Below are 144,179 nucleotides of genomic sequence, written 5' to 3' on the forward strand. Positions count from 1 at the left end.
GGAGGCGCACAGCTGTAATGTAATGCTCAGGCAGTTTCAAAGCAATAGCCTTACAACATAAGAAATTGTCGCCAATTTGTGAAAAGCTCTTGTCTTTTCTATTGTATAAAATGGACGACAGTAATCTGTTTAAAATATTAAAACCATTGGCAGATAATTGTCATTTACTTTTATTGTTATAATGTATCAATCGACGAGTCCACAATTTCAAAAACAAATAGGGATACAAGCTCAGAGTTTTCTCAATCATCTTACTCAAAAAGACCTTGTTTTGTCATTCAAGAAGCGTTGAGTGACCGCGTTTAAAATTTATCTAATAGACAAACAATTTGGATCTTGGCTACAAGAGTAGATCTGTTGTCCGTTATTTATTTATTTATGTCTTTTAAACATATCTCGGATTATATTCATCTGATTTTGATTAAATTTCATAACGCATTTGATTAGAATACCAAGTAAAAATGATTAAATAAAAATAATTACATTTTTTATTTTAAGAAAAATTTAAACGAATTTTAAATATAATGCAGTGCCTGTATTATTATTTTTTTATGGATGAAAATATTTAACTGAACTGAGGGAATCACTTAGTAGTGAGCATTAACCACATGAATAACGCTTGTTTAAAACCTTCGTTGCGTATTGGAAATACGCAACCCTAGTCCAACGAGCCTGGAGTATAGAATACAAGAAATCTGTGAAGCATCTTAATCGATTCTATTTCTAGGCTGAAAGCTCAGGTCATACAAAAGACACTTCCCAAATGGTGTTTTCAGTATTTAGAAAAACTTTGCAAATTGATCTTTAACTATATACAGGTGACTCGAACTACAAACTGGCGACACTTGAGAAACTGATTACTGTATATCATTGGGACACGCCTGGCGTAGTCGATTGGCCAACTTAGGAGTGCAGTAGTACATTTAAGTTGACTATGGTTAGAGTACACATGATTGCTAAATTCGACTGATTGCCGAATTTAGCAATCATTCACTTAATCATTCAGCAATATTCATTGCCAAAATGATTAAGTGCAAACTCTTCTGACAAATGTGGGCATGCTAGAGTATAAACAGAACTTTTTTTTTTTTTTTTTTTTGTCATCCCCATTCTGAACATTTCGCCTTAACACTGCTATGTCGTAGCGGTATTAAGGCGAAAGATTCTTAGTCCAAAACAACAGATTCAGCATTGCTGTCTGACAGCTTATTTTTGTTACCACTGGTATGTGGATTAAAGCGAGAGTCTACTAATCCAAACGCTGTTGGTTCGACTTTCACCGAAGATCCAGTATGTTGCAGCCTGGCTTCCTTGGCCGTGACGGTTATATCTTGTTTGTGTATTGTATATGGATTATGCATGCATTGTACATTCCATAAGAACAATACAATGGAATAAAGGTTGTTATTATTATTTATTATTAATTTTTTTTGTCAGTCCTGTAATTCTGTATAAACTCCCGGGAAAATAAAGACGATCATTTGGGACAAGCAAGCTTCAATATGTCTTATTCTCACTCATCAAACATCCCCTCTTCCAAGTTGTAAAAATGTGTAAGGTTTTTGCTGGGCATATGAAAATTACAATAAATGTGGTTCCGAACCTGAGACGAAAAGTCAACTATATAGTGTATGGCCTATCAGATTAACTGATAGGCCATACATATGGGACATTTTCTTCACAGTAAATAGCCGAACGTATTTAAGTTGAATAACCTTTCTCTTTTAATTCAATTAAATATAATTTAAATGAATTAATAAATTTAATTTAAACGAATTAATAAATTTAATTTAAATGAATTAATAATTTTAATTAAAATAAATTATAAAAAATAATAAAATTGAATTAAAATAATTTAATTGAATTAAAAGAGAAAGATTGCTCAACTTTTATTTATTTATTTACTATTATTGTGTTGTTATCAGGTGGCCAAAAATGTTCGTACGGTTTTTCAAGTTTTTTTTTATGTAAACCCCAAACACGAGAGGTATTAGAACCGTGCTTGGGTTGGAGGTTGAGAAGACGAAAGCAGATATTTGTTGACATTGGACTTGAACTTCTGTAGACTGTAATTTTCAGGAAATACGTATGAAGGAAGGTTGTTCCAGAAAATGGCAGTTGAATGAATAAACGAGAAAAATGAAAAGTTTGTTCTCTGAGTTTGAAGTTGGACAGTAAATGGATGTTGGTTGGTGGCGGCACGTGTTCGCACTGTTTTGAAAGAGAGAGCGGGAATTATAGAAGCTAATTCAGAAGAACAGTGCCTATGGAAATATCTGTAAAAGAGGCATGCAGCACAAACAGTACGTCTATGAGACACCGAGTGGAGAGAGACTCTGTTAGAGATGAATCATTAATTAACCTAACTGCCCTCTTCTGAATGGAATCAAGAAGCCTGAGAGAGGTTTTGGGGGCACCACCCCCAGATGCGGGAACAATATTCCATGTTAGGGTGGATTTGCGATTTGTACAGAGTGAACAGCTGTTTGGAAGAAATGTAAGCCGAGAGCGAAAGAGAAAACCAAGTTTTTTAGATGCAGAGAAAGCAATATTTGTAATGTGCTTGTGCCAGGAGAGAAATTAGAAGTAAGGGATATATCATTTTGAGATATATCAAAAGAGATATATCATTTTGCCTAGAAATCAGAGTGTCACCAAAGATAAGCATAGGAGCAGAAGAATCCTTTTTGCGAGATATAAGACAAGACTGAGTTTTAGAAGGATTGAAATCAACTAAGTTGTCTTTGCCCCACTGGAGATCGGCATTTAAGGAATTGGTAGCAGATTTTCGAGAAGTTGAAGCTGATTGAGCAGGGCAAGGTTTCTCAAAATGGAAAGTGGAATGCAATGTGCTATCATCGGCAAAACTATGGATAGGATTTCCAGTCAATGGAAGAAGGTCATTAATATACAAGAGGAAAAGAGTGGTGGAAAGAACTGAACCTTGGGGGACACCGGCATTAGTCGATAAGTTAGAAGACAGAGAGCCATCTTTCTCTGTCATCTCAGTGAGCGATCAGAGATAAAACTGGATAACCAATTTCAAAAAACAGTAGGCAAACCATAAGATGGAAGCTTGTTTAGCACCTTTATGCCAGACACGATCGAAAGCCTTTGGACAGTAAATGGATGTCAAGAGCAACTACTTGTGTTTCCCAGAACCTTTCCATTGAATTAGTCCATAAGTGGGCAACATAAGCCAGAATATCACCAGTGGATCGATACTGACGGAATCCATACTGGCGATCGTTGATCAGACGGAAGGTTTCTAGGTTGTTTAAGAGTTGGCGGTTAATTGATTTCTCCATTACTTTAGAAAGAGTAGAAGTAATTGCAATGGGACGATAATTCGATGGGAGGGATTTGTCACCCTTTTTGGGAACTGGCTGGATATGAGCTAATTTTCCAATCAGAAGAAAAAACACCTTTCGAATAAGAAAATGAAAAAAGGCAACATAGAACAGGAGTAAGTTCAGGAGCACAGGTTTTGAGAACAAGTGGAGACATACCATCGGGACCTGGAGCTTTCTTAGCATTAAGATTCGTCAAAATCCTTCTGACATCCTTTTGACGGAAGACCACAGGAGGCATTGAATGGAGCGGGTTGGGAATGGTGGGAGTTGTTTTACCAAGATCATTAATACATGAGTTGGAAGAAAAATGGGATGCTAGCAGGTCAGCTTTATTCTTGGCTGAAGTGACAACAGAACCATCTGGTTTCGGCAGAGGTGGGAGCAGAGATGGGCACAAGTTGCGGCCAATAGCTTTGGCAAGAGACCAGAATGCTCGGCTACCATTAGGGTAAGAAGCAAGTTTTCTACTCTTAGCCTGTTCAAACTCTAGTTTGGACTGATTAATAATTGCTTTACAATTGTTGCGAGCCTTGGTGTAGGCAGAAAATGAAACTGAAGAATTAGAAACAAGCCAATTACGATATGCAACGTGAACAGCCTTAGCACATTTATTGGAAAATCAAGGTTTAGATAAAGGACGAGATTTTAAAGTGGAGTGTGGGATAAAGATTCCATTCCTGCAAGAATAATTTCTCTGACACGATCTGAGCAAACATCTGAAGTTGTCATCTGAAGTTCTGAAACAGTAATCCGACCAAGGAAAAGAAGAAAAGGCATCTCGCAGGTCATCCCATTTTGCATTCTTGTAATGTTGAGATAAAGGCTCCATTGGAGAAGAGACTATCACCAAGTTGTGATCTGAAGTACCTAAAGGACCTATCACTTCGACCGTGTACTTAGAAGGGTTGTTTGTGAGAAAAAGATCAAGCGTGTTGACTGTATGATTACGATTGTCCAGTATTCTTGTAGGTAAATGAACCCAGTTGGGTCGGTGTGACCAGAAAACTGAAACCAGCTGGAGTTGTGAACATTAAAACCACCAAGGAAAATTACCTCACTGTTAGGAAAGTTCGACTGGAGAAAGTCAAGTTGCAAAAACCGGAAGTCAAAGAGCTCCAAGTGATTAGTGGAGTTGGGAGAACGGTAGAGACAACAGATGAATTTGACACAATGAGGTAGAGAGATTTTAAGCCAGAGAAGATCAAAGAGAGGATATTCCAAATTGCCAAGTCTCTGACAGGGAATATCAGAACGGACATATGCACAAGTACCACCTTTGAGGCGAAAGGAATCATACAGCAAATAATTTGGGCATCTGAGATGAACTATAGTTGAATCAACCGATAACTGCGATTCTGTCAGAAAAAGTACATGGGGTTTGGCAGAGTGCAAGTGGAAATGGACATCGTTGAGATTAGAATTGAGACCACGTATATTTGTGAAATGGATTAGGAAGTACTTGGGAGGTTTAGATCTTTTCGCAGATAAGTTTGCTCTATTAGTTTGACAATTCATGGTGTATTCAATAGTAAGAAAAAGTGGGTGGGACATGCTGTATGAAGTAATGAAATTTTGGGTATGGAGTACACATGGTAAGAATATACCCAGATCCTTGGCATAATGTGGCTTCGACAATGCTCCCCGCATACACACTACTCGGACTCCTTCCAGTCACTATCTAGCAGAGTAGAGGTAGCAAGATTATACACTAGCTGATCCGGAAGCCTCCTAGAGAGTTACCAATAGGTTCGGTCCGATGTACTAACTAGCGGCCGGCCTGCGAACACTGTTTTAGAGCTGTACCCTCGAAATGTCAGGAATATTGTATCTCGCCACGATGTTCATCATAACCCCAAAAGTCATCAATCATACTGCATGATGGAAGAGATGGGGAAGGGTTGACCGGAACTTAGCTCTAGATACTAAACATGGGTTCCACCACTTCAAGCCGTTTCATGAGAGTCATCTACCACCTAGTACTGCCTGGTAACATAAAGGGGCATCATTCCTCCACCCCTGCTTACGTTGGTTCACACCTGGGTGGTCACCCACCATGTGCTTGTACATGGAAGTTATACCCAGGATTACTAACAGTCCCACCATCCTGAAGGTGCAAGCAGAGGATTTGGGTGTCACAGACCGTGCGGACTTTGCCGAAATTGGGTCCAGTTCACTTGAGTGTCACCCGAATATCAGTTCCATCAGCGCTTTAGACTCACAGGTAGCAAGTACAGCTTGTCTGGCATATCTGAGGGAATGTCTGTGGCAACCTCAAGGTTAATATTTTGATAAAAATTATGTGCAAGCCATTGTAGATGGCAATTATCCGTCGATGCACTTTGAAAGTGCAAGTGACGCTGAGTCAGTTTATTCATATAGACGACTGACCGCTGTTGATGACAACGAACTGAAGGCTGCCATTGAGTCGAATTCAAGCCAGACATGCCAGCTACTTGCAGAAAGATTCAACGTGAGCGATGAAACGTTTCGTTTATATTTTCCACAAACTGCAAATGACTTCACATGAACTTGCAGCCAATAACGAACTCCAAAGACTGTCATAAAAAAATCGACAGTCTTTGGAGTTCGTTATAAGCGACCCAGCCAACCATACTCTCCATTAACTTTGGCCCCTGCGATGTTTTGTTAATTTTTATTGTTAATTGATAGTATTGTTCTGTTAGGTTTATCAGATTAATCTGTTAAGATTGTAATTATTCTGTAGTTCACATCACTATGTAAATTTATGCTCAAAATATTAATACTGTTAATCGAATTATACATTTAAGAAAGGAAGATATGTTACTCAACAGAATAGAATTTTATTCGCAAACATATGCATACATGGAGAGGAGAGAAAAAATCGAAAACGCAATCAGACTGTGATATCAAATAGTGAAGCACATTTACTTCCTTCTCGGTGATGTCAGTTCCGTCTTAAAAGTGGATACCACACAGACAGTGAATAAAGGAAACACATGTACAAGACACTAATGGGAATCGTGGAGGGCTTTCAACTAGTGTGTCGGTCTACCAAAAGGTGAGATAAAACTGGGAGAGATGAGCACAGACGAAGTACTTCAGATGTCGAAATCTGGAAAGAGTTTAAAAAAAATTCAGGTCAGAAATGCATTTTTATCATATTTTTGTTAATAAATCAAATTTAGGATGGGAAACATTAAAATCTCTCTTTCTCTCTCGCGCGCCTTTTTGTCTATTTTATTCAAATGAAACTTGCTGCAGTGTGTTTTTATATGTGTAATTGACTGTTCAGTGTAGTAGGCAATCAGTAATTGTATTTAAATGTTGAAGTTCTATATTTATATGTTAATTTGGGTACTTACTCCTTTAGGCAATATTTAACATTCACTGAAATAATCCTTTGGATAATTGGCAGTTTTAATTGCGTTGTCAGATACATCAGTGCACCTGTTTCAGTTTTAATCAACTGTCATTTGACAAGACAGACTAATCAACTCATAACCAGCCATGTCTTTTTAATTTGGAGTTTTAGGTAATTATTCAATAAGTTCCCCAGAGAGTTCAAGCAATAGAGAAGTTAGCAAATGGATATTTCTCTGAACGAAGATATCGTCCTTTCTGTCTATATAAATGGACAGAAAGGACGACATCGAACAGCCTCAGTATGCATCTGCTAACACCTCTTAATCATACCTCTTTGATCCCTCTGTAAATGTTTTTCCTAACATTTACTGCGTGTAGTTGCATTTAGTTTACACCAGCGGCTTATGTCGGAATACTAATTTATTAACGTTTCTTAACTCTATTTTGCTATTGTGCATTGGCAAAATCAGAAATATAGATTTTTGTTATTATATGGATAAAATGTTTCCGCCAACCAAAATTCTTTTTTTCCTCTCTGCTGATTTTTTAATTTAACTGGAAGAAGTGAGAGTTATTGAAAAGATCATACACTGGATCTTTCCAGTTTTCAGGCTGGCTAAAAGATAGGAGCTAGAGGGCTGTCATAAATAGTCAGTCTTCAGGGTGGACCAGTGTAATGATAAGGGCCCTTTCATTTCTAATGTTCATAAATGACTGATTTAAACTTACGTTCCAGGTGCCACCTTACCTTAGATACATGCATAATATCCATAAATGATATTGACGAAGGTATCCAAGGGAAGCTATCACTGTTTGCTGATGTTTTGAAGGTGGGAAGGTTGGTTAATAATTCGAGTCAGGCCATATTGCTTCAAAAATATACTTAGATCGGTTTCATTTATGTTCCCAAAAATGGAAAGTAAAGTTTAATACTTCTAAATATAAGGTTTTTCGTTTTGGGAAAAGAAATCCTGGAGTAACGTATAAGTTAGGAGGAAAGGAGCTAAAAGTGTTCATGGAAGTTCGTGATTTGTAAGAAATTCGCTAGTAGAGAGAAGGATGTTATTATCCCTCTGTTCAACATTGTGGACTGCATTTTGAATACTGCATTCGAGTCTGGAGACCACTCCAAGGGACACAAATATAAAATACCAGGGAATAACAAGGCTGGATCTCATGAAATTCACCTGTGAGCACCGGGCTGTTGAATACTTACTAAGTTTCCTACAAATTGCTGGCCAAATTTAAAGCAGAATTTGTACCCATGTTGGAATGGGAATAGTTTGAATATTGTTTTATTATATAAAATTAGTATTTTTTTTGGTTGATTAAAATATCTTCTTCCTCGCCTCACTATACCTTACTAATACTAACTAAGACAAGTGTGGAGCTGCTGCCTGTCTCCTTATAACATGGCTAATGTTTTCATTAAATAGTAGCTTTAAACTCCATAATACTCTCAGTGCAGTCAACGCGCGCTGATCACCTTTAACGTACAGCTTTGTTCAAGTCTAAGAAAACTCTATACCAAAATGAAAAGTATCAGGCAATATCCAAGGACAAAATTCTTTAAGAGTAGAGAATTCTTCGATAGGCAAAAATTTTTAAAAATGAAATATCTTCATGCCACCACAAAGATAACGCTCTTTTTACAGAAATCTGAGTTACCTGACTTGGTTTGAACGCATTTCAAGGTTTTGCACAGGCTCAAATTCCGTGTTTCAGCTACCTCTAAACAATGGCTACCAGGGCATCCTGAAGTCTGTGCAACTGACTCATCAACAACTTGTAGCTATCGATTCCCTCTGGCTGCCAGCAGCTGGTTTTATAAGAGGAAAGCTGGGTGTAGGAAATAATTTTAACATTTTTTATCTAGATTTCAGCTAAGTATTTGAGGCGGTCCCGCATGAGAGGTTACCATATAAGCTGGGACGCGTTGGAACAATAGGGAAAATCCTTAGATGGATTGCAGGATCCTTCAGGATAGAAGGCAAAGGGCTGTGATTAACGGTTATTCTTCAGATTTAGCTAGCGTAAGAAGAGGGGTTCTGCAAGAATCGCAATTGGGAACACTGCTGTTTTTGATTTTCTTTAATGACATCTACGAAGGAATACAGGGCGTGATGTCAAAATTTTAAGTCTTTCATCATATGGACGATGTCAAGGTCGGTAGAGTAGTTAATGATCAGCGCCAAGCACAGCTTCTTCAGAACTTAAATAGACTTTATAGATGGAATAGCAACCCAAAAGTAATTTAACAATTGATAAGATCGAACTAAAAACAGTAGAGGAAGAAAGATTTGGGAGTTGCGATACGGTCGGAAATGAAGTTTCTGTCGTGTAGACAGGCGTCAAGGATGGGCCATGGTGTTCTATCGATGATTTATGGAACATTTGCGTGTAGAGATAGGGGAGGTCATAATACCACCGTATAAGGCAGTTGTGAGACCACCCTTAGAATATTGGAAAATTGTGTCCAGGTATGGAGACCGCACCTAAGAAAAAGACATCCTGGTGAGGAAGGACTTCGAACATGTGGGCTGCAGAGATTAGAAACTGGACACCTTGGAGGAAATTTGTGAGGTGTATAAAGCTCTAAAAGGTGAAAGTAAAATGAATAAGGGCGAAGTTTTCATAGTTTCTAATGATCGAAATTCAAAATTCAGCTTGACAGGTGAATTTTGCTTTATTTATTTATTTATTTTATTATTATTTATTTATTTATTATTATTTTTTTTTGGCTAGTGCAGCAAAAGCCGATTACACTATGATACCTCTTCCCAAAGTTTCTGCGCTAACTCTTGTATCCCACTTCAGACCTGTAGCGAGAAGCGTTGAAACGAGTATGCTCTCTTCTAAAATTTTCGCGGGATCATCCTCTTTTATAAAATTTTGCTTTAGAAAGTTTTGCTCCCGATCTTCAAATCTGTTTTTTCTTCAAGTTATTCTCCACAAATACATCATTCCATAAACAATTTATTGTCTGTCACCACCCTGACATCTGACATCTCTGCAGCGAATACGATTGATCAAGACCATGGTCCTGCAGCTGGAAAACAATGTCTTTACATTCACCAAACAGTTGGTACTTGAGTGCCGCAGAATGGAGTTATCTCAGTTCTGTTGTCTTCGTCACTTTGCCCAGAGCAGCATCCAACTATGCCGACGATTTTAAAATAATGATCCAGATCAAACTTATGCATTGTCAGCAAGCCATTATAGCTCTTCTCAGTGATACCTTGAACCAATTCGAAAAAAAAAAAAAAAAAAAAATCAGCAAAAGTAATCTTTTCTTTGAATCAGTCGGTCCAACGATAGGAGAAAAACAGATTCCTGCAGTTGATATGTACACTGACATGGGAATTGCCCTTGACAGTAAGCTCAGGTTTCACCTTCATATTGAAGCAATGTGGCTCAAAATGTCTAGCTGCCATTGTGGATGAAGCAACATCTTGTACATGTGCAGGACCAGGAAACCAGGAAAAAGTGGCATTTTCATTGCCTGACTGATTCCACTGTTCTATACGGTGAAGAAATTTTGGCATCATCATCAGCCTCGAGCAACTGTGAAATCCTTTTTCTCAGCGGAGTATCGGGCTGTTTTCCAACTGCTTGTTTCGGTCAGCACTTACGCAGCGTTTGCTCTTGCATTTGAAATCAAGCAGTTACTTGAAAAAATTCACAACGTCACAATTAGAGCCGCCATCAAATGTTCTTGGGTTTCATTTACAAAATAAAAATTGTACAAATAAAGACTATTGCTTCTGTTATGAAAATTCTATCAAAATAGCATGCTGTACTGCTCCAGTAATTTTAGGATATTTAAAAGTCGCATTTACATTGGTATAAAAGGAAAGAATAAGGCTGTGTTTGGCTGCCTTAAGCCCATAATTTCGTATATAATACATATAGTAGTATATGGTAATGTGATATAAACAATTACTTCATTTTATTAGCTTAGACTTGATAACTGAAGATTAGCTTATGTTATAAGAAATTGCTAGCCCGTAAGATAAATAAATAGGGAAAATGCACTGAGGTTAATTTGTTAATTTTACATTACGTTGAATTTTTTTTTTTTCAATAGTTTTGTTTTTATCTGCAAGTTGTAAAACTTGAATACACTCCTGAACACAGCGTAAACATTGCTGGGTAGTCTACATATAATAACTTGATAAGTTGTAATTCTTTACCTTTTTATACGCGGATTCACATTGAGATTTTGTGTTGAGATAGAGAGTCACTGCCTTTCAGGAGACCTCCTGCGGATCGCTTGCTTCTGAAATAATCATCGTGCAGTTCGTAAGGATAAGCAGATCGACCATACACTCTATCTTCAGGCTCCAGTTCAAGTAGCTGTGGGAGTAATCAGTGAATCAATCGATTACAAATATAGTAGCGGAAACTGAATTAACAATGTGAGAAGTGATAGGCAACAAGGCATACTGTCTAAAAACTACTTTAAAAATTTTCCTTAATTAAATGTAAAGCTTAAAACTAACTTTAATATATCAACCTGTCCATTTCTTATTTAATTTCGTAATTTCTCTCTCTCTCTCTCTCTCTCTCTCTCTCTCTCTCTCTCTCTCTCTCTCTCTCTCCTGTCATTTTTTACATATTTTTTCTTATTATGTTTGTTATCATTCTTTAGATATTTTTCTTGGTCGTTTATTCTCTTCCATTTCTTCTGTATTTTTTTTTACTGGCAAAAATTTCAGTGCTTGGTGTCGTTGACCTGGTTATGTTTTATTTTCTATTCCATTCGAATGGGAGTGAATAAAAATTTCTTTCTCTCTCTCTACACACGACATCGTTTTCTGTTAATCCGTCTTTGACCTAATGAAAAATGACTTTGCTATCTGGCGCCTTTATTCTTGTAGTTGGGAGAAGGGAAAATGCCATTTCTGTTAGAGAAAAGAATATCTTTTATTTTGTTCCTTGCTTGTTGACACCGATTTCTTGCGATACAGCTGCCGCCGCATTTTAGCCGTCGGGTAATGATGCAAGAATCGTAATTAGATTCTGTTTATACAGTGGGAAAGATTTTAATGACAAATTGAGAATACACCGCAGATACTTGAATGTTAATAGAAAGAGTACTGCCTATAGATAATTTCCTTGCAAGTATGTCACTGCTAAGGTTTTGGCATAAAAAAAAATATAGTTTTAAAAAACGCTTGCAACAATACTTCTAACACTTCTGTCATTCACTCAGTATAGTAGTATTTATAACACGTTTTCAGGCGATCTTTGAATTATGTATATATTTGAAGCCTGTTATTCTCAACTTATAAAGTGTAAATAGCTCTAAATTGCAAATATATCAGAATTGTTCGAATGATTTAGAGGTCAAATTATGTTTATTTTTAAAAGAGAAAATTACGAATACATAGTTCATCTTTAATTACTTAATATTGATTTCTTTAGTCTCTTCATTACTAATTTCATTTTTGATTTCACTCAGATTATAGAATCCTTTTCTGAATATTGTTTCGGTCCTTAGCAGTGCAAGCAATTCATGGTTCCCCTCTACAATTATGACTAAAATTCATTGTATATTTCAGTTCTTTCTTTTTTTGATTATTTGTACTCCGCGTTAAGACGTGCTTATTCTTTCATGTACATCAGTGTCGAGAACAGTGGCACATTCAGGAATTACAAGATTGCAGTGAACCCAGATGCAAATGATGGACATTGGCCACCAAGGGGCCCCTTTCTTCTTCATGTGTTCTGTTGAACTACTGGTCAGGTATTTTCGCATCTACTGTACACTCAGATTACACGCCGCTGGTTGAGTTAGTACTTTTCTGAAGGACAGCCCTGTCATTAAGTGGATTTTTTTAGAAATTTTATGTTTGAATCCTGTTCATCTGGACAGGATGAACTTATTGAGCCAGTTCAAGCAGGGCTGATGAGTTAACCGGTTTCAGGTGGAGCGTAGTGCTTTGTGATATTATTCCTTTACGTTCCTCATAAAACTGATAATGAACTAAGTAAATTACGCGTGCACATACGCGCGATACACTTACGCCTTCGTGGTTTGAATTGCCTTATTGTTAATATAAACATTCAACTATGCTTCCTGGAGTTATGAGCCAGCCAATATAAAGTTTTACTATAATTTTGTAAGGGGAGGGAGAAGAATTTGATTAAATTCGTCTGCTATACGGTGGTTATTAAACTTTGTCACTGGAGTAACCCTTTAGTCCGAAGAATATATTCGCGGTATCATTAAGAAGTGCCATTTGTTTCCTAGCTTCCCTTATTGACGCCTGTTTAAAGAATTTTTTTTTCGGCACTATAATGCAATCCTGTTCCACTCTGCTCAAAAAGTACACAAAGCACGCCAAGACTTTTAACGGAGAAGGTCCTGGCTTGAACCAGAAGTCACCAGACTAAAAAATATCTAAAGGCTAGCGGAAAGAATATGTAAATACAATTGCAAAACAAAATCTTGCCTCCTGGCAATACTTAGTTCACTTCATAGGAAATTCTGATCCCTGGGGTCTATTATATAAAATTAGCAAAAATAAGTTTCACTCTCATGAAGTGTACAACACTGTAGTGAACAACGATACAAAAACTACTAATTGGAATGATTCAGCTAACGCCATCTTGGATCGCTTGCTTCCCCTGGACGATCTCACCACAGAAACTCCAGAACAAATATCTATTAGGAATATCAACTCAACCTACCACTGCTCATATGAAACTGATCTTTTCACTCTTCTGGAGCTATAGCTGGCCCTAAGCTAAATAAATATCCATAAATGTCCAGGTTTAGATCTTGTGGAAAAAGCTGTAATTATCAAATTTGCCCGAAATCTTTTCAGAAATACTTCGATGTGCAACAATTGTCTTACTGAGGGGATTTTTCCTAATCTCTGGAAGGTAGCTTTGATCAAAATTATTCACAAGCCTGACAAAAATAAATCTGATCCCAAAGCATACACACCCATCTCTCTTTTGGCAAACCATTTGAAAGCTTGCTAGCACCCAGAGTAACAGATTTAATTGAAGGTCAAAACTTGATGTCTCCATCCCAATTTGGCTTCAAGAAGGGAAAATCCTGTGAAGACGCCTTGGTCTCTTTAGTTAACTACATATCAGCTTCGAGGGCTAAATATGAATTGGCCGTATTCATTGACTTCGAGGGAGCTTTGAGGTTCCCTCTGGTGGGAGAGCGCTCTCAATTGTCTTAGCAAAGCCAAGTGCTCTCGGCAACTATTCCAAGTTATTAGGAGCTACTTCCAAAATAGACTCATCCAAGTAATCTTGAAACAGCAGTCTTTCTCAAGGACCATCTCAAGCGGATGTCCCCAGGGATCAGTTCTGGAACATAGTTTTGGACAGCTGGCTCATGCAAAAACCTGACAATATCTCTGCCTTCGCCTACGCCGATGATTTGATTGTTCTAATTCCAGGTCGATTGCGTCTTCAACTAGAACACATAACTCTTTCTAATATAACTCTTTCTGAGCTAATTAAGTGGTCAAATATAAATAAACTGCGAATATCTGCCACAAACACAAAACTGTTGGTTTTTAAGGGAAAGTTAGATTACAGAAGACCTCCTAATATAAAGATAGACGGTAAGCAGATCCCTTTTGTACCTAAATTAAAACATCTTAGCGTAATTTTAAAGGACAGGTTAACCGTCTCCTCTCACTTCGCCTCGAAGATTAAGAAGTTCATTGCCGCAATTATCTGCATTTCCAAATAGGACTGGGGACTAAATGAGAAGACTCTCTTACTATATTATACAGCAGTATTCGTACCAATAACATTCGTACCGATAACAACATATGTTTCGGGAGTCTGGTTTCATAGAGCCGTTAATGTTAAACTCCGTTCCAAGCTCATCTCCATTCAACGGATTTTGCTGCTTGCCATGTTCCGGGCTTGCAGGACAGTGTCCTCTGCTGCTCTGCAGGTCCTTGCTGGAGTCTTACCACTAGACCTGTATGCCATCTTCAAAGAACTATGCTATCGTCTAAAGCACAAGAGTTCCCGGCGAGATTCTCGGCATCTCATGCGACCTAACTGCTAACATCAAAGACGAGAAATGCAGAATCTGGAATGAACTTATCAGTGTGTGACAATCACGATGGGATTCCAGTACTACTGCTCAAGTCACCCGCTCTTTTGTTCCTGCAGTTACCTCCCCTCTCAACAAGAACGTCCGCCGATGGTTTTCTCCCAGCTTAACATCATATATACTGACTGGGCACGGCTCCATCAACTATTTCAGTTTGGCTTGTCTGACACAAATCTCTGCTTGTGTGGTGCTGTGGATTGACTGAAAATTTTCAATCGTTCTCAGCTCTACAACAATTCTGCTATGCTTTTTTCCACCAAAAGAAAGCAACTCTTCTCAAGTCTATCAACATATCATAAAAAAGTAATCAACCCAACACCTGCAATGTCTATCGATATCTCTTAAAACTGATATCACCTGCCATATACTTTTCTTTTCTTTTTTTTTTTTAGCTCGTACCCCAGTTTGGGCAGCTGTGGATACAGGATTAGCTAGCACCCACTGGTGGAGCACATAGTACTACCTCCAGTGGGTACGGTTTTCGTTCTTCCTAGGACAGATAAAGACTGCTGTTTTGTGGATTTCATTTATGATATTGTAATTAACATGATTCTATGTATATCATTGTATATAATATGTATGTACATAGCGGATTTGCCAGTTTCTAGCTAGGGGCCGCTTGTTTTTTTTTTTTTTTTTTTTTTTTGTTAATAAAGGAACCCTGCCTCCACTTTAGGGACTACTCGTTTACTCAGTAAACGAGCAGATTTCTCTTTCATCAAAACCCTCCTTTCCCCAAGACTCAACCTATACAGTGAAAAATGTAAACTAAATTATCTGTAGACATGGAAGAAAAGGAAATACATATTATGGTTTCTGATCTTTATCATAAGGAATGTCAAATGGCTAATGTCTCAATAACATCAGTCAGGATTTTATGCTTCAAGCCAAATGCAAGTTTAAATAAGGCAAACGTTTTCAAGGATGTTTTTATGATATTGCATTATTTTAATAGTGAAGCTGCTTCAAAATTGTAAGCGAATTTTAAAAGTTACTGACCTACAACAATAAAAGGTTAATTGCATCGTTAAAGGGGAATACAGTATACTTTGATAAAATAGTTACAGATCCATTACAGAAATGAAAAATATGGCATGGTGAAAAAAAGGTTGGTTGGTTGGTTGGTTGTGGTAGGGTTTAGGTGTACAGCAACTTAGTCCATATTGGGTCGTGCATATTTGTTTGTAAATTTCTTGTGTTCTGGCCAGTTTGCTAGATTTCCCCAAGGTTTTTTTCTTCCCGGAAACTTTGGGTTTCTGGGAGAAAAAAACCCTTGAAACCTTCGCCTGAGACTGACTTACTCAGCCACATTGTGAAAAAGGCCCATAAAAATTGATGGGATTCAAGCACTGGTCTATTTCACCCGGTATGGGTAGGACGGTGATTATACTAAGTGTGCTACCGTGAGAGCGTGCAAAAAGGAAGGTGATAAATTGCCACCGTTTTGGAATGTCTGGGTTCTATTTCCATTGAAGCCCGAAGAAACATTCATAATGGTTTTTTCAATCGGGCGTGAGTTAACTGCTCTCAGGCGGAGGAACAAGTTTCTGCTTGAACTTGACCCTTGTTTCTTTTTTTTCTACTTCATCCCACGAGTAGTTAAAGTAAGCCGTCGGTTAAATCATACATAAAACCATATAGGTTACTATCGGCATTGCGCAATTTAACCAAGTTACTTAACAGGATTTCCCATGAAGGCTGTTCATTCAAAAACATGAGTAAAGACAAGCTATATTATTTTACAAAATAAAATTCCCCAGAGTGCAACAGGCGTGAATTAACCATGCATAATTCTAGCCTACCATTGATAGGATGGCAGTAGTTGATGAAGATAATAATATTGCTTACATGCAAGGGCAGATCTAGGTTCTTGGGGCTCAGGGCTAGCGTTCTTAGTTGGTCCCCTTTTAGGTATTTAGTATAATGTGCATGGATCAGTTAAATCAATGTGGTTACTTCCTGAATAACATAATCGGTCATTTAAGAGGAGTTATTAGCAAATTTGTTATTTTTTAACTGGAAAGTTGCTGGAGAGGCCTTCATCCTGCAGTGGATTGAAAATGGCTGATGATGATGATGATGATATTATTTTATTTGTTATTGTTAGTAAAGTAAAAATAAGTGTCGATACATAATATTTTATATTGTTGTTCAAACGTTTTTAGACTATGAGAAGTGAGAGCTTTGTTCTCACACTCTCGTGTCAGATCCACTACTGTTAGCATTGTAATCGTAAAAACCTCGCGATTTGTAGAGGAATTTTGTTGAAAAACTGCTTCAGGGTCGTAATAACTTTTTTTTTTTTTTTTTTGGTAAAATAAATAAATAAATTTTCTGTTTATACTCCGGGACGACCAAATGGTCAGAGGAGTTCACAAGATAGGCAGATTACAAGAAACAGCACCGCATTCAGCAGTCACGGGCTTGAACCCCGGTCACCCAAGGCACGTGTACTTATGCACCCGCGCGCCTGACCACTAGTTGTTGGCGCATCGGCTTCTGTGGCCATAATGCATCTCCCAAGGTTTTTGCAGTACTTTGATCCAAGCCCGAGGCGGGATTCGAACCCGCGACCTTTGGGTTGCCAGGCAGGCACTTTACCCACCCGGCTAGCCCGGTTGGCGTCGTAATAACTGTTAATAATTTAAAAATTCGAATGTCAAGAGTGTCTTATGTACTGTAAATAATAAATTAAAAAAAAAACCAAACGTTTTACAAATTAATAATAATACCCTAACACACAAAAAAAAAACAAGTTAGGCATTTTGGGCCTCTGGGGGACAAGGGCTCAAACCCTATTAGCCGTGCCTAGATCCTCTCCATCTCGCATTAGTACAAAATACTCGTGCATTTTGCAAGCTGAGAATAATTTTAAGTTAACATCATAATGATCATTTATGCTATTAAAAGTTATTGGAAGAGGGTAAAATGCAATATTTAAAAAAAATAAAATGCTTTAACTTTGTAAGCTTGATGCAAGAATGCGTTTCCATACAAAACCGTATCACTTACCGCTCTAAGTAGCTCCTTTATTTGTTCCCTGCGACTGTCATCTGCTCTTGTTGGTAAATAGCGTCCCTGAGCCAATGAACAACACACCACCATGACCAGGGCAACCAGAAACACTGGAAAACTTCTCATATCTGAAAGACAGTGTTTTAAATATTCATTAATCTTTACTTTAGTTTTCATTGCTCGGAACTGAGTTCAAACTTCTTGGCTTTACAATAATTTTTGTGACCGATAGGACACAACGGCAACTTACATTTAAACTTTTCAAACTACACTTTTTAGTATTAAAATGTTCAATAAAAAATTCCGAAATATTCGTGAATGATTTAATTGGCATACCAATCGACTCCGGTGAGAGAAATTTAAAAAAGGATTTTCCAATTTAAAATACCTGATTATTTTAGGAATATTCCACTTGAGAGGATTGAACTGGAAGAGGGTTAAGATCAAACAGCTCAAGAATTGTATAAAACTGTTCCGTGCGCTGTAATGAAACAAAGTACTAGACCGGTGAAGATATCAGAGCATTTTCTGTCATCGGTCTGATTTATTTCATCCAGTCTTTGATATTTTACCTTTGTCTGAAAATAGGTCATTCATTGCAGAGCGATTTGTGTCTTCGTCCGCTAGGGTCGAAAATGTCATGTTCATAAAGGAAGGAATGTATGTATATTAATGGTTGTGCCTCTTTCCGAATCCAGCGGAATTTAAGGTGCTATGCGTTCGCTATAGATTTTCAGCCATTAATTTTACGGCTAAGCTGCCATCATTGTTATTTAAACAAATATTGATTTCTTTGTTGAGTTAGCTCTTTTTAACAACAACAGAAATCCGCGGAGATAAGACTATTCAAATGACAACTGTCAGCGGAATTGGGACTTTGAAAATGCGATTAAATTCTATAACGTTTATTTTTATTTTTTTTATTTGCTTTTAACAAAGTAAAGTATTGCATTATATTTACAGGAACTTTTAGTTTTCTCTAAGAGTGTACAACGATTTTTTCAATCGTTGTGTGGTTTTAAATACAGACTTGTTCTACTTTTTCACTCAACTCTTCAAAATGCTTTCCATAGCTTAATTTGCCTGTACGCGAACCTCTGAAGACAGGAGGTTGATAGCAAAATACTGTACCTTTTCAGCGATTGCAATTAGACGCACAATGGAAGTGAACAAGCAGCGTGGACGGGAACAGGAATTTTTTTCAGCGGATTGGAGAAAGCCAAGATATGGGGGCTGATTCTTTCTCTCTCTCTCTAAGAGGTATTTTGAATATTAATTTCGATTATACAAGCAATTCTTAAATAGTTAAATTAAGGTTGCATCCACGGCGATTAAAAAGAACAGATAGATGATTGGCGGCTACATGCCGGTTTAATATCTCGGTTAATAATTCGGATATTAATACCTGCTGTTTTCATTTGGAAAATTAAAACCTTATTACACAGCTTTAGGTCAATATTTGAGTTTCAACATCAGAATACTGCTGCTACTTCTGCCCAGTCATATCAAAGCATTTAAAATCGAGTGGTTTTTGTTTTAGAGTGCAGGAATTATTTTTATACGTTTTAATAGCATTCGGTCAATCATTCTGATGAATATTTAAAAGAGCAGAATTGCACGCTGGAGTGTCCGTAAAGTAAGAAAAACCTCCTGATGAAGACTTATTTATTGACACAGAGATCAACAGGCGTATTTTTAATCTGACAGTTGTCATTTCAGTGATTCAAAGAGGTGGTAGTTCAATGCGGTTAAAGGTCTTCGCTATGAACAGAAGAAGCTTTAGCTTTCGTTGCTCTGCTTTTTGAAGATCGATACGCCCTCATTGAGCCACTACATCACATGATGGACTTGGTCATTTGCTGCTCATGAACTGTTCACCCTACACGGAGAAAATTTCATTGCTATCATTGCTGCCATATTTGTTCTGGCGTCACATGTGGAGCACACTTCTGAAGCTGCTACTGTTCCTCTCCTAGTATTTTAGAAAAAATATGCGTGATTTTATGGTCCGTTTCCTGCTTTTCCTATTTGTATCTTACTTTCCGTGAAGGTTGTTTTTAAGCACTCCTTGTGAAAGCATTTATGAAAGGGAATGGCAGTGAATGGCATGAACGGAGTTGGAAGGTGCAAATTATTTCGGTTAAAGTTTTATTCAAATAATTGGCTTGGTACTAGGGGTGAATTAGAAAAAAAATATATATATAGTGCGAGTTTGTGCAGTTTTCTTGGAATTTTAATCTGGAATGGAGTGCTGACGTTGAGCAGTCGAGACTTGAGTTTAGAAGAGAAGTCAGAAACATCGTGGTGCGTTCAACGTACTGTATATTAAGAGATTATTGTCTTCACAAAATTCGCATGTAATAAGTCAACTCCCACTGGGCGGATTTTCATGATATTTTATATTTGGGCGTCTTAGAAAGATTTGCCGAGCCATCCAAAATTTCATTAAAAACGGACAAACAGAAATTCGGAAATTATTTCTATCTTTCTTTTTTTTTATTTTCAAACATATACCATGGATTTTAGCTGAAGCGCTGGACGGATCTTCATGAAATTTTCTATTTTTATGTTTTTAGAAAGATTTGTCGTCGAGTCATCCTAATTTCATTAAAATCGGCAAATGGAAAGATAGCAATCATCTTTTCTTTTTTCGTACATATGCATAGGCTATCGCTATACCTTGTACTGTAGTTGAGGCACTGGATATTATGTTTGTTGGCGTGCACTGGCGTGTTTGTTGGATTATGTTTGTTGGCGTGCACTGAATGGAGGAATGAGTGGGACTATAGCAGATTGGAGGAATGAGTGGGACTATAGCAGATTGGAGGAATGAGTGGGACTATAGCAGATTGGAGGAACGAATGGGCAGAATGGTGGATGCGCTGAAACGGAATGATTCCGGTTCTCGGTTCGCGCATAAAAGTCGTTCTTTGAGAAGTTCATTATTTCGTTATCAGTTTACTGGATATATATGCATCATGAATTATTATAATAGTCATAGCAAAAGAAAAAATAACAAGAAGTAAGCGTTATATTTCAATTGTTATTAAAATCCAGGAATAAATAAAGCGCATTACGAAATCTTAGTATTAGCATACTCTCTGGGATACAGTTGCTACTTGCATTCAAAGCATTAAATATACGTTGCATTTCATTCATTGATTACAAAGTATTACGAAACATTGAATGAATTTAAGGTTGTAGACATTTTTAAGAATGCTCTCGTATATTAGGCATTCTACCAAGCTTGTAATAAGTGAACATGAAACATGATTGGAGTTGATTCCAGAACTAATATTCGGTTCCATACATAATCTCACCTACTCACAGTAGTGTGAAACTTTTGTCTTAACTATAACAAAGAATTCGATTAATTTCAATCTTATATTATCATTCAAATATGTTGAGTGGGTACCAAATAACTACTATGTATTCTGACACCAGCTTTTATATTGTTTTAGCAACTAATTAATAAACTTAAGTCCAATATTTAATTTGTTATTGCACTTAAGCTCGAGATAATTGAACTTAATAATTAAAGAGATTTGTTGAAATTAAATTACACAGCCTTGTAGTTTTTTCTTAAACAAATTAAAAACTGTGTTTAATCCAGTATTAATATTATAATTTAACTAAGCACATTAAAATATCATAAAGAGTTGATTGTCTACAAAGTGCCGTATGACGCACTGATTCATCATAATTGTGTTAATACGTATATGAAAGATAATTATTATAATAATCTTTCATATGACGCAAGATTCAAAACAGCTTAATATGTACTGTTAAGAATTCTGATAGATGCCACCTATGTACTTTTATCGTGACAATGGATCTCTTAATGATATTTACTAAAGTGCTTTAATACGGGGACTACTATATGGCTCTCGAGACCATTCATACTTTACTTGAGTTGACCTGCTATAATGTGTCCGTAGAACAATATTTTGTCTTTTGTGACTTATGAAGGTTAATTTAACCAAATAGTTTTTTATTTAATTCATTTCCTTTGGGAACAACACGGTATTCCGCAATATCTTGAATATCACATGACAACCAAACTTTAAAATAAGCTTACTAGTTACGCTTTAATAATCGGACGGTTCATTAATTATATCACATTTAGAAGTTTTAATTACTCTTGAAATATTTTATTCATATTAATTTCATTAGCGTTTGACTAATGAGCGGTTCCTTCATTCGCTAAGAAATTAATATAAATGACTTTTCAGATGATGGATAGAATTCACCTCTTGGGACAAAAATAGGTTGTTCTCGTGTCTTTCCTCCACGGTTGGATGATATGGAGTTTATGACGTCATACACTGACCAGAAATTGTAGCAACTAGTTTTGGGGCGTTTTAAGTAATTAGTACGATACGGTTCACATAAGTATAAATAATGAATAAAGTATTGTTTATTAAATGAGACCTTTTCTGTTTCTAGTTAGAAATTATTATTGGGCAGTTTCTTGATTATTAAGCATATAATGCAAGGAAGCGTGAGGCTTATGCTGCACCAGTCAAAAAAAAATTAAAATTTCCGAGTTATCCTGAGAGAGAGAGAGAGAGAGAGAGAGAAGTAGAAAGGAATCACCAAGAAAGAGAAGATCCTAGGTGTGCCAAGCCCATACTCACCAGATGCGAGCCCGCGGGGTTTATCTTCTTTTTATTTCTTTTTTTTATTTTGTGACTTATCAAGGAAACCAATTTAAATATGATTTTATTAGTAACTTTTTAAAAATCCTTATTTTATTTTTTGTGTAATACACACCATGTTATTCCCACGAAATAACGCCGCACAGGGCAAATATAGTGAGCACACGAGGAACGTAACCTTCTACCTATGAGTTAAGCCAAATTGTAATCGTTTCAACAACATGACGTTGTTGAAAGATATGATCAGTATTTGATTTTTGAAAAAATAAGCTAATAAAAACTTAAATGGATGAGCTTGTTAATACGCATAGCATAGGTATGTGAAAGCAAAGAAGAAATGCATTTATTCGAAGGTGGTAGTACAAAATGCAAATGCAGTGAAACAGGTATTCGGGACATCGTCCGATTATTTCACATTTTCAATGAGAGATATAGCTAAGCAATTTTATAGCGTGGATTTTAGTTTCTAAGAATTATGATATTAGATAAATTAGCATTGCTTTTAAATATGTTTACGAAACTTGCCCCTAACACATGGCTTAATGTGTTGGAGAGCTGATGTAAAATTAATTAAAATGCATTAATGAAAACTCTGAATTCCCTGAAAAAAAGTGCAGCTTTTTCCCAACGGTTCACCTCTGAAAATTAAAACTCTTAAAGCGCAAAGAAACCAAGAATAAATTGTCAAAAAAACAAAAAAAACAAAACAAAACTCGTGTACGATTTAAGGACTCAGTTCCTTCACCTTTCCACATGTTTAAAAAAAAATAATAAAAAAAAAAATTCTGTTTATACTCCGGGACGACCAAACAGTCAGAGGAGTTAACAAGATAGACAGAATACAGGAAACAGCTGGTTTCAGCTGGTTTTAAATGGTTTCAATTGTCACAGTAACGAACCGTCCAGAGAAAGGTGCATTTTTCCCAGGGGTTTTCGGTGTTTTTAAGTTCTTTTAATGTATTTTTAAATATTACTTCTTCAACTCGACAACATATTAAACCGTACGGTTAGGAGGACAAGTTTCGCAAACATTTAAAAGAATTTATGTAATCAGAAGAAATGTTTAATATTTGATTTTTTTTTGCCGGCAAACATCACGAGGATGAGGCATCTTTATTCTAGTATTTGTTATGACAGCACTGACACTGCGTTGGTGAAGAAAACAACATACAAACATATTTCATAGGCAGAGAGAACAGGGAATTTACTTGTGAAATATTCCGGTTTTAGACTGCTCAAATGGCCAGTAAACACACACTTTAGACATAATGCACGACAAAACTATATGAACTGGAGTACTGTACATTATGGCCTGAGAAGTCTTTGCGCCAAAAATTTACAAGGAAAAGACAAAAATAAAAAATAAAATAAAATAAAAATATTGTTATTGCTTCCTTATAAATAATGAAGGCTATATTATACATCACTTCCAGAATTAAACATACAGCTAATAGATAAATCTACCATTCTATTTTATTCTTATAGTATGTGTTACTATAGAGTAGGTGAAACTTATAAAACTCAGCCATTTTAAATTTTATGTTAATATACCTTACATTATGAACTTTCAACAGTCACATGTTAATTCTTGTTTCCGCTCTTACCAACGACACAGAAATCAGTAAGTATAAGGAACAAAAAGTTGGCTTCTCTGAATAAAGAATTTATTTTAAAGAAATGAAAATCATATTTTTGCATAAATATAAACCATAATATGATTGCTGGATGGATTTTTCATGAGGTCAGTTATGATTTTAATAATGTAAATAAAACAGCCTGTATATTGATTTTATTCGATGCCAATCGATGTTATGAATCCAAACTGAAAGGAAGAAATCCATGGGAGTTATATTTTTCAAACTTAACTTTAAACAGTTGGAAAAATAGAACAAATGCAATTTCAACAAGAAAAATTCTCCGTAGCTTTTCCCTTTCTATTAATATGAGAATGTCCGCAGGTTTTCTGCCACGATACTATGATACGAAACATGTCAAATAACAGTTACGGTTGAGATTTCAAAAAAACCGTTTATGCAATATAGAACAGGAAACAGGAAAAGGCTGCGCCGCGCTATTTAAATATATTAATTCCTAAGCGGAAGAATATGTCAGAAGGTTCATAAGATTTTGTGACAGTCAATCTAAGAAGACTAATCGCGTTACTCTAGAAATTATTCTTTCGTAATCTCACACTATTTCAAAGGTTATTACCATTACGTGAAGGCAACTGACATTACAGAGTAAATCACAGACACTTACGCCCCGTGTTATCCAATAATTATTGGATATCCAATTGGATATATAGCTGATAGTAACAGCTTTATATTGTACTTTATACGTAGCCTTATAGTTCTAGTTACGCTGGTTATTTTTATTTTTAATTTAGATAAGAGTTTTTGTAGATTACTACTTAATATACATAAAACCGTTGTTTCTTTCGAATCTTGCAGCCATTGTTTTTGTATAGAGTGGTAGGGAATTAAAATTTTTAATTATGGTAACTAGGTAGCTCTAAGGTAAAAATATATAGCGTAATACGCATCACTGCATTTAGGATTCTATTAGATAGTGTAGTATTGACAATTAATTAATTAAATTTATTGATCTTATTAATTTAAAATATCATGCCCCAGACTAGAGCAGCAAAGCAACGGGCACAAAGTGGTAGGAGTGCTGTGACTCGGGGGAGAACTGAGGGGGGCGATTCTCCAACACATCACAGCCTACAAAAATGTGCAACTTGTGAAAAGTTTGTCGAACTCTCTGGAACAGAACATGATCTAGCCAAGGAGGATGTCTTTGTGTGCGCCGGGTGCAGAGAGTGTCTGGAAATTAGGCGTCAACTCAGCGTTCTAATGGGCGTCTATGAGAACTTGAGGCGTAGGGTAGATGTTCTCGAAGAAATTAATATTAGGGGCCCGTCAAGTTCTCAGCTGCCCAACTCAACGCCAGAGCTCACTCTTGGACATCAGGCAACACAGCGGCAATCTCCAAGGCAGAATGCGCTGGTCCCACAGGAGTTAGTTATTGTTGGTGACTCTATTGTCAGGAAGACGGGAAATATATTGTGTAAAAAGGATAGATGTATTGGAACAGGGTATGTCTGCCAGGGGCAAAAGTTGATGACGTTGTAAAGCATATACTGTATCATCTTTTAAGGGCACAAAAGGTGATATTGTACACGTTATATTGTTATGTTGTACACGTTAGCACCGATGACATTAAGAGTAGATCTGCAGATTTACTTAACAAGTACAGGTCAATGTTGCAAAAAAGTCGTGAGTTAGGGTTAAATTTGAAAGTGTCTGCAATTCTGCCCAGACACGATAGGAGGGAGTACATGATGAGAACCTTGTCAATCAATTCGGCCATGGAGGGAAAATGCAAGGCTCAAGGGGTAGAATTTTTTTCAGAGTGGTCTGTGCTTGTTAACAGGAGAGACTGCTTCTACAGAGATGGGATACATTTAAATAGAAAGAGTTCAAGAATATTTGCTGATGCTATCGAGGTAGTGTTAGGTGGGTCGGAAAACTGCTAGTTTGGGGGGATTCACAGACTAAAAGCTGCAGGCAGAGGTGAAGGTGATTCTTGCACTACTTCTATTAGAATAAGCAGCGGCCTGGAGCGAGGGGTGCTGGAGGTTTCAGGGACTGATGGCAGTAATTCTGAAACAGGTGTGTATATGGGATGTGTTAGGGTAACTAAGAATAAGAATAGGTGCATGTACATCAATGCTAGAAGTATAGTAAATACATTTGATGAATTTGAAGTGTTGGTCGAGACATCAAAGGCGGATATTGTTGGGATAGCAGAGATGTGGTATCACACAGATATAAGGAATGCAGAACTGGAATTTGGGGAGTACAATGTGCACAGAAAGGATAGACAGGATAGGAAGGGAGGAGGTGTTATGCTGTTAATTAAGAAAAACATAAAATCAAAAGAAGTGCATCCAGTTGATATAGATGAACAGCCCACTGTTGAGTCAGTTTCTTGTGACATAAGAACTGCGAAAGCAAAAATAAGAGTAGGAGTAGGAGTGTGTTATAGGCCTAATGACTTGAATGAGTACAATGAACAATTGTACAGAGAAATACAGTGGGCTAGTAAATCGGAATGTCTTATAATGGGGGATTTTAACTTCCCAGATATTGACTGGAACTTGTGGGTTGGTCACTCACACACTAGTCAGACTTTTGGGGATTTATTGGATGATTGTTTTCTGCAGCAGCATCATGTTCGAGAGGCAACTAGAGAGCGTAATACTGTTGATCTGGTTATTAGCAGTGATCATTCGTGTATTAAGAATTCGCAGATAAAGGAACCACTAAGAGGCAGTGATCACAGTGTACTTATGTGGGATTTACTTAAAGATATAATTACCTTTAGGGGTAAAGAAAAGGGATTTTGCGTCCGTAAAGGTGAGTACAGTGGTCTCAGACAGTTTTTAAATTCTGTACAGAGGGATCAACTGATGATGTTACCAACAGCAAATTCTAAGTGGGAAGCATTCAAGGAAATAATCGTGGAAGCTACTAAAAGTTTCATACCTATTAAGATATATTGTTCAAGGTTTAGGCCTAAATGGTTATCAAATGAACTAATGAGACTCGTGACAGAGAAGAAAAACGCATGGGATGAATATAAATTATCAGGCGACACAGAAGCCTATGGCAGATATAAGCTAGTCTGTAATCAAGTCACAAAGGAAGTTAGGCAGGCGAAGGCAGATTACGAGAAATCTTTGGAAAAGGATGCTAAGAAAAACAGCAAGGATTTCTTTACTTATATAAACACTAAAAAGAACGGGAAGAATCTGATTGGTCCACTTGATATAGATGGTTTGACTGTTGATGATCCTGCTCAGATAGCAAACAAACTGAATGAGTATTTTGCATCTATATTCAGACATGAGGAGTTATTAAATTTGAAAATGGCAGAAGGTTATCAAATTGTAGCAGGGTGCTTAATGATTTTGTAATAACTGAGAGCAAAGTGGAGGAGAAATGTTGAAGTTAAACATAAGAAAGGCACCTGGTGGATGGGATCTATCCAGTTATATTAAAGGAGGCGACAAAGGAAGTAAGAAAACCCTTAGTCATAATTATGAGAGCATCCTTGGACTCAGGTTGAGGTCCCCACGGACTGGAGATGTGCAAATGTATCCCCAATTCACAAAGTGGGTGACACGAGTAATTACAGACCAGTTAGTTTAACTTCTGTTCCGGGTAAAATAATGGAGTCACTGGTTAAAGATGCATTGCAGGATCATCCAGACAAGACTGCAGCAATAATTCAGACACAGTGTGGGTTTGTTAAGGGAAAGTCTTGTCTAACAAATTTGATAGGATATTATGATGTGGTTACAAAGGAACTGGATGCAAAAATTAATTTTGATATCATATACTTGGATTTCAGGAAAGCGTTTGACACTGTTGCGCATGAAAGACTACTGTACAGTTGGATCAGAATGATATTAAGGGTAAGTTGCTACAATGGATAAAAGGATGGTTGAGTGGGAGAAGACAGAGGATGGTAATCAATGGGTGCTGCTCTTCTTGGACTAATGTTATTAGTGGAGTCCCACAGGGTTAGGTGTTGGGTGCACTGTTGTTTTGTATATTTATCAGTGATATTGATGAAGGTAATTTGGACATTAAACCGGGTGGGTTTAATGTCCAAGTTTGCAGATGATACAAAGGTTGCAGGGTTGTTAATGACAGTAATGGCAGTGTGCTACTGCAATAGAATCTAGAAAATTTGGTTTGAGAAGTGGCAACTGAAGTTTAACCTTGACAAATGCAAAGTACTGCCTATAGGTAGAAGTAATCCCGGAGAAACGTACCAACTGCGTGGTACTACATTTAAGGTGGTAGAAAATGAAAAAAGACCTGGGAGTAATTGTGCAGTTAGATATGAAGTTTTCTGAGCAATGCAGACAGGCTGCCAGGGCAGGTCATGGGGTTTTGTCAATGATATATAGGAATTTTGCTAGCAGGGAAAAGGAGGTGATTGACCCTCTGTATAAGGCAATGGTCTGGCCACGCCTTGAGTACTGCGTGCAGGTCTGGAGGCCTCATTTTAGGAAGGATGTAGGTTTGCTTGAGTGTGTACAGAGAAGGGTAACAAGATTGGTGAGGGGAATGAAGGGATTCTCTTACCAAGAGAGGCTTAAGTTCTGAAAATTACAGCGGCTGGAGACTAGGTACCTGCGAGGTGATCTGATTGAGGTGTATAAGGCCTTGAATGGGTTGAGCACGCTGAATTCTGAAGGGATTCTTCCACTTGTTCAGATTACGAACCTAAGGGGCAATAAATTCAAATTGAGGAAAGACAGATGTAGAACAGATGTGCGGAAATTTGCCTTTAGCCAGCGGGTGGTTAATTGCTGGAACTAACTTCCATCTGTCGTTGTGGAAGTTGATAGGTTAAATAAATTTAAGGAGGAACCCGACAAACATTTAGAGGGATTTGTTTTGTAAATTTTTTTTTTTTGGCTGACGCTGAATAAGCTCATACACTTGCTTTCTTGCATCACATGCCTCTACTACTACGACGACGACTACTACTACTACTACTATCACCTACGCGTGTCAATCTTATCTGACGCAATCTGTAAGAAATATTGCCATATACTTACGTTATTCGGACGACAATTAAAATTTTATGGAGTGATTCACTTTCTTTGAACACCAGTGTATATAAGCACGCTCTGCAAGAGTTGCAGTCATTCCTTTCTTGTGTCAGGATGGCGAGTTACGTGCAGTTGACGCCACGAAGAAAGAGTGCTATTGTTGCTTTACGTGAGGAAGGATACTCTTCCCGTCATATTGCTTATAGAGTGTCTTGTAATCAGTCGACAGTGAGTAGATTTCTTTCCAAACTCAAGAATACTGGTTCTGCTTATAGGAAAAAAAGGAAGCGGACGCAAACGAGTCTCTATGCCAAGACAGGACCGCGTTTTGAAGTGCTTATGCCTTAAAATCCGTAAAGCTTCTTCGTCTGAGCAGAAAAGAGAATGGGAAGAACATACAGGAGTGGTAGCAAATGCAGTAACAATCAGAAGACATCTCTTCAAAAATGGACTTGTAACCCGTCGTCATAAGAAGTCCCTCCTCACACAAAAAATGAAAAGGGTCCGATTAATTTCGTGTGCGGACGTGTCAAATGTGGACGTGTGTATATGTAATGGGTGGCACCTAGAGCGTCTGTTCAACTCCGTCTCGTGTCTCTGTGAAGAACAGTATCACTACAAATGGGCCAGATATGTGTGTGACGTAGGTTTTTGTGTGTTCTGTTATTATGTTCTGGCCACTTGGCTACCAGAAGCATCAGTCACCTGGACAGATGATTCTGACTCGTCCACACCATGGGAAGGTGGGCCTGTTCCAGTAGAGCACGTAATGTCTCAAAAGAGATTCTGACCCACCTGATGTTGCCAAAAGGTGGGTCAGATTCCTCCGGGGGCCTATTCCAGAGGAAAAGAAAGGCGCGAGAGAGAGAAAAAAAATAAAATAAACACAACCCGTGGTGCTGGTTGAAATAAAATAAAATTAAAAAATATATATATATTTGTATATAAAAAAAACATTAGTGAAAAAAAAGACATGTTGAGATAAAAATAAATAATAATAAATAAATTTAAAAAAAGAATAAAATAATAAAATAGTAAAAAAAAAAGAAAGAAAGAAAAATAAAAGATTCTGGTGTTGGTAAAAAAAAAAAAAAAGAAAGACGAAGAGTAGTGACTGATGCTGGTTGACAAAAAAAAAAAAAAGTAGTCTACAATAAGTACTCTTGTATTCAGATGTGGAACTGGTGACCTTTAGGATCAGTGCAATGACAATTCTTGCGTACCTGAACCATAGAAGAAAATAAATCGTATTTTGATGCAATTATGCTGAATTCATGAGCAGCCCAGCACTGCGCAGAAATTTCTGAGTGTTCCCTGAAAGTACATGTTTTGTCATCCAGGATAGCAGAGAAACAAACTATTTCCTTGCTTACAGAGGTGTATTTGGTGCTCTACTCCGGCGTTAATTCTCTTTCTGCGAGCAAACAGATCGGAGGCAAAGTTCTGAAGAGCTGAGAGATGGTTCTTATTCTGCAGGAGCATTTCCTCCCGCCCTGGAGAGAAATCTGGAACGTCAGTTTTGTTTTGTTATTTGGTTTTTAGGAGCATTAGCAACTAAGGCCATATTGCTCCGGGATATGCGGTGGTCATTCCTTGACCTTTCCGCATCCTCCGTATTCGGTGGTGACGGACTCGAACCGCGGTCTTATCAAGAAGCGTGTGCTATGCACTGCTGCTCCTTCCCACCTGGCTACGGAGGCGCCTGGAACGTCAGTTTGGAGCTTCATCCTAAGATCGTCGTAGATTGCACAGTTAAAGAGCAGGTGACTCCAATCTTCTGTATTCCCGCAGCTGCAGAGATCGGTGTGATGCAAGCGAAACTGATAGAGTTTTTGATTGAGAGAGCCATGTCCGGTTACCAGAAAGGAAGTTTCCATAGTTAAGGAGCACCAGGTTTTAACCGATTTAGAGAGTAAGAAGGTCACATCAGGCAGGAATTTTCTTGTTGTTGCTCCAAGTGCGGTGGTGTCCTATCTGGTCTGCCACATGTTACTTAGCTCGTTAAAGCATCTGGATTCCTCTTTTTTAGGATCTTCATTTAAATTTAGCTGGATACCAAGTAATTCTGAAGGCATTTGTTTTTTGTGTCGAAAGCAGAGGCCACGATAGATGACAAATAGATCCAACGGAAGGGACCACGCAATAACTTGCACTGCAGCGGTGTAAACTGTTTTACAGACTCTGAAAATAGAGAGGAGCATGCTCCGCTGGATGGAATTCAGTTTTAACTTCATTTTGGAATTGGCGGCCCGATGAAACCAAGCTCCTGCTGCATAGGTGACTATGGGCAGGAAAATAGCATTATAGTAGAGAAAGAAAGAGTGACTTCCTAGAGAGACTTCACTCCCCTCTGGAAATTCTAGTAATTGACCCTGTGAATTTTTTGATTTTAGTACTTATGTCAATCAGATGAGGATAGAAGGAAAGCTTATGGTCAATAATGACCCCAAGGAGTTTTGCCTCAGTGACTATAGGGTGCCGCTTGCCAAAAAGTTTGACTTGGGGAGGCCGCCTGAGATCCAACTTCGAATTAAAAAGCATCATTTTTGTTTTCACTGGATTAATTTTAAGTTTGTTAGCCAATGACCAGGTGGAAAGGTCAGTTAAAATCCGGTTTGCATTCACCTCCAACACTGCACGAGAACTGCCTGCGACCACAATTGTCAGGTCATCGGTGAAAGCAAAAATTTTGCAATTCTGGAGAGAGAGGCTCAGCCAGTCTTGAAGCACAATGTTCCAGATAAGGAGCCCCCAGGACTGAACCTTGGGGACACCCTCGAAAAACCTTCCTAGAGACTTGGAGGAAATTTGACTTGACAATTATTGAGCGGTCAGAGAAATAGCTTTGAAATAATTTGTACATATGAAAGAAGCATCTGGCAGACCGGAGACGTTCAAGGGCGCTGTCCCACCAGACAGTGTCGAAGGCGCCCTCGAAGTCGACCATAATAGCTAGTTTAAATTTGGATTTATAATTTACAATGTGCCAGACAAAGTCAGATAAGGCCTCCTCGCAAGAATGACCTGGGGTGAAGCCATATTGACAGGCAGAAAAGAGATTTTGTTGTTGAAACAGGGCTGTTAGTCGAAGAGCCGTAAGCCGCTCCAAGATCTTCCCTAGATTAGCAAGCAGCACAATTGGTCAGTAGGCACGTGGATTTGAGGCAGGCTTATCTGGCTTTTTGATAAGATGGAGCAAAGAAATCTTCCAAACAGAGGGAAAGATGCCTTCCATGAGGCATTTATTGAAGATCAAGAGCAAGTAGAGATGTCTTAATTTTAGCAGCCGGAGAATGCACACATATTCAATCATATCCATTCCTGGACACTTCTTCACGTTGATCTTCTTGACCACTGAGGTAAGTTCCTCTAAAGTAAATGGCTCGCTACGTTCCTCAGTGGTGTACTTGTTATTTGCCTCCCTAATTGCCATATGCTCTGGAGAATCTTCAGAAGGATTGTCCATAGGAAATAAGTTGTCAAGCATTTGGTTGATAGAGTCTGTCCAGCCAGAGGTTTCATGAGTCTCAGTGGTAACAGTGCCAAGGACATCAGAGGTAAATGTTCTCTCCCGAGCTATCCTGTACATGAGGCTCCAAGGGTTTTTGCTGTTGGATTCTTTTACAAAGATGGTCCAGGTTTCTCTTTTTCTCGTTGCAATTGCTTTACTGAAGGCATTCTGGCAATGTAGTCATTATATAATGGCATAATGTCGTCAGCAGGCCAGTTGCGGTGTCGCTGATATAACCGTCAAGCGCGGTGAGCTGATTTGTGAAGAGCAGTAAGGTCCTGGGACCACTAGGAGCGGATGGTCTTCTTCTTTGCTGATTTATAGGAGCCTTTTATAAGATATTGTTGAATAAGTTCGACTAGATTTTCTGCAGAAGTTAAGCTGAAGCTGTCTGGAGGGTTTGATGGAAAGTCATTAGTGATGGAGGCACCAAAACCTTTGTGCAGAACCGGACGAAGTCTGGTGTTCTAGGTGAGTTGCAGTTGTTAGGTGCATCGACAGAGATATGGAACATAATGGCTCTGTGATCGCTGAGTGTCCAGTAGGGATTGTAACCCAGTCAATGATGCTTGAATTTAAGTCGCTGGTGGTGAGTGTAACGTCAATGTTCGACCCACCAATTGAGCTGCAGTAGGTGGAGAGCTGGCCTGGTCGAATATGGACTGCAAGGTTGTGACTTAAAATAAAGTCCTCAAGAAGAAGACCTCGGGCGATAGAAACAGCACTGAACCAGAAATGGGACTTTGCATTGACATCAGAGGTAATCAGGATATTCTTAGAGCCGAGGAAGTTAAGCGCGAACTCCAAGAAGTTTAATGAGTCGTTGAAGTCTGCAGAAGGGGGCAGTAGATTGACAGAAGATTGAAGGAGAGAGATGAGAAGGTGATTTGCATACAAGTCAGTTTGTTACAGAGACCACGAACAACAACATCTAAATCTCTGTTTAAAATGATGATGCATGTTTTAGGGCCTAGGGGCACAGGTTGTACCACCCGAGCATAAATGGAATAGCCCAAAATCTTGTAGATATGCCCAAACTGACTGAGCCTTCGAGAAGTAGGGCTCCTGGATAGAGATCACATCACGTCCACAGCGTTTTGCTCTGTAGCCAGCCGAATCTCATCTGCGACCTATGTCCATTGCTTTGAAGAACTTTAAGGTTTTGTGGAGTGCAGGAGAAAGAATGAGAGTGAACATCACCAGAAGACGTTTTATTCTGATTCATGTGAAATGCAGAGTTGTTCGGATTACTTTCCATCAGCAGTTTGTGGGGGGTGAGGAATGACTTTACTTCTTTTTTTGTGATTTTATTTAATATTAATATTAAATATTCTGTTTCTTGTTTTTTATATCTTGTTTTGTTCCCTAATAGATATATAGACCCCTTGTCTTTATACCCCCACTTACACATCTGACTTTGGATTCACAGGAGAATTTCAGGTTCAAGGAAACTTCTCAATTACGTATAATTCCTTTCGGAAAGGCTGAGTGTTCAAGAATGACAAACTCACTAATTAATAAATAACATAGTTTATTTACATATATATATATATATACAACATGATAAAGTGATCAAAACTCAAGCACATACTAATATTATTCAAATTTGCCTAAGTAGCATCAGATATATATGCAATTTAGTACATTGGGTTTACACTAGAAGGGTTATTTCTTTCTACACAACAAACTTAATATCCTTACAGAAAACTGCTATAGTTTCTTCTTTCTTCACACATGGACAGTAAATACTTAAGAGGTTTAGTTAACACCCTTTCTCCTATGTAAGTCAAATTCTTACCTTATAAATTGATTTAGGAATTTCACTCTTAACTTCTGATTTATTTAGAGCCCCTTTTTCATAAACTTTTTTTCATACTTTCTCTAATAATTTCATAAACTTTCTCTAATCAAGATAAATCGTACATTTAACATAAATTTCTGGACTAATGCTTGTCCCAAGGGCTATTTCTTTCTCTGTATTTCTCTACCCTTCCCTTCCAAAATATATCATACATATATGTGAGACAATAACTAATAACAAATCAAATTTCTCTCCTTTGCCTTTCTACATATGTCTAATTATACATTAATCAAATCCATAACTATCATCTGACTTATCTCTATGTATATATATTTATATTTTTGTACATCCTTCCCTTAACATCTTTCTAAACTTCTACTAATCTGATATTAGAGTTCCTACAGTCCTTTATAGGTAAGTGAGAATACCTTATAACTAGTCACTTAATTTTTCGAATCGGACTTCTCTGTTTTGGGGCCTTCCGCTCCTTGTTTGGGACTGTCATCATCTTTTGCCAAGGGCATTCATCTCAGGACTTCCAGAGGATTTTCGTACAGTCCACAGTTCTGCTACTCTACTGAAACTCACTGTTCCATCTGGTCTGGGCTGGCTCTTTGACGTATGGTCCTACTCCATCGTTACGAGGACTGTTATCTTTCCTTCTGCTTTGCTCCGTCCGCTCTAGGCTGGCACTTTGCCTTCACCGCCTGTTAGTTTCGATACAGAGGGCTGCTTCATACCGTCTGGGACATCGGAACTCGATAAGGGGCTTCCTCCTTTTCCAGGCACTTTTGCCTTCGCTTATTTCTACCATTCCATTCCTTTACTTTCACCGTTACTTTTTCTCTCTCCCACTTCTCCGCTCCACCTTTTCATTAAAAACTCATTCACAAGAAGAAAATTTCACAGCGCATCTCTCTCTCATTTCTCCGCTCCATCTGTTCAACACTCATTTACACTAACACTCACAAAAATCTCTACTCTGTCTGTACTAACTCATTCTAACTAATTCCGACAGAAATTTCAACTCTGTCCCTACTAACTCATTCTAACTCCGACAAATATCTCAACTTTGTCTCACACTAACTCATATTAACTAACCCCGACAAATACTTCAACTTTGTCTCGCACTAAACCATTTTTACTAACACCGACAAAAACTCAACTCTGTTTTCTTTTAACTCATTTTTTCACTAACATCGTCAAAAACTCAACTCTGTGTCTTTTTTCTCCCCCCCGGTTCTCTCTTTTTGTTCGTTTTAATTCCGTACCACCCCTATTTCAGGCCCACCCTGGTTCCGGGTCTTAACCAATCTTCTCATTTTATCAAACCTTTCTCACTGCCCCATTCGCCCATGTTATCCTTTCCCAAGCTGTCCCTTCAGTGCGCGATCCAACTTCTTATTTTAATAAATTTGTAAATTTCCCAGGCTGTCCGCCGCCATTTCCGCAACCCTCTGGTTATACTTTTAGCACCTTTACTCCACAAGATCCCAAAACTTGCCATCACCGACAGCCAGACGCCAGTTTTAATTCTAATGCGAGCATTTGTCAAGTATTTACTTCCCGTCTCGTCTCCAGGTGTCACCGATCAAAGGAATGTTCCGACAAACTCGGTCTTCCGCACTATTGTTTTCGAGAGCTAGTACTTTCACAACTATTTACCAACAGACGTTGCTACCTTTTCCCGTTGTTTTGGTTTATTCCCGTGTGCTCGGAGCTGAAGCGCACCCCATCTGCTACTAGTCTTTTCTCATGCTTACACCTCCCTTCTTGTAACCTTGTCAAATTTAATCCCTAGCGAGTGACCCATTATCTTAAATAATATTTGTGACTGGTAAGTTTTCACCGCCCCATATTATTATATCAGAAGCTTTACTTTTAATTAATCTCTCCTGTGTATAAAATATTTTCTTGTAAGATTTTATATCTTACAAGTTCTTAGCCGTATCATTTCTAGGGCACGTTGGTATTCAGGGCAAGTTGTTTCTCTCACCGAGTGCTGTGAAGCCCTCTTGCGCCTCTTACAGTCAATGCAGACAGGCTGTTCCTCTTTGTGTGGGCACTGTGCAATGAGGTGCCCACTAGGGGCACAGTGACTACAGGTTGGAGAGCTGTGAGTGCAATGTTGTGTGGTGTGCCCGTAGCCTAGGCAAAGAAAGCATTTGGTTAGGTGGGGGTTTGTTTTTCTATATATATATAGTATATTATCTGTCTCCTATTTGACTTGACAATATTTTAATTATAATTTTATCTATCCTTTTTGGTTAGTTCCCCTTTAAAATAAAATCACCCCACTTGCGCACCTGACTAGTATCTACTCAGAAAATTTCAGGTTAGGGGAACTACTCTTGGTATATATATATATATATATATATATATACTTTTTATTCCCCTTCAGATAGACTGGTATTCAGAGCAACAAAAACTACACACATATTGGATAAAAATAGAGTATTGTACATATTTTCAAGGATACATCAACACAACAGAAATTTATTAAACTCATGACCAAATAAATTTATTTTCACCTACTTAGAATTGAATGTATATGAGCAAAGGTATATTTGCCTATTGACTATACTCAAGTAGGGTTATCTCTTTTACATATATCATAATCAAATCTCCCCTCTTTTAAACTAACAAAATAATGATGTTTCTACTTCCTTACTTCTGAGTTCAATTGACTTTAAAAATAATCTGTTAACATTCTCCTTTCATTACAAAACAATTCTTACTCCAAATTGATAAAGCTCCTATATTCTTAATTTCAGTATAAATCATTACTCCGTTTTCTAACAGATTATAGCCTACAACCTTCTCTAATCTATGTAATTACACCACTATCAAATTTTTACAATTAACTACTTGCACATTTGGGGGGTACTGACATCCGTCTATTTCCTCTATCCCCTTCCAAAATTTATACTTAGTCATTCACTTATTTAACCAATTATTAACAGGTATCAATCACTTCAAAAATTTTATATATATACATCTATTCCCTTCCAAAATTATTTATATACAGGGTGATTCACTACCAGTGCAACAAACTTGCAGGAGGTGTAGGGGGCACAAAGACGAATCGGAATCACATAGCATTGCAGGGTCCGAAATGCCTTCGTCATGCGGTAGAGGACGTTGAACGGGAGGTCGCGTGAACAGCGATCCCGCTGGAAGTCAGCATTTGCGAACCGGTTCCCGAGGCAGTAGGATGGACGAGTATTCAAACGTTGAACTGGCCGACATGCACCTCACGTATGGAGCTGCGGACTGTAACGGGCGCGCCGCTCTGCGCTTGTACCAGGAACGTTTCCCGCACAGGCGTGCTCCTCAGCATACGATTTTCGCACGTGTGCACAGAAGGTTACATGAGACTAGTTGTTTCACGAGCGGTACCATGAATTGAGAGCGAACGACGAGGGCGCCAGACAATGAGAAGAATGTTCTACGTCTTGCAGAAGGCAATCCGAGTACGAGTACTTGAGCCATAGGCCAACGATTGGGTATTTCCCAATCCACTGTGTGGAGGATACTGTCAACAAACCAAATGAGTTCATACCATTTTCAACGCGTCTAATCATTGTATCCTGCGGATTATCCACTCCGGAGGACTTTTGCTATTTGGTTTTTTCAACAGAAACGGTTCGCAAATGCTGACTTCCAGCGGGATCGCTGTTCACGCGACCTCCCGTTCAACGTCCTCTACCGCATGACGAAGGCATTTCGGACACTGCAATGCTATGTGATTCCGATTCGTCTTTGTGCCCCCTACACCTCCTGCAAGTTTGTCGCACTGGTAGTGAATCACCTTGTATATATATTAACTTGCCCTGGCTAATGTCCTTCAGTTCATACCGTTCGCTAACTTATTAATTACAATATAGTACTTCTTATACATATCTCACAGTGTTTAGTCAAAAGTTCTGATAAATTGGTTATCGAGTGTCTATAGTCTTTGTGTGATGCGAGAGTACTTAGATAACTTGGCGGACTTCGGGGTACATCCTTCATCCTTCTCTAAGCAAGTAGTGGATCTTTTCCATCTGGGTCGCATCTCACAATCACTGGAGGAGTTCGGCATAAGATACTGGATTCCTTCTTGGGTCTCGGGTAACTTTATTTCTTAAGAACGCATTATTTTCATCTGATCAGAATGGCTGTACTCTTTTTTTGTCCGGCTTCGGATTTCATCAGCTCCAGCAAAATTGCTCTCTGGAATATCAGGCAATCTCGTTCCTTGATAATGGAGTTGACTCCTTCTCATCTACTTTAAGGATCTTGCAAAATTTTCCCTTTCTCTACGGCACATGTTCCATGTTCTTCATCTCTATCACTCCTTCACTTCGAAACTCAGTCTACCTGTGATTGGTGACTAACTGTCTGACCGACTTCTGCATCTCAACTTCATCTTTCCACTTACTCGACTGCCTCTCTCACTAACTTATTAAATCAACGACTTAATTGTTCACTTTCATCTTAAAGCTTATCTACCCCTCTTACTAACTGACTCCACATTAAAACTTAACCACTTTCTCCACCGGCTACTCCATCTAAAAAACTCTTTCTTTTCTTTTTCTTCTCCAACTCTGACTCACTAACACTGACTAAAATCTCCACGTTTTGTTGTCTTCTTTTCCCGACCCTTTCACTCTCTTTTTGTTCTAAACCTCCCACATGTTACTCCCAAGTTCGCCACGCCTGTTACCAGTGGCTCCCTCCAATCTTATACTCATCTTCGGATTTCTTCTCCTTTCATTCGTTAGAAGACTCTTACTCAGCCTGCCCAGAACCATGTGTTTCAATACTCCCCCTTTTACTATTCTACCGGATCTGCTCCCATACAGTGTGCCCTTTGATGTTTGCCGATTATCCCAAATAAAAACTTTCCCCTCTCATCTAACGCCTAACCCTGTAACGTTTTAAAAACACGAAACTCACATCTTGTGACCACAGAATCTATTTAAGGAAACTTAAATGCTGGTCAAGAAACCACTTCCGGTTTGCGCCTGACGGTATCCTGTTTGAAGTAACTTTCACTTCTAAGTTCGATCCCGCATAAATCTTAATTCGTCTGTTTGTGCTTGGACCCATGCTGCTGTACAGTAGTTTTTCTTCGTTTATCCCCCGAGTATAACGAAAGTTAATGGTTTGGACCCTGCCTTTATTTCTTACCCCTCACGAACCTATTTATTCGCCGAATAATTTTTATTATTTATCTTACGCGATATTACTACTTTATTCAACTTGCGACAAGAATCTATTAGTTAATAAAACTAATTTCCAAAGTTTTTATAAAGATTTTATTTTGTAAGATATTTGTATCTTACAGTTACTATCGTAAATGCTTTAAACTTGTGGGAGCCACAGCGAAGGAACACCCATTCACGGGATAGTACTTCTTTATAGATCTTTGGTGTAAAGCTGACCACCATATGATTAGTTGAGGATGAGTTTGACTTGGAGTTGAACCGGAACGTAGTGCCCTCCTTTATTTCCTTATATGAGAACCCTAAATCAATGAGGTTCTTAAAGTAAAGGTCCTCTAAGAAGTCCTCATTTGCGTAGTTTTTGGGAACGCCATAGAATATAATGCAGGATCTGATCTTTTTGGAGCATAAGTCTCGATGCCAGCAGCAGAGAGTGACGCAGAGGAGATAGTATTGAGAACTTGCTTGGACGCGGTTTTCACAATGACTCCACGATTCCTTATCGCTCTGAGGGATTTTACTTTAACCATCTTGAAATCGCTTTTGAGCGTTTTAAATTCCTTCACCTCATGGCTAGTTTTCAGTTCGCTAGTGTCATTGGCTCTCAGGAGAAGGACATTCTGTGGTGGTTGGGTTTTGGAGCCAAGTTGAAGGCTGTTTGAGTTACGTTTGTTTTTTGGAGAATTAGCAACTAAGGCCATATTGCTCCGGAAATATGCGGTGGTCATTTCCTGACCTTTCCGCATCCTCCGTATTTGGTGGTGACGGGCTCGAACCCCGGTCTAATCAAGAAGCGTGTGCTATGCACTGCTGCTCATTCCCACCTGGTTACGGAGACGCCTAAAGAAGGCTGTTTGAAGCCGAGGCTGTGGAAGGTTTGTTGGTACCAGAAGAAGGTGGGGAGATGCCCTTCCTCAGAGCTTCTGCAAATGATGGAGTGGGATCTGGGATATATGAAGATGTAGGTAGGTTTATAGTGAAAGTGTCTAAGACTTTTTCGAGGATGATCGCTCTGGATCGTAGCTCATCGTTGACGGCGCATCGTAGCTTCTCGTTGTCGATTAGCAGCTCCGTGGCAATTATCTCCAGATTTGACCACAAGTCATGGATGTAGTTCGCTGCTGTTTCTGTGAGTCCGTTTGCATTGCAGTTAATAAAAGATATTAGTCCTTTATGCAGCTTTGAGATAATCTGGTGACGCTGGGGAGCAATCTGTACACTCATATTTCTGCATTTCCAGAATCGGAAGGAATCCCCAGCCTGGAGGACGAACTGAGGCCAGAAGCAAATACGCGGTCCAAAACAGATGCCGCAACAGGAGTAGCTGTAGGGGGATCCTTGGAAGCAACAAGGTTAATACCAGGAGAGTCAGCATCAGGACATCCAGAAGGATTTTCCACTGCCCCTAAAGACTTTAGCTTAACTTGTTTATCTGCAGAAGCAGCAGTCTCACACAGGGACAAAAGGAGCTTAAGTTTCTTCTTGCTCTTATTCTTTTTTTTCTTATGTGAAGGATGGGGAGTTGTATGACGATCTCAGACTTCCTCTTCAAGCACTTACTAATTTTCAACCAGGACAGGAGTTGTCTCAGCTTCAAAGCTCGGAGTCATATCACATTCTTTAGGCTTTCGCTCAAGGCATGTTTCTTCGAAGGAGTTCAGTGTCCACAGATCTCAACAGAATGCAGCACAATGGCCCTGCTGATGCATAGCTGGTTAGATCTCCTTTAATAATATATAAACTCAAATCCTGAAGAAGTGAAATTTTTCCTCGGCCCGCAGACAAAATTAAGTGCTTTCTTTCTTTCTGTCTTTTTTTTTTTTTTTTTAGTATCATCGCTTTCTTTCTTTTATGTATTTATTTATTATTATAATTTCTTTCTTTCTTTTTTTTTTTAGGAGCACCACTACTTTCTTTTATTTGTTTATTTGTTATTTTTTAAAATTTAATATATTAAAAAAAAGCACCACTTTTTTTTAGCAGCACCACTACCTTCTTCCATTTACTTATTTTATTTATTTATTATTATTATTATTATTATTATTATTATTATTTATTTGTTTTTTTTATACATGTTTTATTTTATTTTCTTCTGCTTCATTTTTATTCATTTCGGTTCCATATCCAGCACCATGTGTGATGCTTATTTTCCCCTCTGGAATGGGCCCCCAGAGGATCCTGGCAACGTCACATGGATCAGAGTCTCTCTCTTGAGACAGTACGTGCTTTACATGGACTGGCCCACCTTCCCGTGGTGGGACGAGTACCCAGAATCATCTGTCCAGGTGACTGATGCTTCTGGATAGCCAAGCGGTCAGAACAGAACAACAAAACACACACAAACCGACGTCACACACACATATCTGGCCCATTTGTAGTGATACTATTCTTCACAGAGATACGAGACGGAGTTGAACAAACGTTCTAGGAGCCGCCCTTTACATATACACACATGTCCACATGTCGGTACATTGAGGGCAGAAGAAGCTGGTTGCGGAGGTAACAAGATAGATCGGACAGGAGTGCATCACATGGTCCCAGTCCTCTGGCTCTCCACAGATACAAAAAGCATCGTCAGCCAGAAGAAAGTCGAGAAGACGCCTTTTAAATGATCCATGGCCACTCAAAAGAAAGGACGTGTAGACATTAGGATAGAACCAGTTGCAACGTCGTTTGTTGAGGAAGTTGACATCCGGAATAAAGAGTTTAGTAATTTCACCTGTTGATGAGCTATTCCATCGTGTCTGCCATAGGAAAACTCAGTTCAGTCCACACACGGTTCATCTCATGTTTCATGTTAGTGTCTGCACGCGTTTTAATGGTGAGTATTTCAACCTCTTTATTCTTCTTGATGGCATGAGAGAGGCCGAAGTATATGACATGGAGATCTAGAGGTAGGCATCCAGTAAGAACTTGCAGTGCAGAGGTTGACGTGGTCCGACACGCAAGAGTCATTTTCAGCATCATAAGCCGCTGGACCTGAAACATCAGACGTTGCATTCTTACTATTGTCATCCTGTTACCACACTGCGGCGCCATATGTGACAATGGGAATAAATACAGCTGTGTAAGGAAGATGTAAAACCTGGCCTTTCAGGCCCCAGTCTTTGCGGGTGAAGAGTGCCAGCATGGTAATATAGGCTTTAATTTTCTCTTTGATGGAACATAGGTGGGGAATGAAAGTTCCTCGGTCATCGGTGATTGCCCTTTATAACGGATGATTGGAGGCCTCCTCAAATCCAGCTTTCCTTTCAGTAGAAGGGTTTTGTTTTTTTCAGTAGTGACTGAAAGTGTGTTGTTCATAGCCCACTCGGAAAGGGCAGACAGTACTGTACTGGCCCTAGTTTCTATTGTAGCTCGCGTAAGTCCTTCAACGACAATGACAAGGTCGTCGGCATAGGAAGTTTGTATGACGTTGGGATATATCCTCAGGAGCCAGTCATCCAGGATCATATTCCACACTGCTGGACCTATGATGGAGTCTTGGGGACAGCCTCTGGTAAGTTGCCGGATGATGGAATGGAACTGTTTTGATGGCGAGACGTCGGTTAGTGAAGTAGCTCTTGAGGCAGTTGAAGAGATTCTGAGAGCAATCAGTGGCCCTGACCCTCTGTAGGATGGCCGACCACCAAACGGTGCCAAAGGCGCCCTTAAAATTTATAAAAATTGCAAAGACATAGGTGGTCTCAGAATCCTTTGCAAATTTCAGAATCGTGGTCAGAGCATCAATTGTGGAACAACTCGGCCTGAACCCGAACTGGAGGGGAGCTGCCTTTAGCTTCGTATGCAGACTGAAGGCGAAATTGCAGGAGTCTCTCAAACACTTTACCCAGTATTGGTAAAAGTGCTATTGGACGATAGGGTGATGTCCTGCCAGTGGTAGAAGTCTCAGGTTTAGAAGCTTCCAGCGTGATGGAAATATGCCATTTTTCAGACAGGTGTTGAAAAACTGAGGATAGCAGGCGTGACAGTCCAAAGACGTTTGACAGATTCTCCCTCGATGAGGTCCAGACCAGGAGCCTTGCCATTCTCGAGCTTGATGATGGCTATGACCACTTCCTCTTCAGTAAAAGGATCTTCAATAACGGTAGGGCGGAAGTTTTGGTTGTCGATAGTGACTTTATTATGGAAGTCTGTGTTTAGGGCAGCATCATATTGGTAAATCAAATCATCCAGAATTTTGTTCATTGTGTCCAGCCAATTTGTTGTCTCAGGAGAGCCATTATTGCGTATGGAATTGATGATGTCTGTAAACCTGATTTTGTTCCTGACAAGTTTATGCACCAGGCCCCAAGGGTTCCTCTTTCCTTCTGCCTCTAGCAGTGTGCGCCATAAGTTTTGTTTGGCATGGTAAATCCTATTGCAATCTTCTCTGCGAAAGGCTCTGAATCTTTCTTTGTATTGATCAGCAATGTGGGGAGGCTCAGTTCTGCGTTTACGCTGGTACTCTACATGCATGTTTGAGATCATTCCGTAGGTTATAAGATCTTGCGACCACTAGGGGACGGACCTTGAACTTTTAGGACATTTCTTCATCGATGGTTGTGAGGCTTTCAGGAGCAATGATTGAACAAAATCTGTTTTCTGAATACTATTAAAGTTCCTCACGTCATCGACGGGACTCGAACCCGGGCCTTTTCCACCCGGTGTGGGGAGGACGGTGACGATACCACTGTGCTACCCATGCAGACAGCCTTCTACATAGCTCATGATTGTCATTGGCAGAATTTTCCTATGGTGGTATAACAGCCCTCTCGCAATCACTTCCATAATCAAGGGAAGCGCACCCGCCGGGATCTGAAGTGTAGATGTGCTGACGGTGCGCATGCCATGGTAATGGTGAGTAGGATATGCCTTTGTATTGTATCCGGTTCTATTTCTTTGGAGGACTACTCTGTGGTATCAGGCACCTGTAGCATAGCAGGGAGCAGGACAGCCTTGTAGATGATTGTTAATGTTCTTTTTTAGACCCCAGTCACATCTTGTAATTCTGGAAATCATGCCTGTGTTTTTTTATGATCTTTTCTGCAAGATGCGGGTGGAAGGTAAATTTACTGTTAACTATAACTCCTAGATATTTGAATTTGGTTATAAGTTTCACTCGTCTTCCATTGAAAAACCTTACATTTTATACCATTTTCTCTTGAAATTCACTGTGACCCACTTAGTTGAGATGGGACTATTATTAAGAGGGCATTGTTAAATTGTGATCTAATTAAGTAGTATTGTAATAAACATGTGTACCAAAATTGAAAGCCACAGGGCCAAGTATAGAAAATATATTTCAGTGGAAATTTTGGGCCAGTAGCCATCCACAGAATGTGTGATATCGTTGAGGTAACCAATATTTAAAATATAATATAAAATATCGGTGTAAATACACCATAGCGAACTCATAATGAAAAACTACATAAGTAGTGTATAGGCATCGATTTAATTATATCTCATATTGTGACTACCTTCACAACGAGTTACCATGTATTGCACTACCTGGAATAAGTAACGCTTCATTATTAGAGAAGACTGTTGTTACCTATTCTTGGAAACTCCGGGCAGCATCATGCTCCCTGGTGACCGTTTCATATATGTATGGAAAAATAACTCTATCCACTTGTCCCTATTAGACTTAGAAAAGCAAAAAAGTAGAGGGAAAGTAATAGTGAAAGAGGAAAAGAAACGGTGTAGAAGAATGAAAGGGACAGTAATTCCTTCGGCTCACACCACTCAAAAACTCCTCGAATAGGCAACGCTTCCTCAGTGAGGAAGACTGTTGTTATCTATTCTTGGAAACTCCGGACATCATTAGGCTTTCCTGGCGATCGTTTCAGGACTGTTTGGTCCTTCTTCAGTAGATACCCTGGCGTTGCAATCATGAAGACTCCGTTGTGAAGTTATTTCCACAATATGAGTGAGATATGCCAAAAGGTGTGCAAGATAATGCTTAAATAAAATATAAATGCCCAAGGCATAATATAATATGAGTTTAAAATACACTATAAAATGTCGGTGTAAATACACCACAGCGAACTCATAATGAAAACTACATAAATAGTGCATAGGCATCGATTTAATTATATTTCATATTGTGACTACCTCCACAACAAGTTACCAAGTATTATTCGAGGTAGTGCAATACATGCTAAAACCCTACAGTCATAAGTGACGAAGTTAGAATGCTCTTATCGATGCTATATGTGTACATGGGAGCCTTTTGATTATGCATCCGAGCCATTACTTGTGAGCTTTTTAGTACTGCACTCTACTCTACTGCATATTGGTTTGACCATGTACAATGCTAGAATATGGAGGCATTTGCCAAAAGAAATCGACGATCTTGTGAACCAAAACATAACTCCCGATGAAGTTGAACTGGGTGACACCACGTTCATCTTATTCAATTGATGAACTGTGTTCATCAGTTGAATAAGATAAGGAGTTCATCAGGTGAAAAACAATGTGTACTGTGTAAAAATATATACTTATTACGTTGTAAATATTTTGATATCAATTTATGGCTTTGTAACACGAAGTACACGTCTTTTAATTCAAGAATAGAATTTTATACTCTGTGTGTAAGTCGGCCTTAAAATTTTAGACTATTTTTAGTGCTTCTAAAGGTCGACTTATACGCTGGAATATACAGTAAGCTGTTATTATGAATATAAATTTGTAATTGTCTAGATATTTACTCTTCAACGCTACTGACGTGTTTTGTTTTGAGTATTCTTTACGCAGCTCGTAAGGAAGTTGATAAGATGCACGTAATCACATTCACTGAAATGTCATTGTAATCCCCCAATCCTGTCCCAGCTTTTGGCCTATTTTCCCCATCTTGAAAAATCTGTAACGCGAAGATAAATATTCATGCTAACGATGCAGAAGGAGTGCTTCTAGGGAGGTCATGGATGAATTTCTAAAGAGGGTTGTCACGAAAAGTTTTGGGGAAATTTTTAGAGCTTGAAAGAAGATAATGATTTGCACGTGCCTCAGAACCAGCCTGTCTGCCTATTTTTAAACAGTTCCCTGCATCCGCGTTGCATTCTTGTGATTTCAGAATTTCGATTGGAATTAGCTTGCTTCTAAGAAATCTTCAAGAATAGCCATGGTACCCAAGTTCCGTGAATTATTAAGGATATTGCTTGCAAGTATTTGCATCTGAAAGACTTTACGGTATATTCGGTAATTGGAGTAGATCACTATATTTGTGTTGTTGAATTGCACTGTGTCGACATGTTGAAATTGATAAAAAAAAGTCGTGAATTTTCATAGTTACCGTAATTCATCTGTAAATTACAAATACTGTACAAGTTATTCGGAATTTATGCACTGTACAAAGTTGGACTTATTTATTTATTTATTTTTTTTTTTTTTGAAGGACTACATTTGCGCTCAGCTATGAAGGAACTGTAGTGAGGGAGTAACAAAGGGGAAAGATAAATAAATATTTCTTTGTACGAACACTTCGAGATAGTTTTATTGACGCTTAAAGGGGTTTATTTACATTTTGACATTTAAAAGAGAAACTTATTTGAATCTGCATGCAGATCCGAACAAGTGAGGTGTGAATCGTGAACTAATAATTTCCGTTCTAGAGTTTTATGAAGAGATTAAAAAGGGAAAGGAAAGAAATATAAAAAAAGATAGAGGGCAAATCGGTTTAGTTAGTCAAATGAAAACGAGGTTTAGATCGGCAAAGTTTAAATTACGCACTGTAATGCGTGTGCGTTAAGAGATTGTTGCCAATTCTCTTACAAAGCAATAGGGTAGGGTACGTTGGTTGTTCTGTATGCGCAGAAGTAGGGGAAAATATGTCGTTCACAGTGATGGATGCGCCCAAGCTATCACAATGCATTGTTATTCAGTTTTTTTACATTGGACAGCGTCTTCCCAGCAGAAATTTCCCTTAGTATAGAAAAAGTCTACGTCGAAAACTGTATGTTACACTCACGAGTAAAGGAAGAAAACTATCAGATGACTGTTGTCCAGGGCAAGCTCATAGTTTCATAGAAGGAAATGTTGTTTTAGCAGATGCCGTCAACAGGATGGAAGAGTGCACTACAGTTAATGGCCAGAGAGTTGCCTACATCATCCATGATTTAATGTTTTTGGATGACTGAACAATGATTTGGCAGGATATCAATTTCACACGGACGACCAAGTGAATGAAGTCATCAAGCAGTGTTGGGAGCAGCAGCCAAATATAAGATATAAACAAACCTATTGTACAGATCAGTTAAGTGCCTAAACTGTGGAGATTTTTCCCCCGAAAAATGAAATGCCGATTATTGGAAAAAAAAATTCATTTTCATTTAACTCTCCCTCACACCTATGTAATGTATGCAGGAGTTGCACCGTGGAGTTCTGTTCGAGTTCTACTGTCCCAAATCAGGTATGATGAGAGGCTTCTTAAATAAAATAATAAAAAAGCAAACTTTAATTAGATGCAAATTCATTTGCGCTGTTTAATCAGTGATTAATTCGTTACATCACCTTCAAGAGTAGTGCAGTGGCTGAATCACTGTTCTTCCACACTTTGTGGGATAAGCTCTAGATTTGAATCTCCTTGAGGGAAGAGAATTATTATAGGCTTTTCCACTTTGTGGATGAGTTAGTCGGTCTTTGGTGAGAGTTGCACGAGTTTATCCCTGAAGCTTGAATTTTTTTTATTCAAAATAAATGCAAATTATACACAAAATTCAATAACCCTTTATGGTCTTAATTACCTTGGCGCAGATACTAAACACTAATGATTGCAACACTGAAAAAGCATTCTTTTACATATAAATGTATGTGTATGTATATGGGCACCTCGTGTGGTTCATGTTACGGAGTTGTTCTGATCCACGTGTTTTTCTTTATATAGGCATTATAAAGATAGACAGAGATATGGGCACTTAGATAGATATATAGATTAATATTCGTTGATGACTGAGAGAGGGGTGGTGAAAAAAGATAATGTCATAGATGGAATCTCATGTATGATTATCTGGAACTGTGTTCTCTCGCCTACTTTGCTTCGTTTGATGGCATCTGAGTTATTCGCTGAAACCACGACGTCGAAATATGCAGACGTCCCGTCGAAACTCTGTCTCCATATTCTATCGACCGCACTGATGTGACAGCATCAAGGACGTCATGGATCGTCCTATGCGAAGTTGAATGGTGTGGGAATGTGGGTCAACAACAAATCTTTGCTCATAGAGCTCTTCTTTTGTTCTCTGCTAAAAATATAAATCATTGTTGAAAGATCTGTTGGGTGGAGAGCCTCAGACATAATTTTGAAGGATAGAACGTATATATAAAGTCACGAAATCAGATATATTTGTCTTTTACATTTTTTGCTTCTAGTGTTGATAATAATGAACTGTGTAAACTGTCTAAGTATAAATTCTTTGCGCTTGTCTAAAATGGTTGAGATATTCATTTAACACGAACGTATACAATATTTCATACAGTTTGTGCAACATTCCTTTCGAAGTCCTTCCTTAATCCATATTTTTATAACGTATTTTTTGACAATGAATAATACACCAGAGGGCACATTCATTTACAGTGTTTCTATTGCGTCGTGTCTACCCATTCGACATCTAACATTAATCAATTGGAAGAATCCTTGAGGTCAGTAGCAAGGTTGTTACGTCACAACTATTGGTCGTCCATATATTACTCTAGAATTTATGAGCTGCTTCCTACTAAACTCTTTGTAATTCTCGTATTTTCTACACCAAATTTCTCTTCTCTCTCTCTGCTACTCTAATTTTCCATTAAAATGTGGAGAATCGGTATCAAGCAACAAATATATACAATATTGCCAGAATAACTAGATACTTGCAGTTTTAAAGAACCGTTTATTAATACAACATTTAATGTGTTTACTCATCTTTGGTTTTAATCATACATTGTAGTGTCGTCTGTAAACTCCCTGTCAACTTGGTTCATTCCGTCTTCAAGACAGGTGGTCACTTCACCTACTGATGACCGTGTGTTGGCCTGGTCTGGCCCGAGGCCGGATTAACACTTCGTCTCAAAGGCGGATATTCTGGCACCCGGACAGATATACGAACGCTCCCACGTGATATTTAACAACCATATCAAATCAGCCATCGAGCCTTCTAATTCCTTGTCCTTCCAGCAATGGTAGGCTTGGTAGTTTTGCCACTGTTGGGCAGGCCAATTGAAACTTTTGCATGCCGCTTGTCTTCAAACAAAGTTACTGCAGGCTATTCAGTAGGACATCGTACATTTTCATGTTGCAACCGAAAAGGACCTTCTCCATAATTTTGTCACAGTATAGGAAGAGCGAAATTGTCCAGAATGTCAATGTGGTGTGCATGGCATTCATTATCCCAGGAACGACGACCAATGATCCAAGCTCAAACCATGAGAACTTGTAAACCATGATAGCATCTTTGAAAAACTTCATAGTTGAGACGACACAGTGATAAATAACGATTAAAACGACTAATTACGATGGGTTGCATAGATGCACAACCCGTTGTAATTGGTCCATGATAGGTGAACGCTGTGCAATGCTTGCTGTGATATTTGGTTTGTATGCAGCAAATTTTTTTTTTTTTTTGTAAAATCCGATGCCGTGCAGCTCCATACGTACGTCTTTATGCAATAAATAATTACTTTAAGAGCTTAATTAATGGACGTCTGGAATAATGGACAGCGTACTATCTCAGTTAAAATATTTTCACATTGAAGCAAAGTGCCATAAAGCAAGAATTTTCCTCACCATCACCTGTCAGCGTGCCGAGCATATCGTATCAAACATCAGTAAGGAGTCATCTGAACCGAATGACTATATCAGAGGTGGCCAAACGAGCTCGAGTATTCTCGGAGAGAATGCTCGAGCTCGTTTGGTACGACATTTGAAAAGTCATTTAACGGTTTGTATGACTAATTTTAAAGTTGAATATCGTAGAAACTACTGTTTTTTGTCAGACATTTCAATGAAATTAAATTGTTACTGAATATTAATTTATATGAATTGAACAAAATCCGGAGTTCTATACATTGTCAGAAACAGACCAATTTTGTTACAAACTGCATCTCATTTAGCAAAGAAAGTAACCACGAGTTTTCTCGGTCTTGCACCTCACTTCAAAGAAATATCATTTCTCTCTAAGGATAGGGAGAAATTTTGATGTTTATATATGATGCATATCATCATTAGCCAGATTGGTATTTTTTTTTGCTGTTAATTTCACCGAAACAACCAAGGCAATTCACAGTTATTTGCTTTGGAATTTGAGATTGATGCCTAACTACGTACATAAGGAGTTTTTTTTTTAACCCCCGCAATTTTGTACGTTAATATTCAGCGACACTTTCCTTGTATTTAACTTCTTGATCAGATCTGAACCCAATTGGGCACCTTTGGGATGTTCTGGAATAACAATTTAGAGCGAGAATAAGAAATCCTGCTTCAAGAAATGAAATGGTCGGATCCTTAAGTAGAGAATATAAACATTTGATGTTATTAAGGTATATGTGGGGTTATACTCGATATTCAAAAAAAGGTTTACTCGATATTCAAAAAAATAAATTTTTTTTGTTGCTTTTTGCATTTATTGTCCCAGTACAAAGGGTGATTTTAAAATCGCACGGAACAAATTTAAGAGAATATTTTACAGATAAAAACGTGAGTAAAAAAGTTCCTACAAGCATGTCTCAAATCTAATTTCTGGGATATTAAGCTTTAACCATAAATTACAAATCATAAAAATAAACTGATAAATCTCTAAAAGGAAAACATCTAAAGCAACCGTTCAAATAGGGGGGCTACTCACGATTACACATGAGGTGTTCATCTCCCTCCTCACTCCATGGCATGAGTATGGAGTGAGTAGGCTGTTGAATGATTATTATAATTAAACCTCCTATTGTTTTCCCCACTTCAATTATGATACTTCAGATCTCTTTCTCTCTCTCTCTCTCTCTCTCTCTCTCTGATAATTAACATCATATGAGCTACTAATGCCTGAATATGTACGTACAAATTTGTATATATATATATATATTTCCTTCTTTTGTTGAACTTATTTAAAAAGAATTGTTTATTGTTAACTGGAAGCTGTTTCAGCTATAAATAAAAGGATATTTTCCCCTTATATTCACTGTAGTTTACGTATACCTTTATATTTTCATATAAAAGTGTTCCAGCCAAAAATATAATATTTATTTAATATACGCAACATAGTTTCGGTTGGTTAGCATATTCATGAACTCTGCAGACACTTTATATAAATAGTTCTTCCTCAGAAAGTCCTTGAAGACTATGAAAGGACTGTAGAAAATAAGTTCGTTTGCATAAGACAGAGCTCTTAACTGTAGAAAACAAATTTTATAGTTATGAAGTCTATAGCATATGGATTTGTCCTGATATTTTTATACGAGTACAGTCATTGTAGCGAACAGAAGCTGCACGGCTGCGAGTATGCACAGGTATCTCGTAATGGCATGTGTGCGTGTGAATGATACTGTTGTGCAAATTCATAGCTCTACTTCGTTACTTGTAATCTGCATACTAATAACAACCCACTGCTGTGCGAGTCATGGGATCGATATAGTTAATAAGAATCTACTGAAACTAAAAACTCATTAAAGGCGTTTCCGGTTTTCCATTTAGCTGAGACCCGGAATTACGTGATGTTTTGCTTTTAATTTATTAATATTATTTTTAAATCTGAACTGGTTTTCAGCAGGAGTTTTTCTTCTTCTGTATATCGTATGGGTGAGAAATGGTGGCGACATCTATGGTCACCACATGCAAGGAATTTCACAATCAAACTTTTAATTGCTTTATAATAGCCTTGGTTCAGCTTAATAAGCTTCCTGTGGTGAGCATTTTTGTGAGAAACTATGAAGACCTCGAGCCAGCAGTTAGAGGGGATAATTCTCACGTCTAATTACCGGTAGCCACCTGATATTAATATATTATTATATTAAAGAGAAAAGAAAAATCCAGAAAGACCATTGCACATGTTGGACTGACTTTAGTGTGATTTGGTGGTAAATGGCTTTTTCTGGGTCAGAGGGTAGTGGTTATGTCATGATGATCTGGTGGAAACCATGTTAGTTTCGGCTCGTTTGCTTTAATAGAGTTCACATCCCAGCAGATTACGGGAGTAGCGATGATGTGTGAGTGACATTTCCTGCACTGAAGTTTTCTATTCGGTTCACGTTTTAGGCTTCACTGCTTTAACGTGGAGGAAGTTTTCTTAGATATTAAGGGAGGAAAATTTGATCTACATGAGGATAATGGAAACGTGTGCACATCTGGAAGGATGTAGATAGGCGAGGAGAAATACAAAGGAAAAGAAAGAGAAGAATGAAACCGATTATTAGAATTAGATAAAAGAAATGTAGAATGTGCATACGCATAAATCATGGAACCCAGCGATGTATGGTATAGAGTTGAGTGTGTATGTGCGTGCGTGTATGTGAGAGAAAGAGGCAGTGAAAAAGGTGAGATAAAAATGAGAAAGGGAGAGAGAGATGAATGAAGAAATGCATGAACCTTTACGAGTAAGTACTGATTAAAGGCTATAATTGGGCGTGCTATCGTAGAGCTTAAATGATTGAAATAAATTAGTTTCAGAAATGCAACAGAGACAGAACTATAAATTTATGGAAAAAATACAGTGGACCGTAGTAATAGTATTAATAAATCTAAATTTAATTATCTTCAGAAATAAAGGACATCGTCCACTAAACCATGCTTATCGTCCGTACAGGACCTGGTGCAAACTACTTCAGCCCTCGTAGTATTTGCAATCAGTTAATTTTTTCACAATAGAGTGCCAAGGAGCCAGAGTTTCTTCACCACGATCGTACATCAGCCTGCCGAACGTGTCAAGCATTAGTAGGGAGTTATCTGAAACTCCAACGACAGTACTGGTACACTCATCAGACTCCGAAATAAGTTTTAGTTTGTTGTCACTACGGGGTGCATCAAAATTTCAAGCTCTTCTACTGCACGCATTAAGTGCAGTAAAATATAATATTGCAACATCTAATACTTTTTATTTCATTCTATAGAACATTATCATAACTTTCTAGCAACTGCGGCGATTGTACATATTTATTTTGATTTTAATAGACATTCGGATTTAGGCGGATTTAGGTTTTAGTCCTATGTATTCCAATAAATTGAAGTTTTACTGAAGAGTTTCAAAATTTCTTCAAAAAAACTTATCGCTTTGTTTTTGAAAATGTCCCATTTATTTTTAAAATACAAACAAATAAAATTTAAGTGTCAGTAAGACAAATCAGATATTACAAACGCCATATCTCTATCTTCATATTCTTTTCATATTTTTATCATATAAATCATATTTAAAACATTTTTGATAGTAAAAAGTATTTCTGATTTTCTTATTTTTGTTATCGTATTTATATGTTAGAATTTATATATGAGTGTTGAGTTGTTGTTACGAATCTGTTCGTTTGTATACATTACAAGTTGATTACACTTAATATCAAACTCTTCAACTAAGTTTCAGAGCAAAACCTGCTCCTTTAACCAAACCTTTCTTTAGCAAATATCGCTGCTGCAGTTATACTGTTGGCAGCAATTTGATAGGTGATTATATCATGTGAATATGATATTGTTAAGAGCACAATGATGTTCTATAGGTTATACATGCAGGCTGTAGAACGGTGGTAACGCAGTTACGAACTGTCATGGTAGTTTTCGAAGTGCATGTTGTCTGTTCCTCAAAGTACCCATGCATAAATAAAGAGACATCATACAATTGACTATAAAAGTTATGGACATCAAGATCTAAAAGACGTCCAGTAGCCTATTACATATATGTAATTGCCTCAGAGGTGTCTAATTTGCATAATTATACATTAACTATCGCTCCGAACCTCTAGCTACACGTAGTTGCCAAATTCATGACGTATAGCTCCTGATAGGCGTCCAGTGTGCATGATAATGTCCTAAACTGGTCGCTCTCGCTTACGTTACAAAGGTCATTGGGGCTATTATGAATTCATCTGTGTGAACCGCTCCTTGTCAGCTGTTGTATGTTACGAATAAATGAGACGGCAACTGCTTAGAGAGCTCTTTGTACTAAAATTGGTATGCTTGCTTGGACTTACTTGTTTGAAATTTACACTCTGAATTTGCAGACAAGTTGGCAGCAGCCCTGTCGATATGTCCGACTTCTAACTAAGATCTGATCGTAAAGATTCCTCGTGATGCGCTATGATCCCGTCTCGGTGTCTGCTTTCGGCCCCATTAAACTACTATCACTTCGGTTAGTGCGGGGGATGCGATGCATTCAGTGAATGAAGGTTTAATGAAAGTGGGTGGGTTGCAAAGTACAGCGCTTGCTCAAAGAAAATGGAGTAACATTAAGTGGTTTACTTCTGGAAGATATTTGCTTTTAAATAGATTTGTGTTCACGACTGTTTTAAGATACCAACCTAATATCGGTGACTCAGCAACAGTGCCTCGGCCTTGAATTTTGGGAAATCACACGGTTCAATCTTCGAGGCGAGGCTGGCTGGACAAAATTTGAAGGACGCAGACAGATTTATAGAATTTAAATCCAAAATGAAAGTGTAAGTAATGCAGAGAGCATATCAGGAGTGATAGTAGTGGTATTATAAAGATAAATTCGCGTATAAATGCACGACTGAGTGTCACCAATATTCGATGTTTAGTAAACATCGAATGATTTTACTACAATACATACAGAAATTTCACGTTATGGTCAATACAATTGTCGGACGTTTATTGCTGGTTACTTTATAAGCTGGCAGCAGTCATCATCTGTTGTTGCAGAGTCGTATTTTTGAAACTGATCGATACTTGATCCAAATTGACAACACGAATGTTTACAGAGATGTCTGGTAGAATGGAAGAGGATGACAGGTTTCCGAAATGATTTCTGTGTGATGAAACAATATTCTGTGTGAATGACCGTACTGGGCCCAGTTGCATTGTGTGGGACTAAGCGACTTCGCTGGTGAAGGGGCATACGCCATCACGGAAAGTTTCATCGAATTCCACGAGCGTGAGGATATTCTTTACATAGAATGGTCAGCTATACATTCTAGCCGAATCTTATTGGACTTATGTAGAATGCTTCAGGGAGACAAATTACAGCATGTCGACTTCTTCCCTGCCCCTTCCCCATGTGCAACTGATATAGCCGGATTAATTTTGTGTATTTTTAATGTTTAAATGGTTTATTGGATATGCATAAGAAAAAAATGCGAAGCAATCAAGTATCTTGTTTATAAAAAGTTAATGGTAAACGCAATAGTTTTCATAAAAGCAAGCGTATATAATTATGCTTTCCAGAGAAAGAAATATCCCGTGAAAGTTTTGATTCCTTTTCGTATTTGAATTTCAGCAAAATCTTTATGCTGTTTAAAAATAGCGTGCCTTATTGTTTGCTATTGAATTTAATCACAGAAAGCCCATAAAAGAAATCGAGTGCATCACATTATCTTTTCCATTAAGCAGTGGTTAGACGAAAATTTTGAGGCTGTTTTTGCCTTTTTAGTCTAGCAACGAGATTCGTATGAAAGTATAATGATAGGGACCTAACAGTTCAATTTATCTTCTTTATTTTTGAAAAAGAGTATTTATATCCGGGTTCATTGTTTAGCTTTCAGTAAAATTTAGAAAGTTCTGTTTGCCTTGAGGGCTACTGTATTTTAAGGTTACTATTTTTTATTTATTTATTGTAAATGAAAAGTGTCATATAAGGCAGCTAAATACGAATGGCGCTTTTAACTCACAAAACAATTTAAATAAAACTTAAGAAGTTCCTTTAAGTTATTTAATTCAATAACGAAGTATGATTGGGTTTTGATTTTATTTTTAAGAGACTGAAATGCTAACCCTTTGAAATATGAAGTTAAGTATATAACGCAATGTACATAAATTTGGTTCCTAACGATTACAGCAATTTTATCGTTGGGAACTAGAGAAACTTTTTAATTGTATTGAACGTCATTCAGAAGGTAGCGAAAGTAGTGGCGTTGTTCAAAGGGAGATTCAAAACTCTTAGGGTGTTTTAGGTGCTTGTGAAGTGGACTAAAAAATCGAAGTTGCCTTACTGAATGAAACTGTTTTTGGTCAAGGTATGAAGCCTGCAGTGAGTGTTTTCTTTGAAAGATTGTAGACTGGATAATTTTTTATCTACTTTTTGCTATTTCAGTATTTTTTTTTATCCCAAACCATCTGTTTACTTTAAAGTTGCTCAGTGCTTTCGAAGGTAAATTTTTGTCAAAATTTCGCTATTAAAAATTCTAGAAATCTGTATTGAATAGAGTGAAAATTTCCTTCCACGTTGGCAAAGCTTTGTACTTATTGATTTTGCGCGACTGCCAACGGGTTCAATCGACGATTGTGATACAGCATTCAGAATTTACTCTGAGTTCCGCTTCGTTACTGCAATTTATAACCATTTTTATATTGGCGTTTATACTATTCCTGGTTTCTATACTTAAGTTTGCACTAAAATGATTCTTTTTTTTTTTAACATGATTATATCACGAACGGGACCAACTTCGCTATTTTAACGAATTGTTAAGGTGTATTGTTTTTAAATTTCTATCTCCCCTGAGTTTTTTGTTAAAATAAAGCCCAACTCGGCCACGGTTGAAAGCTTTCGAAATTCATACCTTGACGCAATTCGAACCGAGGCCTTCTTCAGAAGGCGTGAAAGGACAACTATTATTATGCTACTTGTGAGGATACTCTACTCTAGGTAGCTTCCCTTTTTTTCATTAAATATTTTGAACTTTCCAAAATTGAATAAAAGCCATAGTACGTTCTCGGCATAAAAAGTGAGACCTGGTCGTTAATTTTTATTCTTTGTTAATAAATGTGATATAAATTTCATACTACATTCAGATTTTAGAATTTGTATTCCGTGAAACTGTTTTTTTTTTTTTTTAAATCCATCTCGAAGAATACTCAACTTTCATTTTGTTCTTTTGTGTTTTAATTTACAGCCTGTACGTGAGACCAGCTCAGTGTATGAGGGATTTTTGCCTTTATTCACAACGTGAGACCAGCTCAGGTATATAGGTACACTGCATTCACGTTGCCGGTAATTCGATGTCAGTATGGATAAATGTCGTGACTTAACCGACTTTGAAAGAGGAATGATGATGGTTGCCCGACGCATGGGTCACCCTATCGCGGAGGTGGTACAGAAATTGCACTATCCCCGTTTGACAGGTTTAAGAGTGTAACGGGAATACGTCATTTCCAGAATAATATCTCATCGTGGACAGCGCTGTGGGTGGGGAAACGTGGTAGATGAACGTGGCCGTCGACGTCTATCTCGTATTGTTTCAGTCAATCGGAGAGCGACAGTGGCACAAATTACCGCCTACTTCAACGAGGGAGGTGCCAGAAAGGCCTGCACCAAGGTCATCATGCAATCGCTAGCCGAAATAGGTTATGGGAACCGCTGACCCACCACAGTCCCATTGCTAACACCACGACATACGATTCTACGCCTCAACTGTCCGAAAGAACATCGGCACTGGACCTTGGATGACTGGAGATGGTCTCCAGGCCCCATGAGTCCTGTTTCCAGTTATTTCGAGCGGACGGGAGGGTGCGTATCTGGCGGAAACCGCACAAAGCTATGCACCCGTCATACCAATAAGGAACTGTTCAGGCAGGTGGACGGTCGGTATGGTCTGGGGCTTGTTCGGCTGGCACACGTCGGGACTTCTGATACGTCTAGACGCATTTCTGAACAGTCCAGGTTACGTGTCCATCCTTGCAGACCGTCTACATCCCTTCATGGTCATTGTGCGCTCCCCATAGGGCAATGGACTCTTCCAGCAAGACAATGGCTAGAACATGGCAGATTTTACCACCATGGAACGGTCTCCCCGTTCATCGGATATGAACCCTGCGGAGCATCTTTTCGATACTGTGGAAAGGTCCGTTCTAACTTTGGATACTCCACCCAGGAATGCGACGGAATTATGGACAGCGGTGCAGCTAGCATGGATGGAAATACCTGTAGAACGCTTTCCTGAACTGGTGGACTCAATGTGTCACCGTGTGACTGCCTTTATCCGGGCGAGAGGTGGGCCTACCCGAAATCATAGGTATCTCATGATTTCTGTCCACTCAGTGTATTTCTCTGTTATTTTCAAGGTTGAACATCCTCTTAATGATACTCCGTTTTTCCCAGATTGGTATGGAAGTCATGCGTCATGAGGGAGATCTGTTTTCTGTATTTTTATCAAAGAGAAATTGAACTTAACTGCTCTAGAAGTTCAGGTGTTATTTTCCCCTCTGTATTTGTTGTCACAGTTTTAACTCAGCCGTATTTGTGCGTGTAATCAGAGGTTGGAGATCGTAATAGTCTCGAAATGATTTAGTATTATTATTAGTATATAATGGCTGAATGATGCGAAATAAAATTAGGAAAAAATTCACAATCATTCATAGTTTCTTCTTAAAATGGCTATCTAATTAATTTCTCCTTGAACTTTCTCAAACTCTCTTCTTCGACCACTATTTTCTCTCTTCTACTAGTGAAAACATACTTCTCTCCTTCATTTTATTGATTCTCTTTAGGGCATTGTACACATGGGTCAGGTCACGTCGAAAGATGTTTAGTTGCCAAGTTTCGCAGTTTTTATTTATTTATTTTTTATTATAAAAACCCCAAACAGGAGAAGTATTAGAACCTATAGTACTTAGTACCGTGCATGGGTTGGAGGTTGAGAAGACGAAAGAAGATATTTATTGACTTGAACTTCTGTAGATTTAATTTTCAGGAAATACGTATGAAGGAAGGTTGTTCCAGAAAACGGCAGTTGAATGAAAAACGAGAAAGATGAAAAGTTGGTTCTGTGAGTTTGAAGTTGGACAGTAAATGGATGTTGGCTGGTGGCGTCACGTGTTCGGACTGTTTTGAAAGAGAGAGCGGGAATTATAAAAGCCAATTCAGAAGAACAGCGCCCATGGAAGTATCTGTAGAAGAGGCATGCAGCAGAAACAGTACGTCTATGAGACAGCGAGTGGAGAGACTCTGTTAGAGATGAATCATTAATTAACCTAACTGCCCTCTTCTGAATGGAACCAAGAAGCCTGAGAGAGGTTTTGGGGGCACCATCCCCAGACGTGGGAACAATATTCCATGGTAGGGCGGAGTTTCGATTTATACAGAGTGAACAGCTGTTTGGAAGAAAAGTAATGCCGAGAGCGAAAGAGAAAACCAAAGTTTTTTAGATGCAGAGGAAGCAATATTTGTAATGTGCTTGTGCCAAGAGAGATTAGAAGTCGGGGTAATCTCCAAAAGAAATATATCATCTTGCTTAGAAATCGGAGTGTCAAAGATAAGCGTAGAAGCCGAAGAATCCTTTTTGCGCGATATATAAGGCAGGACTGAGTTTTAGAAGGATTGAAATCAACTAAGTTTTCTTTGCTCCCCCCCCCCCGGAGAATTACCTAGAGATCGGCATTTAAGGAATTGGGAGCAGATATTCGAGAAGTTGAAGCTGATTGAGCAGGGCAAGGTTTCTCAAAATAGAAAGTGGAATGCAATGTGCTATCATCAGGAAAACTATGGATAGGATTTCCGGTAAATTGAAATCCTTTGGTCATTAATATACAAGAGGAAAAGAGTGGGGGAAAGAACTGAACCTTGGAGGACACCAGCATTAGTGGAGAAATTAAATAAATAAATAAATAAATTTTCTGTTTATACTCCGGCACGACAACCAAGTCAGTAGAGTTTACAATAAATCGTCAATATAAATATTTATCGTATTTAGTAGTCACGGGCTTGAACCCCGGCTCACTCAAGGAACGCGTGCTATGCACTCTCGCTCCTGACCACAAGGCTACTAGAAGACAGAGAGCCATCTACCATAACCCTCAGTGAGCGGTCAGCGAGAAAACTGGATAACCAATTACTAAAAACAGTTGGCAAACCATAAGATGGAAGCTTGTTTAGAAGACCTTTATGCCAAACACGATCGAAAGCCTTTGAGATGTCAAGAGCACCTGCGTGTGTTTCATGGAACGTTTCCATTGAATTTGTCCATTTATGGACAAATTCAATGGAACTTTTAAAATATATAATAAAAAATAAAAAAATACAGTCTCACATGAGCCAGAACATAACCAGTTCTTATCTTCACCAGCAGTTCTTACTTCTTTCCAGATGATTATGTATCTTTTCAAATGTTGCCTCCAAAGCTAATCACAGTATTCTGAATGCAGTCTTGCTATCGACTTATATAAGGAACAGCTACATCCTGCTCTGTACTTGAAGGTCGTATATACGATTTTTTTATTTTTGGTAGTTGTTGGCGCATAGGCTTCTGTGGCCATAATGCACCTCCCAAGGTTTTTGCAGTACATTGATCCAAGCCCGAGGCGGGAATCGAACCCGCGACCTTTGGGTTGCCAGGCAGGCACTTTACCCACCCGGCTAGCCCGGTCGGCGTATATACGATGGCCGTTTGAAAAGTTCGTGGCATAAGTATGAAGAGTTTATGTGAGAAGTTTGGTAATATGTTACTTTTCAACTATTGAACGAGTCAGTGTCTTTTCACCATGTTTTGTTTAGTGCACTGTCCAAGTCGATAATTGGCATCGTTTTAATTGTATCCCATATTGTGAATACCTTCACAACGAGTGGCCAAGGTATTGCACTGCTTTTAATAAGTAACGCTTCACCAATGGAGATGACTAATGTTACTAGTGACTAATGTGACTAATGATACAGTCCCACTGTATACGAAAAAACCGATGCCATGACTTGCCAGCAGATGGAATCGACTTGAATCTCTTTGGAGGGGGAAAAGAACTGCGTTTGCACTGTTTGGACTGCTCTTTTGTGTCTGGCTGAAAGTGATGGATCCACGTCTCATCCATGGTTTGTAACCATGGATGATAAAGAAAATTTGTTGGATCTGCTTGAAAATGATGAAAATGTTCACTTGACAACTCTTGTGTGTTTTTCATCTACTGTCAACTTTGAGAACCATCGTGTTGACAAGTTTTTCCTAGCGAGAACCTCTGTTATTATCTTGTACTCATGTTCAGATGATATGCTGAAGACACTGGCAATGTACCGAACTGTCGCTCGTGGATCGCTCACCACCAGATCGTGCTCGCTGTCAACAACTTCTGGAGTTATGGATGTTGCAGGTCTTCCACAACACTGGTCATCTTGCACGCCATTCCTCCCTCGTTTAAATTCTGCTACCCACTTCTGAACAGTGGAATAGGAAGTGGCATCCTCCCCCAGTCTGTGTGATGTTAGATTAAAATTGTAACCATATCCTCATGAATTGTTTGGAATTAATCATTCTTTTTCTTAAATATTGGATGACTGCACGGTGACTGATTTTGTCTATCTTTCCTCATTCGCGCAACTTTGACTTTAGAACTTATAATTAAAAAAAGACGTTATTGAAACTGCTTGAAGCTTGGTGAGTTACTGTTTGGAGAATTACACATTAAATACAGTAAGTTTTAATACTGTGCCACTATCTTTTCATATTCAGGCCACGAACTTTTTAAGTGCCCTTCGTTCGTATATTATACATAGGGCACCTTCCTAGCCATTTGTTTTTACAATGAATGGGTCGTCCGTGAAAATATAGTGGTTTTGCCTCGTGTAACTCGTTTGGAGAGGTTTGGGTTCGATACATAATTTCATTAATATCTGAGGAGAAATCATTCTCAGGTTTCTTAAGTGCTTGCTGTAGGTCTTCTGCTGAGATCTGAAGAGTTTTAAATATATCCTCTTTGTTAACTGCAAATTCTGAAGTTGCATTTCTTTTTATGCATTATCTTTGAAATTGAATCAATCAACAAAAAGACTGTTTTTGGTTTGTGATTTTGTTGTCTTGGTAGGATACGAAGTTAATAAGTGCCACTTTATCAAATGAAAGACTTCTAATCATATTTCAATAGGATCTGCATCGTTTTATTTAATAAATTGGCTATATTGTAGAATTGTAATATAACTTTAGCAATCCCCAAGAAGTGTTTGACGAGTGATAAGATGAACACAATCACCAAAAAACAGCAGCCTAGCAGCAGGAGCTAAGATTAGGCAAATGTTTAATTTAACTAATTCTACATTATATATATATATATATATATATATAACCTGTTGCACAGTCAGTAATAATATATACGTTACATTGGCAACTGATGCATCATTAAGGCAGTAATGCTATGGGTTTAACATATAATAAGAAAGAATAGTTATTAACAGTAAAAAGTGATTATTTTACAGTTTTTTACAAAAACACATAAATCAGTAAACCAGTTTTTTTTCTCCTCTCATGCTTAGGTAAACCTAGATTACTTAATCTAAAATTAGTTAGGATTAGCTAAACATGTTAGAAATGGGTATTTTCTGTACTTCGTTCCCAATATTTTTTTTCTCGTAAAGTGAGCTTGTCAGTATTTGTAAATTTTGTAATATCACATACTCCAAAAATAAGGTTTATCGTGAGATAATAATGCCATTACTTGTTTTCACAAATTCCCGTTTTCTTCCAAAGGATATTCTGAAATCCAAAAGCAGTCTAAGCAGGACTCGGCAGTTTTTAGTATAGTAAGACGTATTTACGTTTTTGTGTGAACTCTGAGGTCCACTTATTTATTTTCACTTAATTTAGGTGTATACTTTGATTTGAGAAGCATATTACACGATACACTACTAAGTTAGTTTTATAGAAATTACCCCTTTCCGTTTAATAAAATTTAAATTAGATTTATTGGACCAATTTTTATTTCCTCGTTTTTTCCCCCTTCGAACTACCAGACAAACAGGCATTTGGATACACAATTACTAAATACGATATAGTGACATCTTATAGTTGCCTGAGCTGCCTTGGTAGTAATTGAGAAAAACGCAATCACTAAACGTTGTTTTTAATATACTGTAATGTTTTTTCCATAATGATCATTCATTCTCTTCATCCTTTGCTTTTACTCAGGAAGAAAACGTGTTAAACGATCTTTATGGTAAGGTCTTGCTCATTAGACTGTCCTGGTGTTTGAAGTGTCGTTTTTTCCCTCCCTTTCTTCTAGAGCTTCGTTATTAAATTACATTATATTTCTGCCATGGTCTGTAGATAGGCTCTTTTCATTTAGTTTGATGGCCCCTGTAAAGCAGTTTCTGCTGTGCTGCTCTTAATGTTTGTCAAAGAAGTTGCACTTTAAGGAAATCTATTGAGACAACATTGCACACAGAAAAGTTAGCGTTTACTCAACAGCAAATTCTTCACCAATGATATTTTCTCCTGTCACCTCTTTCTTCACAGCAACACCTCTCCATATTTGATTTTCAGCTAAAATAGCTTCCGACAGAGCACGAGATTTTCTCTAAAGATTAAGTTTAGTTGACATAAGATATTCTGTTCAGCTTTTACTCCCATCGGAAGATTTACTCATCTATACCTTTTCGCAGTTTCTGTCGCTGTTTTAAAAACAAAATTGCCGCAGCTTAATAGGTGTAGATGAGAGAGAGAGAGAGAGAGAGAGAGAGAGAGAGAGAGAGAGAGAGAGAGAGAGAGAGAGAGAGAGAGAGAGAGAGAGAGAAAGAGATTACTTTTCCTAGGATTGTGACTTTACACTATTGGTTGTCACAAGTAGTGGAGCAGTGCAGGACAAGCAAAGCAAGAGGGATTTTGAGTAAGGAGAAAAAAAAAAAAAAAAAAAAAAAAGAAGAAAGTGATAAATCGACATAGAAAAAAGAGCTAGCCGTTTAAACGTCGGTAAAAATGGAATAAACAGTGAGAAGAGAAGAAAAAAATAAAACCGGTTTTCATTTTTAAGCCCGTTTGAATATATATATATATATATATATATGCATATACGCCTGTTGTCTTCATTTCCGTCCGTCCGCATGTAACAGAGGGATTCCAAGTGGACGGATTTTCATAAAGATATTTATCGAGCGATTCCAAATTTGAATAAAATCAAACAAATAGAAATACGGAATTATTTCTATTTTCCATACAAAATGTACATTAAATGTAGTTTTAATGTAGCATTTTTAGCTTTGGTCTGTGTACCTTTCATATATACATTTAATGTATATATGACTGTTATGTAAGACTGTTATGTATGTGAACGAGGGGGTTCCAACGTGAAGTATTACGTATATAAAGTTAAAATATGTTTATTGAAAAAAATAATTCTTAAAACAATTTCTTTATTATTCTAAATATTTAATAATATATATATAACAGACTTAGAAGTATATAGAAGAAGAGTAATAAATGTTATACAGTTGTAATTAAACTGAGTGTTTTAGAGAACGTAAAATTACAGAGTTTTATTAAGGATTCTATAAAGTTATAATCTTAGTATTTAATTGATAAAGCAAACTATGTTTACTCTTCGCATCTGTGAATCACAGAAAAGAAAAAAAATCAATCAATTAAAAAAAATCGAAAGCGCCTGAAATGTAACGCACTGCGTTATACTTCAGGCGCATTTAATGATATTAACTAACTTGTTTTATTTAATACGTTTAACTTCAAATTTTATTTCATGAAAATTAGTTCTGGATCGCGGTTGTAAAAATTTTTTTTGAGTGCTCAGAGTTTCTTATTAAGTATACCTCTTGAACTCTCTTCACAAGTTCATGTGGCCAGCATCAATAACCTCTGTTCAGTTTATGTTAAAATTTCTTCGAATAAGTGCAACTTTTCATTTTCTGGTATTTAACGCTGGTAATGATCAAAACATTAGTCTTCAAAGTGAAAAGCTATTTAATGGATTTGGAATGATCATTTTAAGCCGAAGACAGGGCGTCTCTTGTGGAGTCTAATGGATGGTTAATTTAAAGCTTGAACTCATATATTCGAGGCGTGTCTGTTCTTGCAATTAAACTTCAAAGCACTTTAAGGGAAACGCAAAAGTCAAACTGATTAAATCGCGCGATTTTACAGAATTAAAACTGCTTGGCTGCGACTAAATATGGAGGTAATTTTTTCAGAAATTAGCAATTTAATTTGTTCTTAAATCTTGGCGACGATGCTGATTCAGTAAACAAAATCTTTCTGGTGAATAACACGTTAATATGCGCTTCTGTTTTTTATTTCGAAAATAAAATAGCGCGAAAAGAAGGTAAGTTCCCGAAGGAAATGATGTCAAATATAAACGATCGTGATGTTGTTTATCCTAAGTTGTTTATCCTTTATGAGTAATAGATAGCACTTATTGTACGTTTAGAGGCCACTGACGTGATCCGAGAACTATTCAGTTTTTGCGACGGTGGTCGAAGGAGTATGTCCTCGTGAATGGCCCCTTGTGGGAAAGTGAGAAAATATAAGCAATAATGCAATGCAACTGTAACACAAATAGATGTGCGTTCAATCACCTGTTCTCTAGAGTTTGATATCGCATTACACAGCAGTTATAAAATAAGTGCCTACTCATTATATTCCTATCCATCCCAATCTGTTGATACGCACTAACCACTTTAGGTTGCCACTAGTGAGAGAAACGACAAGATAACTTCACAGAGTTTTATTGTGGGCGGGGGAATATTTCACGCTGAACGTAAGGAATTGCCATTTATATACTATGTTAGGGTGTACGCTTTTAAAGAAATAGCATCAGCTAGACAGAATAAAAAGATTGCGGTTCAGTACGTTGTAACAACAAAGGTCAGTATGCGTTCTCTCTCTCTCTCTCTCTCTCTCTCTCTCTCTCTCTATATATATATATATATATATATATATATATATATATATATATATTCGGAAGAATTTCGGCTTTATTAATTCATTGCCAATACATTTAACTAAAAAATATTTAGTGCGCAACTTTAATTTACAATGACATAACGGTTACAGTGAGGTTTCATTGCATATTCATGGTTAATGGTTTGGGCCCTATTGTATTGCTCCTTGAGGAGTAATTACAACAAATAGTATGATATTTCAAGTATGTTATGAAGACTAATGTCATGCTTTCTGCTGTTCTCGTTATACAAATCTCCCGCAGACAGCCAATTATTAGCTAATACACACTAACCGGCAAGTTCCTCTACAACATTGTGCTGTCAGCCATCATTGTCTGATAATTGTTTCATCTCGAGAAGTCATCATGGAATATTTGTTATATCGTGGAACTGTCGAGATTGAATGCAGTAGTAGTATTAGTAGTAGTGGCATGTGATGCAAGAAAGCATGTGTATGAGCTTATGCAGCATCAGCCAAAAAAAAAAAAAAAAAAAAATCACACCATTCCCTCCAAATGCCTGTCCAGTTCCTCCTTAAATTTATTCAACCTATCAACTTCCACAACGACAGATGGAAGTTTGTTCCAGCAATTAACCACCCGCTGGCTAAAGGCAAATTTCCGCACATCTATTCGACATCTGTCTTTTCTTAATTTGAATTTATGCCCCCTTAGGTTCGTAATCTGAACAAGTGGAAGGATCCCATCAGAATTCAGCGTGCTCAACCCATTCAAGGCCTTATACACCTCAATCAGATCACCGCGCAGGTGCCTAGTCTCCAGCCACTGCAATTTGCAGAACTTAAGCCACTCTTGGTAAGAGGATCCCTTCATTCCCCTCACCAATCTTGTTGCCCTTCTCTGTACACGCTCAAGCAAACCTACATCCTTCCTAAAATGAGGCCTCCAGACCTGTACGTAGTACTCAAGGCGTGGCCTGACCATTGCCTTATACAGAGGGATAATCACCTCCTTTTCCCTGCTAGCAAAATTCCTATATATCATTGACAAAACCCCATGACCTTCCCTGGCAGCCTGCCTGCATTGCTCAGAAAACTTCATATCTGCCTGCACAAATACTCCCAGGTCTTTTTAATTTTCTACCACCTTAAGTGTAGTACCACACAGTTGGTACGTTTCTGTGGGGTTACTTCTACCCATATGCAGTACTTTGTATTTATCACGGTTAAACTTCAGTTGCCACTTCTTAGCCCATCTGCCCAAATTATCTAGATCCTGTTGCAGTAGCACACTGCCATTACTGTCATTAACAACCCTGCCAACCTTCGTGTCATCTGCAAACTTCGACATTAAGCCTGATATACCTTCATCAATATCATTGATAAATATACAAAACAACAGTGGACCCAACACCGAACCCTGTGGGACTCCACTAATAACATTAGTCCACGAAGAGCAGCACCCATTGATTACCACCCTCTGTCTTCTCCCACTTAACCATCCTTTTATCCATTGTAGCAACTTACCCTTAATACCATTCTGCTCCAATTTGTACAGTAGTCTTCCATGCGCAACAGTGTCAAAAGCTTTCCTGAAATCCAAATATATATCAAAATTATTTTTTGCATCCAGTTCCTTTGTAACCACATCATAATATCCTATCAAATTTGTCAGACATGAATTTCCCTTAACAAACCCATGCTGTGTCTGAAGTATTGCTGCAGTCTTGTCTAGATGATCCTGCAATGCACCTTTAACCAGTGACTCCATTATTTTACCCGGAACAGAAGTTAAACTGGTCTGTAATTACTGGTGTCACCCTTCGATCCCCCTTTGTGAATTGGGGATACATTTGCACATCTCCAGTCCGTGGGAACCTCCCCTGAGTGCTCTCATAATTATGGCTAAGGGTTTGCTTGGTTTCTTTGCCATAATAGGTCCTGACATTATGACGTGAAGGGAATAACCACATATACTAAGGTACGTGGGGAAACCCTTGATTATTGTATTGTGTATTTATACTAAATTATACTTAGTGTATGTTATACACTGAGTGATCACTGAATTATGACCACCTACCTAATACTTCGTAGGTCTTCCGTTTGCCCTCAGTACAGCAGCTATCCGACGTGGCATTGATTCAACAAGATGTCGGAAGCATTTGGGAGGTATAGCCAACCAAGCTGTGTGTAATGCGGCCAGCAGTGCAGGTATGGAGGTGATTGGTGTATCCAGACGCCTGATATGCCTTTCCATAGTGTTCCACAAGTGCTCTATGGGATTGATATCGGGGGAGTTCGGAGGCCAACCAATATGGTGGAAGTCAGAACTGTGTTCCTTAAACCATTCCCGCACATCATTGCCCGATGGCTCGGCGCATTGTCATATTGAAAGACACCATCGCCATTCGGGAAAAAGTGTAATATAGCGGGGTGTACACATCAGCAAGCAGTTGACGATAGCGGAGACCATTGATACGTTGTTCCACATTTTATTATTATTATTAAAATCAGTTTATTTCCCAAGAAACCTTGGGTCACCCCGGGACGGCTCTGTGCCAGAAGGATGTGAATATTTACAGACTAAGGTGCGAGGAACACAATGTACAATAAACAAGAGTACATGCGTGCTCGACCCGAGACTTTTACAGGATTAAATATACAATAATATACAAAATATATGATTGCATGAAGACGAAAAGTCTGTCATGTCCAGGAGCAGGTGAGTATTATAAGTTCATTATCTGGTAGCAGTTCTTGAGAATTTCCTTCCTGTAGGGCTTGTCTTCACAAGCCCTATAGGAAAGTTAATGTGGAATCGATATCCACATTAATCTCGGGCCAGAGATTAATGTGGATACCGATGGAGCATCAATTCGCCTCGTTATAAGCCGTGAAAGCGTGAGGACATTTTTTGTCATGATGATATGTCTCCAGGGAGTGGTGCCCAGATTTGCTTGTAGGATAGATCTGGAGATAGTTAGGGGGTGGCCTACCACCCTGTTCATCCATCTAAGCAACCAGTACTCTAAACTGAGGTACTTCTGAAGGTATGAGGCAGGGGCAGATGACCAAATTTCTGAAGCATAGAGAGGAATCGGCGTAATACATCTCAGGATGTGCCGAACAAGCAGCGCTGGCTGATGCACACCAACGAGTTCTTTACGCACTGCCCAAAGAGCAGCGTACGTCTTCTGCCTCATCCTGGCAAAGTGAGGCTGAAATGTGAGCCCAACATCCCAGGCGAGACCAAGATCAGTATGAGAGGTCACCTTTTGCACCGGTTCCCCACTAACAAAGATTTGGATATCATTTTTGACTTTCTTTTTGGTTATCATCAGTTGTGCTGATTTGGAAGGGCTCAGATGCAGCCCAATTGTGGCAAGATAACTTTCCAAGCTCAATATCTGCCTAGAAGCTTGTTGGTTGATAGTATCATGAATCTGATGATTATGATCGGAGCTAACGTAGAACATCAGATCGTCGGCATAAGAAACAAAGTTCGGATTCTGAGCAAGGAAAGGCTCCAAAACTGCTGCAAACAGGATAGCGGACAGTACGCTTCCTTGTGGGATGCCTCTTGAGACGTCAGTAGTTACTTGAAAGTCATTGTGGGTCACAGACAGATGTCTAGGAAGTAAAATAGACTTCAAAATTTGAAGTAAGGTATCTGCCATACTGAAGTAGTGTTTCAGAATGGTAAAAAGAGCTGAGAGGTGTATTTTGTCATAAGCCGATTTTATGTCGAGGAATGTGATATCAATCTGTGATTTGTTGTTAATGCATCAGGGATCCAAGTTCCTGCTAGTGAAATATGCCATACAACCGTCTCCACCGGCCTGCACTTTTGATACCATGCATGATGGATCAAGAACCTCATGTTGTTGACGCCAAATCCGCACACGACCATCCACGGTGTGGAGTAACCAGCTTGACTCATTCGACCAGCACACACTTTCTTCCAGTCTTCTAACGTCCAACTTGCATGCTCTTTGCACCAGGCGAGTCTTTTGCGCCGAAGAACCTTGGTTAGGAGAGGATGCCGTAGGGGTCGTCTGCTGGTATAGCCCATACGTGCGACGCGTGGTCATGCCAGATATTGTTCCGAGTTGGTCCATGTTGTATTGGGTAGTCAACTCTTCAACAGTGCTGCGTCTGTTCGCTGTACGAGTTGTCGGATCCGGTGCACCTCTAAAATCAACCTTTCGCTGACCTTTGCAGTTTTGCCGTCGGGTCGTTGTTTGGCAATTTTGACGCCAGTCCTGGTACACTTTAACAACGGCGGCTCTCGAACAGCCCACCAGTTCAGCCGTTTGGTAAATCGAGGCACCAGCTCGTCGAGCTCCCACAATCTATATTTTTTCAAAGTCCGATAAATCCTTCCTTTCACCCATCACGCTCGGAATTTTAATATCTACTGAAGCATTGACACCTTATCTATGCTTCGTAGGTCGATTAACTGCGCACTCTCATACCTCACGTGGTCAACTGGTCGCATTCAGTTTTCATAGGAGTGGTCATAATTCAGTGATCACTCGGTGTATATTGCAGCATAATACTTGATTGTACCATTCTGATTTCTTGATAATCTCTGAAAGTAAACTATTAACAAATCAAAGTTTGCAATGGAAAAAAATGTGGACTTTCACAGTGGCACTGTCTCATTTTGTGAGACTATCGTAGAGTTGTTTTCCGTATTGCACTGCAGATATATACCATTTCTCTTAAGAGAAAGATGAGAAATCTTGAAATAACGATAAAAAAGACTGTTGTGATTATTTATCGGCTCAGGAATACAATATGACCTTTCCAAATTTTTAAATATTCATTAGTTATGATTAATTTAATATAGGTATCAGGGTGTGCCTGCCTATTTCATGTAGCAGTGTAACTAGCCCTCACAAACTAGAAATGAGCCTTTCGAGTTACAAAGATTGGTAGCTTAGAGAAGTTATAGTTCCACATTTCGTTCTCGATTTCAGTTTTACTTTTGAGCCAAAATAGATCTAGAACAAAGAAAGCGATATATATATATACACACACACACACACACACACACTACCGAATGTCGAATGTAGTGGCTATATAAGGAAAACCAGGTGTTTTGGTATAGAGAAGGACTTTTATTCCACATTCTGCTACGAGTGGATTATAATCTTTCTCAGAGTGACATGTGTAAGCAGTTGGACCATTTATTCCATTGCATTAAGCACTTGGCTGTATGCAAAAGATTAAAGATCGCGTGTCACACTTGGCTCAGTTGTTGCAGCTGGTGACGTTTCGCGTGCCTGTATGTGCATTGCTGTGATGAAACTGCTAATTTACTGTCAACAAGGGCAAGTTATTATAGGGCTCGCTGTACCGGTACCAGCTAATGCGCATCCATCACAAAGACGGAAGGGAGATACAATCAAGATTTCTTGTTGATTTTTGGTTAAGTAGAGCTGCGGTTTTCGTCTTGTTTGAAATAATAAGACGCTTGGCTTTGATTTTGCTAATGTATCGCAAGGAATTTAATATTCTTGAGTAAAAATATATCTGGTTCCTTTTATTTGCTCTTTCTTTGTTTTATCTTTTACGTGCTCTACATAGAAAACTTAGTTAGACAGCCTATCTGAGTCATTTATTTCAATAAACGAAACGTTTGCGATTACAAAATTGAGGATTGTATTCATAAATGAAAGTAGAATTTTTGGTGAGTTATGCTGAATTATTTTTAAAAGAAGAATTAGTTTGGAAATATTTTCGTGTTTACTCAGCGGCACGAGCATATATCAGTTATATTATCTTTGTTTATGCAAAACTTCGTTAAATTCTGCTGTTAAGTTTTCACTGAAGTGAAAGTGTGTAACGAACATCATATTGTCATTGCTTTTCCATATGTCAGCCCACCATTGGACAAGATACTCGCGTTGTAGTTTTTAATCTTTAAAAGGCAGCGTATTGTTTTAATTTTATGCCGGCTCAGTCATATATTTTAGCACAAGGCATGCACCATTGGTTTTATGTCCTCGCTAATGGATTATAAAGTATGCGTCATTTTCTTCTCCTTTTATTAACCTTCACACTCCATTTGCCCTGCGCTTATTTAACCTTGGATTCACCTTTTAGACAGTCGAAAATATTGCACCATGGCGAAATGTGATTTACTTCTAACAACAAACCGTGGATTCTTCAAAGGGATCCTATTAGATTCTGGAATATTGCGATCGAAGCTTTCACTATAACCATTTTTAGATGTGCTGCACACCTCCAAGTCGAAAGAAACCTCTTGTTAAGTTGAATTTGCTGACACAAAAGAAACGCTAGAATGCTTTGGGCACAAAGATTGATTCATATTCTATATATATGCTTCTCTACTGCATGCTTCTAGTTGATAAAACCATCGAATAATTCTACGAAACTTTAATGAACAGTATAGTTATATGGCACGTACGGAATTTGTGTAGCTGACTTTGTAAGAAATGAAATGGCATAGGCAAGTAGAGCTGACGCTTCGAAATGTCGAGTTTGCATTCATTTTGTCGTAAAAGGCTATTTTTTGAACATATCACGTTGTATAAGTGACTTCCGAGAATAATCTTTGCGATTTTTGACGTAGTTTTTAGGTTAGAATTCGTTTTATTAGTTTTGCTTAAGGGCACGATACACCTTGTTTATGCTTGTAAACGTCATGTGCACGCGTAATTTACAGACATAAACACATGCAAACGGTCGTTTACATGTGTTGCTAGATGAAAATTAGACTTTCTGAGTGGAAATGCTATATACCTGTATGTCAGACCAACTGACTTAGAAATCCTAATAAGTTTAGTGACTATAGGAACTTCTCAGTTGTTTTCGTGTGGCTACGCGCATATCCGAAAACCGACTCCCAACACATTCGGTGCATTTATAGCCTTAGTTGCTAATGCACCAATAAAACCCAACCCAACCCAATCCCAACGCATTCATAATCTACTTCCATTAGGTAACGTAATGCATATATTATTTTATATAATGGTTTCACTTTGCCTTTGAGATTAAGAAATTTTCACACTAAACCACAGCTTGTGGCAAATTGAGTGTTGAGAAGCACCGCCTTAGATCTTTTCACTCGGTACAACTGAGTTCTTATCAGTTAACTCAGTGAGATTTTCATTCAAAAAAAAAAGTATTAACACGTGCAGAATAATAAGTAAAATCCCTTTCCGTGAGGAAATCGCGATGCTGCAAGTAGAAATGATGAGTGTAGGGAATATAGGAAAATACTTGTGAGCTGTTCAGTGAAGTTAAATTGCAGTGTCCGTGGTGGCACGTATCTTGGAAGTTAGCAGCACTAGATAGCGCAAGTGTTTTGCAAGTTGGAGAGCATTAACGGTTTAGTACTAATCGTAGTCACTACTCTTATGGTAAGATCATTGACGGTTACATGCACGAGTGAACCAAAGGACCCAGAAGACCCAAAGGCTGGGACGTGAGAATTCAGTTATGCATGTTCGAAGTGTAAGAGAGCACTCTTTCAAATATAATGAAAATACTTTTTTATCTGAAATTTAATTCATGAAGGGTAGAGAAAATTGAGAATTATTATTAAGGTTTGAAAATACTGGATTTAGAAGGAGGGAGGTTATAAATGTGTGAATTAAATAGCAGTTAAATATAGACAAGTAACAAGTTGTACGTACAAAGAGGATGTACTGAGAGAAAACAAAACTGTGATCCATACTAGGGAAGGAGTGGTAATTCTCGAACAAGCGTTTACTAAGAGCGGGGAAAATAGGACTGTGAAATTGAGCTACGAAGGGTATTTGAAGCAAGCCGCGTAGCTGGAAGAAAACAGGAGTGTAAAGCATGAAAATAGCTAAACTTTTGGCGACTCCCGGCATACATGAAAGGGTTGTAATGCTGGAGTACGAAGTAAACAAGAAATTACAAGAGAAGAGTTTTGTTTTGTTGCACAAGGGGCGGGGGGAGATAGTTTTGCTAAGTTTCTAACAAATGAGAAGGAGTGAGAAATTAAGTATAGTAGTGGGATTGGTTGAGGTACTGTGGGAGTTCCAAACTTCTGAGGAAAAAAAGGGTTCGGAAAGAGAGTTGGAGTTTTTTTTCTCCCTCTCCTTTTCCAGTTGGAAAAGAGAAAAAAAAATAGCGAGGAATGAGAACGCGACGGCGTGCGGATTGAAGATGTGTTTTTGTTTTTTTGTTTGGAATGTGTCGGTATAAAGTTTAAAGTAAAGGAAGAGTTTGCCCTCAGTCGGTTGATCGTCGAGTCTAGTAATATAATCGCATGCTCATTTCTGGAGATTAATTCGTGGAGGAAGTTGCACATGTGTCTAGATCCGGTCCCGCCTAGAATGAGCCAGGTACGCAAGTGTGTGAATCAAGAAATCTACGTGAAAAGAGTGTTCAGTCGAGGAGCACCAGAAGACTTAGTCGTGGGGTAGCACAGTTAGTAGGATAGTCGTCCTCCTCCACATCGGGCTGAAAAGACGCGAGTTCGAATCCCGTCGATGAAGGGAGGAATTTTTATGGGTCTTTTTGACAGCGTGGCTGAATTAAATATAAATAAATAAATAAGATCTTTATTGTAAAGTTCATCGGTACACGCAGGTATCACTACCCTACAATACCCTTCACGGCATCATGCCAGGGGTTAACAAACGGCAGAGATAACCTCGCCGGGATTATAAAGATTAATTATAGGCAGATTATATATATATATAAAAAAAGTTCTTAAAGCAAGGTACAAGGTATTCGTGTAATGATTGCGGCCTCCAGGGTTTCCCCTATATACCGCTGTATCTTCTGTAGTTTATTTATAGCCGGCAAGTGTGTGTAAATGTATGTGTGTATGTTTTAGTGTAGGTTCTGATGGGTGTTGTTTGCCGGCCCTGGAGACTTTGCAGCCTGGAGGCAGGGGGGGAAGCCACCTGCGTCCAGACTCCCGTACCTTGCCACGAGGAGGCGCTCCAGGGGTTAGTAACCGCAAAGAGGGTTTCCAACCAGTGGTAAACCAGTGAAAGTTATGGGAAGGAGAAGTAGGACAAAGAAAGAAGAGAGATATTCTCTTAAGAAAGGAGCAGAAAACGGTAGGATGAATTAACAACTAATAACAGAGAGGAAAGTTATGTTTTCTCCGACTGGAAGAGGAGCCCAACCTCAGCCAGCCAGAGAAAGGAAAACTCAAGAAACAAATTTAATTGTGTCTGAGACACCAAGAAAATAACTTAACTTAACTTAGCATCTAATTACAAAATTTTCCAAAACTTTACAGTGAGAAGACAAGACTTCTGAGAAGCCCAGAAGAACTTGTCTGAACAATAGTTGGTAAGAGTTTTAAACAGTTACACTAAATAACAAGCAATCTAATAACCTTCAGTGATTTTGTTAGAACTGCAATTCTAGTATCTTAACACACACAATGAGGAAAACTTGAGATTTAACAAGGCTATTAACTCCGAGAGTCATAATAAAATTAAGATCACAATTACATAAAAAGAGGAAGTTGTAATTCTAAACAATAATTTTTTTTTTTTTTTAATCCAAAATTTTGAGTTAAACAGGATGAGCTGTGTTTAGCATCTTTCGTCTTCTAAACACGGAGTTAGCATAGTTACAAAAAGCTGAGAAGGATTCTGATGTTTCCAAAAATTTTGGGAAATCATCTAGGGTGTAAACATTAGTGTCTAACATGAGCTGGTAACGTAAATCTAAATATATGTTGCAATTTAGGACTAAATGTTCCACCGTCTCCTCAGCTCCACAATGACAAAGAGGAGAGGGGACCAGTCCAAACCTAAAAAGGCGGGAGTTAAGGCCGTGACCCGTAAGAAGAAAAGAGGAAAAAAGTCCAGGTTGAAGCCAGGAAAGATTCTTAGATTTTACAAAGACTTTAGGAAGGAAGGAGAAAGTAATTCTGCCAAGGGAAGAGTCATCCCAAGAGAGCTGCCACTCATCAAGGGCTAAACTGAGCAGTCGAGAAACTTCAAGGTCGGTAGAGTTATTATAATTATTTTCGAGTTATTATTTCGTTTGTATTCGAGTTAGAGTTATTATAATTATTTAGTTATTATAATAATTATTATAATTATTATAATAATTATATAATTATAATTATTATAATTAGTTCTTAAAGCAGATAACATTGACTTGGAAGGAAAACTAATACAAAATAAAAGATATTTTCCTCGAGTCCGGTTTTCTGAGAGTTTCTTGTCCAGCCAGAACGATCTGAGATTAGTTGGGAGTTGTGGAGACCATGTGCAGATGTAGGATGAGCCGTCTATACTTTCTATCATCTATGATTTTAAGCAAGTCCGCATCCAGGGATTGAACCAGATGGAGCTTCTGATAAGGGAGGAATCGATCTTTAAAATGTAGCCTCGAAGGAAGAGCAAGAAGCTTGGGAGTTGAGCGGAGAGCTGGTTGGGGGAATCCGCCAGCACACGGTGTCCCAAACTTTGGGTGCTGAGACTCTCCCGGCAATAATTTTTACGGTGAAGATGAGTCTTCTCTCGTGCATTAATGCTGAAAACCTGGTTAAATTCAGCGTTTGGCTATCGGTGTTATGCGCTGCTGTGGTGGGAGATGACACTTCCAGGTTGACCACTTCAGGAGCCAGTATTCAGCGGCTTTTAATGGTTTGATTGTGGTGTCTGCAGCTGAGCTCCACAACTCTACTCCATACAGTACACCTCCGAAAATCATCAACCTGATATACATTTTTATCAGGTTTATGTTGTGAATGTGTAGCAAGTGCTGCTTGGCAACCCACCGTTTCTTGTTGAATTTAGCAAGAGTTCTTCTATATGATGATGGAATCGTAATTTTCTGTCGAAGATTACACCCAGATCTCTTTGCTTTTCAACGCAGGTGATCGGGACTCCGTCAATCGCAGGCTGAATTATGGTTGGTATAGGTTTAAGTGAGAATACCATGATGGCAGATTTCTCAGGGTTCACTTGCAGTCAAAATTCGTGAGGTACTGCTGTACTTCGGATAAAGTCTTGTTGATGGTTACTGTGGCATTTTTTACTTCATCGGTCGAATTTATTTTTGTGAAGATCTTTAAATCATCTCCATATGATATCATATCTGTTCTGTTGTATATTAGGGGTAGATGATAGCTGTGAAAAGAATTCCAGACAGGACTCCTCCTTGTATTTGTCTAGTATACCTTTGCTTTCCTATGTTCATTTGGATGATTCTATTCTGAAGAAGGGATTATTATTATTATTATTTTTTTTTAGGGTTGCCCGTAATTAAATACATTAACCCGTATTTGTGACTGTAAATTGCGTATGTTCTATGGTTGATTTGCCTGTTTTGCTGGATGAAAAAACCCCAGTTACTGGGGAGAAAAACCTTGCTATTTACGCCTGAGACCAATTAACTCAGCCACGGAGTGAAAAAAAGCCCATTAAAGTTCCTCGCGTCATCGACGGGATTCGAACCCAGGCCTTTTCCACCCGGTGTGGGGAGGACGGTGACGATACCACTGTGCTACCCGCGCAGACTCTGAAGAAGGGATGTCAGAAATTTCAATACTGGGCCTGTGATGTGACAGTAATTTCGAAGGAGTTTGAGCAAGGCTGTGATGTGAACACTATCGAACGCAGCTTATAGATCAAGATATGTGATTGCCATTTATTCTTTCTCCTCAAACGATCCAAGCATTGGTAGTCATGATCAGGTTACTAACTGTTGATCTGTTTTGCAAAGAATAATGAATTTGCTGAGGCCTGTGAGGGAGAATGTGCGTGGTAAGTGTTTTCAGTACTGTTTTTTCAAGCAATTTCAATAGACACGAGGAACGAGAGATGAGTCTAAAGTGCCTGGCTTCAGTTGGCTGGGAAACTTTTGGGAGTGGCCTAACAGAATAAAAATTCCATATTGGAGGGAAAAATTCTCCTTTTAATATGCTATTAAAAATTATTAGGAGGGGATCACTTAGATACGGGCTCAAACATTTAATGATAAATTGTGGTACTTTGTCGATTCCCGCTGTACCAGTTGCAGGCAACTTATTAATCGCAGATAAAAGGTCTTGTCTTGTTAATTCGATGGTTTCAAGTGCATCTCTGGGCACATCATCATCAGACATGGGAATATCACTGGGCTCATGGTGGTTTTGTTGAACTCTTGCAATAAAGTCCATACACATTTCAGGATCAAACTGTGGAGGAAGTTTCTGTGGGTGTGATGGACAGCCCTTATGAAGTGTGGTTTCAGTGTGATGTTTTATGGCTTGAGACTTGAGGCGGTTGAAGCTTGCTCGTCCTTTGGAGTACACAATTCGGTCCTGGGCTAGTCCTGTCATTTTCCATTGTTTGTACAGTTCCTGTTTAAGCTTAAAACTGTTGCTCAGCTCAGGAGTCCACCATCCTCTCGTACGTTCAGAGATCCTTATTTTCTTTGAGGCTGCATAATTAGAAATTGTGATGAGCCAGCGAGTTAAAAGATCTAAGGCAAGTTGATTTTCACATTGCTCAAGTGCATTCCAAGGAATTGCAGTAGCTGCTTCTAGACATTTAGTAATGTTGAGTAATTTTGGGCTCGTTATTACCTTGGTGCGGACCTGAGTCGAGAGGTTGTAATTTGGAGTCGGAAAATATAAGTTAATTAAAATTGGCATGTGATCAGATTGAAAAGCTATTTCTGTTGTAGAATCAAGTTCACAATTGCTTGATGACAGCACAAGATCAAGATGGTGGTCACCCCTGGTCGGGAGATTATTAATCAGATGGATTAGTATTACTAATACTAATAGTAATACTAATCCATCTGATTAATAATCTCCCGATTCCTAATGGGTGAAGGTCATTTTGCAATCTGGACTGAAGATGAACACGTTGAGGGGAAAAGTTACAGTCTCCACAGATAACATGCCTTGCTGAGTGACGGAGCCCATGAATGAGCCAATTAGTTATCTCATCGATGGTTTCAGCATCGGGTCTTGGAGGGGTGTATACAGGGTGTTTCAGTTAAACGTTTCAGAACTTCTAAAAGGGGTAGGGTACATCCTGACAACTCGAAATCATATAGCAATGTGGGGTCGGAAATGCTTTCCTGAAGCGGTGTTGTACACAGAAGCACCATAAAGAAAAGAGACCGTAAGTGAGAAATCGTTTTAATAATAATGAAAAGAAGCAAAAGGTACATGGATTAAAATAAGTGTTCGAAGTTTCTTCCACGGGCTACAATGCACGCCTCACATCTCCGACGCATGGACATCCGAACATTCTGGAATACTCCAGGCGAATTTCGAATTTCTTCGGCAGCTACTGCGATTCTTGCAACCAGCTCCTCAGCATTGTCAACAGGGGTGTCATAAACTAGCGATTTCATATGACCCCAGAAATAAAAATCAAGACATGATAGGTCGGGTGACCGAGCAGGCCAACGCACGGGACCACCACGTCCGATCCACTGTTGACCAAATGTGACATCCAGGTAGTTACGAACATCTCCGCTATAATGGGCAGGTGCTCCATCGTGTTGGAACCACATTGTCTGTTGCGTCAATGCAGAAATCTGATCATCTCTCAAAAGTTGTGGCAATACTTGCTGCAGAAAGATCAAGTAGATAGGTCCGGTTAGACGACACGGTAACAGGTAAGGTCCGATGAGGTGATCTCCCATAATACCGGCCCATACATTGACCGAAAATCGAATCTGTGCTGCACGACGACTTCTGTGTACAATACCGCTTCAGGAAAGCATTTCCGACCCCAAATTGCTATATGATTTCGAGTTGTCAGGATATACCCTACCCCTCTTAGAAGTTCTGAAACGTTTAACTGAAACACCCTGTATAATTGCAATATCAATGCGAGCAGATTTAAATTCGCATGACACAATTAGCCCTTCGAACTTAGTGGACTGGCTTTTATAATTCTTAGTAACAAGTATATGTGGTGTTTTGTAGAAGAGTCCCACTCCACCTCACCTTTTGTCCTGTCGGGAGCAGAGAATCACGTTATATCCAGCCGACACTGCATTGGAAAATGCTCCTCATTTCGGCCAAGCCAGGCTTCTGTTATGCAGAGCACATCAAAATTGTGTGAAAGTAAAAGCTCTTCTACAGTTTCAAGCTTGTTACGGATGCTACGGGCATTCTGATAGAATATAGAGATGCTATTATGTCTGAGGATCTTCCTTAGTACCCTCTGCGGTCTTTTTCTCTCTTTTTTGAGGACGTTTCTTTCAGATATCCTAACAGGAATTATTGTGAATTGGCTTCCATCCATGATTTCGGTAGTGAGTCAGCTAGTGGGGTTGACTGGACCCTGAATGTGACCGTGGCTTGATTGGCTGTGCCTCTGAAGTCTGGTGGGGGGCGAGGATTGAAAGTAGGGCCTGATGAGGAGCCCTCGAGGCCAAGTGGATGGATGACACAGGATTTTGTATTGGGTACTGTTGCAGTCTAATCTGAAAGATGAATAAGAAGGCCATTTTGTGGATAGTTGGTATACATCAACGGATATATTCAGATTATCACTTATGTCATTTTTAACTTGCTCAGAGGTTGTGTGTGGATGAATAGGCTTTTGCGAGTGGGTTGTTGGTCGACGGGTGCTACGTCGCCACTAGTTTTGAGCCAAGTAGTTGGAGCTGTCCCAGATATATGTGCTCTTCTAGCTCTCTTGTTTCTTCGTGTCTCTAGTACTGTCCTTGCCTCTTGGGTTTTGCGATTTTCCTTCGTTGTGTTTCCTTTGGATACGTGAGGGGACGGCCCGGCGACAACCTCAGCCCACGAGTGGGGGCCAAGGTGAATATGAATTTGAGTTTCTGTAGGAGTTTCCTGACAGTGTGTACTAACAGAATTGGGATGAATGGTACGCATAATCATGGATCTATCCAAAGTTTGATTCGGTGTGTCAAGCTGGTGAGGTGTGCATATTCGGCCTTCTGTAAATTAGTCGGTCTCAGGTGAGGACGCATGGTTTTCTCCCTCCCGGAAACTCGTATTTCGTCCAGTAAACAGAAAATCGACCTCAGAAAAAACGCAATTTGCATTACATTTATTTACATGTATACAAATATACATAGATACTTATTAAACTTGTCACAATTTATTTTTGTATCCGTTTTCGCTCTGTGTTACAGTAATTTTAGTTTTGATAATGAATCCAGGGCGCACAGGCCTCTTTAATCATATTCGAACTGTTCTTGGCCAACAAACATACGACATAGTCGTGAAACTGCAAAAGAATTTCATCTTTATAGCCCGTGGCAAACAACATCACAGATTTGCTCACAGGTGCAAATCAAACAAAGTCATTCCGAGAGGATTTCTCTACAAACCACCATTTCCTAACGAATGTATGCGACGTGCCTGTCAAAACTTCAGCTACAAGACCCTGAACATATGGATTGGCTGCCTTCATTGAGACTTCAAAATGCATCAACGAGTAAAGCAGCCCTGCTGATCGAACTTAGAAGTCTAGTTACCGATCCTGTTTACACCGATATAATCCATACCTTGTGCTACCAAGCCGTCAGAGAATCTGAACGCTATTGTACACGTCAAAAACGTAAGTTCGATGCTTTAATTGGTGAATCTGTCAATTTCGTCATCAGCATAATACCCTTCCACAAGTTGCACAGATTTTGTATTGAACTTGAGCAACAAACAGTTATCTACAGGAACAAATAGACCTGTTGACTCTGGGTATGAAATTTGCTGTTCTCCCAAGAAACCCACCAATCACTGATATTGCCTTAGGCGTATAAGCGTGTTTAACACGTTTTTCTGAAGATGCGGCAAACACAATTCGCCTAAAAACTGCAGCAATTTTGCACCATGCTCGCCCTACTTCTTCCAATCTCAACCACAAACAAATTTTTCCCCTTAAGACACTGAAACAAGACTCATCCATCGTTATCCTACCGGCAGATAAAGGACGTCGAACAGTCGTAATGAATCGCACAGATTACGAGACAAAAGTCTTGCTGCTTTTGTGAGAAAACTCATAATGTCGTCTTGTTTGATGAAATTAACTGAAAAAATGGTTTTAGTTAGGACTTCATCCTTAGGATGCATCGGCGGGAACGTAAAGGCATAGATTAGTGGTTTGTGGTCTGAATTAAAGGCAAAGGTCGGGATTGTGGGCGTCAAATCTGCAGTACGACGAAATACTAGGTCTAACGCTGGTTTCTCCTTTAGGCTGTGATTCAAGGAAATCCAGCCCTAAATTTTCAATTAAGGTAATGAAGTCTCGTGTAGTTTCAGAATGTCTTGGGGTGGGCATATTGAAGTCCCCTGTAAGAAAGGTTTGTTTATCAGAGGTGAGATGGGTCGCGAGCGATGACTACAATTCATCCCAGGAGTCTTATATAACATTATTGCAACAATCAGAACATTCTGTACATTAACTACTAATGACAAAAAGCAAATAAAATACTCCCATAATCCTACAAATATTATAGGATGAAAAATTGAAAATGATCGCCGTCTCTAACATTACACTCTGAGTACAAAGGTTTCATGGAAGGGAAAAAAAAAAAAAAAAAAAAAAAAGGACATTTTCATCTTACGAGATTCCTGCCACAGTGTATTATACTGTAGATTTCGTGTATTTCTTGGTGGGTTTCCTGTTTGTATTGGGCTAAAAATCAGAGTTTCTGGAAGAGAGGAAAAACCATGTTCCCTTCGCCAGAGGCCGAATAATCTTGTCACAGTGTGAAAAAAAATAAAATAACGATACCAGTAAAAATTCCTCTTCTCTTTGAAGGAATTCAATGTGGCTTTTTTCACACGGTGTGGAAGAAAGGGGATTGTAACCACTGCTGTCTGCTAGGGCTATATGATGGACAGCACAGAATTAATTATGAATGGTATTATAGGAGGCGCATATTCATTCCTTGAGGCCTTTCAATTTCAGGGTTGTGCTAGACGTATCCGGTATTTCACCTTATAACTTCCCAAAAAATCTTGCGGCGTCAAATACGGTAATGCAAGTGGCAGAATCGTTAACTCCGATCTACAGTTCATTTGCTATTGGACCATTAATGGCCAAAGTTCATTCATGCTTTGAATGATCAAATTTCAGGCATGGTTAGTATAATAGGTCTATATCGCATATCCCATTTAGGAAGTGCGACGTGGTCCTCTTGGCTTATAAATTTCTGAAAAGCGAACATTTTGAAAGAATAGAGTAGTTTGTGAAATCGCCAGTCTGAACCCCCATAGAACATCGTTAAATTGCTTTGTCGAAATGAATTGCAAGTCGCCATCCTCTCCAAAAAGAAAACCCTGCATGAGTTAAAATCTTCCTTCAAGGAGAAATATGGCACACTGATATCTTGAATAACTTTGTTGACAGCATGTGGACTTGGTGTTTTGCATTGAGCGGCGATGAAACCGCCTCTTAATCCTTGTGTAATGCTTTATTCGTAGCATGATTTTCATCACTTGATTGTTATTTTTTCATGACATGCACATTCATTGCGTGTTTGCTGGGTTTTATTAGTTATTCATTCATATACTATCTTCCGGCATATGTAACGGCGCATCTCACCACTTGGTAAGGATAAATTGCATGACAGGTAGATGACAATACTAGTTAAAAATAAGGTTTAAAAAGTATACATACTCAGTGACAAGTAGATGAACAGAATGGGACGAGAAAAGGATCTATATCCTTTCATCAGAGGTGTTGATATAGGTTGTCGTACAGTGGGCATGTTCATTCGCCAAGTAGCAGAAAGGTCGAGGTACTCAAAATTAACTGTTGGAAATATCCTATCCTTGGCGAAGGTAGAAGGTAATGTCACCATTCATCCCAAGCCAAGTAGACAGCCGCAGAGCATGTCGACAGTTAAAACGGGTAGTGGGTGGAAATCGTAAAGCCCCTTAATAATGTTTCGAGAGACAGTTGACAAAATTTGGCTAAGTTCGAGACCAGCAGCAATCAGAAAAACATTTCATAGTATAGGTTACCATGGTCGCGCATCTTCTCGTAGGCCTAAGCTGTCTCTCTGCAATGCACATCGCCGACTAATCTTCCTACAGAGAACAAAAGCATTGGACGTCATTGTAGTGGCAAACAAAAGTTAGAAAGCATAACGAATCACGCGACTCAGTCCAGGCGTTAGATGGATTCAGTTGGACATGGCATATACCCCAAGGAACGATTTCACCCAAACCGTATTTCACCAGCAATGATGTTCGGTGTTGGTACGGCGATGGTATTGCTCTGTTTTACATTGTTTTAACTTTGTCATGCTTGCTGCCATCCATGAAATAACGAATGCAGCTGTCTTTTCTGATATTTTGAACCCTTCTGCTTTACTTGTATTGGGGAAAAAATTTTAGGAGGGTGATACGTATTTTTATCAGCATGACAATACCATGTCAAAAACCGGTCTTCTAAACAAGGCGAACAATCTGGTGAACCTGCCGATCCAGCTTGGAGCCGAGATCGAAATTCAGTTGAACATCATTGGTATGTTTTGGACCAGTAGTTGAGTTCAAGCAGAGAATTGTACAGAGCCTTGCCAGATTACCATAATGTAGGAGGATCGTGTAGATGTCCACACGCACGATAGGTAGTTATGAGATATTTTCAAAAATGTGCAACTCACTTTACTTTTGCATATGAATGTATGCCCGTTTTACTGTGTTAATACAAATAGTATAGGATTTATAACATTTTGATCGGGAAGCATATTTCTATTTTGAATTTTTATCGTCTTGTATCGTATGATGCTTAAATAAATAAGTGGTCTTTAAAAAATATAATCAGAATTTATTTTAATACTCCCGATAATGGGATGTGTGCTTGTATATATAAGCACATGCCATCTGTAAACTATTGTCAAGGTCGAGTAATAGATTACTATATCCGGTCGATATAGTAGTAACATTATAATAACTTTGTTTTTGCACTTCCAGTTATTAATGTGGTTATTGATTATAAGATGAAAAATAAGAATTTATATAATATAATAACTTAATTATTGGCATATATAATAGGTATTCAATATGTGCTTTCCTACATAAAAAAAAATTGTCTTATCGGTAGGAACTTGTATTTAAAGGAATATTTATGGGTCGCCATTCTGTTAACAAAAGAACTGCTGTCCCATTGTAAACATTCGGTGCAGTCTAATAACAAACGAGGTCATCTATTTATCATGGGAAAGAGTATTTTCTCCTTAGTGAGTGTTCAATCTTGTTACCCACTTTGTTCCGGTGATCGCAGCCAAATAACGGAAATCAGTAGATGGGGTCAGAATTAGTGGGGACGAACATTGTTGGCACCGAATGAACAAGGCACAAGGTATCGACCAAGCAAGTATGTGACGATGCTTGTAACCATCCTAAACACTAGATTCTTTAGTAGCTACTTCAGTAAAACATAAAAGCGATAAAAGTCATCTTGACGGGGGAGGGTGTAAGGTTAGGCTCCCTTAATTTCCCATTCTTTGTCGTGTGGAGTTGAGTTTTTCAGTACTAAGAGAAGGCTGTACAAGCTTTGCAATAGTTTCGCTCAAGTTCCTGACAAACCTTGGACTACTTTTTGGTAAATTCGTATAATGTATTTGTATTCCATTGCCTTAGATTAATAAAATAAGTTGGGTTTAATTTAATCCGACTTAAGAATAATCTTAAATGAATGTGGTATTTGAATTTTTTATTATTATTAAAGAAGCAAACGAGTTATATGGTTCTTGCTGTGTAGCATAATGCCATTCAGCATTTTTTATGAAAACCACAAACTCGAAAGAGTGTTTTCTCCTTAGTGAGTGTTCAATCTTGGAGATACTTATTGATACTTATGGACGTTAGACTTGAAGTTCTGTAGATTATAGTCAGAACCGGCCCTAGGTCTATCAGCGCCCTGTGCGAGATTTTTTGGTGCACCCTCTCCGACTTGAAATTTATAGCAAATCAGTGAATTTTCAGGGCATTTTGCGCTCCCTAAATTTTGGCGCCCTGTTCGGCGGAACAGCTCGATCGTGCCTCAAACCTTATAGTTTTCAGGAGGTTGTTCCAGATACAGGCAACTCTCGGTTTATGAACGTTCGATTTACGAACATGCGCTATAACGAAAGTCACAATTCGTTCAAAATTTCTTAGTCGCCAATAGATATAGAGTTCCTTATAAAACGAAATGCCAAATGTATAGTAAACATAATTGTAAGATTTAAATAAATAAACTTTTAACAAATGTATTTATTGCAATAATTATCAGAAAATTATATGATAATTATACTGAACTGTTCTTGGTTAATAAAACTAATCTAGCCGGTAAAAAAACGTACTGTACTCATTTTCTTTAATTTATATTTTGTAAATCTTTGTTTTTATTTAAAATTAACAAGTACGATATCTTGTTTTTTTATTCTTTTCTTATTTTATTTTACGTTACGTATCGTATACGATAAACCATAAAGCATACATACATTGTAGTAAAACGTATTGTATAGACCATTCGATGTTTAGTACATGGTTTTAATGCTTTAAAATGGCTGCTAATATAATACGATACGTATCGTAAAAGCTCAGGAATGCAAGATACACAATGAACAAAACGTATAACGAACAACGTCTTGGAGCGGAAATCGTTCGTAAACCGAGAGTTGTCTGTATTTCAGTTGAAAAATTTATAATAGGAATGCAAAGGTTTGAAAATAGTAAATGGTAGATATAAAAGTAAAAACAATTTAATGACATTATATACAAATAATTATGTAATTAAATAGTAATGGCATTAAATAATATATCTTTAAGAATATGAAATATTTTTTGGCCTTCATTTAAAAGTTTTTATTCAGACATAGCTTTTACCTTCCTAAACACTTGGTTGGTCAGAATCATTTTATTCTGGGTACTGTGGTTCTACGTAGTAATTCAGTTCTCTTGATCATATGAACTCTCGAAGTTCTCTTGATCAAATGAAATCTTCGATCTTCGTGGTACATTTGTCTCACCCTGGGTATTTTAAGTCTCCCAGGATATTTTGTTCACATAGGTATCACTGTTGACTTAAAGAATAACGGCACCTTCGGGAATTCAAGATGCCGTTATTTCGATTTTTCCGTTATCTAGAAAGTTTTATTTTTAATATATTTAATGTAGAAATAATGAAGCTAAATAAGAAATAGAGAAATTAAGAATGCACTTTTATTTAACTGCGCATAAAAAACATAAACATGTTGACGATCCAATGTTAATATTCTGCCATTAATATACTCCTACTTATGCCCGTTCTATTTTCTGTTATTATATCAAGTTTTTCACTAAGCTTAAGGTTCTTAATTATTCTTGTTTTCTTCTCTGTATGAGGTTTATTAACTTTAGGAGCCATAGTGAGGGGTTTTTAATTTAAAATAGATGTAAGACAGCGATATAATTCGTGATATCAGTACAGAATTCACTTTCCAAATGGCGAATTTAAACAAAAAAGTAATTACGTGACTTGCCGTTTTATTTTTTTTCGGCACTGCAAGGCAAGACATCTGCTCTGTATGTAAACATCTGATCTCAATCTGCCGTTATCTCAAATGTGCCGTTTAGGGTGTCGTTATTTCGACAGTCTACTGTATATTGTTAGGTAATGATCCATTAATTGTTTTTTAAGTTTAGTCAAACTTAAAGATAATAATGAAGAAATGATCAAGCAGTTCATGAAAGCGATATACTTATGGGTTACCAATGTGTTTATTCTGTTGGATATTTGGATGTCTCAGAGCAACGCAGGTACTTTGCTTAGGCTGATGAATTATTAACTTTTCAAAAAATTAACTTTTAGTTATAGCTAACTTTACGCTTACATACAGTTAAAAATAGTATCGAATTAAAGGCTATTTATCACAGATATGTACAAAATGGCAAATCACTAAACAATTAATTTTAATACCAAAAAACAGTTATAAGTTGGGAACCTGCAGGAATTGCAATGATATTGAAAAGCTAAGAATCAAACACAAAATCGCGAATACATTTTAGAATACAAATAAAAATAGAACCAAATATTTTCTAGAAGAGGGAACCTTGTGTGCTTCACTGATGTTGGTTGTCTGTAGTCAGATTCCCGTGCACTTTTATCTGCTGCAAATTAAGAACCAGGTTTTATTTTGCTAACATCGCTTAAAGAGATGTTTGAATGTTGTTTAACAGTATGAGCTGGAATCTTTCATGAGCCGTATTTCACGTGTTCTCTCGAGAAAGTGTCATTGCTGCAAGGTATCGAGATGCAATCCATGATCCTTATTTTCGCACTTTTAGCAGAATCAGTTTGTCCCCCACTTTAATACCACATGTCCTCATCGTGCTCTCCTCATGCGCCACTGCTTTCAGGGGGAAAGTATATCCTCGTATGGCATGGTTGGCCAGATATCCCAGACTTCATACCAGGCATGCCCTCCTGGCTTCATTCCGCTAGGGTAAGCCTGGAATGCTTTAGGCAGGAGGGTTATCAATTGCAGGCACCCTGCCGAAATCTCAGCAGAGTTTGGATGAACCCTTACGCAAGAATGGGAACTGCTTTTCCATCCGTCCATGAAGTTGGACGGATGGAACATCAGAAATTGATGGCAGCCGTAACTGCAAGAAGTTGATCACTCATCTTCGTTGACTAGCTATCAGGCTTCCTATTTTCCCTAACTTCTTAACTAACCGGGATAATCCACACGGTTATATTGTTCTGACTCTGCTTTTCATATGCATTTTAATCTGTCACCATTCTTTCTGTATCAGGGTATGTTATCAATAAATTTGATTTTATAGCGTGCTCTTCTGACCAAATCTGAGTAAAGCACGGACTTAGAATTCTTGTAGGCCAGCTTAATCAGCAGAGTTTTATCGACTGACTGAATGACAGGCATTCCTTATACCGTAATCTTTGCACCCTCTTACCTTCAAAACCATGGAGAAAAGGCCAGAGATTCAAATCAAATCCCGTCAGTAATGCGAGGAATTTTTATGGGCTGTTTCCATAAAGTGGCCGAGTCAGCCGGTCTCAGGCGATGGTTTCATGTTATTAGTTTTTTTTCCCTCTCGGAAACTCGCGATTTTTGTCCATCAAAGAGCAAACCGACCGAAGTACACACGCAGTTATAGACACAATACACTGACACCTCATAGTGTTAATTGCTTTGGTATTTAACAACCCTCCCCTTGACATTACATTGCACAACAGCGTCTTTCCCCGTGATATTTGGAATTCATGAAAAATCCCGTAACCCGTGAAATGTTATTGCCGAAACTGTATTCCTCTGCGACTAATAGTTCTCCCGTAATCGATTTTTAATTTTTTTCCCAGACTAAACATTCTGTACTTCCAGTGTACAGGGTCTTTCAAAAATATGTGCAAAAGATTCCGGGATATAGTTAGGGTCGAAAATAAGAATAAAAAAGTCAGTCATAAAAACGTTTGTGATCGATTTATCAAAAGTTTTCTGTTTTTGGCTATGGATATTTGCATGGTTAAAAAAAAAAAAAAATAATAATAATAATAATAAGAAGAAGAATAGACAGGTAAGTACCTAGTCAAACATTCATAATAAGTTCGTGTCTGCTTATTCGTCCTTATTTTATAATACTTTTTTTTGCCATTTAAAACTCCATAGCCATTTTATAAGATTCAAAGATCAATAGCGCCGTAACTATTCAGAATAAAATGTGACTTTTTTGTTCTTTTGAATCCTAGAATACATCCCAGAACTTTTTGTCTATACATTTGAAATATTTTCTATAATGAAACATACTTGACAATACGAAATTTTTAAATTTCGGATGTAAAACTTAGATTTTTTTTCATTAAAAAAAAACGAAACAAAACCAGGCATTTTTGTTTATTTTTTCATAATTTTCAGCAGGATGAATACTATACTGAATGAATACTCGGCACTGAAAACTGATGTATCAAATGTGAGTAAAACTTTTAGTAATATTTCTCTGACATTAAATGAATTTAAAAGTTGTCTTTGTGCAATTTTTTTACACTTTTTTTTTTTGGGCTGATTGGTTGTTTAGAATTAGTGCCAAGGCATTAAGACTGTGAGGCCATGGTATATAATAGACGGCCAAACTGTGGCCCTCAGAGAAATATTGACTGAAAAAATTCATGCATCAGAACGTTGATTAATCAGAAATTAAAAAAAAAAAAAAAAAAAGACTCAGAGTAGCAACCGAATATCAAACGATTGCAGTTGGAATTTTTCAGAAAATTATGCAACGTTTATAATCTTTGTCCATGCAGATATATGCAGACAGAAATATACAAAAATATCTTTCTTTAGGAAAATACAAAAAATAATGGGTCTTGTATATGAAAACGGTCAAAAATTCAACTCTGGTTTATCTTTTCATTAATCGTGATTTTGAAATTAGTTGTGTTGTAAAGTAAATTTTTATTGCATGTGTGTGTATTCCACTTAATAAAAGTCACGTAAAGCAGGCTTCGAATACTTGTTTGTTCGGCTCTCAAAGTTATTGAGCTTGTCCTCCGCGATATATAACTTCAGTAATTTGCGAGTATCTGTGGTCGATTACCGATCTTGTTGGATGAAAAAATCCGAATTTCGAAGAGGAAAATCCATGGAAGACTCGCACGATAACAACTAAATGGGTCACAATTTGGGGAAAACAAAAAAGGTTAAAATTCCTCCCGTTTTGATAAAATTGGAACCTAGACGAAATCCACTCTGGATTTCGTCTAGGTTCCAATTTTATCTGCGAGGACATTCTTGAGGGCAAGTGGTATTTTAAAACTGTGCAAATAGATTAACTGATGAAATTTATGGTCATGAGCAACATTTTACATAAAGTAACTTGAAATTTTAAAACAACAAGCGTAGCTTCAAATTTTAAAATCATTACAGATTTCATTTAGAAATGTTATTTTATTTTATTTATTTATTTTTTTTTTTTTGAGCATCAACGATTTAGCCCATATTGCACCATTGCGTTTTGTGTCTATTCAAATGCCTGTTCACAGGCCGATTTTGTTTTGCGGGCTGAAAAATCTGGAATAGCTCGCGAGTGAAAATCCTGCCTGCTCCGTCCACCTCAGATCGGAAATTTCAACTTCGATTGAAGAGGACTTCAGAAATTAGCTCAGTTGTCGATCGGATCGAACCCATACCTCGCCAAACGAGTGATAAGTGGCGAAACCACTCCATGTCACTAAGAACTCAAGAACTCATTTAGAGATGTAGTACATCGCTAATGGCATTTTCGGACACCTTAGTTTTTGATTTCAGACAACGTTTACTCCCTTCCCCCACCATCACCACTTGAATTTACATCATGCCCAAGGTTAGGTTGAAGTTAAGTTTTCGGGTTCATTGGCAAAAATATATCGCGAGACCTTTAAAATTTCACGAACATATATTTTTAAGACGTTTTTGAAATATGTGACTACAAGAACAAATAAACATTAAAAAGTAATTTGTCAAACTTTTTTCACCGAAAATTTTCTGTAACAACTAGAAAGTGCATTGTCAAAAAGAAATTGATTTTCCTTTTGACAATTTTTAACGAGTTTTAATTCTGAAAAATTTAGTTCAGCTGAATATTTAACTAAGCTGGTTAGCTATTCAGCTAGATGTATGAAATAATTTCCTTGTTTATTTTGATTTTAGTAAAGCGTTTCACTCAGTCCCTGGTAAGAGGTTACTGTATAGGCTGGAACCTGCTAGCATCACGGGTGAGATTCTGAGATGGATCGCACGGTGGCTACAGAGCAGAAAAGCAGAGGGTTGTGATTAATAGTTACCCTTCAGATTGGTCTGTTGTTAGAAGCGGGATACCCTATCCCAAGAATCAGTTCTGGAACCACTGTTTTTTTCTGATTGTCATAAATGACATCGACGAAGGCATAGAAGGCATGATTTGCTGACGAAGTCAAGATCGGGAGAGTGGTCATTGATCAGTGCCAAGCAGCACTCTTCCAGCATGACGTGGATGGCCAAAGATGGTCTTTAAGGATAGTGGCAGCTATTTTTCGGACTAAAATGCAAAGCCCCGAAAGTAATATACAATTGATGGGTTGAATTCAAAACAGAGAAAGAAAGGGATTTAAGAGTTGTAATACGAGCAGACATGAAGTTTTTCGCCTATCTATCGGTATTACTCGGAAAAATTCATAACTCTTAACCCTGCGTCAGATTTCAAATTTTGAAATCATACGCTCTGTGATCGCTCTGTGCCTGATACGCTCTGTGCCTTCATCGATGTCATTTATAAAAATTAAAAAAAACAAAAAAAAAAAAAAAGTTGTCCAAGAAGCAAGGCACGTGATATTCTCTTTATGATTTGTCGAAAATTTGCTTGTAGAGACTAGGAGTTCATAACCGCGCTGTATAAGGCAGTTGCAAGAATACTGTGTCCAATTATAGGTATCACACCTTTAAAAAAAGACTCGGCGGTCAACTTTCTTAGTGAGATCTGTAAAAGGCATTCGAAGTTTTCTCATACTCATTTATGAGGAAAGGCTTCGAATATGTGGTCTACAGTGCTAGGCACCTTAAAACTGGAATCTGATTTAAGTCTATATGACTCAAAGCTCTGAGGGAGGAAAATAAAATTAATGAAGGTGAAATTTTAAATATTATAAAGGACTCCAGAACTAGGACCCATAAATTAAAATTACGGAGAAATTTGAATTTGAAATTACCAAGAGGAAGTTTTTCTTTTAACAAGCGAATTGCTAATTACTGGACTAAGTTACTTCCGTGGATAGTTAGGCTGATAGTTTCGGTAAATTCAAAGTAGTTAGCCAGTTTATTTTCTTTTTAATTATATATATATTTTATTTTTTTATTTTTTTATTTTTTATTTATTATTTTATGGCTGGCGCAGCAAAAGCCAATGGCTTCCTTTCACTATGTAGCTAATAGTAATACTAAATTCTAATGTCTACCAGCACACGATCTCAAATAACTTCTAGCAAAGTCAAATTTTCAAAAAATATTTTATGACCAAGTTAAAGAAAGGTAACTTAAATCAGTAAAAGAAATTGTTATTTAAAAATAACAGTTATAAGTATTAGCAACATCTTTCCCTAGAATGCATTACTTTGACACCTCTTGTAGAACCTTAGCTGAAATTCTTCTCGAGCGAGCTCCTTGTTAACAAATTGGACTTCACCCCTTACGTATACTCGAATTCATAAAAACATTTGGCACTATTAAATCTATTATACTACTGCATAATGAATAGCGTTTATGATATTAATTAGATTTTAATGACTTACTTTTTAATACGACGTTAAATGCGTTTGCTACAATGTCATTTAGTAATTTCCGCAAACTCAATTACTGGCTGAGATATTTCTAGTAATATATGATCTACCTTTGTGGATGCAAAACTCGAAGCCAATATCGTGACATATATATTCAAGAATTGTTTTCTAATGTATAATGCATTTGGATACGCTTCTTCCATTTGGTTAAAACAAGCAACTACTGTATGTTTGTATATAAATGACCCTTATATATTCTATAGGCAAATGGAGCTTGTCCAATAAATTATATTAATATTATTATAATTAATATATTATTCCATGTAATATGTATTTTATATAAATTTCCCCTCTCAGCATGCGTCTGAGTACCAATTCTTTTTGGCATTGTACTGATTTCGGGCCGAATACTTTTGCACTATTTTTGCTTCAACCCTATTCCTCTCTTCTTTTACCAATTGCTGGTTGCTTTTCTCCCTTTCCCTTGTATCCTACATTTCGGACATCCGACTAAAGTATTATTAAAAATTTTTATTTGTACAGTTTAACTGTTTTGTATATTTTAATTATAATAGTAAATTACATTCGGTATATAACGTAGGGACCACCGTCATAACCCATTCAGTTTCGAATTACGGTATATCATAATACTAACCAACCTTGCGTTGGTCTGGATGTACGAAACTGTATCCTGAATGGATGCATGGTTGTAGTTTCCTCACGATGTGTGCTGGGCGATTTCATACTCTTGTCCTTTCAGTATTTAATTTTTTCATAATTAATATTTAATTTTGGCCTTTTGTTTTTTTCATTTGCCATAAAAACTAAATTTTTTAATTTTTATATATATGCTGATACTTTCTGATTATCATATTTTACAAATATTTCTTGTGTGTGTAGATCTTAGGTTTTGTTTTCACCTTCTTTTAACTTTTTAGCTCCTTATCTTATTTTATACTTTCCTCTATCTGACTTCTTGTAAGCCGGCATCGTGCACAATAAACACTTCAATCTGCCTCAAATTGCCTTTATACTACCTAAATTTTCACTTCTTAATTCATATTTTACTTAACGTTCTTTACATGCTGCTTAATACATTTATGACCCTTATCTTCCTTTAGCTCTCTCATCAGGATTCTCATCAAGATTTATCTCATCATGGTTTTGTGGCCCTATTGTCACCAGCTTCCTGTTAGTACTTGTTCCTTTTCCAGTCGTATAATTTAGGTATATTTTATTATAAAATAAAATTATTTTATTTTATTTCACTGCATAGGATTTAGATAATGAGTTACATTAAGTTTGTTATGCTGTTCACTCATTGCCTTAACTGATTTCTCTCTTTTATTTAAATAACCAGAATATTTAATTTGAAAATATCAACCTTTGCTTTTTGAATTTAGGTCAATGTTAATACCAATCATTAAATTACTTTAATTTTTACCAAAACTTAACCTATTCTTGCTTTCACATTTTATAGCATACAGTTTTACCAATTATCAGCTCTGTCTTATTGTTAGCATTTTTCTGAAGGCGTAGAAGTGTATATCTTCATGATCACATTTTCAGATGTGTTCTGGTGCATACCATTGATCTGTGGTAATATAATGTTCAAATCTGACTTTTAAGGTCAAGAAAAGAAATCGGTAAACCTTAGCTGCAAGGATGTTTTTTCGCACAGTACGGCTTAATTAAATTAATTAGTAAAATTAACTTTCTGGTTTCTGTTGTAATGTATATGAATAAGATTTATCTGCGAGCACTGTCCTTGGAAAGCAGTCATTATCGAAATCTGATGGAATCGCTCTGAGTTTTGCGCACTAAAAATTAATTTCCTTCTCAATTTTCTCTGGTCCATCTTCATTTGACCGAAGGAAAGTAGGAAGATGAATTTCCTACATATAAGGCAAAAAAATAAATAAATATCAATACCATCCACAACCCTTCTTAAATAGAATATTCCAACCAACATGACCCGCTTTAGACAATGCTATTTAAAGATTGTTCGGTGGCCGAAACTAGCAGCAAATTCTACAAATTTCTGTGGAGCTATATTCCCTCGGACTTACTACTTACAACTACTGATACGATCGGAAAAAAAGTAATAATTATCAAACTTTCTCTGCGTACAGATCCTAAATGGAGTAATTAAATAATATCAGAGTGCCAATATTTCTTACTAAGAAAACGATTTTGAAATTTAAATAGAGAACCACGATAGTGCATTGTCGTAATTCGAGCATTAATTCTTTTAGGAAAGTTAAATTTTTTCTGAGGATTTAAGCAGATTCTTTTGAACCCTATCATGGTATGAACGCTTAACATCCTGCAGAACACTGGGAGACTGAAAAAGTTATGTTAAAGATAATCCGTATCCTTTCCATTACAGATTAGTCTCAAAAATGTCGCGCTATTTTTGTAATGTGTCCGTTTGTAATTTTCTTGATACAGTTTATTTTTATGTTTGCTGAGCTATGCTTGCTGTGCTACGAATATCGTTGAACCTAAAACTGCTCAACGATTTACGAAATTAGTTGTTTTCTGTTATGCGGAACTTTTTTTATTTTTTTATTCAAGTTAAAAAAAAAATTCACTTGAAGTTTGTGTTGTTTAAACTGATAAATGCTTACATAGGAAGAAAGAAATTAAAATTAAGAATTGAAGACTGTTTTCTAAAATAGTCGAACAAGCAAGCAGGCTGGCTTTAATAGTCAACTCACTACACAATGTATATTAAGTTACAGTACTGCACTTCGAGCTCTTTTATGATTTCCTGAGTTAAATAGGCAGTTTTCTTTACTGTTTTTTTTTTTTTTTTTCATTGGTTATGCTGACTTAAAGCCAAAAAGACTAATTTGGGGAATGATTTAATATTTTTATGTTTCGAAAAACCAGATAAGACTTCTCATATAATTTCCACTGAATTTATAGCTGAAATTCGGGCAAAATTAGTCTATATGTGTGCCTGTCTGTCTGAATACACACATACAAAGAGAAAGTTCGTAGTATAAAATATATTCGAATAAGTAAATAAATGTAAAGTACTTTATATACATAGTTGGATAAAGAGAAATTTTTAAAATATATAAAACATAGCGTGTAGATAGATAGATAAAACAAAATGGAAAGACCGATGTGAGAAAACTGGTTAGAAGTTAAAATCGGAAAAGTTCCTGTTGGATGAAATGAAAATAAAAAACAAAATACTAAAAACAGATGTTATAATAGTTGATAGACGGATTATTGAAAACTTAAATGATGACAATAGGCAAAAAATCAGTAGATGGGAAGACAGTGGCAGGAAAAAGTAGCGCGATAGATGAAGAAAGAGAAACAGTACAGATCGATACTTTCCCATTTATTCGATAACACTCTTCACAAAAGTTTGAATGTGTGAGTGTCAAACAGAAATAAATGAAAAGCTAGCTGAATTTCTAACTGCACCTTTGATACCCACATAACATTACGTTTTAAACTAGAAAGTTATTTATGCAAGGAGAGAAGAAAGTCACTTACTTGTTGGTTGGGCAGGAAGACTGGTAACTTCTTGTGCTGGTCTTCAGTGATCGTGTCGGCAATACTCCCACTTTAAGACGATGGATTTTGCCGACAGTCCGCTCTTTATAAGCCACTACTGGGATAGCTTAGTGCCGGCACTCTGAATGGACGCTAACGTTTGACTGTCAAGTGACGTCATCGGTATAGGGACAGTAGAGGTAACTCCGCCCATCGGCCGACGTCACGCAGTGGTGAATGATATACATGAGTTTCTGTATAGAACTGGAAACTTTGTTGACCAAAGTGTTTCTGGATGCGAAATGCATGCCGGGAGATGAGATAAGGTCGAATGTCACTGCATGTGTGGGCGACAATGTGGGAGTAATATTTTTGCCATGTGTTGTTCTATTTTTAAAGATATTTTTGCAAAAATTTATATTGTTTGTGAGCAAAGACGTCCTCACAGATGTCACCTCTGTCTCTAGAACGGCTGGAAGCTCCATCATTGTAGAAGAGCGGCTAGTACGCATTACTCCCTGATGCGCTCATACGGATGCACGCTCCTACATGCACTCACTCGCACACATACAGGGTCATTAGTAAAATGGGAGATTGTGGAAACCGCTCCCTACGATCTCGTTTGGTCTTATTTTTGATGTTTCATTTGAGATTTCAAAAAGTTATTTATTTATAACCATTCATAGTAAAATCATGTTACCTGTCTTGCAAAAGAAAGTGCAGAAGAAAAGCCTCCTATCTGATGATGACTAACCTCACGTTTGGACATTCATCTCAGATGTGGATTTCGAAAATAAATCAAGATTTATGCTGATACCGTTGAAATGGCGCAACTATTGCTTGTGAAGCGGCTCTGTTTTAGAACTGCTTAATATATTACAGGACCGACTACAACCAATTGTGTACCATCTTTGGTCTACCAGGAGTGGCCAACTTAATTTGTGATGCGATCTACTTTTTTCCTTCAAAATGTGCCGCGATCTACCATCTCAAAAATTTCATTGCACAAGGTGCACAAATCGAAGGAGGACTGTATATTTAAAATTCGTCGTGATCGACCGAAATTAAATCCGCGGACTCGTTGGTCACCCCTGGTCTACACAAACCGTCAAATCGCAGTCTTTATCTTGAAATCGCTTTCTTGCCCAGGCGGCTTAACAATCATAAAACATCCAGCTTTTTTCTACGTTTTAATGTTTCACAGAAGAAATAAGCAATGCGCAGTGTTTTTCCTCTGAACAGGAAAGCTCCAGACAAAATATCCATACACAGTTCCCTAGAAGGGAAATCAGAAAAAAAATTAAATAATCAGTGCTTGAAACTATACCGATTTGAGATTTGGAGTTATTTTCTATTGCAAAAATTGGATAATCATTCTAGTATGTCTTGTGGTCGCTTACAGGCGCTTAATTATGAAGAATTATCTAATTATGCAACAGAACTTTTGGCGGATTTGTCTTGGGGCTGGCCAAATTGCGAGTACTTTCGTTTGGGTCGATTTGGGTGTGTTCCTCTATTGCTCGACAAAAGATTGTGAACAAATTTGACATCGATCTACAACCCAGCTGGAACCCGGTCACCTGCTGCCCTTCAAAGAGATGTAGGCATTTAACCCTTGTACCGTGATGCTGTATTCCGTGGACACTTTTGGTTAACGTCGGACCGTTCTTTAAAGTCTCTGAGCTGTGTAGTCTCTCTCTCTTTCTCTTTCTCTTTCTCCCCTCCTCCCCCCACACTCAAATTTTCTGCAGCTTGTTAGTTACCGTTGGCCTCTGTTAATTGTTTTGCTTTTTTATATGGAGCTTTTCCCGTTCCCTTATATTCATATCATTTTTCTTATAACATCAGTGTTTCTGTTGTCATTGTTAATGGTCCTTGTTCAGACGCGTCGGCATATGCGTAATATGTCTTCACCATGCCCATCCGTCCGTCTGTCTCCGTCCGTCCGCCTCCATGTAACAACGCAATTCCCACTAGACAGTATTTCATGAAATTTTAAAATTGAGCTCTTTTAGAAATATTTTCGGTGCCATTCCAAATTCATTAAAATCGAACAAATAGAAATACGGTAATTATTTCTTTTTTTTCATACATATCATATAGGCATATTTCATACATATCAGCCACATACTGTAGCTGTAGCGGTGGATGTTAAGTTTCTTTTTTTTTTTTTTTTTTTGCTGCGTTTTTATTGAAGGAATGAACGTGCAATATGGTGGACGCAGAAAATAATGTTCCCAGTTCGCACATATGATTTTTTTTTTTTTTTTTTTTACGATATCCAACCGACAACTCTACCTCAGAATCACCATCTAAATAACTGTCTGTCATCCCATGATAGGCAGTTATTTAGACACAATAGCTATGATCCCATGGAAGATAGTTATTGTTTCAGGAACTGACTACATCGGGCGAAACTTCTACGACCAGGATACTTTTTGCCACACTTAATTGTATTCATGAAATTCATAGTTACTTGTTAGATATAATGCTTACAATAAATTCTGAAATTTTATGGGTTTTTTTTAATGATTATAAACTATATATAGTATACGGATACTGTATTTCACTTTGTGATGATTTCACTTCCCCTCAGCTAGTTGTAAAGGGAATAAACTAATAATAAACTAAAGTCTTTGGGAATAAACTAATAATCATATAATATACAATAAATATAATATTATAAAAATAATATTACATACACTCGTATATATATCATGAATTATTACTATTTTCTTATTATATTAATCACAACTGAAACTTGAAATATGTTATCTATAAATTAGCATTAAAATCCGAGAGGAAATAGGTAAAGTATTATTAAACGTCGAGTGAATGTTACATTGTGAGTTATGTATAGTGAAGTGAAAACAACTACTTTTATACTATCTATTATTAGTCAATTAACTGGTATTAAGATAATTAGTTATTTACTTATATCGTTTATTAATCACAGAAAAAGAAAATTAACATGCATGAAATGTAACGCAGTGCGTACATTACCTGCTTGCATTTTTTGTGCCTGTTCTGTTGTTAACTGGGAGTTTCCTGTATACATATTTAAATAAATTAGTTGCATTCCCATCAGAAGATATTTAATAGCCGAAGGATAGAAAAACATAAGTATATTAGTTTTTCTGTTTTTTGTGAAAAAGCGACTAAAACTTAAGCATTAATGCACGGTGTCCGTAAATTCCGTGAATACTGTGTTCACGCAAACTGAATATGCGGAATTTTCTACGCGAGGAAAAACAAGAATTTTCTTTGGGGGGGGGGATACCGAGAAGCCTTCTTCCAAGACCAACTCAATATGGCTTGAGAAAAGTCCATAAAATTTCTATCTTTACGGGGTTTGATGTATGCTTTTCACGCAACGTAGAAAGGACAGTGATCGTAACCACTGTGGGGCCTGAGAAGGCATATTAGAAAAGAGTGGATTTAATTGGGCAGGGTAAGAGCTGTATATGTAAAGGAGAATGGTTGATTGTTTCTAACTGAACAGCACTCATTCTGCTCAAAGGGCCAAATGGTCAGATCATAAAATAGGAGGATTAAAGTTTGCAGTCCTTAATTTGGAACTACAGACAAGAAGGCAGGAATCTGTCCATTTACACTAGCTGTATGAAATAAGTTATTCTTGAACCGTGAAACCTGAACCACGATATTTGAACTCCTTATCCCTTTTTCACTTGTAAAGAATTAGTTTGTATCATAGGAATAGTATAGCGAGTTCAATTCACAACTCCCCAGATACAATACTATTCCAAGTCCACATAAGTCCAAAATTAAAGTATCATGTACTTTAAGTAACTGATATTCAGTCAGTACGGATGTTCCACCCTTGGATGGATAAGATTTATCTCCCACGCACACTCTTTCACTCTCCCTCCCTTCCTCTCTCCATTTCTTTTTATTTTAAAATGCAGTTATATATGAAAGCTCGTGGTTTGTAATAGTGTTTTCTATGGTGAATTTCATTAAAAAAATGTATTGCCATGTCCAAACTAAACTGTGTTTTCAGGTAGACACGGTTTAGACATGTACGTTCAGACGACTGTAACTGATAAAACAACTGCTATTTTTTTAGCTACGTTGATAGCCCAAATTACTCAAACTATGTTGAGTTTAACATGTTACTAAATATATAGTGATGATACTGGTAGCAGTATTTTTAATTTCTTGTACAGAGAATTGTTTATTTATATTTATTTGTATGAATTTGCAATATGTGGTTTTGGAATTTATCCGAGGAACTGCTAGTTGATCTCTCTAATTCATTTGCATTGTCAACGCATTATAAATGCATATATCCATAAATAAATCGTAACGTGTACTTTTATCATTTTGTCATTTTAAATAAAGACTTATTCACGGTAGATGAGCACTCGATTGTTTCGAAAATGTAGCAGAAAACGTTGAATAGCACTTCTCTTAAGATATACGGCGTTGTGATGTGTTCTTCAGTCGGGTAATGATTTGTTTTTGAAAGCTGTTTGCGGAATGAGAAAAAAAAAGACAGACTAATCATACCCTGTTGAAATAGTTTCAAGTCAAAATTAAGCCCTCGCATGGGCGACATTCTTGCCCCAGGTTTATTTCAAAAGTGTGTTGGGGGGGGGGGGGATTATCCACGGAATATGAAGCTATGAGAAACGGCATTATTCTGCAGACAGGGTAGCAGTGATTGGTAATGCCTCAATGTACTTATTGGCAAAAGTTTAGGAATTATATGCTTTACTGGTTGAGTAGGTAGTCGACTGCAACCATGTAAGAATGAGAAAGGAGGCAGGCTTCTGTAGAGTTCATTTCATGAGTTGTTTGCACATCGGAAAATTTTACTAGTTGGTCAATGCTGTTAGGATTTGATGTCTTACTGCAAGTTGACTAGTTCTTCGATGAGGTTTCCTGAAGCAACAGCAACAGTTTCTTGATTTATTATTAAGAACTTTACTACTGCTTTGAATAGAAGTGCAGCAAAGCTTTGTGGAAATTCGGGATACTGTATATACGTTAGTTGAGAGAGAGAGAGAGAGAGAGAGAGAGAGAGAGAGAGAGAGAGAGTGCAGATCTCCTGTATCATGCTTTATCTCATGAACTGATTCATATTTTTATTAACTTAGGGAATGTGACCAAGGCTCTAGCACAAATGGGCTGACGAGACAGTTGCCCTTTGTGTATCGGCAGTGCTCGAACGCGAAGTATACATTGGAAATTAAGAGAATAGTTTCGTCAAATGGATTAGTACACCGGCTGGAAAACACAATGCAAATACTATTTATAGTAGGCTTTTCATATTATAATTGGATAACAACATTTTAAAAGTAAAACTTACATATTTTTATATTGATTTGAATTAAGGTCATATATCAGTATGTTGTAAGAGGAAGCCGTAAATTTAAATCTACCCTTGTGCCAAATATGTCAGCTACTGTCCTTAATGTGGCTATGGATTTTTACTTGAGAGAAGCTGTTAGTTGCTGAGTGAAAGATGATGGCGGACAAAATGGTTTAAATCAGTGCTCAGATATGTCTTCTATTGTCTGTAACGGTTGATCAATACGGTATCTCGTAGTCAAGCTTTGTCTCATAAACTGAGCAATCCGTGGAGTGGATGAACCACTATGTTCACTCAAAGAAATGAGGCAACCTCACATAGCTATGTTTTCCTGCTTTTAAGCACATGGACCGCACACCGGTGCACAGGTTTATAATTTTCGCTAGAATCCGTGACACCATACAAGAATGAAATCCATAAAAGTGCCAGATGCAGGCGCCTCTTATGAAAAATCGGTGTAACAAAGTTGGAAAGTTTTCGATTCTTTACTTGTAGATATTTCTTCTAATATTTATAGCGAAAAAGAAATGTATACCAACGAATGGACGGTAGATGGCGCGCGTTGAATGAAAGAGTGCAGTGGCAGCTCGTGTAGAAAATAAAAAAAAAACTTACATTTTGTAATTATCTTCACGTGAGCTGAAAGAGGGTTGGTTCCTAAATTAGAGAGAACTTGTTTGTATCCTTCATTTAATTTGCAGTTTATGCGGTCCCATGGGGGAAACGCAGACAGCGATCACGAAAGACTAAACATATAAAATGTTTTAATGTTACACATGCATTTATCGGTAGTAATGGGTCCATTGAATTGGATTTGAGGTGAAGTATACTTCTATGAATTGTTCCTTTGTCTTTTAGGTCTTTAAAAAATAAATTACATATTTTACTTTCTTTTTAAGTAGTCCTGATCTTTATTGAAATTTTCAGTGACAAGGAAGGAAAATAAGTACTCACTTGGTACTTATCACCTCATGTCATATTTGTAAAAAGTTAAATTTATAGTTCTACCTCTATATTTCTATGTTTTTGCAAAAGAAATGGGGAATCGGACGTAACTAATAATGTAATGTTTTTGGATGTCAAATTAAAACTCTATTTTGTTATTAACTATAGTGTTACGATACATCAGATGATAATCTAGCCCCGCTTAATTTCAAACTACAATATGGATTTTCATTTGAATCACAAAGACCCTTTTGGGACTGTATGTCTGCCCCAGTAGTGAGCTTCCTGTGATGTCTTTAGAAATAAATGATATTTCTTAAAAATTGTCACTGAGTCCATTTTCGAATCAATTTATTTACGTACTGCTCATCATCCTGTGAGTAGTTCTGTCTTCACACATTTTTAACACCTCAAGTCAGATATTAAAACGTAGGCCTTTCTGGCAACCATCTCTTCATTGCTGCAAACAGCGTTCTGTTCTGTCATGATCCCTGGGCATCATCAATCATCAAGTGCACATTAACGTATCGTCCCATCCCATGTGCACTACAAAGATCTAATCTGTTCTCTCTTCTATATTATCCTCTAGGATCTTACGTTATTCAGGAGAGTTAGAGATGGAGATCGATCACCTGAAGAGTAAATATTCATCATAAAATAAGAAAATGGAAAGCTGCCATTATACAGTTTGTTTTCCATGGAGATTAATTGCTACTGCTTTTTTATTTTATTGCTACTAGAAACAGTCGTTAGAATCTTAATTCACAGATTTCCTCACGATAAAATGATGAAATCGAAAGACTGTAAAGAGTATATAAATAACTAGCAGAAGTGAGGGCAAGAGAAATTATAATTTGGATGTTTAAGAGGTGGTTCACTGGCTAATTGGGAGTCTCTGCTAATAGGGAAGAACTTTGTAGTTATATGAATCGGATTGGAATATATACCATATCATATGATCAGTATTTATAAATTTTCATCTTTCTTCTCAGCCATTGGATATGCACAGTTCGGTCCGTGGAGCCCTTATGTCGTTAACTCCTGTCACAACAACGCCAGTGGAGTATTATAGTGGAGAGAATTTCTAGTGGCGGTTAAAGGTAATTTGTTACGTGCTCTCTTCTCAGCCCTCGCGGTTAGCACAGTGGATATAATCACCGTCCTTTCCACACCGAGTGGAAAAGGCCCGAGTTAAAATCCCGTGAATGACGCGAGGAATTTTTATTAATTTCTTTTCTTTGGCATCGTGACTGAGTTAGTCAGTCTGTGTCATGCGAGAGCTGCATGGTTTTTTTTCTCCTGGAAACTCGGGGATTTCGTCCAGCAAGACAGACAAATTAACCAGAGAACACACGCATTTTAGTTTCTTATTACACATGGTCGCATGAGTTGATTTTCTGGTGGCACTGATATGATCTCGTGTATGATCTGAGGGGAAAAAAAAAAAAAAAAAACGCCTTTCACCCGCATATTCCTGGTACCAACTGTTTACGTAAGCAGCGCATTTCTTAGACTTAAGTTTGTTGATGAGGAGGTGTAGAATTGTAGCATGAATGCATCGCGGAATGGCTTCGAATGACATTGATCCGCCTATACAAATTTTTTTTTGTCTCTTTCTACTGTAATGGGAAAACAAATTATTGGGACAGGGCATGCACTAGGCGCATTGTGTACCCCTGTCACTCCCGTATTCAGACTCATCCCTACTGATTTTGAAGACTGTTTTTGAATTTAGATGATTAAGCTTATCTTTATCAAGACTTAATACACCTGAAGATATTTACTAAAAGGTAAGAGCGTACCTATAAAATTACATATTCAAAACTTTAGCCTATCTGTTGTCTTAAAAAACCCTATTCTTATGAAAGTGCTATTGATTATTAGTTCATTTATCTATGAAATTTCCTGCTTTGCTGTATTGTTTATATATAGGAAAATTAATTCTCTCCCCCTCCCCACCATACGTTTTCATACTATTATCGATTCATTATGGATTTAGGGGCTTAGAGGGGGAAAACACTGATGGACCCAATTTCTTTCTATTTCAGAAGATTTAGGAGAAGTCCGGTTGGCCTGCCTCCTAAAATCCACTCATGCACACCTTCTCGATGGTAAGCCCTGTTACGTCACCTAGGTGGCAACGAACGTGTAGTGGTTCTCTTCAAGACGCCTGGTCAGCATGAAGAGGAATAGACCAAACCCAACAGCACGATGAAACAAATGGCCCTCAGTCCCCAGCGGCTTTCACTCCCTCTTAAGGCGGCGAGAGGATCAGAGTGGAAGCAGAGGGTGCTAAGAATCTCTGTGTACGACCAGGCTGCCACGCACGGAAACTGAACTAGGCCTGTTACAACGTAAGATCGCTAATCGGTGAAGACAGGATATTATAGCTGGAAAAGGAATTAGAAAATGTGAATTTGAATATCATCGGTTTGGCTGAAACAAGAAGAAGAAATGAATCACTTATAAGTTTATCAAGTGGAAATCTGCTGTACACCAATGGAAACACTGAAAGGAGTGAGGTGGAGTTGGCTTTCTGGTCCATAAAGATATAAAAAACAACATTTTGGAATTCAAAAGTACATCACCAATTGTGTCAAGACTACTACTCAGGATTTCTAAGAGGTATAAACTAAAGGTTATAATGATTTATGCACCAACATCGAGATGTGATGATGAAGAGGTTGAAGAAATGTACATCGAAATTGAGAGTCTTCTAGATGAACAGAAAACTAACTACACTATCATTATGGAGGACTTCAATGCTAAGGTTGGAAAGAGACAAAACAGCGCAGAAAGGGGAACTATAGGAAATTTTGGAATTGGTGAAAGAAATGAAAGAGGTGAAAGACTTGTGGAATTTGCAGAATCTAGAGGAATGTCAGTAATGAACACTTTTTTCAAGAAAAGGGTGAACAGAAAGTGGACATGGAAGAGCCCAAATGGATTAACCACTAATGAAATCGATTTCATCCTCACTAACAGAAGATTTATTTTGAATGATGTTACCGTCCTGAATAATGTAAATGTTGGAAGTGATCACAGAATGGTAAGATGTACACTTGATATAGATGTAGGAAAGGAAAGGAAAAAACTGACTCGAGTAAATAACACAAAGGTCTTTCAGATAACAGAGGGGGAGAAAAGCAGTATGTACTGGAACTTAAGAACAAGTTTGCGCTTCTGCAGACTGCTCAGGACCAAGATAGTGACGAGGAATATTACAACATTCTGAAAGTGATAAAACCCAAGAAACCTATAGGGAGAAAGAAATCCAAATAAGAGAAAATTAGTCAGGAAACACTTGTTATGATGAACCGAAGGCGAAAAATGAACAGCAAGATAAACACTGACAAGGAAAAAATTGAGTATACTGAGTTATGCAAAGCCATTAGAAAGAGACTCAGAGAGGACATAAGAAGATTTAACACAAGAAAAGTAGAACAAGCATTAAGGGAAAACAAAGGATTTAAATCAGCAGCAATGAGCAGTAATACAGAAAGACACAATGATATTGAAACTGAAGAATAGCGATGGTGTACTTATAAACGGCAGAGAAGGCATAATTCATTTAGCAGAAGACTACTATAAAGAGTTATACAAGGAGCGAGGGAATGATGCCAGCAGTGGGGAAGATGGATTGCAAATTAGCAACACATACGACATACCCGATATTCTTCTTGATGAGGCAGAACAAGCACTGAAAAAAATGAAGCATCAGAAATCCCCGGGGGAAAATGAAGTTACTGTTGAGTTGTTAAAATTGGGAGGAAGAGACATGGCACAAAAACTGGCAAGGCTCTTCACAAAGTGCATTAGAAAAGGTGTGACGCCTAAGCAGTGGTATAATGCAATCATAGTTTTGCTGCATAAGAAAGGAGATAAATCAGAAATCGGAAATTATAGACCAATTAGCTTGTTAACCCACATCTACAAGTTGTTCACAAGGGTCATTACTAACAGATTAGAAAGAATACTTGATGAGAATCAACCGAAAGAGCAAGCTGGCTTTAGGGCAGGATTCTCAACTATGGATCACCTTCACGTAATATCACAGCTAATGGAGAAAGCAAATGAATATAAAACACCATTAATGTCTGGCATTTGTGGATTATGAAAAGGCATTTGACTCCATACAGCATAAGGCAATGTTTCGGGCACTGGAAAGACAAGGCATAGATACCTCATATATTATGATTTTGAAGAAAATATATGAGAGTGCTACCTCCTTTATTAGACTAGACAAAGACAGTAGGAAATTTAAAATCGAGAATGGAATTCGACAAGGAGACACAATATCTCCGAAGCTGTTTACTGCTGCCCTTGAGGAAGCTTTCAGAAGATCAGACTGGTCGCAGAAAGGAGTCAATGTGAACGGAGAGTACCTAAACCATTTACGATTTGCAGATGACATTGTGGTCATAAGCCACGATCCCAAAGAATTAGAGGAAAATCTTAATCAGTTATGCACAGTTAGTAAGGATTTTAGACTAAAGATGAATATGGCTAAAACAAAAGTAATGATGAACACGTATGCCACAGAAAGGGAAATAATGATTGAAGGAACAGTAATTGAAAAGGTGGAGTCATATACTTATCTGGGACAAGTTATTAGCTGTAATAATGATAAATGGCTGGAAGTCAAGAGAAGAATAAATTTTGGATGGATAACATTCAGGAAATATAGTCACATACTGAAGAGCAATATCCCAGTTTGTCTGAAACGTAAAATAATAAACCAATGTATACTCCCCACCATGACTTATGGAAGTGAAACTTAGGCACTCACCAAAATAATGGAAGAAAAGCTGAGAACTATACAGTGAAGAATGGAACGAATTATATTGGGAATCAGACTGTTAGATAAGAAGAGAAACACATGGATTAGGCAGCAAACTCAAGTAAAGGACATTCTTATAAAAACTAAAGAACTAAAATGGTTTTGGGCAGGACACATAGCTCGAAGACATGATGACAGATGGACTAAGAAAATAACAGAATGGTACCCAAGAGGAGCTAGAAGAAAACCTGGAAGACAAAGGCGGAGATGGATAAATGAAATTCATGAGTTTGTGGATTCAGAACAGAAGGAACTGGAAAGTTGCTGGAGAGGCCTTCATTCTGCAGTGGATTGAAAATGGCTGATGATGATGATGATGACGGCTGTGAATAAGAAACAGTTTCACAGAACTGTTTGGAGCAGGTTGACTGATTGACGGATGAGTTCTGGGCTAAAGATGTCCTCATTAATTTGTGTGTGTGCGATGATGTCTCCTGCAGCAACCTGCTCTCTGCGATTTTTCATGGCGCAGATTTGACGTCATGAATAATTTCCGTGAATTAGACTTTTCCCGTTTGAATGAACTTTCATTGTACAAAGTGTATTATTCTACTATTTATTTTTATGTTTTGTGCAATCTTTGTTCTGTTATTTTTTTCTACAATACGGAATCCAATATGGATTCCGTCAACCCCTGGTTTGTAGCCGTGAAGGGAGTTGTATACAGCAATGTGCCTGCTGTATACAATAAAGAGTTCTTCTATTGGCGATAATTTATTAAAAGGAAAGTTTCAAGATAGTTTAGAAGTTCACGATTAATGGATTTATCGATTACCTTTTTTATTCAATGTAATGAAGAAATCCATTGACCACGGACTTCTAAACTATCTCGAAACCTCCCATCTGATCAATGATCGCCGATACGGATTCTGTCAGTGTTGCTGCACTTGTGATATTTTGGCTTATTAACATTTAAGTTTTTTTTTATCGTACTTGGAATAAAGATCTAAATAAGCTTCTATTCGCAATAAGGTGTTTCTCTGTATTATAACTTCTCCACGAATGCTGGTGTTTCCCAAGGTTCAGTAATTTTTTCCTCCCCATTCTTTACTGCTTGTATATTAATGATCTTCCATTGACTGGAAATCCTATCGATAGTTTGGTTGATGACAGCACATTCGCATTCCACCTTCCAGTTTGAGAATCTTGCTCTTCACAAACAGCTTCAACTTCCGGAATGTCCATCACCTATTTCTTAAATGCTGATTGCTGAGGAAAAGATAACTTAGTTATCTTTCCTCAGCAATCAGCTGAGGATGCAATTGCCAGACTCCTTACTTTGCAAAAGGAAACTGATACAAAATACCTACTTGGCCTCTTTGTGGACTTCAAAAGGGCCTTTGACACCTTTTGGTGGCAGAGTGCTCTGGAGAATTTCCGGGAGACCGGGGTTTCTAGACCAGTCTTCAAATTATTTACAAGCTATTTTTACCAGCGCTCTATCATAGTTAAGAGTGGTAGTAAACAGGTCTCTAGAGTTACAAGGGATTGCCCACAGGGATCAATTCTTGGCCCCCTGTGTTCGAATATTGTGTTTGATTCATGGCTCACCAGTAAATTTGAAGGAACAAAGATGATTGCCTATGCAGACGATCTTACCATCCTTGTCCGCGGAAATTCAAGGAAGAATCTGGAAGACACAGCTAACTGCGTCTTACAAGAGCTTTCAACTTGGTCTGCAATTCACAAACTGTAAGTTTCAACAACTAAAACATCGCAGATGCTTTTAAAAGGAAAATTAGATAGAGAACGTCCGCCATTTGTAAAGTATAGAAGACAGACAATTAAATATACTGCCATTACAAAATATTTAAGTATTCAACTTGATGATGCCTTAAGTTCTTTGCCACATACAAGGTATGTGAAAGAGAAGTGTAAGTCTTTCTTATCCAGATTGAGACAGGTAACCAGGCAGGAATAGGGCCTGAGAGGCCATTCGCTCAGGTTATACTATAATTGTGTTTTTTTACCTATCATTGCTTATGCAGCCGGAGCGTGGAGACATAGGGCCAACAAGTCTGCAATTATGAAACAGCTTCTGGCCCAGCGTACTGCCCTCCTGATGATGTCACGGGCGTGTATTAAAATCAGATTATTATTTTAGGGTTGCCCGTAATTAAATACATTAACTCGTATTTGTGTCTGTAAATTGCGTATGTTCTATGGTCGATTTGCCTGTTTTGCTGGACGAAAAAAATCCCAGTTACTGGGGAGAAAAACCTTGCTATCTACTCCTGAGACCGACTAACTCAGCCACGGAGTGAAAAAAGCCCATTAAAGTTCCTCGCGTCATCGACGGGATTCGAACTGAGGCCTTTTCCACCCGGTGTGGGGAGGACGGTGACGATACCACTGTGCTACCCGCGCAGACATCACGGGCGTGTAGAACCACTTCTACTATGACTTTGCAGGTGTTATTGGGAAAATTACCTCTACACTATGAAATACAATACAGGTGACCCCGCTTAACGCTGATAATTCGTTCCGGAAAAACAGAGCGCTAAGTGAATCCACGCTCAGCGAGCGCCGCATTCCCATAAGGTAACATATGTATTTGTGAGTTGCGGTCGGTACCATAGGATATTTCCTAATCAATAATAAACGGTAGTGAAAAGATGCACAAATGTCGGTCAAAATATTTAATATTCAAATATTTGTACAAATTCTGCATTACATACGTATATAATTATGTGGAAACTACTTACGTATCAAAATTAAACTTAAAATTCCAATTAAAATCATGAATTTAATTGATCTAAATTGATTTAATTTAATTGATGAATTTAATCATGAAAAATGTGTCGATTTTGGGTTGAACTTTGGCCCTCTTCCAAATAAACTAAAAGGAGTATTAATTTTAAATCCCCCGCAGCGTTACCACTGAACAATAAAGTCAACCGATCCTTCGCCTGGCATGTTTTTTTGAAACCTGGCATGTTTTTTTCTTCTTTCAATATGAAACTTCTTTTAGGCATTCGTTTCCACAAAAGTCCTGCTTCATCTATGTTAAAAACTTGTTGAGAAGTGTAACACATAATACCCCTCTTCAATAATTTTAACAAGTTCTTTTTTGACAATTTCGGCTCCTTGATCTGCACTTGCGGCTTCTCCATGGATTTTAAATCTATTCAATCAGCCCTTACTAGTTTTAAATGGTTCCAATTTTTTTTTTTAGGTTAGTTTTCTTCAGATCATCTATATAGGCTAATCTCTCTCTCTCTCTTTTTAATTTAATATAACTGCGTTGGTTGCATTAATTATGATACAATGTTGAAGTAAACTGTCCATTACGCACGATGTCTAATACTGCACTGAGTGATGACTAAACTTCGGATAAATGCCTATAACGCAAATATTACAAGCAATATACTTGATCATTTTTTAAAAGGTTGATCTCGAAACTACGTAACAAGTCACTGTACTGCAATTAAATTAGCGTGCGAGAAATTTTCACTGAGAGTGGGAAACGTTTTAACCGTATTTTTATATTCATTTTGAAGCTATCGACTCCAGAGTTATAGTCAGATACGGGTTATAATATAAGAACAGCGTTATAGCGAATCAGCGTAAAGCGAACCGCGTTATAACGGGGCCTGCTGTACAGATATATGATGTATCACCTGAAGAAATCAATACCTGTTGCTTTGGATGATTGCAACTTTACCTAGATGCTTCTTTAACATCTGAGAAAAGAAGGCTTCGTTACTTTTACGTTGATAAATGGCAAAGAGACTGGTCAGCTTCGGAACTTGGCGCCGTGACCAGAGAGTTTTTACCATCGGTGAAGGAGTTCAGGAAGAGAGAATCTTTGTGGTTTGCACCTGGTTTGCATGATACATTTTTACTTGCCGGCCACGGGAGTATTAACAGCAAATCATTCAAATTAGGATTGTCTCCTACCCCACTTTGTCTCTGTGGACAGGAAGAAAGTATTGACCACATTATATTCCATTGCCAATATTGTCAAGACTACAGGTGTGAACTGAAGCTTGTTTCGGATCCCTTCAAAATGCGAAATAATCCTTCGCTTATTCGATCTCAAGCAGCTTTTATAACACCTTTGCCTCACGTGCTTTTAAAAGAAGAGAGGAGCTTACACTTGGTAATTTGGGATAATTTTTTCAGGAGTTGATGATGATTGGATACTCATTGTAATCAAATATACCCTTCTGGACATTGAACGTGTTCCTGTATATAGTGTAAATTCTTGGTGTTCTTCTGAAGACGTGGAACCTGTGTATAGCGTGATTGGGGTTAAAAAATAATAATAAATGATAATAAATAAATAAAACAAAATAAATAAAAAAGTTGTTTTTCCGAGGAAGTGCCTGAAGCAATGTCTACAAGAGATTAGAGATAATTATATCTCAAGAAATCTTGCTGATCCTAGCTTCTAGGATGGGATCCTCCATGGGATTATTTCCCATAACATGAGAAGTCAGTCCACTTCTACATCCCCCTTTCCTTTAGTCTTGCTTTATTTCTTCTACCTATTGGAGGATTCCTCTGTTTGATCTTCCTCTCTTCTATTCTTTCCTAACTCTCCAGCTCTCAAACTTCTCCTTCTATAGCCTTTTCATTTCATCCTAATTTGGGCTCTCTCGGGTCTTTTGCCCTGGGCTAGTCCAGCAGGTGATAGTAGATCCTGGCCGCCTCCACGTGGCGGGGATGGGGGTGAGACGTGCTGACTAGGTGTTGCTACTTCCCATCTGCTAAGACCCAGGTACCGACCAAAAACATAACAACACACCATATCACTACATTTACACATCCAACACACTACATAAAATGGCCGGTTTTGACGTAAGCTTCTACACAAGATGTACAACGGCAGCTGATGGGGGAAACCCTGGAATCCGCCTCAACAACACATGAATATACATTCCTTTAGACCTGAGCATACAATCCTCGCATACTCTGACGTCTCTCCTCAAACCATGAACAATACAATATTAATTAAGCATGAAAATATATATTTGCATAACCTTAACCACATCAATATTAAATTAGAACATAAATCTTACACTTTACCTAAGATTCTTTTCTGTAAACATAAAATTTCAAAACCTTCGTTCTAGTAATGTTTTTAAATCTTAGCAGGATGACACACTCCCTCTCTCATCACTCTTTACCAAGGATTAACAGTCTGTCCACTTTTATTTTAGTTATTTCTAGAACGCTATCTAACTCACTGCAATCTCTAGCTGCAATTAAGTCCTTCAGTCCTACTTATACTTCAATTTCTTAACAATTAATACTAGGGGACTTACTTTCCTCTGGCTTTCTCGTTTTCTTCTGCCTGCAGTTGATTTTCGCTCTTGGGCTTTTTTACGTGGCTGCCTTTCTGAGTCTTGCATATTGGTCCACTAGGCGTACATCTCTGGAGTCGCTCATGGACTGCATTCTTTGCTGGTTCTCTCAATAAAACAAGGCTCTTGCTCCTGGAACACCGCTCTGGCCATCCGTTTAGATTTTCTTCACATTTATAGCAACTATCTTCGCTTCTCCTCACTTTATCCCTAAGCACTTGCACTTCTCAACATTTTCTTTCTTAACCTTTTTCATCACTTTACCGCTATTAATTACCCACTGACTGCGCCGGCCTTTTTCTCACTCCCCTTCCAAAATATTTCTCCCCATACTCCTTTACCAAAACTATCGCACATTATATAATTTTAACTTTTCATCCCATCCACATCTCTCTCTCTCCAGCCTCGGAACTCGACCAGGACTTTTTCCAACCTCCCTGAGAAATCTCTCTCCGTATTTTTTTTTCTCTCGCGTTTTTCCTTTTTGTTCCAACAGTACCTCCTTTTTCTAGACAAATCACTAACAATTTATTTTTCAGCATCTATTTTTTTTATTCGCTCAGTCTTTGCTCTTAACGTGTCCTATATGGCTGGGCCATCCTCCCCCAGAAGTACAAGCGATGTTTTCGGAGTTGCACCATCGGCTACTTTCCTTAATGGTCACTCTCCTTTAATCCCTTAATCCTTTTTACTACGCTCTTCGTCAGACCTAGCTGCCCTCCAGTTTTTAAACGCACTCAGGACAGGCATCTTTATACCTACCCGAAACTTAAGTTGTCTGCCGTTACCAAAGTCACAGCTCATTTTCTCCTCCGAAGTACAGATCGTTTTTTCAGCAGAGTTGTTTCTCTCCGCGATCAATTCTAAACTATTAATCCTTTTATCTTTACCATACCACGATTTATCAAAGTGAAACTTAGTGGCTGTCGGGAGAAATTCGGGGACTGTGCCCTTTTTCCTTCCCAACTTATCGTTATGGTCATTACCTGTGTGCTGCGTCCGTTATATTTACAAGTAAACAGAACAGTCTCCAACTGACACATTCAATTGTTCTGTTCTAGTCCGAACTGCCCTCCCCATTAACAATACCAATCCGCGGTCTACCTCAAACAAACCTTGTGGAAACATCAGATACACCAGCCATTAGCCTAATCTTATCTGTTTAAAAATTATTAATCCTAAACACAAAAATGTATTATTTTTGACTTGTAAGATTGGGTTCTTCCAAATGGTCTGCGGCGTGTTCAACTGGCACACGTGGTACCTCTGGTACGTCTAGACGCATCTCTGAACGGTCCAGGTTACGTGTCCATCTTTGCAGACCGTCTGCATCTCTTCATGGTTATCGTGTACCCACAGGTCAATGGACTCTTCCAGCAGGACAATGCGCCTCCCCACAAAGCCCTGGACTAGAACATGGTTTGAAGAGCATCCCGCAGATTTTACCACCATGAAATGGCCTTCCCGTTCACCGGACACGAATCCTGTGGAGCATCTTTGGGATGAATTCTGAACAGCGAACTATCGTACTAGGTTAAATGCCCCGGTTCTCGTGGGATCAACGAGGTTAATCAGCATTAGGCCCGGATAGTAATTGGAAGCGTGACCACCTGGGAATACCCTATGTAAATTACTTTTTGTCTTCCTTTCTTTTTTTTTGGAAAATATAATCATCCGATTTTCACGTATCATTTAATTTTGTTAATTGGTAAGGTAATAAAGTGTAAATCTGTGCTTTATATCTTACTTTTATAGCCTGTGGACTATATTCCTCCTATTTTTCGCTTATCAGAATCGTCATTAATAGAATTAAAATTCAATTCGTAAACGTGATCTCAATGATCGGCGCTTACTACATATCGTATATTGAACGGTATTTTGTTATGGAGTATCCATAGTAAAGTGATTTGATCGTATACAGTGAACCAATTGTAAAGCGGAGGCCCACTATAGTGAGCGTTGTAAGGCGTATAGCGCACGTACACGTGCAATGCGTCCGTGGATTGATAAAAATCGCCAAAAAAATGCAACACAAAATGATTCCCTCCCACCATTGTACCACTCCGCACCAGGCACGAGCGACGCATGATCCAATAAATACCCCTACTGATTGCGTCATTCTCCACCTTATTTAATAAAAAAAATTTCGACGGAAAAGAATTTATAATTCATCATGCCGAAGATCTAATAGTGAGCATTATAAGGCGTATAGAGCACATGTACGTGCAATGTGACCACCGAAATCACCTCCATTGGATACAATGGAGAGATCTAAGCCATTTCGACAGCGGAAGAAATTACAGCGTGCGATGGAGTTGAACAAAGAAGCCGGAGAAGGTCCATCCACATATTTAGAGCTTTACATCTCCCCAGAAATGTTAGATGCGAATTTGGAAGGGGTCATGGAAGTTGATACTGCAAATGAAAACGAAGAAAAGTCCTCGAAGCCCAGTCGTAAACGCCTCCATCGGCTACTTCATCAAATTAGCCGATGGAAGCTACTTTGATACACAGCAGGAGCAGCAACAGGGTTTTAAGAAACACGGAAGCATCCACGCACAGTTTAAACGTACATTCCTGGATAATGATTTCGGTTCAGTGTGTTCCGTGTGTTTGGTGCAAGAACGATGTGAAGATTGTAGCAGCTCGAGATCACGCTCTTCTTCAAACAGCATTTCCAAATGAGGATGCAAGTCAAATGTCGGCCTGTAACAGCTGTCGTGGTTCTTTCAAGAACAAAGTGATTCCGGCTTTATCGAAATAAAATGGTTTTAAATATCGTCCGATTCCACAGCATTTGCCGAAAAATAGATTTGGTAACGGAACGTCTCATATCTCCGAGGCTCCCATTCATACAAATTTGTCTCCTGCGGCATTCATATGGTTAATACAGGATCCTCAGTCAAGTGATAAATATGCACTTAAGGAATTTTCACTTAACTTCCTCTATGCGTGCTCGGCACACACAATTTGTTTTGTAAATGGGAGGTGGAGTTCAGAGGCTAGAGGGAACGTCGTTCAACTTTATGTACTATGCTATCAAAGGAGATTCTGTCTTGGGAAACTCTGCGACAGCTCTCTTTTATCTGCTAAGGACTAAAGGAGTAGTTTCCACAATCTTTTAACATGCTTTCTCCCATGTTTTCGGAATATACAAAAGTTATGCCTATTTCACAAAGATTCACGCGCTGGTAATGTTGCTTCCCACCTATTCCCATTGTCGCTACCTAGCGAGAAGCGCTATTCTTTTTCGATTCCACTCTCTGGTTAACCCCTTGTTTTAAGGGAATTTTACAATTATGCACTTGGGTAAGTTGACATTTCCTCTCTACACGTATTTTGAGACGTCCCAGTACGATGAAGTTTCTCTAGCGCCAGCCTAAATCAGACTTAAAAATCTGGTCATTATTCAAGCAAGGACTTTGGATATGACACAAGATCCATGAATTATAGTTATTATCACCATCCATTGTAACACTGAGACGAGTTGGAAGACGCAGATAGATGTTCATTTTTGTCGTTCTGCAAGATTTTCAGATGTCAGCCAGTGGGATAAATATATGAACTCAGATCAATATAAGTAGTTGACATGGTTGTTATGTTGCACAGGATCCATCACAAGCAATACGAATGAAGTGTCTTTAGACGTCATTCAGTTGTCTCGTGTAAAAAATATTGAATGGACGAGTGAGCTAAGCGGAGAATGAACAGCTTGGGTGCAGCGAGAAGTATAAAGGGGAATCATAGAAAAGAACAATCAAAGAAGAAGAAATAGAAAAGATATTAATACCAAGCTATTCATTGATCACGCCTAAATGTATAGTGCTACCGAATGGCGTTAGGGATTGTGAAATCAGCCACTTTTACAAGTTTCTTTTAACTTTTCTAGAATAATAGAATTTCAGTAGACTTCAGATGAGGATTTCAGTCTTATGTAGTATATTGAACAAGAAAGTAATATTTTGGACACCAGATTTATTGAAGGCACTTTTATCTTATTTACTGAAGCTTAGAGAACATTTGACGTAGTAATTGCTTAGCAGCAGCTGTAATTCATAAATTCTAATTTGCTTTCTGAGAGTGTCAGTGTGAAGGGCAAACTTAATGATGAATTTTATCTCACACCTTTTGATTATCAGCGGCTTTATTGTGCCTAAACGTCTCTTTCTCGAAGTATGTTTAAGTAAAGCAGTATATACCTTAAGTAATAACGGAATTGTGTTATTCCATCTCTCTTTATATATAAGTTAACCATTCGGCGGACTGGATGACAAGACGTTGCGTGTAATGAAGGGAGTTGTTCTGTAAATTGGCAACAATTCCCAGCGCGGTATGCTCCTGAGTATTGTTTCGCCGTAAATGCAGAATTTGCTGTCGACAAACGTATTCCAGTATTTTCGCATAATTTAATTACAAGCATCCACCAGCGCTTTCATCCTTTACTGAGGGAATTAAAATTGTATCGGGATCTGTGTTTCCTCTGGTGGACCATTTACTAAATTAACTGAGACCTCTATTTCATTAGGTGCTTTCTTTCTGACACATTTAATGAGTCAGCGATGAAAGCGTTTGCGACAAATTTGTTGTCCGGAATCCCCTTCCCCTCCCTCGGTCACGTGACCGCTACTGAAAAGAAGGGGGAGTCGGTTTTAATTATTGGCGACGTTATATATTGTTTGATGTAATGTGACACATAGCAGACATACCACACACATACCTCAGGAATCAATTATAGGATAATTTCATCACTTTGATGGGCCTTTGGCTGCTTATGTTTTTTTTTTTAACAGGAACAGGGCTTAATGACACTTTAAATGTCTTCATCTGTAGGTTTTTGAAATAAGGGAGAGGAGAGCCTTTTTATTTTATTTTATTTTATTTTTCTGGGCGTTGTTCTTGAGCCATCATAAAATGACAGAAAATTTTGAGATGTTTTAAACGACAAGGTTCTTGTGAAACTTATTTTTCATATGATCCCTTGTTTTCAGATAGTAGCCGTTATTTAGGATTTTTTTTCACTTTCGTTCTTTCAGATTATTAAACATTGCAATATGTGCATTTTAATGTTACTTATTAATGTAATATCTAATATTTAACATATAATTAATATTTAATGTAATAATAGTAATTAACGGTTATTTTATATTTAATTGACTGTTGTAAAATATATGCATACTGATTATAAAATTAATTTTAACAAAATTAATGCAAAAAAATTAATCGTTGTTCTGTTCGCGAAGGGTAATTATCTGTTCATTCTCAATCATGTATTCAGTTTTAAAATTAATTAAGTTTGAGAGTTATTACAACATGGAAGTATTTGAAATTAGAATTTTTTTTAACAAAGCAAAAATTTATTCACTTATTGGCTAATGGGTGAATAAAGCGCTGAGAAAGTAAGAAAAATGTTCGACATAACAGATTGTCGTAGCCAGGATAAATAATAGGTTAAAAGGCCATAAGCCGATAAACACTCAAGAAATTGAGAAAAATCTGTTATATACTCACAGTTGATGCTGTTGTTAATTATGTCGCACCTTAAATTCATTACTTCTTTATTAGAACGCTGTAATGGAGGATGGCATTACTTATTTTCCATGTTCTTACGAACGCTTAAGGGGGACAACAAAAGATGAATACAGCCTACTAGTTTCACTTTTCCGGAAAATTGCTGATCTTGCAATCATTTCTCATTTAAAATTTTGTTTGCAAGTTCACATTCCTGTTTCTTTTCCATCCCAATAAACTTTATCTTGAAACGTACGTTACACCTTTTCCAACCAGAATTTTAACAAGTACCGCGCTTTTTCAAGTGCACAATTCACTCCCCGACAAGACTATCGACACTACAACTAAATGTTGGTTTGTGATTCTGCAGAAATTGAAACAGAAATACTCGTTACAGTGCTTTAGTCGTGTACAGTACGAACTTGTTAAAACAGGAGAGATTGCTTCTACAGGGATGGGATACACTTAAATAGAAAGGGTGCAAGAATATTTGCTGATGCTATCGAGGCAGTGTTAGGTGGGTCGGAAAACTGCTAGCTTGGGGGGAGACAAAGACCAATAGATTTACAGTAGCCACTGGCAGAGGTGAAAGAGATTCTTGCACTGCTTCTATTAGAATGAGCAGAAGCCTGAAAAACAAGATGCATGATATTTCAGAGACTTCTGGGAGCCATTGCGGTACAAGTAAACACATGGGTTGTGTTAGGGTAGCTAAGAATAGAAACAGGTGCAGGTATACTTGCGTGTACACCAATGTTAGGAGTTTTGTAAATAAAGTTGACGAATTTCAGGTGTTGGTCAAAACTTAAAATGCAGATATTGTTGGGATATCAGAGACGTGGTGTCACACAGATATAAGGGATGCAGAACTGCAATTTGGGGAGTACAACGTCTACAGAAAGGATAGACAGGATAGGAAGGGGGGAGGGGTTATGCTATTAGTTAAGAAACACATAAAAACCAAGGAAGTGAAGCCAGTCGACATCGCCGGACAGTGCAGTGTTGAGTCAGTTTGGTCTGACATAAGCATTGGGAGATCAAAATTGAGAGTAGGAGTGTGCTATAGGCCTAATGACTCTGATGAGTATAATAAGAAACTGTACAGGGAAATAGAGTGGGCCAGTAAATCAGAGAGTCTTATAATGGGAGATTTTAATTTCCCAGATATTGACTGGAATTTGGGGGCTGGTCACTCACACACTAGCAGGGCTTTTGTGGATTTATTGGATGATTGTTTTCTACATCAGCATGTTCGGGAGGCAACTAGAGGGAGTAATACTCTTGATTTGATTATCAGCAGTGATCCTTCATGCATTAAGAATCTGCAGATAAATGAATCCCACTTCACAGTGTGCTGAAGTGGGATTTACTCAAAGAGGTAACTACCATTAGGGGTAAAGGGAAGGGTTATTGCTTCCGTAAAGGCGACTACGATGGACTGAGACAGTATTTAAATTCTATACAGTGGGACCAACTGATGATGTTACCAGCAGCAAATTCAAAATGGGAAGCATTCAAAGAACTTATCTTGGAAGCTACTAGGCTTTACATACCAACTAAGAAATATTGTTCAAGGTTTAGGCCAAAATGGATGTCAGATGAACTAATGAGGCATATGGCAGAGAAGAAAAATGCATGGGATACTTACAAATTAACACATGACACGGAAGCCTATGATAGATACAAGTTGATATGCAACCAAGTTACAAAGGAGGTTAGGCAGGCGAAGGCAGATTACGAGAAATCTTTGGCAAGGGATGCAAAGAAAAACAGCAAAGAGTTCTTTACTTATGTAAACTCTAGAAGGAAGGGGATGAATCAGATTGGTCCACTTGATATTGATGGGTCAACTGTTGATGATCCTGCTCAGGTAGCTAACAAACTAAATGAATATTTTGCATCGACATTCACACATGAGGAGTTATTCAGCGAGGGGAATGCCAGAGGTGTATTCAACTCTAGCAGTAAGCTACAGAATCTTGAAATAACTGGGAGTAAAGTGGAGGAGAAACTGTTGAAGATAAACACAAGAAAGGCACCCGGGGTGGATGGGATCTATCCAGTTATATTAAAGGAGGCAGCAAAGGAAGTAAGCAAACCCTTAGCCATAATTATGAGAGCTTCCTTGGACTCAGGGGAGGTACCCATAGACTGGAAATGTGCAAATGTGACCCCAATTCACAAAGGAGGATCAAAGGCTGACACAAGTAATTATAGACCTGTGAGCTTAACTTCTGTTCCAGCAAAATTAATGGAGGCACTGGTTAAAGAAGCACTGCAGGATCATTTAGACAAGACTTCAGTTATAGCTCGGACACAGCATGGCTTTGTTAAGGGGAAGTCTTGCCTGACCAATTTGATTGGATACTATGATGCAGTCACAAAAGAACTGGATGCAGGGAATAGCTTTGATATTATATACTTGGATCTTAGAAAGGCTTTTGATACTGTTGCACATGGAAGACTGCTACACAAATTGGAGCAGTGTGACATTGGAGGCAAATTGCTGCTATGGATAAAGGGGTGGTTGAGGGGGAGAAGACAGAGAGTGGCAATCAATGGACACTGCTCATCGTGGACTAATGTTATTAGTGGAGTCCCTCAGGGCTCAGTGTTGGGTCCATTATTGTTTTCTGTATTTATAAATGATATTGATGATGGTATATCAAGCTTAATGTCCAAGTTTGCAGACGATACAAAGGTTGGCAGGGTTGTCAAGGACACTACTGACACTATGCTGCTGCAACAGGATCTGGAAAGGTTGAGCAGATGGGCTGAGAGGTGGCAAATGAAGTTTAACATTGACAAATGTAAAGTACTACACATGGGAAACAGCAACCCCAGAGCAACGTATCAACTCTGTGGTACTACACTGACAATGGAAGAGAATGAAAGGGACTTGGGTGTGGTTGTGCAGGCAGATATGAAGTTCTCTGAGCAGTGCAGACGGGATGCAAGAGTAGCTCATGGGGTATTGTCAATGATATACAGGAATTTTTCCAGCAGGGATAAGGAGGTGATTATTCCCTTGTATAAGGCAATGGTCAGGCCACACCTAGAGTACTGTATACAGGTCTGGAGGCCTCATTTCAAGAAGGATGTAGAGCTGCTGGAACGAGTACAGAGAAGGGCAACAAGATTAGTGAATGGAACAAAGGGGTGCTCTTACGAAGAAAGGCTTAAGTTTTGCAAATTACAGTGTCTGGAGACTAGGCACCAGCGAGGTGATCTGATAGAGGTGTATAAAGCCTTGAATGGTTTGAGCATGCTCAATGCTGATGGGATTCTTCCTCTAGCTCAGAATAATCACCTGAGAGGGCATAAATTCAAATTAAGGAAAGACAGATGTAGGATAGACGTGCGGAAATTTGCCTTTAGCCAGCGGGTGGTTGGTTGGTGGAACAGACTTCCATCCGTTGTAGTGGAGGTTGATAGCCTAAATAAGTTTAAGGCTCAGCTGGACAGGTATTTTGAACGAACAGAGGGGTGAAGTGGGTTTTTTTGTTTTGGCTGATGCTACATAAGCTTGCTTTCTTGCATCAAATGCCTCTACTAATGCTAAATGCTAATGTTATTCTAAAAAAACAAACAAACGTGTATATTAGCAATTGCTACAATGTATTAAGTTGTATCGACAACTGTTTAAATCAAGCAAAAGGTGGTTTTTGTAATAATATGTACAAGAAAAACTGACATGAAGTTACTTGTAATGAAGGGAGTTATACTGCTTTTTAAAACACTTTTATATAACAAAAATTTTGAAATTTTGAAAACCAAAATTATAATTTCCCTATATTTAAATCATTAAACTGACGATACAAATTGACGTTATAAGGATTATTCACAATAACGGATTTTCACTCAAGTTTTATTATTCATTGGTCTGTGGAAGTGTATTAGAAACTTTCTATCGTAAAAAAACCATGAACAAACAGAAACGTGATGTATAATAATATCCGGTATTTCTTCTTTATCTTCAAATTTCTTAATTTTAAGTTGAATAAAATAAGCTATTCCAGGCAAATAATTGAGTGAATTAGCAGCTATAAATTCTTTCAGTGTTCTTTTAAAAAAGAGATCTTTTCTAGTGTTTTCTTGTCCATGAAAAAAATATTTTAGCGTGCAGCACTGAGGAGGGTCATGATTAGCCAGCATTTGAATGATTTTTTTCCTTTTCTATTTTTGATATGCGTATATCACAAATACAAAAGGGAAATATCTAGTACACTATTCGCCTTTCTGGGTAGCACATTTGGTAGAATCATCGTCCTCCCCACACAGGGTGGAAACGATCTGTTCGAGTCTCGTCGATGACGTGAGGAATTTTTATGGGACTTTTTCACAACGTTGCTGATTTAGTCGGTCTCAGGTGAGGGTAGCATGGTTTTACTCCCTGAAACTTGAGTTTTTCGTCCTGCAGACAGAATATCGACCACAGGACACACTCAGTTATAGGTTGTATATACGGAGCAATATGGTCTTAGTCGCTGATGTTCTTAAAACCCTAATACAACAACAATAAGATATTCCAAAACTGGTGTGTTAAGATTTCGGATCATATTAGATTAGCATATCAGAGATCAAATCTTCGATACTGATGTATTAGTGTAAAAGATATAATTACCATATTAAATATGAATTAATGTTGTTACTAACATTATATATATATATATAAATTAGTCATACTATTATTCAAATGAGATACACTTTCTGATAGAAGCATTGAGATATAGATTTTATTCGTAATAAACATTTAACTCTTTGTTTTCACCAAGTATGATTAACATAAAGAAACAGTTTGCGTACATTATGTGTAATCAAAGTACAAAACGGACGTCATTAACTTTTCTTAATCTTCCACAACAAGTACAAGAGCCGAATATATTTTTAGAGATATTTTTTAACCATCTTTAGAAAAGTCAGAGTACGCTGTCCCTTGAGCCTAGCAATGAACTTAGTTAATTATTAACTGTTTACATTGCTTTAATGTAATATTAGTGGTGACTTCTTATATGCATCAAGGATTCGAGAGAAAGAGCGGTAGCAGCCGAGACAGGAAAAATAGTAAAATAACGGCCTCCGTAGCCGAGTGGGCAGGAGCGGGAGTGCAGTAGCCACACGCTCTTTGAGTAGACCGGGGTTCAAGCCCCTGACTGCTGAATACGGTCGATCTGCCAACCCGCACTGGACCAGCGTGGCAGATTATGGTCCATTTCCCTCAGCATGAATTGTTGAGGAGGCTTCCACCCTGCAGTGGGTTGATAATGGCTGCACCTTACTTACACCTAACGCGTGTAGAGTAGGTTTCCTCATTCGACACATAATTCTTACAGGGAAGGTACATATACAGGGGAACTTATCATTTCTATTGAAGCATTTTTTGCTGTTCCATAATTATTGAGAAAATTTCCGATTCCAACAGTTAGTAACAGTTGTGGATTTGTTTATGATGCTACAACACGAAAGGTATAAAACCTACATTATTTTAGTACTGTAGGTTTTATACCCGTGGATTGATGAAGACAGAAAATGCTTGTTAACCCGGGACTTGAATTTCTGCTGATTGTAATTTTCAGGAAATACATGAGAAAGAAGATTCAACATAGTTATCCTTGGGAGTATAATTTTTTGTTTCGCTATAGTTACAGTTGGTTTTGATGGTAGTAGTAGTATTCTTATGGAAGGAATGCAGTAGATGCCGAGACTGTCTGTCACCTATTGATTAATGTGTGCTTTGCATTCTGAGTAGACAACCTGCCCGGTATACGATCAATAATAATAAAAAATAAAAAAAAATGTCGCAATATTATCAGCTTATCTGTGTGAAATGCGCACGAACTATGTTTATGGCCTGCTCGAAAGGTCAATTAAGCTATTTTAATGCACGAAGCTTTTGTGAATGGAACTAAAGAAGATGCACGCAATTTAGGAGTATATTTTGTAACGAAGAATTCTTAATTGCCACGATGTTTTCAGCAAACAGTTTTGTACCTACGACGATGACGTGACATTTGGCTTGAATTTTGTTTATTTTGTATCACGATATTTTGTGTGCAATTTTTTTTAATGCGATACTAGTTGAATAATGCAATTTCAGTGTGTATCAACAAGCCCACATAGCATTGCCTCTACTTTGCACGTGAACTTCCTATTCCACGTACAAGTTCGTCCCTGGCGTCCTTTAGCCGTCAGTTGGCGTTTGTATCGTGTGCTGTCTGGATTGTTTTCTGACCTTTTTATGTTATTAATTAATTTTTAGATAGCTGTTGTTGCTGATAATGGGGCCGAAATTAAAATGTTCAATGCAGTCTTCAACACTTGTTAACAGTATGATCTATTCCACCGTCGAAGTTTCTTTAGCATTCAATCATCAATGCTAACATCAAAGTAGATATAATTTAGGGAATAACTTTTTGTGGCAATTAATAGAAATGAACTATTCCAGAACCAAGAAATTCGACACAAATTGGTTTGAATATTGGATCTTGAAAATTACCATGCTGGTAGCTTAGGTTTGCATTCAAGATTGGATAGGATACTCGTACAAATTTACCCCGTGGCCGAGCTATTCCGTCTTAGGCGGAGATTGGAACATTTTCTCTGCCGGAAACTCAGGTTTTTCATTTGGCAAAACAGACACACCGGCCACAGAATATAATTTACAGACAACATACAATGATGCATTTTGGTTTATAAGTCGACATATCAACATATGTTCGTACGCTTCTTCTGCAATTTCATTCGGTATATTAGCTTTCATTACTTCCAGTGTGTCTGCGGGGATTATATTTAGGTACTTTGCCATTCAATACTCCTCGCAAATAATAATCTAGCGATGTTAAATATGGGTACTTTGTGGGTCACAAATATTTAGAAATAGATGATCATCGAAAAATTATCTCAAAGAAGAGAGGTCCAATCACTCGGCGAAGTTAAATGCCGCACCACATCCACCCGAAATTTTTTTAAATATGTAAGGACGCCTCATGAGGATTTTCCTTCATATGCTGGTTTGACTACGACGTAATCACTCAAGTGGTGTCAAGCTTCATTACTGAGGAAAACATGACCCAAACTGCCAATTCCATGGCAGTCTCATTCAATTAGCTTTTCAATTTTTTCCCCTGAAAAAAATGCACGGGCATTTTTTTTCATTTTATTACATATGCTTCACCCCTGAACAGCCTTCAGCTAGGAGGGTGCCTATATACATTTATACATTATAAGTTAGAGAGCAAACATAGAAATCGTACATCTAAAGTGAGCAAATAAAGCAGATATAAATATATACAATGACACAAGCAAAAGATAGAGACATATAAAAACATACGCGTCCTAATATATGCATTTACAGCAAATACATATACATACAAAACACATAATGATTTAAAACAAATTAATTCATCAGTAAAGTAGAGTTCATGGGAGATTCCATCCTGAAGGAGATAATTAGGAAACTTCTACAGTTGTATGTGATGGTACATGTCCTGTATCTTCTCAGATCTGTACGCTTTCTCATCACAGAACTTGTGGGGATCAATCTTCAGGGTGTTGTACGTTTCGAGGATGTTTGACGGAAAACATCGTCTAAGCATAGTTAAATTCTGTAATGAGCTTCTTAGGGGATTCCAAGCACTATTGCAAAGGGCGCGGGAAAGCCTAGGGCCTGCAACAAGATTATGGACATTTGGAGAATCAAAGCGATCGGTGAGGAGTTGGCAGAGATTACGCAGATTTCCTGTGATGAGTAACTGATTCCAAGGGGTGCAACCAAGGTTAGCATACATGACTGATCTCGAGATGGTGAAAGGGTGGCCATTAACACGGTTCAACCACCTTAAAATCCAGTATTCGATACCCATGAATTTTTTGATGTTAGTGAGGGAAGCAGAGGACCAGATCGTCGAGGCATACATGGGAATCGGAACAAGACATGTTTGTATGTAGTGAGTGGCAAGTTTTTGGTTGTTTACACCAGTAATTTCCAGGAAACGAAAAAAAAAAAAAAAATAGAAAATAGCGCGCGCACACACACACACACACACACACACACACACACACACACACACACACACACACACACACACACACACACACACACACACGAGGAACTCCCCGACTTACGTAATACTCGACTTACGGAAATTAGACTTTATGTGAGTTTTTGCCGGCCGGTGCAAACTTAAAAAAATCGTGGAAACGTATTTTGCACCCAATAGGAATAAATGGAGGTATCGTGTAAATATCGTAATGTGAATTACAATAACACATTGTTTTTTTTTTTCTGCAATTCGTTGCAAGTCCTTGGAAGTTGAAAATTTCGCTATATTACTAAGCTGTTTATCTTTATAAAAGGTCATATTTATAATGGAAATTGCACTACCCTTTCATTGTTATCATATGTTCCGTTATAAGAAGCAATTTTGAACGCCTCTGTGATATTTTTCTAAAGCACGTTTCTGGTGGTTACGACCAAAAGCAATCAATTATAAACGGATATTAAACTCGATCTTATTTGCATTTGAGATAATACCGATAACTTCAATTGTGTGGGTTTTTACGCTAGTATGTGAAATGTCCCCCTTCACTGAAATCTTTGCCGACCGGGCTAGCCAGGTGGGTAAAGTGTCTGCCTGGGTATAGGTATAGGTATATTTGGGTCTAACGGTTCCTGGGATTTCTCCCATCTCTGCGTATGTACACTGTATCGGACAAGCCAGTGTATGTAGCATGCTGTGCTCTTGTTCATCCGGCCTGTTAGCCGCCGGACCCATAATGGAATCCGACGTTACCATACCTCGCCACGGGGAGGGCGGCCGGGTGTTACCTATATAATACCCTGGCCGGTCCTGCCACCTACTTTCCTGGGATTTCAGTGGCTAGAACCTAAAAAAAAAAAAAAGTGCTGCTCGCGGTTAGTTATTAGCGTTTGTTAGAATAATTTGGAAGCTTGCGAGGGGTTTTCGCTGAAATAATATTTTCTATATGCCTAAATGGGTCGGGCAAGAAATTTTGATGTAGTTAAATTTGGACGCGTAGGGCTGAAAGCACTGTGAAAGTCAACAGTAGAGGTGGGTGGGAAGATTGAAGACTGGAGGGAAGAAAAGGAAGTAAGGGGCCGATAGAGAGGATAGCCCCGCGATTGCAGTGGAGCAGGCCCATGCCCCACCAGAGGGAAGAGATTTGGGGGGAGGGGAAAGAAAGCACCGTTCAAGAGAAACAGTGTATGTTGAGTCATATGACCACCTTGAATGTCCTTTAGTCCAAATGCCCAACAAGGCAAGATGAGGTTCTTCTGGTCTTCTGTGGTGTCTTTGACCGAGTGAGTCACAGTCTTAGTTGTGTTTCCATTACTCTGGGCCATTGAGGGATGGCTGTTGTCTCGTGATTGATATTGACCTATTCGTGGATTTTTTGAACTTTTTGATACCTCCACTCAAGGGTAGTGTAGGGTCCGTTGTCTTGTAACAGATTTTGCGCAAAAAGTGTGAGGGCTTCGTAGGTCTCTTCCTCTTGCAGAACGATGTCCTCCTGGTTTCGAAGAATCCAGTGAATCTTGGTATAGTTGACATCTGAGATCCTCGTAGTGGTCTACACTCGTAGACCAGGTGTTCCCAGGACTCCTCCTGTCCACAGGAGCACTGCGGAGTAGCTGAAATTCCAAAGTCATATAGTCTCTTTCTAAATGAGCCATGTCCAGTCAATAGGTAGGTGGTTTGGAGTCCGGGCGAAAACCAGGCTGGGGAGAGTGGATAAACTTGTCCAACATCCGGTATAAACTTCTTAGTAATGGAGCCTTTGTTAGTGAGGTTCCAGCGATTTTGCCATAGTGATTTCACGTGTTGTAAAATCCGTCTGTTCTCCACGGTTTTGGAATTTGCTGGGTCTTTAGTGAATCACATATGGGAGACTATTTTTCCTTTGGAAAGTTGGTATAGCAACCCCCAGCACGCAATCTCCAAGTCCAGGGGAAGGTATCCCGCCAGGACCTGGAGCGCGTGGGTGCTCACAGTGCAGCAAGCCCTTGTCGTTATGAGTAATATCGATCGGCGTGTCATCTCCAGTTTTTTCTTGTTGACAGCTGTGCTAGTCTTTGTGTACCAGGCCTCAGCTGCATAGGCTAGTGCTGGGATAAAGAATGCCTTATAGAGGACGCCAAGGGCCCTCTTCTTCAGGCCCCAGTCTTTCCTAGGGACTTTGGCCAGTAGGCTCGCATATCATCTTATTTTGTTCTCAGGTAGCAGAGAGAGAGAGATGTGGCGTGAAGCTAAGGTTTCTGTCAAGTATCACCCCGAGGTATTTTATTTCTGTTAGCAACTTTATGGTTTTCCCGTTTATCTTAATCTGCGGAGGTCTTCTAGGGTCAAGGTATCCTTTTAGAAGTATTGAACTTGTTTTATCTGAGGAGATAGTAAGGAGATTTGCGCTAGCCCAATTTTGCAAGTCGCTAGTGGCCCGGTTTGCTATGGTCTCCAGTCGTGCCCGGCTGTCAGCCTGCGGTATCAGAACCAGGTCATCAGTATATGCCTGGGTTTTAACATTTGGAATTAAGGAACTCGTCAAGGACCAGGTTCCACAAGAGCGGCCCCAGGACAGAACCCTGTGGACCGGCCTAGAAACAGAGGCGTATGGAGTGGTAACAGTGATTCGCCTGTTTTCAAGATAGGATTTGAGGCATCGATATAATTCTCCTGTGATATGAGCCGTCCGGAGCCTGGCCAGAACAGCAGGCCACCAGAGAGAATCAAAGGCTCCTGCGAAGTCAATCGATATTAGGAGGAAGTATTTTGTGTTGCAGTTTTTAGCTGTTTCAATAATATTTTCCAGAGCCTCTACAGCTGAGCGCTCCTTCCTAAAGCCGTATTGATTAGGCGACATGAGGTTTGATTATTGGAAGTGGTTCTCGATTCTTTGGTGGAGAAGTCGCTCGAAGAGCTTGCTGAAGATTGACAGCAAGACGATTGGTCTATAAGACTCATTCTTGGGTCGCAGATTCGAATCCCGCCTATGGCTTGGATCAGAGTAAAATGCAAAAACTTTGAGAGGTGCATTATGGCCACAGAAGCTGATGCGCCAACAACTAACAAAAAAAAAAAAAAAAAAAAAAATCACTGAAATCTTCAATCATATAAAAACCAAATTTTCAGAAACTTCTCTTCATTCCTATTTACGTATTACAATGATGAAGGGAAAGGGACCAACGGAAAGTGCAAGTATTGGTAGTGCCAAGATCGAACATACATTGCTAAAGAGGAAAATACAATGTCAAGTTTCAAGGCGTCAAAAGATATGGCCACGCTTCTGCTTGGGGCTAATGCAGCAGGAGATTACAGATTAAAACCACTGCTTGTGTACCATTCTGGAAATCTTCGTGCATTTAAGGGCATCAAAAACGCCACCCTATCCGTGCATTTCCAGTCGAACCAGAGAGCATGGATAACAATATCTCTCTTTGAGGATTGGTTTAAATGCTGCTTCATTCCCGAGGTTGAAAAATATTGTAAAGACAACGACGTTCCTTTCAAGATTTTGCTTCTATTAGATAATGCTTCTGGACATTCTATGCATCTAGATGATTTCAATTCGATAGTGAGAGTCATATTTCTACCGCCAAACGCGGTTTCCATTCATCCAACCTATGGATCAGGGTGTTATTTCGAATTTAAAAGCACACTATTCACGCATAACATTTTTCTCAGGCATTGTCTGCAGTAGACGGTGAGAAAAATTTTACATTAAGAGACTTGGAAATCTTACAATATTTACCACGCCATCTTAAATATTAATAAGGCCTGGGCGGAAATTACTAAAAGTCGTTAAACGTCGTATGGAAGAAAATATGCCCACGGCACGTAAAAGGCGTCGAAGGATTTGAAAAAGACGAATCATATGAAGAGGTTACAGATAAGATTGTAAAGGTTGCAGAGCTACTTCAGTTGGAGGTTGATGCCAAAGACGTCGAGGAGTTAATAAAGGAAGAAGAGAAGGAATCATCTAGCGAAGAACTTATTGCCTTGTAGGCAGATAGTGAAAGAAGAAAATGCTGACGAAGCTCAAGATGAACCAAATGAGCCGAGACGCTTCATCATCGGAGAGATGGCAATGGCATTTCGTGAAATTGCATCGGCAATGGCGAGGTTTAAGAAGATGGATCCTGACAGCGAACGATTCTTAAAAGTTAAACAGAGGGGTGAATGATATGTTTGCTTGGTACAAAGAAATCTACGATGAAAAGAAAAGCCACCGTCCATTAATATGTTCTTTCGTAAGCGATTGAGGACCGATCCCTTCTAAATCTCCACAGCCCTCAACCTCCGCAATGGCGTACTTATTATCTGAAGATTCTGTCAACGATGCTCGAGAGGTAAAACTTACTGGCGTTATGCCTGTCTCCTCTCTTTTGTTTTTGTAATTTTATAATTTTGAATTTTTTTTAAATTACACGCTTTTGTAATTTTTCCTGCACCTGAGATTCACCTATTTATTCAGTTTATTGAGATAAACTGAATAAATACAATAAATAATTCTATTTACATGTTCGTCGAACATGTAAATTTTCTAGAGTACAATTTCTACGTAAGTCAGAATTTCTCCCCTGCACAAGCATGGGGAGAAATTCTGACTTACGTAGCTTTCCGCAACCCTTACGTAAGTCGGGAGTCCCTGTATTATTATAAGATTAATGGACCAACTGTGTTTATCGTGGAATTCTCAGCCGATTAAATTACGGGTTTATTGGGGCCACTGCAGCAAATTCAATAACAAATTGTTAGTGTTGACATATGCTTATTAGTAAAATTAATATGAACGATAAATTTTACTAAATAAAAATTAAAAAATGCTTTTCTCATAAGTTTTGAGTTAACTGCTAGCAGATGCTCCGCGCTAATGGGCGATATGATTGGCGATGTTGAAGGAAGATAATGTTTTTATTTTGATTATTATTGAACTACTTGAATAACTAAATCGAAATGAAAAGAAAAAAAATTACAAAAAAAGTATTACTGCAGACAGGGATTAGAGCTGTCGAAGTGTAATAGCATTTGGGTTGGAGTCAGTCATTTACACAAAGAGAGAATTTGTGCGAAGGACTGCATTATCATCTCAGATCAATTCAGTTGAAATAATCGCTGCAGCGGTGTGTGTATGCATTCACTGAAGCACTGGCGCGTTGAAGCAAAAGACAATTTCACGATGAAATATTTCTTCGCAGTCACTTTTAGAGTCTTTACATTCCACTGTGGATATTCGTCGTTTAAAGAGTGTGCGAGACGTTGGCAGTGAATCTGCAGAAATACTACTTAGCAATGGAAAAGAAGAAGAAAAAAAAGACGTCATCTACGTCAATTTCCGGAAACTGACAATTTCATTAGACAAAGTGAAGTGCTGGTCAAAGGGCATTGGGGAAATGCAAATAGAATCGAGAAAGCTAAGGTAAATTTGATTGAAAAAAAAAAAAAAAAAAATAGAATAGAAAAGAAAAATGTCATGTAAATTGCTAAGTGAGTAAGAACTGAGCCATATAATTATATGCGATGATTGATTTCCAAACACGAGATTAGAAATAATTTTTATGAATGAAATTAACTACACGGGGATTTATATCAGATAGGAATTTGAGTATGATGTAAATAAAGATCATAGATGACCCGCTTTCCTGGAAGTCTGATTTTGTTTTACAAGTTGGTGGACCCATTTAAAACTAACTGCCAGATTATTTTCTGTGTTAACATCGATTGCCACTTCAGACCTCATCCTTAATTATTGTGAACACTAGTTCATAATAAAGATAAATTACTTCGTGCAGGTTGAAATTCCGTAGAGACTGTGATAAGATTTCAGTAGATCTCAAGAGTGCGAACAGGTCACGCTTTCCCATTATTCACTTATTTTTCGTAATCTGGGGAACCTATTTTCTTTTCATTTTATATTTTAAAATCCTCTATTAGGATTTCCCAATATTTTGTTCCTTGGATATGACTGTCTTCGTCTTATACAGCCTAATTATAAATATTAAGAATATATTGACTATTTCAAGTGCATTGAATATTTGTTGTTTTTGACGATTCAAGTAGCAGATCAAAGTAGACTACAGCAATTTGCTAGTATGCAGTAGGTTTCCTCCGAGAGCTTTACTATAAATATGAAAACGATAGCTTTATCATTTAAGAAATAGCATGTCATAGAATATTGTCTTATCGCATTGAAAGCCGCTGAGTAGTGAAAGCCGTAAATCGAATTCTGATGAGAAGACAGCAACAAAACTTCTGTAAATATAATGAAACATTCAGAGATAACCAAGGATAACCGGTTTATAAACATTTTAATTATGTTTAAAACTGTGCATTATGGTCAGATTTTCGCTGAAAAATGTGCATTTACAGTATTAAAACCATGTACTCTTGCAGCTCGGTCCGGCTTACATTATTTTGTTGCTGTTTTGTTGTTTATATAATAGTTATTAGTCGTGTTCAAGCTTTTTTTTTCCCGAAAGCTCTTATAAAATTCTTAATAAATTCTTAGTGTTTAACAAAAATGAACAAATGGAACTAACATATTTGATTAGTTTTTGCTGCTTTCAATTAATTATAAAACCCGTTTAGCTCAATTTTATTTCACTTCTCAACAGTGCTGCCCTACAACAACCCAAAAAGGTTGACCTTTTTGCAAATATTCAAGTGTTCTACAACACGTTGTAAGCACTCTACAACACAGTCCACAGCCATGTTGATTTAAATACAATCGGACACTTTCTGATTTTTGGCTGAAATGGGCGGTTTACAGATAGGCTAATAGCAGTCAAGCTCCAGAGTTTGCAGTTTCCTACACGTTGTTCGAAGAGACATGGTTTGATCATCGCGATCTTACGTAAAGCCCCACGGTCCCCTTTCTGTTGCTGTTTTTCCCTCCAGGAGTGGATGCCCCATCTTTCAACTTCTTATATATTCTGCATATTGTAAGCTTAGACAGTTTTGTGGGTTTCTGTTCTTGCTATTGTTACACTGGTTACGTTGTTCATTTTGGGAAGTCTGTTATAATACGCGTTTTGCTAATCTGTACATCGAATTTTATTTTGCTTTACTAATTTGACAGTGATAAGGCATCAAGGTTTATATGACCATATCAGGTGATTCCCTGATATGATTATTTTCTTTTGCGACGCGAGTCGATGCAAGTGGGAGAGACTACTCAAATATTTTGTTTCGTCGGTATACAGTGATATTATCTGAAGAGAGGCTTATGCAGGAAAAGGTAAAGTTATTTCCTTGATTCAGAATGCCACTGTTACGCTATATAATGCAAACAAACAGAAGAGATTTATTTTAAAGTCCAAAGTTCTCATATAAAGTAATTGATCACTTTTTTGACAGAAATGCTAAAAATGATCAATAAAGTAATTATTTCTGTTGGCTTCATGCGATTTTCAGAAAGCACAATAACAATATTGGGAACATAATTGTAATTTTAATACATATAAACATTGATTGCTGGATATATAACTGTTGGTACATACGTCGCGTCAACAGGTATAACGGAAAATGTGAAACACAGAGAAGTACGAAGAAAGTGAGGAGTAAGTTCTCTATGAAACCTGTTTAGAAGATAGTAAAACGTATTTGAGATTTACTTGTTTTCATGAATACGTTTTGTCTCTTTGCTTCATTTATTTTTAAACTTTGCGTGTTGTGCTCATATTCTTTCCAGAACCAGAAATATCTATTTTAATGGAAATGTAAGAGTGTGTGCTCATTAAAGTCAGTAAGAGAAATTTCATACTGATTAATGTTAGTTGTTGTTTTAAGGTTTATGAGCATCAACGACTAAGGCCATATTACTCTGTGTATTATTGTCTGTAAATTGCGTGTGTTCTGAGGTCGATTAATGTTAGTAAGCTAGTAGATAAGATTAGAAAGCCACATTGCGAGTAAGTAATTAGCCACATTGTTGCAGTGATCAGTATTTTATGCTCACTTTTAGTAGGTGGTTTGAGTCTAATTTTGTTGGTTTTTCTCAGATTTCTCTTTATAAAAACAAAATTCAGCCGGCAGTAAGTAGGCTATGGGGTTTACAAATATCTGTCGAGTGAAACTTTAAAATAAATAACTAAAGAGACAGAGAGAGAGAGATTGAAAGCGTACTTCAAAAAAAAAAAAAAAAAATTCATCAAAGAATATTTGAAAAAAAAACTATGGATAACATGACCTACTAAAGACTTTGAAGCGGTTAGCGACAAGCTATTTAAAACTTTGAGTAAGAAATTTGGTTTGTCAAACGTGATTATAGAAGCAATAGAGAGGGTGATCATAGTTGCGGCAGAAACAAGTTACAAAGAAGAATATATATTAAACTGCTGGATTACGTTACGTTAATGGAACTATATATATATATTTTTTGTTTGCCACCTGGTCAAAGCTATCTGAATAGCATATCGATTGAATGTCTGCTTTTTATAGGAATCTCTTGTGTTATTGAAAGACAATCTATTCGTGACACAGCCAGCTTGGTTATGTTCTTCACTGTGACGGAAGCACTTACAAGTTATCAAATATAATAACTGATACTTAATGTTGTTTCCAAGAGTTTCCTCCAGTGATATAATTCAAATTTGAGTTTCCACAAATAATTTAACAAATTTTTGATTTAGAATTTAGCCATAATAATTCAAAAAATATTTAGGCAATTATTAAGCTAAAGAAAATGTGCATTTTTCGACTTACAGCTGTATTTTTTCCAGCTGTGAGCCGAAAAAAAATTTGTAAATACATGAAGCGTTGGATGAATTAAGATTATTTGAGAAAAATACTGTTAAATTCTATATGGTAAAGTACATATAAATCAGCAAAATTTTCTACCTGTAGAGAATGTTTACTTACCGGAACACAAATTGTAAGAAAAGAGCATGATAATAAAATTGTAATATCAATTTCCGACCAAGCTGAAACAGAATGATCTAGAAGTACGGTAATTACCGAATGAAATAGTAATATCAGTTACAACCATGCCTAGCAACAAAATTATCTGAAATAGAAGAACATACTATTGAATGAAATCACACATACCATATACAAGTAAATTAGTTTCGAGATTTTATATTTTAAGAAAAAAATATGCAGGATGACCAACATACTGTTTCTCTCCCTAGTATGCTACCTTAGACTACCCATAAGAATTAGATTACAGAGTAATCCAACCTTCACTGGTACTCCTTGGCAGTTTAGTCGGCACGATACATGGCCATCTGTTATTCGTTTGGAGAGATCTGGGTTTCTGTCGACGACTGGAGGAATTTTTAAAGTCCTCTTCAATCGAGGTTGTAATTAGGCGATCTTAGGCAGAGGGAGTAGGGTTATTCCGTGTTTTTAGTCTACACAACGTGTAAATCGGCTTCGAAAACACGCTTCTACAGCCATAATACACTCGCGGTTATCAGCGTACCCTTTGGTATCATTAATACCAATAATAATCTAAAGGGTTGCAAAGTGGATAGAGTCGTTGCTTTATTTTCTCATACTTGGTGCCTCCGTAGCCAGGTGGGAAGGAGCAGCAGCAGTGCGTAACACATGCTTCTTGATTAGACCGGGGTTCGAGCCCGTCACCACCAAATACGGAGGATGCGAAAAAGTCAGGGAATGACCACCGCATATTCCCGGCGCAATATGGCCTTAGTTGCTAATGCTCCAAAAAACAAAGCTTTCTCACACGCTATCTTGGAAAGACGAGTCATGGAATACTTTCCCTCAAGACGAAAGGAACTTTTTTTTTCTTTTTTTTTTTTTTTTTGGTACACGATTTGGCCGGGTATTAATACTGTCAGGCATAATAGCAGATTTAGTACTTTTTTGGGGCTATATGATACAAAATAGATGATTATACCTACTTGCAAAAAAAAATAAAGAAATATAATTTTTAATGAATAATTTACATTGCAAGCGAATGTCTCAATGAGACATTAGCTTGTAATGTCTCAATGTCTCATTAATTGACATTGAGGGAATTAAAATTTGATATTCCATGAGAGTACGTATGGTGAGTCCAGTTTAGCCTACATGGTACGTTTTCTTCTACATAGTTCGTTTGGTGAGTTCTGAGTTCGATTCTGTTGACGACTGTAAAATTTCTGGAAAAGCTCCCTTCGCTCGAGGCTGTAGTTAGCCGATCTCAGGCGGAGGGAGTTATTCCGGGTTTTTCACTCCACACTCTTACAAATCGGCTCATGAACGCCCACTTTTACCGACGTATACTGATATAAAGCGACAATCTCCAGTGCCATTAAAAATAATAATTTTAATTTTATGCGGATGGTGATTCCGTGATTGGAACATTGTTATTTTATATATAATTTCTTACGGTATAACAATTAATAATACTATAGGGAGTAATCAAGCTAATGTAAATAATATAACTAATGCCCAGTTGTTAGCGTGCACTGCCACAAATAAGGATTGATCGAGTTCGTATGCTGCCACAAAATGGACAGTCCAGTATGAATTGTAGCAGCTGAAAAGCCAGGGGCCCTTAATTTAATATGTATACAGTCACAATGAAACTGTAAACTCTCCTGACTTCGGCCGTCCAGACAATAAACGAAAATTTATTTATTTATTAAATAAACTAATGTAAACAGAATATGCAGTAAATTTATAATATGATCTATTTTTATATTTGTATCCCCTATAGCCAATGATGCTGTACCTGGATTAACTGGTATAACATAATCAAAACAAAACAAAAAAAAAAAAAGAAAAAAAAACCTGAATCTTTTAAAATAAACAGTCTTTTACTGTTTTGAAGAAACTGAAAATATGCATCCAAAACTACCATCCATACATTTTTCCCTCATATACACCAAAACGTTTGAGGTATTTTCTTCTTTTCCACCACAACGATCTTGACATTAATCAGATTGTTCATCTGATGTTAAAGAAATCTGAAATTTATGCATATGACCAATGGCAAACTGCTCGGTGAATATAAAAATCTCTTCCGAATCCCCATGCTTCAAGATTTTTTTTTTTTTAATTATTATTATTATTATTAAATGCGGGAACCAGTGAAAGTCAGACGAAGGGATGCATGGATATAATATAAATGTTGTAAGGTTGAGGATAGTCTACCCAAAATTTGCTAATAGCTTGTGCGTCTGATGTTCTGAAAGTGCTTGGTAAAGAAGTTGAACTTTCCGAGTGAGCAGTTCAGATTTTATCCATCTAATTGCTTTCCGTAGCCTTTGTAGTGTGGCACAATATGCATTGATCGTCGTTGCATGAAATGGAGCAACAGCCAGTGATTCCCCAATAACTGTCTTTATACATTTTCCTGCTGAGCCTTTATTTTATTTTATTTTATTTTTTTGGCCGGTGGCTACTCGCTGTTTCCACAGCATTGAAGCCGTTTTCGTTTCGAAATAGTGTTCTCATGTTTCGTCAACAGTAATGATAGAAAACATTCTGGAAAACATTTACTTCTTCCAGATATGTCTGCAAAAATGTAAGGTAAGCAATCATGGGTTTTCCGCTTTCATGTTTTCGGTTAATACTCCAGGGTGCACATCTCACGATTTCTGAAAATACTCTAGATGAAACTGCACATAATTCCATATGATATGTCCAGTTCGCGGACTGTCTCAGGCAGTATCGCACTCCTGTTATTTTATTCACTTCATAAATCCGTGCCGAATTTATTTTGGTTGTTGATGCGTTTGGAATTTAGACGCTACTTTCGATATTCGTAATTTATTGACATAATGTTTTATAAATTTCAACAATTTGACGTTGAATTCTGCAGCTGAACATGCCTTACCCACAAACTGTATAATTCCACTTAGATACCTAGGATCAGCTTCCAGCAGTCCGATCGCCATTTTAAACTGTCACTGTGAACGCCCCTTATTAATGGACTTCAAGGCTATATCAAAGTGACAGACTTAGATATACCCATAAAAATTTAAACATTTAATTTTTAAACTTTTTCGGTCAACTACCGAGTGCCGGGCACTCAGGATGAATGGTCATTAAGTGTAGTATCCCAAATAGAGAGCTTTATGGTAATTGAAAAAAGTTTCTAGTACCCGGGTTTGGCCTAAAACTAAGGAACTAACGAAAACGTTGTCTATTTGAGTCTTTCCAGTTGTTGTGAATGGAGAAGTCGGAGTCGATTCAGAGGAATCGACTCCGACTTCTTCCTGGAGAAACGATTAAAGTCTTGGGGGAGAAGCGACTGGCAGGTGAGGGCCGTGCAAGACTCCGCGCAGGCGCCCCCCCCCACCACCACCGCCTCAACATTGGCTCTCTGAGTACCTTCTTGGCAGGACAACTCCAGCTTTGAAAATTGTTAAAAAATACTTATCGTCTCAAAATCTATAAATGACCTTTATAGAATTATTAACTAACTATTTAGCAACTTTTTTGTCACCAAAAGGAGTGTTATTTAGTAAAAAAGAAGCGTGCCATCGAAGTGCAATAAAAAAATGGTTTTTTAATTTTAACACAAAAAATAAATGATAGATTTCAATCAGAATAGTTTTTCCTTGATAAGCATCGAATGAAACAGCTAATGTGATTTTTAAAATTTTAGCTCCATTAGCGACGAAAATAGAGGGGGCACGAAAATTACTCACATTTTCCTGTCTGGCGCCGCCATTTTTAATTTTAAAAATATTTCAAAATTATCTTTTAAACCTACTCGTCCAACGGTGTATAATAAGCTATAGGTTGTCGACAACATTTTTTGTTCCCCCACATTTAACCCCTTAATTTCTCATACAAATTTTTGTCAACAACGATGAATATGGCGTTATGTTGGCCCACATTATGTACAAACCCATGCAAAATTTCAAGTCAATAGGTTGAGTGGTTCCAGAGATATAATGCTGAGACAGACAACCGAGTGACATTATAAGGGTCCTTCGTTAGACTACGGACCCTAAAAAATGTTATACTTGCATCAGTTTCCGTTTTTTTAGAGATATGATCGGAAATCTAAATCAGACATACACTGGTGTACTTGGCAAGTGTTTCGTGACAATTGCAGACTATAATAATTGGGACTTAGCGAAACTCATGATACAGATGTTGGTAATTAGTAACAGAGCAGGGGTCATTTTTCATTAGAACTGATCTCTGTGTTATTTTCACACCTCATTTGAATGATTGCTTGAAATTTAAATTCACATACGCATTCCTGCATCTAGCAAAATGAGTCCGTGGACACATGCTATTTTTTCCGTATTTTGGTTCTCCCGTCAATGTGAAACTGCACGAACAGGAATTCCTCAGACCAGGCAACGTTTTTCTAATGTCCTTCTGTCCAACGTTATTGTTCCTGAACACACAGCAATCGTACCTTCTTGTTTTGTCTGCTTAGAAGCGGAACCCGGTTCTGTCGTTGGTTGCGTTACCCCCCCCCACATCGGTGACAAAGTACGATGAGCTATGGGTTCCGAAATGCTTCCTTGGCTAGCCCTATTTTACTGGGTTGTTATTTGATTGACTATAGCCTTTGTTGCCTGCACAAGTCACAGTCGTATGTGAAAACTCAAGACTGAAGTCGATAACTACAGACCGGTTCAACGGTGGGGGAAATCTTGGAAGCAATGATTTAAGAGTGCAATCCAGGGAAATTTATAGAGAAATTGCATTCTGAAGAACACACAACATGCTTTTGTCAAGGAAAAATCATGTTTAACTAACCTAGTAAGCTATTTTCACAGTTACTCATGAGTGGATGTAGGAAACAATTTCGAAATAATTTATTTGGATTTTAGCAAGGTATTGGACTCAGTCCCTCACGAGAAGCCACTGTAAAAGTGGGAACATGTTGGAATTACTGGAAAGATTTTAAGATGAATTGCAGGGCAGGAGGCAGAAGTGGGTCCTCCAAGGATCGGTTTGTGGACCGCTGTTTCTTTCTGATTTTCATAAACGACATTGAAAAAAGGGAAAGAGGGCATGATGTAAAAATTTACAGATGATGTAAAGATTGAGAGAGTCGTTAATGATCGGTGCCAAGCAGCGCTCCTTCAGAATGGTTTGACTTGAACAGGTTTTAAGAATGGTCAGAAAAGTGGTTGCTATGTTTTAATGCAGCAAAATTCAGTTTTACACGTGAGGAATAACAACCCCAAAATAACTTATTCAATTGGGGATTGCATTAAAAACAGTAGAGGAAGAAAGATTCTGGGAGTTACAATACGGCAGATATGAAGTTCTCTGTGCAGTGTAAAGAGGCGGGCAGGAAAGATAGGGTGTCCTACCGATAATTTATCGAACAGCATCCTGTAGAGATAGGTAGGTCATAATCCCATTGTTTAAGACAATTGCAAGACCACATTTGGAACACGGTGTTCAAATATATGGGGACCTCATCTGAAAAAAGACATTGAGCTTCTTTAAAGGGCCCAAAGACGGGAAACTCGCTTAATGAGGTTGGCAAAAGGGCGGCCATATGAGGAAAAACCTCATATGGCCGCCCTTTTGCCAACGTCATTAAGCGTGGGCAACCTCATAAAATGTGGGCTACGGAGCTTGGAACCAGACACCTTAGAGGGGCCACATTGAGGTTTATAAGGCTTTGAGAGGGGTTAGTAAAATGAAGGCAGAATTTTGACTATTATAAAGAATTCTAGAACTAGGGCTGTAAATTCAAATTACAGAGAAAAGGTTTAGACCAGATTGTAGGACGTTTTCTTTTAGCCAGCTAACATGCCACCAACTTACATGCCACGTTCAAAGTCGTGTAAAATATACCTACTTAACTGTTCACCTAGCATGATACGAACACCGCCGACCGGGCTAGCCGGGTGGGTAAAGTGCTTGCCTGGCAACTCAAAGGTCGCGGGTTCGATTCTCGCCTCGGGCTTGGATCAAAGTACTGCAAAAACCTTGGGAGGTGCATTATGGCCACAGAAGCCTATGCGCCAACAACTACCAAAAAAAAAAAGATACGAACAGTTGATGCTATTATTGAAGGAGCACTCGATTTCATGACATGGGTAGGTGTATCTTATAAAGTGACCATTTAGTGTACATATACAGGAGGTGAATAAAATAATAGAAACACCTGATATGAAAGTAGTAGTTTTTCCACATTGGCTGTGTGACATATTTATGAACATGCAGTGATGTTTTTTTTTCTTGTTTCGTGGAGGAGGTACTGTGTGACAATAAAAGCTAATGTTTATTTAGAGGTGATATGAAAAGGCACATGGAGGAAATGGCCGACCTGTCTGAATTCCAGAGAGATCAAATTGTTGGTGCCCGTTTAGCAGGCGCATCTGTGACTAAAACTGCTGATTTATTAAATGTGTCCAGAGCAACTCTGTGGCAAGTGACGTCTGCTTTCACCGATTATGGAAAAACAAAATCTGATTGTGGGAGAAAGTTGAAGCTGACTGAAAGAGACACCTAGACACAGATGAATTGTAGCCTGAAAACAAAGAATTACTGCCTGAAACATAACTGCAGACCTTAATGTGAGTCTTATCAAAACAGCTCGACGAGAACTTCATAAAGCTGTTTACGGTAGAGCCGCTATTATCAAGCTGCTCATAACTGATGGTAATTCTAGAAAGAGGATGCAGTGGTGTCGGGAGCCCAAAAACTAGACACTTGATAATTGGAAACATGTCATATTCTCAGACGAATCGTCATTCACACTTTTTTCCAACATCAACAGGAGTTTACGTTTGGCGAATGCCAAAGGAAGCGCATTATCTTGACTGTCTCGTGCCAATCGTCAAAATGGATGAGGATCAACAATAGTTTGGGAAGCAATATCGTGGTACTCTTAAGGTCCTATTATCACTCTGAGCGGACGAATTACTGCCACTGATTACTTTAATATTCCTGTTGACCAGGTTCATACCGTGGTGAAAATTTTTTCCCACAAATGTCATGGTTTATGTTAATGCTCCAATACACACACAGCGACATGTGTTAAATCTTGGTTTGAGGAGCACTAAACGGAGGCTAAGCATCTCCCATGGCCTCCACAATAACTAGATTTAAATGTTATTGAAAATCTACTTGGGAATATTTGGAGAAGAGAGCGAGAAGCAGATTTCCTCCGCCTAGGTCACTCAAGGAGCTTGAAATGTTCCTCCATGAAGAATGGGCCAATATTGCTTTTAAGACCGTTAAAGATTTATTTGGAGCTATTCCACGTAGAATACAAGCTGTTTTAAAAACAAAGGGTGGCCCAACACCATATTTGTTCATATCTGTAACCCTTATAAGAAGTTTCCATTTATTTTTTTCAGCACTTGAACGTGTAGAATTCTTGTGCATTCGTTTATTTCATATCTTGAACAGTAACTACTGTACAACACTAATGAACTACAGAACTAAATATACTATAATAAACCTGAACGGTGCACATTTTGTTCTTGACAAAAATTATTTTCGCATTGAATTTTTATGGTCTTTTCTCTCAGCACGTTTTTTTTTTTTTTTTTTTTTTTTTTTACTGCTGTGTTGTGCTCTGCATGCCTATAGACATAACGAGTTCAGTTGTTCAGATTATTCAAGTAATAGAAAAAGATAGAAATACAAGTCCCCTCCTCCGGAAAATTCGTTTAACAAATTGTACCATTTCGTTGTAAGGATTTTTCCGTGGGCGTCGGGGGTAGAATCGTGTACCCTTCTCCAGATGAATCGGCTATGGTGTGAGAAAAAAATCTTAGTAAAATTACTCTAGTCTAGATGGGATTAGACCCAAGGCCTTAACAAGGATTTCACAGGTGATTAAGCTAATGATTGTTTTTAATTAATAATTAACTACACATATAAACAGGGCTGGACGCCCCCCCCCTCCGATAGAGGTTGTGTAATAGCTACAGAAAGATGAAGATTAAATGGCAACTCACGATATTTACATAAAGGCAAGGTAATTAGAAGTATTTTGCGTTTTATGATAGGAAACTAAAATGATAAAGAATAAGAAAAACAAAATGCACCAGGTGTATACGGGTTGGTCCCGTATACACCTGGTGCATTTTGTTTTCCATTTAAAATGAAAAATTGAAGGAAAATAAACTCGGCAAATGCTGACTTCAAAAAAAATTAAATAATAATACATAAATAAATAAAATGGCCATTGCATCGCGCATTTCTTAACTGCTTTTTCTTATTGGTCTATAAAGGCATCGGATCAAAGCGGGAGAAAAACTGATTTTAATTAGTTCAAAGAAAGTACATCATGGTTGCTTTGCTGACACATTACATTACAT

At 38.0% G+C, this 144,179-nt stretch overlaps 1 long non-coding RNA gene across 1 annotated transcript; it reads right to left on the bottom strand.

Moving 5' to 3' along the window:
- Positions 1-6,155: 6,155 nt before the first annotated feature.
- LOC150079483 (uncharacterized) lies at positions 6,156-97,152 on the bottom strand. Its single transcript, XR_016547536.1, has 4 exons — positions 97,018-97,152; positions 17,809-17,939; positions 10,892-11,054; positions 6,156-6,447 (listed from the first exon to the last, which is right to left on the bottom strand). It is a non-coding gene; the product is annotated as an uncharacterized LOC150079483 (long non-coding RNA).
- Between the last annotated feature and the right edge of the window lie 47,027 nt (positions 97,153-144,179).

The sequence above is a fragment of the Mastigoproctus giganteus genome, chromosome 10 (assembly GCF_048544385.1).
Source record: "Mastigoproctus giganteus isolate SK-2022 chromosome 10, ASM4854438v1, whole genome shotgun sequence".
Taxonomy (NCBI): domain Eukaryota; kingdom Metazoa; phylum Arthropoda; class Arachnida; order Uropygi; family Thelyphonidae; genus Mastigoproctus; species Mastigoproctus giganteus.